This window comes from Carassius auratus, unplaced genomic scaffold (genome assembly GCF_003368295.1).
Source record: "Carassius auratus strain Wakin unplaced genomic scaffold, ASM336829v1 scaf_tig00027323, whole genome shotgun sequence".
Classification (NCBI taxonomy): domain Eukaryota; kingdom Metazoa; phylum Chordata; class Actinopteri; order Cypriniformes; family Cyprinidae; genus Carassius; species Carassius auratus.
Window position 1 is genome coordinate 103,592 of NW_020525583.1, and position 144,179 is coordinate 247,770.

At 35.7% G+C, this 144,179-nt stretch overlaps 10 protein-coding genes and 1 pseudogene across 20 annotated transcripts in view; 5 read left to right on the forward strand and 6 right to left on the reverse strand.

Moving 5' to 3' along the window:
• Nucleotides 1-524: 524 nt before the first annotated feature.
• Nucleotides 525-19,665, forward strand: LOC113079200 (beta-1,4-N-acetylgalactosaminyltransferase 3-like; annotated as a pseudogene).
• A 2,287-nt stretch (nucleotides 19,666-21,952) lies between these two features.
• On the reverse strand, nucleotides 21,953-23,798 carry LOC113079207 (troponin I, slow skeletal muscle-like). The gene is made up of 6 exons (XM_026251425.1): nucleotides 23,715-23,798; nucleotides 23,555-23,596; nucleotides 23,289-23,420; nucleotides 22,865-22,954; nucleotides 22,598-22,780; nucleotides 21,953-22,287 (listed from the first exon to the last, which is right to left on the reverse strand). The coding sequence occupies exons 3-6, from the start codon at nucleotides 23,397-23,399 to the stop codon at nucleotides 22,186-22,188; spliced, it is 486 nt and encodes a 161-aa protein (XP_026107210.1). The 5' UTR covers nucleotides 23,400-23,420; nucleotides 23,555-23,596; nucleotides 23,715-23,798; the 3' UTR covers nucleotides 21,953-22,185.
• Nucleotides 23,799-27,400: 3,602 nt separating this feature from the next.
• On the forward strand, nucleotides 27,401-56,372 carry LOC113079192 (C2 domain-containing protein 5-like). 10 transcript variants are annotated; one of them, XM_026251397.1, is made up of 28 exons: nucleotides 27,401-27,629; nucleotides 28,427-28,523; nucleotides 28,651-28,737; nucleotides 28,823-28,994; nucleotides 29,075-29,170; nucleotides 29,339-29,494; nucleotides 29,849-30,053; nucleotides 31,065-31,186; nucleotides 35,378-35,466; nucleotides 36,377-36,485; nucleotides 39,845-39,898; nucleotides 46,493-46,607; nucleotides 46,798-46,968; nucleotides 47,920-48,111; nucleotides 48,380-48,566; nucleotides 48,663-48,827; nucleotides 48,940-49,080; nucleotides 49,178-49,241; nucleotides 49,339-49,400; nucleotides 49,663-49,758; nucleotides 49,917-50,006; nucleotides 50,889-50,976; nucleotides 51,062-51,142; nucleotides 51,878-51,913; nucleotides 52,259-52,360; nucleotides 53,732-53,925; nucleotides 55,173-55,319; nucleotides 55,404-56,372. In XM_026251397.1, the coding sequence occupies exons 2-28, from the start codon at nucleotides 28,434-28,436 to the stop codon at nucleotides 55,527-55,529; spliced, it is 3,237 nt and encodes a 1,078-aa protein (XP_026107182.1). In that variant the 5' UTR covers nucleotides 27,401-27,629; nucleotides 28,427-28,433; the 3' UTR covers nucleotides 55,530-56,372. The 10 variants fall into 10 exon arrangements, with proteins under 10 accessions (XP_026107182.1, XP_026107187.1, XP_026107180.1 ...); XM_026251402.1 differs by having other exon boundaries at nucleotides 27,402-27,629; nucleotides 46,798-46,887; XM_026251395.1 differs by lacking the exon at nucleotides 31,065-31,186 and adding an exon at nucleotides 31,888-32,042 and having other exon boundaries at nucleotides 27,402-27,629.
• Nucleotides 56,373-57,044: 672 nt separating this feature from the next.
• Nucleotides 57,045-66,820, forward strand: LOC113079199 (lipase maturation factor 2). Its single transcript, XM_026251414.1, has 15 exons — nucleotides 57,045-57,270; nucleotides 58,159-58,412; nucleotides 59,439-59,467; nucleotides 59,685-59,875; nucleotides 61,017-61,195; nucleotides 61,293-61,431; nucleotides 61,771-61,905; nucleotides 61,975-62,080; nucleotides 62,156-62,252; nucleotides 62,911-63,093; nucleotides 63,299-63,467; nucleotides 63,594-63,705; nucleotides 64,491-64,599; nucleotides 65,593-65,993; nucleotides 66,113-66,820. The coding sequence occupies exons 1-15, from the start codon at nucleotides 57,177-57,179 to the stop codon at nucleotides 66,120-66,122; spliced, it is 2,208 nt and encodes a 735-aa protein (XP_026107199.1). The 5' UTR covers nucleotides 57,045-57,176; the 3' UTR covers nucleotides 66,123-66,820.
• A 2,024-nt stretch (nucleotides 66,821-68,844) lies between these two features.
• On the reverse strand, nucleotides 68,845-69,936 carry LOC113079204 (ADM2-like). Its single transcript, XM_026251421.1, has one exon. It carries the CDS (start codon nucleotides 69,813-69,815, stop codon nucleotides 69,357-69,359), a length of 459 nt encoding a protein of 152 aa, XP_026107206.1. The 5' UTR covers nucleotides 69,816-69,936; the 3' UTR covers nucleotides 68,845-69,356.
• An 8,641-nt stretch (nucleotides 69,937-78,577) lies between these two features.
• Nucleotides 78,578-84,082, reverse strand: LOC113079208 (MOB kinase activator 2-like). Its single transcript, XM_026251426.1, has 5 exons — nucleotides 83,620-84,082; nucleotides 80,994-81,145; nucleotides 80,204-80,300; nucleotides 79,309-79,433; nucleotides 78,578-79,235 (listed from the first exon to the last, which is right to left on the reverse strand). The coding sequence occupies exons 1-5, from the start codon at nucleotides 83,727-83,729 to the stop codon at nucleotides 79,003-79,005; spliced, it is 717 nt and encodes a 238-aa protein (XP_026107211.1). The 5' UTR covers nucleotides 83,730-84,082; the 3' UTR covers nucleotides 78,578-79,002.
• A 1,487-nt stretch (nucleotides 84,083-85,569) lies between these two features.
• Nucleotides 85,570-103,760, reverse strand: LOC113079194 (serine/threonine-protein phosphatase 6 regulatory subunit 2-like). Its single transcript, XM_026251407.1, has 23 exons — nucleotides 103,530-103,760; nucleotides 102,029-102,158; nucleotides 99,959-100,286; nucleotides 98,825-99,011; nucleotides 98,592-98,729; nucleotides 97,205-97,270; nucleotides 96,853-96,965; nucleotides 95,972-96,085; nucleotides 95,767-95,893; nucleotides 95,505-95,657; nucleotides 94,122-94,313; nucleotides 92,304-92,368; nucleotides 92,057-92,172; nucleotides 91,867-91,952; nucleotides 91,688-91,785; nucleotides 91,028-91,079; nucleotides 90,717-90,844; nucleotides 90,490-90,644; nucleotides 90,245-90,407; nucleotides 90,095-90,168; nucleotides 88,932-89,136; nucleotides 88,702-88,776; nucleotides 85,570-88,623 (listed from the first exon to the last, which is right to left on the reverse strand). Exons 3-23 carry the CDS (start codon nucleotides 100,183-100,185, stop codon nucleotides 88,593-88,595), a joined length of 2,565 nt encoding a protein of 854 aa, XP_026107192.1. The 5' UTR covers nucleotides 100,186-100,286; nucleotides 102,029-102,158; nucleotides 103,530-103,760; the 3' UTR covers nucleotides 85,570-88,592.
• A 585-nt stretch (nucleotides 103,761-104,345) lies between these two features.
• Nucleotides 104,346-111,838, forward strand: LOC113079201 (dnaJ homolog subfamily A member 2-like). The gene is made up of 9 exons (XM_026251415.1): nucleotides 104,346-104,530; nucleotides 105,978-106,037; nucleotides 106,124-106,353; nucleotides 108,251-108,331; nucleotides 108,427-108,560; nucleotides 108,640-108,836; nucleotides 109,723-109,867; nucleotides 109,950-110,077; nucleotides 110,866-111,838. The coding sequence occupies exons 1-9, from the start codon at nucleotides 104,453-104,455 to the stop codon at nucleotides 111,052-111,054; spliced, it is 1,242 nt and encodes a 413-aa protein (XP_026107200.1). The 5' UTR covers nucleotides 104,346-104,452; the 3' UTR covers nucleotides 111,055-111,838.
• An 11,848-nt stretch (nucleotides 111,839-123,686) lies between these two features.
• On the reverse strand, nucleotides 123,687-126,895 carry LOC113079209 (calumenin-B-like). The gene is made up of 7 exons (XM_026251427.1): nucleotides 126,782-126,895; nucleotides 126,206-126,434; nucleotides 125,932-126,125; nucleotides 125,539-125,705; nucleotides 125,271-125,331; nucleotides 124,957-125,156; nucleotides 123,687-124,852 (listed from the first exon to the last, which is right to left on the reverse strand). The coding sequence occupies exons 2-7, from the start codon at nucleotides 126,421-126,423 to the stop codon at nucleotides 124,748-124,750; spliced, it is 945 nt and encodes a 314-aa protein (XP_026107212.1). The 5' UTR covers nucleotides 126,424-126,434; nucleotides 126,782-126,895; the 3' UTR covers nucleotides 123,687-124,747.
• Nucleotides 126,896-127,646: 751 nt separating this feature from the next.
• Nucleotides 127,647-133,817, reverse strand: LOC113079202 (U3 small nucleolar RNA-associated protein 15 homolog). 2 transcript variants are annotated; one of them, XM_026251417.1, is made up of 13 exons: nucleotides 133,660-133,817; nucleotides 133,315-133,435; nucleotides 133,060-133,152; nucleotides 132,147-132,331; nucleotides 131,820-131,998; nucleotides 131,125-131,250; nucleotides 130,782-130,917; nucleotides 130,593-130,674; nucleotides 130,329-130,484; nucleotides 129,464-129,565; nucleotides 129,243-129,376; nucleotides 128,253-128,311; nucleotides 127,647-128,084 (listed from the first exon to the last, which is right to left on the reverse strand). In XM_026251417.1, exons 2-13 carry the CDS (start codon nucleotides 133,402-133,404, stop codon nucleotides 127,870-127,872), a joined length of 1,557 nt encoding a protein of 518 aa, XP_026107202.1. In that variant the 5' UTR covers nucleotides 133,405-133,435; nucleotides 133,660-133,817; the 3' UTR covers nucleotides 127,647-127,869. The 2 variants fall into 2 exon arrangements, with proteins under 2 accessions (XP_026107202.1, XP_026107203.1); XM_026251418.1 differs by having other exon boundaries at nucleotides 133,315-133,448; nucleotides 133,660-133,806.
• Nucleotides 133,818-139,751: 5,934 nt separating this feature from the next.
• The window catches only part of LOC113079205 (interleukin-12 subunit beta), a 4,476-nt gene continuing 48 nt past the window's right edge, over nucleotides 139,752-144,179 (forward strand). The window contains exons 1-8 of the mRNA XM_026251422.1: nucleotides 139,752-139,834; nucleotides 140,184-140,332; nucleotides 141,000-141,081; nucleotides 141,237-141,479; nucleotides 142,368-142,470; nucleotides 142,556-142,719; nucleotides 143,521-143,684; nucleotides 143,955-144,179. The exon at nucleotides 143,955-144,179 is cut by the window's right edge and continues 48 nt beyond it. Coding sequence (XP_026107207.1) covers nucleotides 141,000-141,081; nucleotides 141,237-141,479; nucleotides 142,368-142,470; nucleotides 142,556-142,719; nucleotides 143,521-143,684; nucleotides 143,955-144,089 — 891 coding nt within the window. The 5' untranslated portion in view covers nucleotides 139,752-139,834; nucleotides 140,184-140,332 and the 3' untranslated portion in view covers nucleotides 144,090-144,179. The remainder of the gene's footprint in view (nucleotides 139,835-140,183; nucleotides 140,333-140,999; nucleotides 141,082-141,236; nucleotides 141,480-142,367; nucleotides 142,471-142,555; nucleotides 142,720-143,520; nucleotides 143,685-143,954) is intronic.

Sequence of the window (144,179 nt, forward strand, 5' to 3'; positions counted from 1 at the left end):
CCTTTCCAATACAATTTTATGATAACTCTCTCTCTCTCTCTCTCTCTCTCTCTCTGTGTGTGTGTGTGTGTGTGTGTGTGTGGGTGTGGGTATATCGATTTAAATATTTAATAACTTATTTTGTATATTGTGCTAATGACACACACATACAGACACACACAAACATTTGTTTTGCAAATTGTCAAAAAAATAAACACTTCTGTAAATAGGTGTTTTTTTGTTAATACATTTTTTTATTATTAATGTAATGTTTTATTGCCAAAGCATCACAAAAGCTATGCATGTATATACATTATATACCAATTATAATAAATAAATGACACAAAATGAAAATAAAAATAGCTACTACATCTCGACAAAATAGGCCTACATCGTATTTTTTAACTAAGCAAATGAAAAAGACAGCACAGATTTACCGTCTTAAGAGCTTTGTTGTTCACTGAAGATGAAATAGCTTGGTATATTGCTCCATATATAGTAGTCTTGTATTTACCTCTTTTGTTACCTGTTCAGGAGCAGTGACGTCAAACAGAGGGCGTGGTCTCCTCAACCTGTGCGCGCACTGATGTGTGAGGGACTCTTGCAGGCGCTGAATCACAGAGAAGGAAATGAGAACCGGAGAAGAGACGTAGACTTTTCCCACCTGGTTTGAAACCGGGAAAGTGTGTGTCGATGATCTTTACAGCGGTTTTCAACTTGTGTGAACTACACGGAGCCTGAAGCACTTGAAGATGATGCTCAACTTTTTCCCCGTGCGGAAATTTAAGCGCAACGGCAGATACATTGTGTTTGGGGCGGTGCTGACGGTGGCGTTACTGGCGGCTTATCTGGAGTTTATGGCCACGAGCGACTGGAGCGGCACTGGTGAGTGACATCTGACGCCCTGACACTTATTGCTGCTCACTGATACATTCGTTGTGCTAATGGTTAGTGCTAACAAGTTATGTGATGCTTTAAAATAAGGGTCAATTTATTAACCTTATTTAATAGACCATGTATCACGAATGGAGCATGAACAACATTTATACAGCATTTATTGGACTAGGTCAAGATTCCCAAACTTTCTGTCAGCCGAACATATCTGAAAAAATCTTGATCTAAACTTTTACTCTTTTCTGATTTCGGTTAATGGTCACAAACAAAATGTCATCTTTTTTAATGTTTTATTTTGTATTTAACTTTTTTTTTTTACACTTATTTTTAATTTGCCATTTTCATGATTTAATTACTAGATTTTCTTCAACTCACAAATTTTGACAACTTATTAATGTTAACTTTTCTTAATGTCTACTTTTTTAAACCAGTGTTAATTTATACAATTTGAACAATGTATTAATGTGTAGAATTTAACAGAACCTTTAATTAAATATTTAATGCTGTAAAAGTATTGTTCATTATTAGTTAGTGATACCTGGTGTATTAACTAATATTATTCCGTGTGAATACTCGATTATGATTAATCAAGGAAAAACAGAAAACAGACAAAAAAATCAACAGTTTGTCGTGCGTTAAAGGATTTAATGCACTTCGCTGAGGCCACTTTCGGTTCTTGACCTCCACATCATGCATTTAAAATCCTTTAATGCTTACTTAATGAATTTAAACGAATATTATCAGTATTACATTATTAATTCCATTCCATTGTCCTTTTTATTTTATTCTAACAGTTTCATTCATTCCATTATCTTTAAAAAAAAATACATTTACAGTTAATTAAACCAACTTCTAATAGGATTCCGGTTTTTAATTACATTCCACTCTATCTAATTCTTGTAATATTCCATTATACTACCAAATGCAATTTAATTTCTAGATGTATCCATTGTTTTATAATTTATTACATTCAGCATACATTCCATTTCTAATTGTGTCCCTATTTTACTCACTACATTCCACATTTTTAACATTTACTTCTAGTCCGTTCTATTAATTAAATTCCACAGATTTGGAGAAATGTAGTGCCTCAATACATCCTCTGCAGTGAATGGGTGCCATCAGAATGAGAGTACAAACAGCTGATTAAAACATCACCATAATCCACACCAGTCCATGAGTTAATGTCTTGTGAAGAGCAGAAGTGTTTGAAAGAAACAAATCCCTTTTCTACCATAACATGCAGCTTTTTGCTTTTCAAGACATTAACTGATGGACTGGAGTGAGGGTTTTGTGTGAACTGTTCCTTTAAGAAGTGTTTTTCATGGTGAAGTGCTTCCACTATTATTATACTCAATGTGATACAATATACAATACAACATGCAAACACTACAGAACATTGACTTAAGTGCAATGACAGAATACACTGCGTTGATGTGAACACGGATATGGTCATTTTGCATGCAGACACAAGAACATCAGGCTGGTTGTTTCTGCCCGGCCGGTCTAGCTAGTTTCTTTACACCAGCTCTGAGTCAGGGTCCCAGAGTGACTCACGGTGTCTCCTCTGCTTTTCTTTTTTTCTGCTGACTCAGGGACCTTGATACATATAGCAATTTTCAGTTATGTTTTCTCATTGGCCCCGTTTTGCAAAGGCTGCACAAAGAGAAGCTTATGTGATTGAGGAAACTTGAGAGATGTCTGGTGAGCTCTGACCTGCAGAAGACCTGCAGCTTGTTTGAGGTCAGTATCAGGTCAAAGAAGCAGCACCAATGTCACACCACCTGGACTTGAATAGTAAACTTACACTGCCTTGTGAGTGAAATTCCTTCTGCATTTATAAAGAAATCCAGAAGTGAATGTTTGATCCGCACATGGCATCACTGTGAGTCACTCTTGTGAGTCCGCTGGCCATGAATTCACATGCATGCCATTCCTCTGTGAATCTGCATGTATTTTTCAAGCTGATGTTTATGGCTGCACGATAAATCGAATGCGATATTTAATGTGCATCTTGTCAGTAAAGCCGGTTTTGTAATCAGCGGTAAATCTCCATCACGTGTGTACTTTCACATGGAACAGCATTTACTGCACAGAGCTGTTGTTCACTGACAAGATGCACAAAACGTGCACAAAATATGATCATTATTATTTAAATGCGCATTAAATATATAAATCAAAATACAAATCTGTAAACACTTGCATATTTTGCAACAGTATAAGTTTGTTTATTCGGATAATGAAAAGTTCTACACACACTTGTGGTCTTCACCACTTGAACACTTAGGCCAAATACAGGAAATACATCATGTAAGCACAGACAAGTGGTCTAGTACAAATACTACCACAAATATGAGTATTTGGAGCCCCCCCCCCCTTTCTCCCATACTGCACTGGAGGCGTCATTTCCTGTGCTTATTGTTGCTATAGCATCAACGTGTTAAGTTAAGCACACTTGAACTCCTCTGTACACACAAACACACACACACACACACATGTATTTTTGCAGGGAGTGTGTTGGCTTTACCTCCCGATGCGCATCTTGACGTTTCCTGTACATTTTTGAAGAGACCTAATGTGCAAATATACTAGAAAGTTCTTGTGTATGTATTGTGTGCATGCATCTTCTGTTTGTCAAATTCTGATATACTTTGTCCCTGTTGAGCAGGATGTCTCCACCACAAAATTGTGAAAAGAAAGGTTTGATTCTGAGGCAGAAACAGGCTTTTGTTCAATGCTGTTTAAAAGCAACAAATCGCTAATTAAACATCACATGTGTTTAGCCATATTTAGGGAACAAAATTGTCCTTAAAAGCTTGGTAAATCTGACAAATATTCTGCTTTGATAAAAAAAATATTTATAAATGAAGAATGCTTTTTGTTTCTTAAAATGCAAAAAGTTTCTTTTTAGACCTGGGGTCAGGGTTAGCTAGCAATCATAACTGACTTTATTAAAAACAATGTGTGTCCTAAGCATGTAGTGTACATGCACAGATGTGTTGCTAATTTAATTTAATTAGGGATGAGATTGCAAGTGTGTTTGGTGTGATTGACAGTGTCTAAGTTAATGCTTTCCTTCCTATTAAAGATTTATGTGAGCATGGAATCAGTTTCAGTCTATCTGGAGAAATCCTAAACCAACAATGGCAACCTAATGTCAGTGTCCTGGATCAAACACACACACACACGTGGTCGGTCAGATGTAATTAATTTATTTACTTGACTAAATATTTCCTCTTCTTCTCTTTCAAGGTGTAACCGTCCACAGTGAAAGCGCTGCTTGGAAAAAAGCTGCTGCTGCTCGACATGTGGTAATAACTCACACTTTGCCTCCTTTTGTTTCATGTTTCATTAACGGAGACCAGTTATAGTCTTAGAATTACAAACCCGATTCCAAAAAAGTTGGGACACTGTACAAATTGTGAGTAAAAAGGAATGGAATATTTTACAAATCTCATAAACTTATATTTTATTCACAATAGTATATAGATAACATATCAAATGTTGAAAGTGAGACATTTTGAAATGTAATGCCAAATATTGGCTCATTTTGGATTTCATGAGAGCTACACATTCCAAAAAAGTTAGGACAGGCAGCAATAAGAGGCCGGAAAAGTTAAATGTACATTTAAGGAACAGCTGGAGGAACAATTTTCAACTTATTAGGTGAACTGGCAACATGATTGGGTATAAAAAGAGTCTCTCAGAGTGGCAGTGTCTCTCAGAAGTCAAGATGGGCAGAGGATCACCAATTCACCCATGCTGCGGCGAAAAATAGAGGAGCAATATCAGAAAGGAGTTTTTCAGAGAAAAATTGCAAAGAGTTTGAAGTTATCATCATTTACAGTGCAAAATATCATCCAAATATTCAGAGAATCTGGAACAATCTCTGTGCATAAGGGTTCATACTGGATGCCCGTGATCTTTGGGCCCTTAGACAGCATTGCATCACATACAGGAATGCTACTGTAATGGAAATCACAACATGGGCTCAGGAATACTTCCAGAAAACATTGTTGGTGAACACAATCCACCGTCTCATTCGCCATTGTCGGCTAAAACTCTATAGGTTAAAAAAGAAGCCATATCTAAACATGATTCTCTGGGCCAAGGCTCATTTAAAATGGACTGTGGCAAAGTGGAAAACTGTTCTGTGGTCAGACGAATCCAAATTTGAAGTTCTTTTTGGAAAACTGGGACGCCATGTCATCCGGGCTAAAGAAGACAAGGACAAACCAAGTTGTTATCAGCGCTCAGTTCAGAAGCCTGCATCTCTGATGGTATGGGGTTGCATGAGTGTGTGTGGCATGGGCAGCTTACACATCTGGAAAAGCACCATCAATGCTGAAAAGTATATCCAAGTTCTAGAACAACATATGCTCACATCCAGACGTCGTCTCTTTCAGGGAAGACCTTGCTTTTTCCAACTTGACAATGCCAGACCACATGCTGCATCAATTACAACATCATGGCTGCATAGAAGAAGGATCCGGGTACTGAAATGGCCAGCCTGCAGTCCAGATCTTTCACCCATAGAAAACATTTGGCGCATCATAAAGAGGAAGATGTGACAAAGAACACCTAAGAGCAACTAGAAGCCTGTATTAGACAAGAATGGGACAACATTCCTATTCCTAAACTTGAGCAACTTGTCTCCTCAGTCCCCAGATGTTTGCAGACTGTTATAAAAAGAAGAGGGGATGCCACACAGTGATAAACATGGCCTTGTCCCTACATTTTTGAGATGTGTTGATGCCATTAAATTTAAAATCAACTTATTTTTCCCTCAAAATGATACAGTTTCTCTGTTTAAACATTTGAAATGTCATATATGTTGTATTCTGAATAACATATTGAAATGTGTCACGTCCACATCATTGCATTCTGTTTTTATTTGTACAGTGTCCCAACTTTTTTGGAATCGGGTTTGTAAAATGATTTTCATTTTTTTTTAATTCAGGTTTTTTTTTTTAAAAACAGGACTCTTAGGTAAATCGGTAAATATATTGTGTCAAGAAAAAGATTTGTCATGGCTGACATTTCTTCGTGTTTATTTAAAAATGAATGGTCAGGATAAAGAAATAATTTGCTGAAAATGTACTCATCCCCAGTCTATCCAAGATGTTTTTTAGTTCGTTTCTTTATCGGAACAGATTTGGAGAAATTTAGCATTCCATCACTTGCTTAACAATAGATGCTCTGCAGTGAATGGGTGCCGTCAGAATGAGAGTCCAAACAGCTGATAAAAACATCACAATAATCCACAAGTAATCCACATCGCTCCAGTCCAGCAGTTATCCATCATGTGAAGTGAAAAGTTGCATGTTTGTAAGAAACAAATCCATCAAGAATTTTTTTTTTTATTTAAACCGTCAGGATAAATGTGAGTCCCCTATCTGTAATATTGCTTTCTACAATGAAAGATTGCCTCGTCTGAATCAGGAGAGAAATATGCACAGAAGTGAAAACTGTCCAAAACGGTTCTAAACAAATATGTCAGTGGGTTTTAATGTTAGAAGACAACAGTTTACTTTTTGCATTACTTGTGGATGTTTTTATCAGCTGTCTGGGCTATTTGACGGCACCCATTCACTGTATAAGATCCACTGGTAAGCAAGTGATGCAATGCTAAATTTCTCCAAATCTGTTCCAATGAAGAAACCAACTCATCTACATCTTGGACAATCAGAAGGTGAGTAAGCTTTTAGAAAATTCTAATTTTTGAGTGAACTGTTCCTTTAAGTACTTTGCATTATGGGATTTGGTATTCTATGTAACATTCTCTGGTTGTACATTGCCAATTTTGGCAAATGTAGTAGGTCATTCTAGTATTCCATGCATGCAGAAAATGTATATACTGCAGGTATAAAAATATAATGCAAAACAATTTTGTCAAGGTAGTTGCGGAGTTGATTTGAAACACAAACGAAATCCAAAATGCTGCTGGAATGCAGAAGCACGAACAAAAAGTGTATTTTGTGTGTGTGTCACAGGCTCACATCTCTGACGATAATCATGATAAAGACACCTGGACACCAAAAAACACTCAACAGACCTGGAGGGTGGAGGTAATGATATGGCCACAAGGACAGAAACACACATGGATAGTATTATCATAATGGTATACCAGGTTTAATGGTATTGCTATGGCACATAGAATTTGCTTGGTATGTGCACAAAAAACCAATACCATGGTATTTTTGGTACTTTCTTTATTAGTGTAGTAGTTTGCAATATTTCTGTCACTCAGAGTTCTGTATGCATGATCTGTTAATGTGCACACGCTGTAAAGATGATGGTATTAAGCCACATGAGTATGTCGCCCACGGCTCTTTCTGTGTGTCTTCAGCAAGAGTTTTGGTGTCTTGTTAAATTTAGCAGGACTCTGTGTGTGTCTCTGGTGTCCCTGCACTATTTTAAACATGACACATGAGTGCTACATTTTTGTTCATTTTGTTTGTTTGCTGGTAATTAAAAGTGCCTCAAAATGACTTCAGCACTATAGAAAACATGACATTACTAACCGTATTTTAATGTGTCTTACCCCACAAGTGCGAAATGTAAACTTGTATCTTTTAATTGTATAGAATATTGGAATATAAAAACGTGTTCATTTGTATCTATTTGTGTGTTGTATGTTTGCCGCAGTATAAAGGAATGGCGAATCTACACGTCTTTGAGGACTGGTGTGGTTCATCTATAGATCAACTACGGAAGAATCTTCATTATCCACTATATCCTCACGTAGGTGTTATATCTGTACAGATGACAAATCTGCCATATATACACTAAAATTCAAATGTTTGGGGTCAGTAATATTTTCTTTTAATCACATTAATACTTTTATTCAGCAAGTATGCATTAAATTGACCAAAAGTGGTAGTCAGGACATTTACAGTGTATGTATCTAGGTTTTTATAGAATTATTAGGCTGTTTCTAGCATTGGTATAAGAGATGTTTACAAATCGGCATATTAGCATGATTTCTGGAGGATCATGTGACTGGAGTAATGACTGCAAAAACAAATTAGCTTAGTAATCACAGGAATAAATTACATTTTGAAATGTATAAAAATAGAAAAACGTTATTTTAATTTGTAATAATATTTCACAATATGACTGTTTTTACTGTATTTTTGCATTTGGGACATTTAAAAAAAAAAAAAAAAATTGAAATGGGTTTAATGTCTTTTAGTCCACGTCTTAGATTTGAGGACATTTCGGAAAAAAATTGACAGAACCTTTTTTTTCTGACATATATACATGCTTTTTATTTTAATAAATGTAAACAGATCGCCTGAATGCACTGTAAGTCGCTTTGGATAAAAGCGTCTGCTAAATGCATAAATTTAATTTTAAATTTAGATACATTTAGTCTAAATACTGTTAGAATAGACCTAGGCTGTATATGGGAATCAGAAAAGTACTAGCAAACAACAGCATTTATCTAAATATTCCTACAATAATAAGATCAAGCATGTTAACAAACTACCTTAGTATTATTCATGTACTGTTATTAATATTTTGAATTAGCTGCTTTTATTTTTATTTTTTTATTTTTAGTCATTTTAGTACTTCAAATTAAGCTTATTTTGTGTCAGTTCATTGACATTTTTTATTTCAGCCTTATTTCAATGAGCAAAAATAACTACACTGTTAACAGCATACATTTCTTGCAGCATTACATTTGTTTGCGTTGTATTTGATATGTTTTTATCTCTGTAGAATCGTACAACTGTGAAGAAGCTTGCTGTGTCGCCCCACTGGACCAATTATGGACTTAGGATATTTGGATACATACATCCTTATACTGATGGTCTGTCTTACTCTCTCTCTCCCTCTCTCACACACACACACACACACACACACACACGTTCAGACTGTGTGCCATTGTCCCGCTGTTAACCCTCCTCCTCGTTTGGCAGGTGACTTCCTGTTTGCAGTGGCGTCTGATGATAACAGTGAGTTTTGGCTCAGTGATGATGAGAATCCAGACAATCTGAAGCTCCGCGCATATGTTGGAAAGGTTTGTGAGACGGAGTGTCAACTTTACAATTACTTTCATGCAGATGCGTGAAATGCGTACACTTAATTTTGTGATTCCTCGATTTTTAGACAGGCAGAGAATGGACCGCCCCAGGGGAATATGGGAAATACGCCAGTCAGATATCAGATCTCATTCCGTAAGTGAATGCTCTGTTTGTGTTTCATAATCTGATATTATTAGTATGAGAAAGTTACAAAACCACTTTAGTTGGGACTCATTTTTATTAAAATTATTACAATGCTAATGTAGTAAAATATATTATTAAAGTATATCATACTGGATTTGTTTAGAATGGAAGCATAGATGTACATCAGTTTTAGTAATTGTTATATGCATTTGTCTTTTCTTATTGCTTTAGAAAATTAAATCACTTGATTTAAAGGGATAGTTCAGAAAAAAAGGAAAGTTCTGTCATCATTTACTCACCCATAAGTTGTATTAGTTTCTTTCTCCTGTTGAACACAATTAAGATATTTTTAAGAATTTGTGTAACAATTGAGTATAGTATGAAAAAATATACCATGAAAGTCAGTGGCTACTACAAATTCTTCAAAAAAAATATTTTTTCATTTTTGTATGAACTATCCCATTAACTGGGAAAACATTACATGACAGTTTTATTTTATTTTAATTATTCCTTATTTATTTATCAATCAAATGACATTATTTTAGTATAATATTTTATAGTATTTAATATCATATATAAAATAAAAAAATAAATATAGAATAGTTAATGTATATCTGTATTTCATATTTCCTTATTGTTTTAGTTAAAATTATTATTTTTTTATTCTGATGTGTCTTGTGTTTGTGATAAAGCATATCAAGACAGCAACTTTTAAATAAAAACAAATTTTGAATAAAAAAATATATTTAAATTAATAAATTTATAAATAGTATATAGTCAATTTCATGTTATCTTTCAATGTAAAACTTTTGAGTTGCAATAGATGCTTTATTTAAAAAAAGTTTCAAAGATCTGATGGTGTTCATGTCAAAGTGGTAAAATTTCACTTTGTGTGTTTGTGTTTTACAGTCTGCAAAAGAACAATAAATATTTCTTTGAGCTTATCCACCAACAAAACGATAAAGGAACGGACCATGTGGAGGTTGCGGTGAGTGTGTTTACTGAAGGGGTTTGTTGGACACTGTTATGACACTGTCTGTCTTTACTTACAGTGGCAACTCAAGCAGATCTGGAATGGATTTTCAATCATTGATTCCAAGTTCATCTCCCTCTACACCAGTGAGTGAGTGTGTGTGTGTGTTATTTTGGGATGTGGTTGCAGAAATGTCAGGGTAGTGTTAGAAAGCCTGGAATAGCTGCTCCTGTCCGCACACCCGCCCTGAAAGAGAACTAATGACAGGGTAGTCGCCACTGTACAAATTGTGTGTGTGTTGTCATCTTATTGCTTCTGCTGAAGTGTCAATACAGGCCTTTGCCTTCATTTCTGTGTTAATGTTTATTTATGTATTTCTAGTGAGATCTGGGTTTTTGTGACTTTAGCCTGCTATATAATATGTGTTTGCATTAGTTAGTTAACTAAAACTAAAATTCGGTTTTTTTTTATTATTATTAATTTATTATTATTTATTTTATTAAGTATTAAGTATCATTTTCGTTAATTTAAAAACAGCTGAAATTAAATAAAAATTTAAGTATTAAATGAAAAACTTGAAATATTATATAATTTGTAAAAATTTGTAATAAAATAAAATTTGAAATATTGCCTTGGCAAGTAACTGAAAAAAAAAAAAAAAAAAAAATATATATATATATGTATATGTATATGTATATGTATATGTATATGTATATGTGTATATATATATATATATATATATATATATATATATATATATATATATATATATATATATATATATATATATATATATATATATATATATATATATATATATATATATATGAAAGCTAAATAAAGTATATTTTTAAAAATTATATAAATGACAAAACCGCATTATAAAATTAAATTAATACTAAATTTAAAATGAAAACTGAAGAATTTGAATGTTTGAAAAGTTAATTTTTCATATAATATTTGACATAAAAAAAAAATGTGTTCTCAGAAATGTTACATTTTTATCAAGTCTAAACTTTGAACAGTCTACATACTAATTAGTATGGTATGGTGTGCTTTCCAAACGTCTGTGTGTGTGTGCACAGATGAGTCCTCTCTGAAGGCAGCAGATGTCAATCACATTCCTCAGACCATTGGCAGTCATGTGACTCCGCTCCAGAGGTCATCTCAGACTCCGCCCCACGGAGCAGACATGCTGAGAGCAGACCCACGTGACTCGTTTCATCAGGGTGAGAAATTCAGACACAAACTCTTATTTATTCAAAACCCTTTTCTTAATCTAAAGAAACATAATATGGCAACAATGCAGATATTCTCAGCTATTAGACACTGAACTTAACTCATTCCAAACCCACATGCAGATGTTTTTCAGTGGAAGTAAAAGTCAAGAATATTTACACAACTCTTTTAATACATTGATGGTTCATGGTGACCATATCTAACAGTCCAACATGGACAGTGTCTACATAATATAACTGTACACAGAATATATTTATACAGGTTTGAAAAATGAGAGTGAGGAAATATAGATTTTTAAATTAAGTGGCTCTGGCAGATGATGAGAGTTCTATTATAATAAATACTAATCATCTGCACTTCTTGTTATTATTTCCCTGACTTATTATTTTTGGGGTCTGGCTAGTTTTGTGATGTATTGACTTTCAGACAAAATCTACAACAAATCTTAAAGTTGCATGTGCAAGTGTACAAGCACTTCTTAAAACATTGTAATGTATGCAAACAGAACATGAATATAGTGCCACCGTGTGGCATAGTGACTCAAGGGCCTTGTTATCCAACACAATATCCTATGGTCACCCCCTACTCCATGTTCTATATAATATTTGTGTTATTTCTGCTGCAATCATGACATTCAAACTTCTTTTTATTAACAGAAACTAGGAATCTTACTAATAATTACACTACTTTAAATTAACCACTATCCATTTTGTGATTTCACAAATTTTAAGAACTGTATTCATGTGTTCTTCAATAAAAACAATAATACTAATATAAGTAATAATGCAAGTCATTTAAAAACAAAGAACCACTGCATAAGATGCTTCAGTTTGTAGAATGAATACAGTTTAGTATTAATGTATTTAGCTGTGCATGTTGTTGTTATTGTCATATAATAATAATAATAGCAATGAAGTGTAATGTTTTTTGTCTTTGTATGTATTTGTACATGTAGTTCCATTATTGGACAGGGCGCGTTTGCAGGGAGTTTTACCTGACTGTATCTATAACCCCAGCTACAGCATAAAGGGATATCGTTTAATGCGCTACCAGGGCCTGCAGTTTGTAAGTGCTCACACACTGAGATAATATTTTTTTTTTATTGCATCCCTTTATAAAGCGGAGTGTGTTGTTGTGCCAATGCTTGCATGATCTGGATCACTCTAATCTGATGCAGGTGCACCTGACGTACGTGTATCCTAATGACTACACACGGCTCACACACATGGAGAACGATAACAAATGTTTCTACCGTGTGGATCCGGATTATCTGGAAAGGTAGACAAATACAGGACACTACCGTTCATGTGGCTGGGGCTGGTACCTTTTTCAAAAGTCTCTTATGCTCACCAAGGCTGCATTTATTTGATTAAAAATTTTGTAAAAACAATGGTATTGTGAAATATTAATACAATTAAAATAGCTGTTTTCTATTTGAATGTATTTTGAAATCTCATTTATTCCTGTGATGCAAAGCTGAACTTGCTGAACAGTCTTTAGTCACATGATGTCTATAATATGCTGCTTTATTTGAACATAATTTGATATAAATGTCATATTGGATCAATTTAATGCTTCCTTGCTGAATCAAAGGATTCATTTCTTTATTAAACAAAAAAAAAACATTTTGACCATATCTTTTTTTTTTTTTTTTAATGTTTTGAAGTTCTCTTTAGGCTTGTTCCGACTGTCAGTCCAAATCCGATTTTATTGTGCATATCCGAATGGAATCTGATCATATTTAGCAAGTCTGAACGACAAAAAATATCACCTGAAATCTGATGTTTAGAAATCTGTTTCAAGCTACATTTATATGTTGTTTGGTTTGAAATCCTATTCAAACAGCATTTCTGGAAATCCATTTCAGTCTGAACGCTCAGATCAGATTTACCATAGATTTTTTGCCTTCTTACTTACAGCACATAAAATGTAAACGGGTCAGATGTTGTTTGTCAAAAAACATGTGTAATGTCTTTGCAGAAACAAGACAGAAAGTCTATGCAACTATTTGGGTTTTCTGCCTCATTAGATGCAATGTAATCCAGCACAACTGCAACATGTTGTCACGATGTAACACCACATCCGTATTGCAATCTGTATTGCTATTATTGTTGTTTTTGGCAAATGCAAACCAACGCAATGTCATTGCCATAGAAACCAATACAGATCTAATCTGAACAGAGATAAACAGTGTGGACGGTCAAACATTTAAATCGGATTCCAATTGGATATGCAAAGAAAATTTGAACAAGACCTTTGGTGCACCTTGTGCATTATGATATCACATCAAATCATCTCTTTTTTTAGATACGGCTTCTCAAACTACATAAAACTGGATTTGCCTGAAATGAGGAGTTAGTCATCAAATATAAAGGTACAGCAAATAATGAATGCTTTTGTGTTGTCTTTAAATTTAAAGACAACATTCACATTGCATTTAACTTCCTTAATGCAACAGAAATATTTGGTTGTAAATAATGAGCAGGGCTTAATTTTGTGAAATTTTTCAATCAAATATTCTTATCTTACTAATAATTTATAATGTTAAATATTATGAAAGTGTATTAACACGAATTGTGTGCTGTAAGATCAGGTAAATTTATTAAAATATGGTAAATTTTGTTGATTGCATTAAAACATGCATCAACTTGATGGTTCAGAACTTGAAATTCTCTGAAAGGAAGTGCTGGTTCATTCCACATTTGTTGTCTTTGTCTTTCTGTAGGAGACGGCATGCTAGGAAGAGTCATGAATCTGGGCAGTAATGAAGATGAGGGCTTTCAGAATGCTGGAAAGTTTGAGGAGAGGAAGCAAATGAAAGCTATGGAGAGGAACAAGGTTCTCCAGGATTATGGAGACGAGTTTGATGATTATACAATGAAGAGACGCCGCAATCTGTTTTCTGTCCAGAAACATGGCAAAATCAGAAAAAAGAGGGAAGGCAGTGACCTAAACAACAGATTTCAACAGATAGACCAAGACAGCCAACCTAAGGAAATCCCAAAACCACCTGGACAACCACAGAACCACCCAGAGGAACCACAACAGCAACCAAGAAAGAAGAAGAAAAGGAGACCTCCTGAACAAAACCAACAGGACCAACACTACCTCCAAAACCCACCTTCAGAGGTGAAGAACTATGACCAGGGAAAAGAAAAAGACTCGCAGCGTTTTCAGAATAACGTCATGGAGAAGATACCTGACCAGCAGAATCCAGGACCAGCTCAGAGAAAACGTTTGAGGTCAAAGGTGAAACAACAAGTGGACCATTCGCTCAATCCGGATGATCAAATTGAGCTCCCTCTGCATAAAGTCAAATACAGCAATAGTAGTGATGGAAATCCAAATCTTGTGGCAGTCAGAGACAGAAATATTCCCATGGAGGACATACGAGATGCAAACCAGATGAAGCAAAGATCAGTGACCAACAAAGCCATTTTTGATGAGGTCCAGAAGGAACGTCATGATCTTGTGAATCGGATGGATAATCGGAAAGTCTATCTTGGAGATCATGAGGACAGGGCACCCAAGAACACATTAGATGAGGTTAAAGATGAACGGCCTTCCTTGCATGGGGATGAAGACAAAGTGTTACCGATTAAGAGGCTCAAACACCCAAAACATAAAGCAGATGAAGCCGTGCATGTTTTGAAGGACAACCCTGAAAATGCTGTAGAAGATGACGACAAAATTATCATCAAGCACGAAAATGTAGCTCATGATGAGACCAATGAACGTAAGGCATCGGTCATCACAGCTCCATCTAACAAAGAATATAACCGTCACTGGGGTCATGTGAATGATGATAATCCCATACATCTAGAAGAGGACGGAGACGGAGGAGATGAAGACGATGCTTGGGTGAATCAGGGTTTCTCAGAGGACGAAGACTATGACCTCACAAACAGGGCTGTGTATGACGTGGAAGTCAAGTGGTGTCAGACGTTCCAGGCTAAACCCCTAGATCTGCACGCCTTGCGCTCCGACTGGATCGATCTGAAGTGTAATGTATCTGGAAGCCTGCTGCTTGAGGAATCAGAAGCATTGTCTGTAGTGGAAGCTTTCATGAAAAAACTAAACAAGAAGTATCCAAGGTAGGCTGACTGTTAAAATTATAATGAATCTAAAATGCAATCAGTTCTGCAGTATGCAAAACGAGACTCTGAGTTTTATTTGGAATGCAGTTCTAGCATACTGTGTTATAAACAGCTTATACAGATTACTGCATGTGATTTTATTAAAAAAATGTATGTGAAACCTGCATCAAAAGAGGAACTTTTTTATATGGGTTACTTTGTTCAAAAAGGAAAGAAAAGAATAAATTAATACTTTTATTCAGTAAAGATACATTAAACTGATCAAAGTGACAGTCATCTTTTTTTTTACTTTATATTCCTAAAAGAGTTCTGAAAAATAAACATATTATGGTTTCCACAAAATTATTAAGCAGCATAATTGTTCTCATTATGGATTATAATCAGAAATGTTCCTTGAGCAGCAAATCAGCATATTAGAATGATTTCTAAAGATCATGTGACACTGGAGGAACGATGCTGAAAATTCAGCTTTACATCTCAGGAATAAATGACATTTCAAAATTTATTACAGTAGATGATGGGTATTTAAAATTTTAATAATATTTCATAATATTACTATATTTCTGTATCAAATAAATTCAGCGGTGGTGAGCATAAGAGACTTCTTTCAAAAACATAAAGAAACTTAGCGACCCAAAATTGTGAATTATGTATGCAATATTTTATTTTTTATATTATTTTATTTTTATATCATTTTAAATTGTATGCGTCATGTGTCTGATCATTTGGCAAAAGTATTAGTTAATAGTATTTTCAGTTCATTCACCATAATAATGGAAATTAGAAGTGCATTGTATTTTAGATTAGAGTATGTCACACAATATGCTCTGGTCCTGTGGTTTTGCATAAATACGGAAAATCTGTGCACAGTAAAAATGGTATTTATAGTATAGTAATATGCCATTCTGAACATTTTAATTAATCTCTGACACTAATTGGTGTGTGTGTGTGTGTGTAGGCAGTTCTCTCTAAAGCGTATTGTGAACATTGAGAAGAAGCCTGATTACAGTCGTGGCAGTAGATATCTTCTGGAACTGGAATTGTTGGAGGCTTCGGGACGCCACCTGCGCCTGGTTCAGTACATCTATGTCAAAAGAACTGAAGTCTGGGGTTCTCACAAAAAACAAAAGGCTCAGGGGGAAGAACCAATGCTTTGCAATCCGTATAGCTTCTACTGGAACCCAGCTGCTACTGTCCACTTCATCATCCCAGGTAACTGAACTGAAGCTTTATTCAAGACGCTTTCTGACTAACCCTGGTGAAGGAAGGGACTTGGGCATGTTTCTTTGTGTGCTTCATGAAGTATCTTGTGTCTGTGTTTGTATGTCTGCAGTGAAGAACCAGGCCCGTTGGGTGCAGCAGTTTATTTCAGACATGGAGGAGATATACCGCACCACGGGAGATCAGAACTTCAATGTCATCATTACTGACTATGAAAGCACTGATATGAACATAGAACAAGCACTACAAAACTCGTATTTACCCAGGTACATTTACCAGTTTATACATACACGCTTGGTAGAGTTCGATTTCATGGTCATATGGCACATTATGTCATCTCATGCTTCTATAGCGATCATATTTATTTCTTGCTTTCTATTGTGTGTCCTCCGTTTCAGGTATCAATACCTCCGGTTAAGTGGAAACTTTGAGAGATCAGCAGGACTGCAGGCAGGAATAGACCTCATTACTGTAAGTTTAAGACGCAGACGCATGACGTGAATTTCTAAAACTTGTTCGAAACATGCCATGATCTTCAGTGAAAATGAAGGCAGGACTAATGCGAGGTGATGCCACTTAATTGCAGCTTATAAATATCCGTCTCTTTCTCAGGATGATCACAGTATTGTGTTTCTATGTGACCTGCACATCCATTTTCCACCTGGCTTCATCGACACTGTGAGAAAACACTGTGTGGAGAGGCACATGGCCTTTGCTCCGATAGTCATGAGACTGAACTGTGGCGCTACACCTTTGGAACCTGATGGTACAGTCCTACAAACACGAGATAAACTGATAACAACACTGTCATATACAACACAGAATCAGATTACTGTATATATCAACACTTTCACAGTTATTCAAAAGATACGGGTTGTTTTTGAATGAAATCGGAATTTCCAGCATCAGCATGGTCTAGATTTAAGGCCCTTAAATCTTAAATCTTAAGCAGAGCTCTACAAGAAACATTTCTTCTTATTCAAGTGTTGAAAACAGTTGTGCTGTAAATGTGCAGGTTACTGGGAGGTCAATGGCTTTGGTCTTCTGGGCATTTATAAGTCTGACCTAGACTCCATCGGGGGCATGAACACTAAAGAATTCACGGACCGCTGGGGAGGAGAGGACTGGGAACTACTGGACCGGTCAGTCATGAGACAACACACTAATATCACACTTAAAGCTGCAGTTGGTAAATTTTGACGCTCTAGCGTTTGACTGCTTGCGTCTTGCGGAAGAACATCGTAACCGGAACTACTTCTCTCTGTTTATGTCTATGAAGAATCACAAAGGTACTGGGTTACTCCGCTGAAGCAATCTAAAATAGTCCGAATATAAACACTTATTATAGGTGCACCCTAGTGATTCAGGACAAGCCAAAAATACGGTTTGGAAAATGGATTCATGGTGTACTCGCTTATTATATACATTTTCTACATTTTGAACACAAACAAAGTTACGGACCACAGCTCTGATTGGTTGTTTCTTAATGGGAGTGGTGTATTCCTGCAAATGGCAATAGCACCACTGGGAGGAGCCAGAGGAGCTTGATTTTTCACAGATTATCTGTCTCATATTCTACTGTCAGGACATAATGACAGGTTTAACAAATATGTAAAAAATATATTTTTACAAAAGTTACCTACTGCAGCTTTAATACAAGTTAATCTTTAAAACATTGTTTTTTTTATTAACACAATTACATCTTATTTCTAGCTTGATCTCAAAGTCAGAATCATTTTGCATTATGACGTGATTCCTAAACTCACTGGCAGCATTTAAAGTGATCGATTTTTAGTTAAGTCACCACCAAGGTTCGAATTACCATAATTTATAGTATGAAATGTGCAAAAGATATACATAAACTTGCCTTGTCTAGAATATCAATATTGTCTATTGCCTTTAACGTGAAAATAATTCAGCTTTTTGTGTCTGCCAGAATTGTAATCTCTATAATCAGTAATGCTTTCTGTTTTGTGTGGTCTCAAGGATCCTTCAGGGTGGGCTGGAGGTGGAGCGACTCTACCTGAGGAACTTCTTCCATTACTTTCACTCAAAGCGTGGCATGTGGAACCGCCAGATGCTGCACAATACGTAACCGTGGCTGCTGAGCAACGGTTACTGTGGCACTTTAAACTTCAGGACATTCTGGATGTGAATTTGAGGTGATAATTTAGTGGGAACACACAGAGACTCAGGACAAGGACGCCTGTGATGTTTGGGTTGTTGCGTCCAAACCTCAAAGCTAGCTATGCAATCAAGAAAGACAAACTTTAGCAGAACTGATGCAACTTATTGATGGCTTCAGCATCACTTTGTTGTTGTCGTCACTTCAGGTCAACAATATGCCTTGAGTCACTACTGTCTGAGTATCCTGTTCTGACGGATTCAATGAGATGTATATACTGAGAAAAAGTGTATTTATTTAGGTAGGTACAGTAGGTGTCTTGGGTGAGGGTTTGACTTTGCAGACTTTCCTCTTAGGAACTGAAAGAATCAGTGGCCAAAACCAAAGAGATGTGCAATATTCACAGAGCGTGTTTGTCTAAGAAAATTAATTCAGGTTACAAATACTGTTGTTTTCAAGTCAATCTCACAAAGCCTGTCAAAAACACATCTGTCATTTATCACCCTCAAAATACTAAAGAAATTAAGAATTTGTTTTATTATTATTTATTTTTTTGCTTTTTTTTTATTTATAAAAAATGCAATGAATTGAAGATGTGATAGTTAGTAATGTTACTTAAAATCAAGTTGTTTTTTATTTATTTTTCAAAATTTTAGTTGCCAGCTAAATGAAAATGACCTTTAAGTCAATTATGCACGACACCAACAACCTTAAAATAAAATAAAATGTTTCTTCAGTGTGTTTTATTTGTTTTATGATCACTATCAGCATCACCTGTTGATGAGCATTAAGTGAATCTATGAGTTAGTTTACTGTCTGACTGCAGCATAGGATAATGTACTTCCTTTGGTCGTGTTAGCTTCATCATTCTTCTGTTCTCAGGCTGATCCGTCTGTTGTGCCAGACTCCAGAAATAGCAGCTTGTAAATGTGCATCATTGCTGTAATAAATAACTGGACCAGACCTCGAAGAACATTTCTCAGTACTGCAGTAGGATTCCCAGTACTGCAAATGTCAATGATTTGTTTATAGTGGAAGCAGGTACATTTCTTCTGAACAAAATATAATGCTTTTCATGCTTGAACTGCTTCCAAGCTGCGTTAAAAGGATCTTTCACCCACCAATGATTTTCTCACCCTCAAGCCATCCTATGTATATAATACTATGTTCTTTTTCCCAGACACATCCTGGTCAGATTTTTTATATTGCCTAAAACATCCAGGTTTTGGCTTTGGTTTTCATTCTTGCTGAAGGTAATGATGGAAAAATAGTTTGACCATAAAGACCAGTATGGTCACCCTAGGTATTTATGACTTTCTAAATGTATAAAGGCCTTCTGAAGTGAATCGATGCATCTCTGTAAAAAAAAAAAAAAAAAAAAAAAAATCCATATTTAAACTTTATAAACTGTCATCTCAGAAGGCCTTTATTATGTATACTTTAAGTAAGACACTCCATTTAGCATATGTGACCCTGGACCACAAAACCAGTCTTAAGTGTCAATATTTTTTTGAATAAATAAGCTTTCCATTGATGTATGGTTTATAAGGATCATACAATATTTGACAGAGATATAACTATTTGAAAATCTGGAATCTGAGGGTGCAAAAAAAAATCTTAATACTGAGAAAATCACCTTTAAAGTTGTCCAAATGAAGTTCTTAGCAATGCATATTACTAATCAAAAATTAAGTTTGGATATACAGTATTTATGGTAGGAAATTTACAAAATATCTTCATGGAACATGATATTTACTTAATATCCTAATGATTTTTGGTATAAAAAAAAGATCATTTTGATCCATACAATGATTTTTAGGCTATTGCTGAAAATACACCCTGTCCAGGGTCACATATAGTGTTTTGAAACTATATTGAGAAAAAAATCCACCAAAATGTAACGTGCATCTAAATACCACATCTAATTCCAGAGCATCTACGAGGTTAAACGAGGACTCTCCATCTGTTGGTATGAGCTTGTGAAGGTTTAAAATAAGAACAGGAGGCTCTGGCTTCCATCTGAACATGTTTAAATTCTACAAATGCCTTTTAATTTTATACGTAGGTGGGGCTATATTTAGTGAAGGCTTGCATTTATTTGGAGTTGTGTATACGTGCATCCTCAGGTCTACAGTCAGCTGAGCTCACCACATTGTCAGTGCAAAGTACAAAGATAGACACTCATTATCTCACTCAATTGTTTAAACTTTAACATATTTAAAGGAGCTGACTCTATTAACAGTGTTGTTTGGATGTTCAGAATGGAATATTAGCATATAAATAACTGCATGGTATTGAATAGATATAGTCTACATAAAAAAGTATGTAAAAAAACATCCGTTAACAAATACTTTTCTTAATAAATAATGCATTAAATGGATCAAAAGTGACCATAAAGACCTTTATAATATTTCAACTTTAAACTTTCTATTCATAGAAGAATCTTGAAAAAAAAGTGTGTCATGGTTTTCATAAAAATATTAACCAGCACAACTGTTGATAATAAATGTTTTATGAGCAGAAAAATCAGCATATTAGAATAATTTCTGTTAGTCATGTGACTAACAATGAGTTAACGATGCTGAAAATACAACTTTGCATCACAGGAATAAAATACATTTTAAAATCTATTCAAAATATATATATTTTTTTAATTAAAATCATATTTAATAATAGTATTCTTTTAACTTAATAATAAAAGTTAATTGTTAATAAATAAATGCAAGCTTGGTGAATATAGGAGACTTCTTTCAAAAACATAAAATCTTACATACCCGAAACTTGTGAACAGTCCAGTAGTCAACTCAAATCTTTTGATATAAAAGAAGAAAAAAAAAGTATTTTGCATTTAAATTGGATTTAAAATATCCCTATATATATATATATATATATATATATATATATATATATATATATATATATATATTAAGAGTACTATGAAAGGTCATGCACATTCTCTTTCTTTACTACATTACATCCACACCATTGTTCATACAGTGTTCCTGCCAAACCAGGCCGCATTACTCGTCTCTTTTGTCACCCTCCGACAGGTGTTGACCAAAAAAAATCCCTTGTCCTTGTGCACAAACACACAGTCAGTCACACAGTGTGAATAATCTGAACGTGACCTCACCACCCTGATATGTAAGAGGAACCCAAACCGTCAATCACATAAGGTTGTGAAGCTCTATCCATCCAGTGTGTATTAAAAATATATCACGACAGTCTGTAGTCATAAGAAAGCATGCCATTTTAGCACGATCGAAATTTTATTAACCTTAAATGGGTAAATAGTATACAACGAAGTAGCATTAAACATTTCCATATTCATATAATTACAAGCTTTCTTTAGAGATTCGTATTCATGCATATTGTTTCTTTTTTACTGGTGACTCAGGCAATTTTCTTCATTTTGATTTCACCTGTCACTAATAGCAAATGCACACACATACACATATAGACAATTATACAGACTCTTTGCTATTACTGTCCTCCGCCAGCAGCATCAAACATCTTCTTCCTGCCCTCCATACCAGACATGGCCTCGACGTTCTTACGCCAGTCGCCCACCTCCGTCGATATAACCTGACAAAACACACATGCATCTTGCACTTAATGAAAATTAAAAAAAACTGAAAATATATTTTCTTTATTCTCTTGAATTTCTAAAAACAAAGAATGATTTTTAGGCCAATTAATATATTTTTTGAAGCAAGTAGGCATATTTGTCCCATTTCTTCATTAATATAATTAAAAAAGTGCTATGTGTACTGAGTGAGACTACAATTTTTTTTTTTTGTTTTTTTTTTTTTTTATCACATGGTGGAATCAAGCTTCCAGAGTAAAATGAGTTCATGTTTTGGTGAGTATCATACATTAGAGCATGCAGGTGTACCTTCTCTTGTTTAATGTCTTCTTTCTTCACAGATTTGAGGTTGGCTCTGAGGTCCATGGAGCCCTTGTGTTTGGAGCCCAGCAGTGCTCTCATCATCTCATCCGCAGACACACGCACCTTCCTCAGGGCAGGTTTCTTAAACTTCCCTCCTAAATCTTGCACCTTCAGCTTCAGCTCATGGATCTTTCAGACACACACTGTGTCCATTACAGAAACTGTCATCTAATTTTAGTTTAGGTTTAGAAAAGGTATATTTTATTTACTCACATCTTTGTTGTTTTTATTCACTTTAGCCTCAAAGTCGTATCTCTCCTCATCCACGACATCGATTTTGGCATGGAGCTGTCGACATAGTTTCTGGACACAAATTCATTATTATTACTACTACTACTATTTTGCATGATTGTGAATAATATTTAAGTTATCAAATCTAAATAAAATAACACAAATAGAAACATGCAAGTTGTAAGGTGACTGAAAATTGTTCAATTTGAGTTAGACTAGACTATAGAATATAACTATTTTAAATGTAAATAAATATACGTTTAATAATATACGTATAAATATAAGTACAAAAAATTGTGATTATTAAAAATGTCCTAAAAATGTGGAAAAAACTATATAAATAATGTGATTTCTCTAGCATTTCGGTCAGTGTCTGTATATGTTGATGAAGTTGTCTTTTACAAACCTGTAACTCCTCCATTGAAAGGCCGGTGATCTGAAGAGGTGGAAGCTTATCACTCAGATATTTCACCTTCTCCTCATCACGATTGACCTTCTCCTGTTCCAACTCATCCATGGCTCTTTGGAGCAAAAGGATCTGAGAAAAAAAATATGTGAATAGACATTTAACAAAAAACAGCAATCAGTATATCTGCTACATGTAGATTTACTTTTTTGAGTTCTCAAAGTATAGAAAACACACACACACACATACACACACCACTATCATACCTTCAAGGAAAGTTTTCGAGATGCAGAAATCTTCGACTTCGGCTAAAAAAAAAAAAGGAAACAAATTTAATCTTAATTTTTATACATTATATTGTGTCTTTCAACGATGTAGAAATCACTGAATATTTCACAATATCATAATCATAGTACTGTTGAATACCTTGGCTTGCACTCGAGGGGGCAATGGAGCAGGAGGCTTTGAGGATACACAAAAATGTAATAAAAATTGGAATAAAATACAGAGTATAAATCACATTTTCCTTATCAGAAAATGATTGTATAATGTTATTAAAGCTTTTATCGCTTTAACTAAATATTACTTTATTTCAGTCACATATACAATAGACTATTTACTTACTTTGCTGCAGATGTTATGTTTATTGGTGGTTGCAAAGAGAAAAGAGAAGAAAATAATATTAAAAACAAATGTTTGTTCATGCCATGCTCATGAAAAATAATGCATAAAACACTTACTCGTCCGCCATTGTGAAACCTGTAAAATCAAATAAATGAAAACAAAAATAAAAAAAACAATTACGATTAGTTGCAATCACAAGACTAAACTAAATCAGTTTCTTGATCCGCATTGAGAGATTTCTAGGAAAGAGTAGCGGCTGACACAGAGAGATGTGTTACCTGAGGAGTTGCCTGCAGCTTCTGGAAGCACAAACAGGACAGAGACAATCGTTTTTATGTGTGACAGGCAGCAGCTTTGTAATTTTAGCTCACAGACACAGGAATGAGAATGAATGGACAGCTGTCCTCAACATATCAGAGTGCTTGTGTGTGTGTGTCCAATGCCACAAGGACAAAGTAATTCAAAGCCTAAAGCAGTATATGACTCAAAATACATTTTTATATGCATCTCAAATGTATTATAGCAAACAGAAATGGCACGTCCTATAACAGGAAATTGTGAAAAAGAACAGGTAAGTATGAGGAAAACTCCACCATCAAAAAAAGGACAGGCAGATATGTAAATTACAGGACACTGCGGGTCATTAAGTCTTCACCTCTTTAGAGCAAATGTATTACAGTCAAATAACAAGACATTGCATAAATCAAACGTCTCTGTCCATTAGTCATAGGTCAGAACAATCAGCACCTGCTCACCCTCACATGTTCCTAGACAAACCTCACTTCCAGACTAATTTTAAACACCATTTGCCCACCCACCCAGGACCTAAAATATTATCCCAGTGTTTGAAACACATATTGTTCTTTAAAGGAATAGCTCACCCAAAAATGAAAATATGCAGGCCATCGAAGATTTGGAGAAATGTAGCATTACATCACTTGCACTCTAATGGATCCTCTGAATGGGTGTCCAAACAGCTGATTAAAAACATCACAATAGTCCACGAGTAATCCACATCACTCCAGTCTAGCGATTAACATCCTGTGAAGCAAAAAACAAATCCATTATTAAGGCATATTGACTTTCGATCATTGCTTGTGGCCAAAAGACGAGTTCATAATAAAATACATTAAAAAATCCATCCCCTTCCATTGTTGTCATCTCACATCAGAATCCACCAACTGAATTAACACTGAACTGACGTGACACCAATGACACTGAGAGCTGCTTTATGGGTAAAGTTGTATTTGTTTCATAATTGAAGAACTTTGCCACATTAAAAAAGTTATTTTCTTGTTTATTTCTCTGAAACTATCTGTATTGTATAACGAGCTAATGTAACTTGACTTGACTAAATCCTTATCTCTTTTTGAGCTACTGTCAGGGCCATTTGGGCTTTTGCACATCTTCGTCCACAATAATTTCAAGAAATCACACAAAACTTTTACTTGCAGGTTATTTGTTTACCAAAAACTCATTTGAGATTCAGTGAGGAAGAACTTTGTGTTGAAGGTGTACTGTATGATCTATTTATTCAGTAACCTTTTCATACGGAGAGCTGTGGCATGTCTGCTTCCCAGGCCATGTATTGCTCTGCCACTCGATCAGCCGGTCCGACTGACAGACTCTCCGGGCGAATGGTTTCCACAGCTTGGGTGTCAGGAATATCTCTCATGCATCCGCAGGCATATTTGATCCAACAATTTCCACCTAAGGCAGCTCAATGAGGCGAAAACCCCTCTGATCCAATTGTTCATTTAAAACTAAGCCGATATTTACGAGATATCAAATTGATCCTTAGAACAGAAGCACATAAACAATACTACTTATCCCACTAACAAACTGCGTGCACACAAATGATGCCACACATGCGTACAAAAATAGGCTTTGATGACAAGCCAGGTGTGGATTTTAGGTAACATGATGCCTGCTTATGTAAGGATTAATGTTAGACACAAACTGGGTCATTTCAGTAATAGGCATATAGGGCACAATCACACCAAGAATAATAATAATAACTAAAGATACATAAAATGATATTAGCATCCATGCCAACAGATGATAAAGTCCTGTTTATTATAAGTCCAATGTATTATTATTTATCAGATGAAAATAAATAACTCTGAAAGTGAATACTTTGGTGATTTTATAAAAAATAGGCTTTATGGGGCCAGTCTGCTTATTTATTTATTGTCTCTCTGTAATAGTACTGTTTTCACATGAACAAGGTGACTGCAGTTATGCGTGTATCTACATTTCTGTATGTATGTATTTTTTATATATATTATTGTACCGTTTTTTTGTAATTTATCATCCAAGATGTAATGTTTTAAAATGTGAGACAAACCAACTACTATTACAAAACTAAAGAGGATTATTCAAATCTGTTGCTAATAGAGCTGTTTATTCAATAGGCTATGGTCCAACAATTTTGAAATGTATATATATTTTTAACTTTTTTTAAAATGTACTGTTTCAAACTTTATCCAATATATCACAATAAGAACATGAGCTACACATATTTGAATGACCCACTTATTAATAGGTTCAAGTATTCGTGCTTTATACTTTAGAAAAGAATGAGGATAGCAGTGAATCACCCAATGCAGTTGCAATGGTTTTATTCTTATTCTGAAGTCACCATAGCCACCCAGATCAGATGTCACTGAAGTCACCTGGATCCAGTCCGTATCAAGTCCAGGTGACCTACATGTCAGCGGAGACCATGTCAACTAGACAAACCCTGGAGACAGATCCCCTGTAAAGACCTTGATGGTCATCGGCACAAAGCCACGAGAACCAGATGAGTCCTCTGGTTAATCTGACTGTCGTTGCAGCCTGGAATGAAACCACACCATGCTGGTTCTGTCTGGATTGAAAAGAACTGTCCTCCTGAGCCTGTTTCTCCCAAGGTTTTTTTCTTAATTTCTGTCACTGGTGGAGTTTTGGTTCCTTGCCACTGTTGCCTATGGCTTACTTAGTTGGGGACGCTTAATTTCTTGCAACTTTGTAGAGTTGACCGAACAGACACTATTGGAAGAGAAATGAACTGAGCTGGACACGACATCACTGAATCAACAATGAACTGACTAACTGATAAACTGATATGTCCTCCATTATCAGCACACACTTTTCCTTTTTAACACTGTAAACTGCTTTGACACAATTGTTTAAGGGGCTTTATAAATAAAATATATTTTAATTGACCCAGTGGGGTAGCAGTGTGTAACAATAGTGGACTAATAACAGGTCTGGCTGCACCATCCACTGGTTTATTTGGCTCTGAATGCAATGGGATTATTTTACGAATGACTTTTAATCCTCGAAAGATTTATAAAAGATTTAAAGTAGATATTGTATAATACCCAAAACTTAGGATGAAAGTGAAAATATTAAAAATAAGCACACATCTGGCCCAAAACCCCGACCTGCGAATGTCCATGACCCGGATGTGCTTTGAAAGTTCACGTCCATCCTACCTGCGCATGCGCGAGCGATGCACCTTATCCTGCGGGAGCCGTTTCATCTGACAGACAAATTTATTTTTAAAATTAGCCTCATAAAAATCAACATTTTGATATGATTGCCATCGAAATGGCTCACAGGATCGACGATGCGCCTTCCTGAGCTCTAATTATGACAGAAGAAGCGTTTTAATCGGCGCGAGGATCGATGGAGACTTTAATGTCAGATTTGAACCGCTGAGGTGAAACTCTGGTGAGCTGACAGGATCAAAAACACTACAATAATGTAATTTAGCTGAACAGTTCATAAGTAAATCATACAATAAATAAGCCTTTGTGTCTTGTATAATACGTTACATAAGAAATATTGTCGAATAATTTCTTCGATAAAGGGTTTTGGTGTTCTGGTGTAGTATTATACCTGGGCGATTATATATATATATATCTGAATGCTACCAATCTTCAAACCACAAGGTGAACCCGGAGATATTATACAAAATTAACGTAACGTTACGTGTATACTTTAAATGCTGTAACATTATCAACATTATGCAAAGATCACGTTTTCATGTCTAACTGTGTTGTGGTTTTACATGAACAATGTGATTGCAGATATATTTAACTTAATTGGTTATTTTGGGGAATGTGTGTGAAATTAATCATAAATTGGTTTTACTCTTTGAATAATCTTGTTATTATGAACCTGTATGTCATAATGAGAAAGGTTGGACTAAATATTTTAAAACCCAATCTATAAATGGAAATTATATTTATAAAAATGTATGTTCAACATGTTATGTTAATATATGTTATATGTATTAAGTAAACAGGGCTGATTAATTCTGTGACTGCGTGTTTATTTTATATAAAGCTTTTTATCTGCATCTGTAGTCAGTGTCTGGCCTTTCTGTCCGCCTTCCAATCTGTCAAAGGCACCTGTTGTCATCACCTGTTTCAGGTTGCTTTGTGTCTGTTTTTTTGTTTGTTTTTTGTTTTTTGCCTCGATCCAGTGTGCTAACTGTAAGTTTGTGTTCATGTATGTTTAAATAGATGAATAATGCCTGGGAAGTTAAAGGCGAAGATTGTTGCCGGGCGGCACCTGCCTGTCATGGACCGTGCCAGCGATCTCACGGACGCCTTTGTAGAGGTCAGTCAAGTGTTAGGTTGTTAATGCAGTCACTTTTCTTGCTATGCACATTCGAACAAAAATGCTCCCTAAGTAGGATATCCCTTGATTTATCATAGAGCGGCACTTATGCATTGTTGTTCCACAGGTGAAGTTTGGAAACACAACATTTAAGACAGATGTGTACCCCAAATCCCTGAATCCTCAGTGGAATTCAGAGTGGTTCAAATTCGAGGTAAGTTCTTTGAACTTGTCATGCTTTAGGATGGATTATTGTGGAGTTTATTCTCTATGTTTATCCTTTATCCTTTACCCCTCAGGTGGATGATGAGGATTTGCAGGATGAGCCGTTGCAGATTACTGTTCTCGACCATGACACATACAGTGCTAATGATGCCATAGGAAAGGTGTACATCGACATCGATCCACTGCTCTGCAGTGAAGCTGCTACTGTCATTTCTGGCTGGCTTCCAATCTATGACACTATACATGGTGTGTGTCCACAAGCAAATTCAGTCTGTAATATTAAGGAGTTCTGACTTATTTTGTTCTGATGATATGATTGTGTTCAGGTATAAGAGGGGAAATCAACGTTCTGGTGAAGGTGGATCTCTTTAATGACTTGAACCGCTTCAGACAGTCATCATGTGGGGTTAAATTCTTCTGTAGTAAGTATCTAGATCATCTGCTTCCATTTCTTGTACTTCTTTTCTTTCTGCCCTCTGACGATCTGTTTCCTCCACTTTCTACCCTGCTTTGCTCTCCTTCTTGTCTTTATTTTGTCATTCCCTGTGAATTTTCATTCACATTCTGGCTCTGTCGCTCTATTTCTTCAGCAACATCCATTCCCCGATGTTACCGGGCGATTATGGTACATGGCTTTGTGGAAGAGCTTGTGGTAAATGAGGATCCAGAGTATCAGTGGATCGACCGTATCAGAACCCCTCGTGCGTCCAACGAGGCCAGACAGAGACTCATCTTTCTCATGTCAGGTACTAATATTTTTGATGGGTCACGTGTCACTGAAGACTGAAGAAAAACCAGTTCATTTAAATTATATTAATATTTCACAATATTACTGTTTATGGTGTTTTTTGTTTTTTTGATCAAAGAAATGCAGCCTTGGTTAGCATATGATACTTATTTAAAAATATAAAAAGTCTTGCCAACCTAGATCTAGGACTTTTGGAAAGCACGATATAGGCCTATTGTTCTACTCTGACTAAGTGTACTTTAATCTGCTAAAAGGTGACTTGCTAGAAGACTTATATGTGGAATATGAGACACTAATGTCAATATTTTCTTGGCTCATGTGGTGTGTAATTGCATTTGTGTTTCTGTTGTAGGTGAATTGCAGAGGAAGATTGGTCTGAAGGTGCTAGAGATGGGAGGGAATGCAGTGGTGGGGTACCTACAGTGTTTTGACCTTGAAGGAGAATCAGGCCTTGTGGTTCGTGCCATTGGGACAGCCTGCACACTTGAGAAAATCAGCACATTCCCTGCCACAGCTACACACCCCAGCAACTCCTCTCCTTCAAAAGACATGAAAGAGTGAGTGTCACCTACGCACACACATACGCATGCACCGCCAATGCTATAAATCAAGGATAAAATGTCAGTGTGTGTGCGCAGGTCATCACCGTTTTTAAAGAGATTTGGAAATTGCTGCTTTTTTTCTAACAGCTATCCTAGTTAAATCTGCAGTACATTAGATTAGATTTTGTTTACACTGAATATAAGAATTGAATTTAAGATTAGAAATGAATGTATGATGTATGGGTTATTATAGAAATCACAGATAGATTTTCATCTATTTTCTTTTAGCAGACAATTTTGTTCAAGGTAATTTGTTATTATTTAAATAATTTATTACAATTATCTAACATTCCTTTGGTTTTATTAAACAGGTATTAATGCAACCTGAAAAAGAAGAAAATGTTTACTCTCTGTTTTCTGTTTATATATGTAAATGAGTAGGAGGGTGTGTGTGAGTGTATTTGTTTTATGAGTTGCTGTTTTATAAGTTTTACAGAAATGCATTCTCAACACACAAACATACCACACCTCAATCTTGTTCTCCCCTGCATGTTCTTTATCTCCCTCTTGCACTTACTGTCTTTTTCTTTAGCTCTCCTGCATGCCGCATCTCTCTTGCACCAGCATGTGTTTGCGTTAGATGGCTAAAAGTTTAAATGCTGTTCGGTTGTGCATTTTCAAACTAGATGTTTTTTGCGTCTGGACTGCTGCCTTGTGCCTCTGTTTTGCGTTTGTGTTGTCTCGTCCCGTTCCCTATAGGGAGCTAAGAATGTTTGAAGGACTGTGACCTGCCTAACTAGACAGCATTTTTTGGCGCTGTCTATGAAGTCAGCTCACTAGGTTGTAAAATACAGCCGAAAAATTACATAATTTTTTTTCTCCATGCAGTCTGCCTTGTTTGTGTGTGCGTGCATGTTTGTGTATATCATTGTTATATGTGTGTTTGCATTCTCTGTGGACGTACAGTACACAGTGTGTGTTTGTTTAATGTATGAAATATGTGTGAATGTGTGTGTGTGTGTGTAGCTCTCCGCAGGCTGCTCCTTCCACTCTCGGATGTCGTTCCACACACAGCAGTCCCGTTCACAGTGCGAGCAGTCGTCTTTCTCAGGGCTTCTCCGTTTCTGTGCCAACACTGCTGTTCGCCGGTATGAAACCCAGACACAGGAGCTCAGAAGCCCCCAGAGCCAGGCAGTGTAGGCAGGTACCCCTCGACCCCCATGACCCTGCCACGGACCCGTCACCCCGTTCTTCATTGGCAGACAGCTATGACATCACCAGCCCCCCTCCCCTTCAGCTGCCAAAGCAACCTTTTTTACAGCTTAAAAATGCCCCTGACCAATCAGTAAGCTGCATTCAGCTGTCATTCAAAGAGTATATCCAATCAGAGGTGTTGGTTGGCTTCTGTGTTTTTAAGTTGTTCGTGTACATACCTTTATTTTTTCTCAGGGAGGGTTGTTTAATTTTATATTTTGGTCTTGTGAAGGCATTAGTCGACCCTTGTTATTAAAACGTTGTGCTTTGGTTGGCTGACACATGCTTCTTGTTTGTCTCATTTGTGTCCTGCCTCTTTTTTGTTTTCACAGTGTTTGATTTTGTTTTGTTTTTCTCCCATTTTATTTTTTCATCCACTACCATAAAGCACTTTCCTTTCTTCTTGACATCCTCACACGCTTCACCCTTTCAGCAGCAAGCAGTCAACACTCTTCTCTCTTTCTCTCAATCTCTCTTCCTCTTCCTCACACACATACACATGCACATGCTCAAACACACACACGGGCACAGTCCTCATGTATGACCCTGTGAGTCTGTGTGTGTTGATGGAGTGTGTTCCTCCTTGCTCTGACAGGCCAGTGTTTGGGGAGGAGGCCCCAGGGGTCCCATTATCCTCAGGACCCCCCACCCCTCTGAGAGCACAAACCTTCTCCTCCTTCTCCCCCTCCAAGTCCTACAGTCGCCAGTCCTCCTCCTCTGACACCGAGCTCAGCCTAACCCCCAAAACCGGTAAGATACCCGACCCCACCTGACCTCTGACACTCTACCAGACTCTCTCTGTCTCTCTATGGACCTTGATTTTAATCAATATTAGTGACCGAGAGGCAGAGGGTGTAGGGCCCAGTGTCTCCCTTTATTTTGGTCTAATTTTGTGTTGAATTAATTTATGTTTGTTGTATTGTCCTTCCATTATTACTTTATCTTAATTTTTTTTTTACTCAAGGCAGTGATCTCGCATTTTGTCAATTTTAAATCTATGAAGAAAATCAACTCAATACCATGTCTTCCTTATGGGAATCAGCCCCTTCTAAAGGACTTCAGTTCTGTTTTTAATTTTTAATTTTATGCATGTTTGTCTACTTCTTTTTCTTACTTATCTTTCCAGGGATGCAAACTACTTGCTTTTATTGAGAATGTTTTCATGCTGAAAAATTATATTATATTCTGTTTTGTTTTGTTTTTTTACTGCAAGGTTAAATTATTAAAGGGATAGTTCACCCTTAAATGAAAGTTTTGTCATTATTTACCCATATTCATGTTGTTTTAAACTTATATTACTTTATTTTTCATCAGTGGAACGTAAAAGAAGATATTTTTGAGAACTGTCTTTTTTTGTCCATACAGTGGAAGTCGATGAGGTTCAGTGTTGTTCGTCAAAATATCTTCTCAGCTTTTTTCAGAATAACTTTGTTTGTGTTCCACAGAAGAAATGAATTCATACTGGTTTGGAATGACATGAGGGTGAGCAAATGATGACAGAATTAGAATTTTGGTAAAACCATCCCTTTAACATGTGGCATCTTAAGAGGTATTTTTGTGAAGCAGATGTAAGGTTAATATTAAGGTTCATCATCCACCGATTGTCGATCATAGGAAGCAGTATCTGCCGATAACCAATCACGATACCGATCTTTTTGAAGCCACCTTTTTATCATGTAGAATGAATTATAGTGATACTCAAGTCAGGATTCAAGTCTGCCACTGATCCATGGCTGTTTACCACAAACACAACATTGTGCTTCCATTCAGCTTGTCTCTCACTTGTTCCCCCATGTGCTTTTCATGCTTCTTGTTTAAATCAGAGTGCACTTCTTTCAAGCAGCATACAGCAGTATTGATGGGAAAAGTGTTCTTAAAATGTATTCCAAATTGGGAATAATTTGTGATATATAATTATTCATGGTATTAAGAAGAGCCCACGATAACCGTATTGTGCATATGCATTACCGTGATATATCACATTACTGAGTACCGCACATGTTACCTCACTAAAAAAACCTCACCTTAAAGCACAAGTTTTGTAGTCCATATGACTTGTGGCCATTATTCTGAAGTCATAAAATAACTTTGTATGGGGAGCAGACCATTAATTGATAATTCACCTTTGAAATGCATTACAAAAGTAAATCTGATTTGACATTTTGAATTTCAGATGTGGCAAAACTGCAGCTTATACCGTCAAAAAACACCCTGCTGAAAATAAAATCCAAGGAAAACCATTTTATTTACCTGTCATTAGTTTGCATCCCTGTCTGTTGTGTAGTTCAGTCTCCCCTTATTTTCTTCTCATATGATGTCTTTCATACCTGTCCTCCCCAAACTTCTTTCTCATTCTTTCTCTGTCAGTGGGGATATTTCTGTGTCCCAGTGCTCCTGCCCTGGAGTATGAATCATCTCCCCTCCCCTCTGCCCATCTGCCCCTTCACTTACGGCCAAGGATGGCTTCCATGAGTTCAACTCCTCCCCCATTCCATGTCAGCCAATCAGACTCAGCCATGCTGAGAAAGAGTGTGTCTTTCAGTGAGGAACTGTTGCTGGCGGCCTCTGGTAGGACACACCCACTGTCCCCATGACCTTTGACCCTTGATGCTGTGACTGCATCCAGTGTGACCACACTATCCCCTGCGCTGTCCCCTGACAGAAGATCATGCCTGTTGCTGAATAAAGCAAACTAACAAATAGATTTTTTTTTTCTCATTTGCCCACATCTCTTGGTAAATGCACTCTGAGTGCATGTTATGAGTGGTGTGGTTTAATGTCTTCTGAGCTCCCTGATTAACAAAACCCCACTTGCGTGTGTTCTGTTAGCCTGACTGCAGGTTAGATCTCTCTGCCAATGGAAGAAGAAACTAGAAAAAGAATAAAAATAGCAGCCTTCTGTTGTCTCTATTAAGCTGGTTCCGAAAATCTAATTTCCTAATGCCTGGGATCTGAGCTTGTGTGTCTGAAACTGTTTATTAATTGTGCTTTAATATGTCAAAAAGTGATGACTTGATTAAGTTGCCCAGCTAGTGAATGAGTAGAGTACTTTTTTTTGTCTGCAATCTATGTTAATTCTTTAAAGTCTCTGAATGTTTAAAATGTGTTCATACGTACATTACTTTAATGGTTTAAGCCGGGCATACACTAAGCGATTTCTGTGCGATTTCGGCAAGGTACCAACTCACACTGTACGAGTAGATTGCATGTTATGTAAAGCCAAAGCTCATGATTTTTATGTGCTCACTGTACGGTCCGATCGTCGAGTTGCGATTTGACTGCTCACACTATACGTGGGGAATCAACACGTAGGACCCCTCAGAACCTGGATGTTTGTGGCTGGTTCAGAATAAACACGCTTTCCCGGGATTAACCATAGAGGGATAAACACACTGCTTTGGTGATATGCGCAATTATGTGTGCTGAATCGTGTAAGATTTCTCTAAAGACATTTATGGATACAAAAGTTTTCTATTTTAAATGCTGTTTTTTGTTAACTTTATAATTCTGAAAGAATCCTGAAAAAAGTATCAAGGTTTCCCCAAATAAATACTGTGCAAAACAACTTTTTTCGACATTGATAGTAATAAATGTTTCAAATCAGCATATTATAATGATTTCTGAAGAATCATGTGACACTGAAGACTACAGTAATGACTGCAAAATTTGTAATCATATTTCACAATATAACGGTCTTGTTGAGCATAAGAGATAAAAAAAAAAGTGTATATTAACACCATGTTGTAAATGTTAATGTTAATGATATTCGAAATAGTGTACAGCACCTTGGTAAACAATTGTTTTTAGTGGTGCTATATAAATAAAGCAGGGTGAATGCAATAAGTGATGTGCTTACATGTCAAGGAATTCATATAAATATGATCAAGAAACCAAAATATTAATAAAGTCATAATTGGCAAACAAGAAATTTTAATTAATATAATGCATGTAAATGCAGCCATTGGCACACAGAAGAGGTCAATGTATGTGAGTGCATGGGATATTGTAACATTGTGCACTGGGTTGTTTAGAAGTTATGTGTTGTTTCATTTCGCCTGAATTACTCTCTTATCCATCATGAACAGGAATGGGAAGTGGTGGCAGTGCAGGAAAGGATGCAGGGCCCCTTAAAGCTCTTTTGAAGCAGCAGACCCAATCAGCACTGGAGCAAAGAGTAAGAAAAACACACATTCACATGCATTTATAAATTAACAATCAAGTTTATGCACAAAATTGGTACTGGTGATTATGAGAATTATGCTTCTCCACTCTATCGCTCTCTCACTGGATTTCAGGGGGTTTTATCATCCTCTGAAGCGTTTTTTAGAGCATGGGTATGTCTGAAGAGGGCATGACAAATGTTTTCCGATTGTAGAATCTTACATATTTCCAAACTCCACCCTGTTTGAGAACTTTAAATCGGAAGGCCCGCATCTCTTCTACTGTCCAAATGACTTCATTATCAAACCAATGACACATCGGTATTGTGACTATTGGTTTGGGGGCCATGTGGTTATGCACCCATTTCCATGGAGAATATTCTAGAACCTTTGACAGGTGCTAGAAAGCTTTCATGTCTACCTGTAAATCACAGTTTTGCTGAGATCTTGGTCGGGGGTAAAAGGTCTTGTGAATTAATTAAATTGATCTAAATGAAGAGCCAGAGATCTTGAAGTCTGTGTCTTCATCCAGTCTGTGGATGAGAAAGAAACGTGTACTGGGAACAATTTTGTTGAGGCTTTTAATCAGGAATTTATGCATATTTATTATGTATTTGCAAACAGTAGATCAGAATGGTAAGTTAAAATTACAATAGCCTTTATGTGCATTTTATTGCAACTTGTTATGCCACTTACATCTGCTGGTAAGACGTGTTGCACTCAACAGAGTTGTTACCTGAATCTCTGTATCTCTGCATGAGTCATGTTGTGATTTGCTAAATATTGACAATACAGTTGCTTGACCCACAGGCTTCAATTTCTGTGCTTTAAAATCTTTAGTTTTGTGGGAAGATTTCTTCATGTCCATTGGTTCACCTGTGTCATTTCTGTATGATCCCTACATCACCGTTCTGTGTGTTTCAGGAATACCCTTTCTTCACATTGACTGTCTTCCCTCCTGGATTTCTCCTTCATGTGGGAGGCGTGGTCAGTGCGCGCTCAGTAAAGCTTCTGGATCGAATCCACAACCCAGGTAAGACGGCTCATATTATGCAAGCACAAACATAAACAAATACACCAAATATACCATACATGAACACAAGTTAAAACAATATGAAACATAACAACTCCACTGTAGTAAGAGCAGAAACCAATAAACAGATGTATGATAGATAAAAAATGATAGCCTGAATGCACTGTAAGTCGCTTTGGATAAAAGTGTCTGCTAAATGCATAAATTTAAATTTATGAGGTAGTTTGGCAGTGTGCATGTTGTTGATGAGGCTTTTATTGTATAATCAGTTTCAGTTCTTGTACATTGTACAGGTGCATCTCAATGAATTAGAATGTCATGGAAAAGTGTATTTAATTCAGTAATTCAACTCAAATTGTGTATTAAATAAATTCAGTGCACACAGACTGAAGTAGTTTTAGTCTTTGGTTCTTTTAATTATGATGATTTTGGCTCATGTTTAACAAATCTAATTCTTAACCAATTAGAACACTTCAAAAGACCAAAAAAAAAAAAAAACATTTTAGTGAGTTGTTAGCCTTCTGGAAAGTATGTTCATTCATTGTACATGTACTCAATACTTGGTATTGACTACTTTTGCTTTAATTACTGCCTCAATTTGGATTGGCATGGAGCTGATCAGTTTGTGACACTGCTGAGCTGGTATGGAAGCCCAGGTTTCTTTGAAAGTGGCCTTCAGCTCATCTGCATTGTTTGGTCTCTTGTTTTTCATTTTCCTCCTGACAATACCCCATGTATTCTCTATGGTATTCCAGTCTGGTTAGTTTGCTGGCCAATCAAGCACACCAACACCATGGTCATTTAACCAACTTTTGGTGCTTTTGGCAGTGGGGGCAGGTGCCAAATCCTGCAGGAAAATGAAATCAGCATCTTGCAAAAGCTGGTCAGCAGAAGGAAGCATGAAGTGCTCCAAAATGCAGTGCAGTGACTTTGGTTTTCAAAAAACACAATGGACCAACACCAGCAGATGACATTGCACCCAAAATCATCACAGAATGTGGAAACTTAACACTGGACTTCAAGGAACTTGGGCTATGAGCTTCTCCACCCTCCTTCCAGACTCTAGGAGCTTGGTTTCCAAATGAAATACAAAACTTGCTCTCATCTGAAAAGATGAGTTTTGACCACTGGGCAACAATGAAGTTCTTCTTCTCCTTAGCCCAGGTAAGACGCCTCTGACCTTGTCTGTGGTTCAGGAGTGACTTCAGAAGTGAGGAATACAACAGCTGTAGCCAAATTCCTTGACACGTCTCTATGCCTTGACCCCAGCCTCAGTCCATTCCTTATGAAGTTCACTCAGATTCTTATATCGATTTTGTGTGACAGTCCTCATAAGGCTGCGGTTCTCCCGGTTGGTTGTGCAACTTTTTCCTTCCACTCAACTTTCTGTTAACATGCTTGGATACAGCACTCTGTGAACAGCCAGCTTCTTTGGCAATGAATGTTTGGGGCTTACCCTCATTGTGAAGGGTGTCAATGATGGTCTTCTAGAACAGCAGTCTTCCCCATGATTGTGTACCAAACTGAGAGACCATTTTGAAGGCTCAGGAAACCTTTGCAGGTGTTTTGAGTTGATTAGCTGATTGGCATGTCACCATATTCTAATTTGAGATTAATTGGTGAATTGGTGGGCTTTTGTTAAATGTGAGCCAAAATCATCACAATTAAAAAGAACCAAAGACTTAAACAACTTCAGTCTGTGTGCATTGAATTTATTTAAATACACGAGTTTCACAATTTGAGTTGAATTACTGAAATAAACTTTTCCATGACATTCTAATTTGAGATACACCTGTTTATTCTGCATCACATGCGCCATTTCTTTGCCTTAATGTTTGCCCTCTCAAGCACATGATGCTCTATTACTCTTATTTGTTTCTAGAAGATTTTGAGACGTTCATGTCTCCTGAACATTACTTTTTTTTTACTGTTAGCACATGCACAATAAATACGTTTTGTAAATCCACAAATATCCTTTCTAGTCTGTACTAACAATACATTATATCGATCTATATATTGCCATAATACAATTTAATACAACCTTTAAAATATCATTTTATTTGAGTATGTATATATATATATATATATATATACACATTTCTTATGGAAAAGTGGCAGATTTTGGTTGATTCTCATGATGATTTTAATGCTAAATTTTAATTACAAGTGTTTTAGAATTTTTACCACTGTGAGGTTCCGTAGAATTCATGATGTACTGCATAATTTTGTAAATAAATAAATAAATGCTTGTCAGGGCAATCTTTTACATCTCCATTGCATGAATTTAATATTTTTTTCCCTTTTTTTTGTCTCATAATACTTAATTCTCACTCCCTGCCCATCCTAACACTTGTCTATCATTAGTTTGACCCATTTAGTGATGCTGCCCATTGCATTGATCTAGGATTGTATTTCTTTTAAATTTGCATGGATTCAAGCTTTAAGCTAACCAAGCTGTGCCATTACCTTCTAATTTATATTTTGCATGCTAACCTGTCACAAAGAGAGGTTGTTATTTTGTATAGTATAGTAGAGCTGTGCAAATATTCTAATGTGATTTTCATGTGCATCTTGCCAGTAAAGCTGGTTCTGTGATTAGTAGTAAATCTCCAGCACGCGCTTTCAGATGAAGCATTTACTACACAGACAAACGACTAATCACAGAACCGACTTTACTGACAAGATGCACCTGAAAATCACATTCGATTATTTGCACAGCCTTATAATGGAGTGTAATTAACGGGAGAAGGACTAATTTATCTGTGAACTAGAGCTCAGAGGGTGTCTGTTGTTTTATTTTCTTAATTGTAAATAGATGACTATAGATGACTGCAAACACACACAAACACCCACAGCTGTTATTCCACAACATACAAATGAAACCCATCTATTACTTCATCTGCATATGAATGTTTTAATAGTGTGTGTGTGTGTGTGTGTGTGTGTGTGTGTATTAATTAAAGCATGGTTTGGTTGAAGGAGCCGCTCATGTAGTTTTATTGTAGATGTGCTAGTTTGGAGCCTCTGACATAGTGCTGCTGCATGCTTTCTTCTCTATCTCTTTATCTCTCTTCTTCTTTTACCTCTTTCCCCCTCGTTCTCTCTCCCAGACATCTAGATTCTTCCTCTCTGTCCATCTCTTCTCTCTCGCTCTCGTTCTCATGGTCACCCTCTCAGATAACTATTGTCTGACTTTGCAGTTCCTGTGGAGTGGTGTTGTCCAGTGTTGTGTTCTTGTTTGTAGTTGGTGTTTGGTTTTCGTTTTCTTTTCTACTCTCTTTCTCTCTCTCTCTTTCTCTCTTTCTCTCTCTTTCTCTCCACTCCTTTAACCGATCTACTAATGTGGCGATTTGGCTCAGCCTTGGGTAACACCAGATCATACAAACTGCTAGACTGGAATAGTTTCACTGCAGGTACTTCCCTACCCTCAGTCCTGCTTTTCACACACAAACATGCACACAAACACATATGCAGCCCCTGGCAGCTCAGCTGTTACAAATTACCTAATGATTAATACATATTATCAGTTTGTATAAAGTATTGAATTTTGAATATTTTCTTTAAGCAATTAATCAACATTGTAATCATTCTTAAAGGGATAGTTCACACAATAATTAAATTCTGTCACCATTTACTCACTGCAGTGTTTTTCTAAACCCGTATGGTTTTCATACTTCTGAGAAACACTAAAGTTTAGCTGCTGTTTTCCTTAAAATGAAAAGCAAAGCATGTCTACCTTCCACAACAGGTTTCATGTAGAAGTTTGTTCTTGCATGCCTCCTACCTCAGTCTGCAGTAGATGGGAAGGTTATCAATGAATAACACCTTCAGTTTCTGTCTGTGCATCACAAGTAGTTCAGTATGACTTCACAAGACTTGGAATATAGCGCTCATGAGATGTTTGTACAACTGATGGTTGTACTTATGACTTATGATTCTTTTTTTTCTTTTTTTTGTCCCGTATGTCTCATTTTTATGGAAAAGAGCAGCCTGAACATTTTTCCATGCACAAAACACAAAAGGAGATTTTTATTTTATTTTATTTATTTTTTTAAGTATCAAAGTCATGCAGGTTTTGAAAAACAGGAGGGTTAGTAAATGATTTTTTTTTTTACATTTATTTTACAGTGAACTTTTCCCTTAATATATATTGAAATTTGTTGTTCAATGCATACTCACAATTAGGAAGATGACTTGATTTTTGTCAAGAGTGATTACAAATACATTTAAAGATGAATAAAATGTGTAAAACAAATCATTAATGATGAGGTAATCTCAAATACACAGACAAGCACATAAACTCAAGTCTTTTCTCAGTAGTGTGTGTTGCATGAGCTGCCATGAGCTGTGCTTTTGTATGTCTGGCACCTGTTGCATGTTTTAGCTGGATGTGTGGCTGTTCTCTGCTCTTGCTGATCATTCCTTGATCCGCTCTGACTGCGCTTCACCTGACCCCTTACCCAGCGTTCCCTGATCACGTGACCACTTGATCTATCAATCCAGTGAAGTGGACTTAGACAATGTTCCACATTTAGTCATGAAAAGTATCATGACATTCCCTTGGGCAATTGCTGCTGCCTCTGTGGTCATTGTTGCTTCCCTCTACTAAAGTAATAAAGAATCATACTTTATGGATTATGTTTGTGTAAGCTAATATCACATGGTCTGATATTGATTTGTAGTCATTGTCTGGGGTTGTTCATGATTTCAAGTTCAAGACATTTGCTTTCTTGACTGAATATTTTTTCCTCCTATTTTCATTAATGCATCATTTACTGTTGTTTGACTTCGGAAGGTGCAAAAAGTTTAACACTGCCCAGAATCTGTAATAAAGGGCTGGAAGCTGTCAAAAAGCAAACATATATATATATACATATATATATATATATATATATATATATATATATATATATATATATATATATATATATATATATACTAGGGATGCACCGAAATGAAAATTCTTGGCCGAAACCGAAAACCGAAAAAGAGAAAACCAAGGCCGAAAACCAAAACCAAAACACCGAAAGAAATTATGCCAATTATTAGTACCATTGCATTTATTGCTATGACCGTGTACTACCTTTACTAAAATTAAGACATTGCAATTGCATAAATTAATATTAAAGTTTCAAAGATAATTACAATTACATAACTTATTTAAAAAAAAACATAAAAATACATAATTATAAATGATGCAAATATTTATTAAGCACATTGCAACAATGCACAGTATAAAATAAAATTCAAACTAAAAATGTATCCCACTCATGTGTATATTTAATAATAATGTACAGGCCTACTGGCCTGCAGAAAGGTTTAAAATGAACAGTTCTCTCATAAAAACAAAGTGCATTTAGGTGAAGTGCATTTGAAATTTTTCTATGTAGGACTAGAAAGTGCATCACTTCTCCAGTTGGGAAGACTGTTATCACTTCTGGGGATGGGGACTTCAGACAGATAACCATCTAGCTGTTGAGCAGTTGAGCTTGTCATCTGCCTGACATTTGAGAAATATTTGAGAGAGTGTATTTAAATAGGGCCAGGGCATAAATAAACATTTTTATCAAATTAAAGCAGAAATCTAGCAGAAAATCTAGCATAAATATGGCTACAATCTGATATTATGAATGTATATATGTTTGTGTGTGTGTATAAGAACAAAATAGCCAACGTATTATTATTATTTGAGGCACTTTCTTGCAGAATTCCACTGAACATATCAGACAACGATGGTGCATGCCACTCATCTGGTGCAGAGACCAGTCTTTTTTTCTGCGCTCTGATCTGTCTCCTGCGCTTGGCGCTTCTCCGTCTCCACACGGGTTCTCCGCATCCAGCGCGGCCTGGATCATTTCCGCATCCAAGTAATGTTCTTTATAACGCGGATCAAGCACATTCGCGATGAAGTGCAGAGGATCCGAAAAGATCTCAGTGAGACGTGTGCTAACAGACTCTATAAGACTGTACTTTTCTTTGTTTTTACTTCATGGTCCGTCTTAATCTCTTTGTTAGGAGACGCTTTAGTGCTGCGAATAAAGGAATAAGAAGAGAGAGAATGTTCTCACTGGTGTTAAGTGAATGTCGTGGTCTTTGCTATGCAGGTGCACGTGCAGGTCGCGGTTTCTGTTTGCGTCATCACAACATTTCTCCGTGTTGTTTCGGTGATAAAAGTCTATCGGCCGAAAACCGAAAAGGCCATTTTCGGCCGAAAATTTTCGGTGGACGAAATTTCGGTGCATCCCTAATATATACACTGTATATAAATGTGACGGGGGAAAAATGTTTTTTGGTGATTATAAGAATATAGTCTACACAAGAAATAGGCCTACAAACCGTTTGTCACAAATATTGAGATAATTAAAAAAACTATCATTGGTATAGTAAAGTAATTTAACATAATAAATTTGTAATTTAATAATGTAAATGCAATTATTGGCTTTAAGGCATTTATTGGCCACAAGTGACAGATTATTTTTGAGCTCTGACTAGGTGCTGTTTTTCAACTAATTGAGAATAATTTGTTTACAAAAGCAATTTAATGTTTGTTTTTTAGTTTATAAGAAAGTTCACTGTGGACTGGTGTATTTTAAATTCTGTGTTATTAATTAGGCTATGAGTGATTTGTATCATATTATAACAGTGGTAAGTTGAACATCAGGCCATCATTTATTAATTTATTTGCACTTTCTCCTGCTTCTGGTCTCTTTTCCACTGTGCACTTCTCTCTTTAACTTCCCCATTATTAATCAAACTCCGTTCTGCTGTTGGCTGTTTATCCAGGATAGTATGGAGTTTGTCCTCTATTGGGAAGCTTGACTGCACTAGCAGGGGAATGCTCTGCCAACTGTTGTAGATGAGTTCATGAAAGCTGTCAATCAGGAGAATGGCAAATCACACCACTGTCCTTTTTGTCCTCACCATCATCATCATCATCATCATTTTCTTCATTCCCCTCTGTCCTCTCCTAGTATGTGGTAAACAGGCTGGGGAGTTTGCTCTCATAAAAACCCCTTGCTCTCAGAGAGTGTGAGCAACTGTGCATGCATGCGAGTGTGTGTGTATGAAAGAGCGAAGAGCAGTACTAGCCTTGTTTACATTAGTGCATGGTTGTCTCCCTCTCTGAAAACAATTTTGATATTAGACACTTTTTTTAAAAAAAAGAAAAAAAATATATAGACAGAGAGAGAGATTAAAACTTTAAAATGAATAAAACACGGTTCTGTTGATGTTTTAAGGCCTTTTTAACGCTACATGCTAAAGCAACTTCACACCAAGAACAATAACTATAAATATAATGACTATATTAGTGTCCACATTGACGCATTCTAACGTTCTGATTATTCTAAGTTCATACACCAGTTTTATCATCTGCTGCTTTAATTGCTCAAGCTCTTTAAAGTTGGGTGGATTCTAGGGGTGCTTTCACACTAGCATTTTTGGTGTGCACCCAGGTTCGATTGACGTCAGAGTTCAGTTCGTTTGGATGATGTGAACGCTGTCTTCCAAACTCGGGAGCGCACCCACGAACTGTACCAGAGTCCACTTAAAAACAGTGGTCTGGGGCACGGTTCATGTGAACTGTGGTACAGTTCGCTGCTGATGTGAATGCAATCGTACCAAATCGCGGAAGTGAACCGCTTTAATTACATATTATTTGATGAAAATGTGTTTGTGTGTTTCACTCACTTTCTTGACAAGCGTGACTGCAAGCAGAGAGCTGTAAATCTATTTTTTGTTCTCCTGCAGCAGTCTTTGGAACATGTGCAGTACATTTGTAAGATGTGCCGTTATGTACTGAAACTTTGTAAACAAAACGAACGGTTGAAAAACGTAAATACATAAAGGGCAGAGAGTAATGTTATGCATTGCATTTGCTGCCTTCTCCTGTGCCGTGGTTACTAAGCAATAGAGTTGTTCCGATTCCGATACTAGTATCGGAAATATCTCCGATACCACAACAAATTCTGGCATCGGCATCGGCGAGTACATGAACCCATATACCGATCCGATACCATTTTCTTAAAAAAGACCTAGTTATGACCGCAAGCTTTGCCTAACCGCTGCACGGTTCTTCTTCGCTGCTCAAAATGCATTGAAAACACAGGAAGTTGTGCTGTGTTGCCACAAGCAACCCCTGTTTAGAGCAGCGAAGAAGAAATGAAAACGCGTTAGCAGCCCTTATCTATATATGACTGGATCACTCATCACATTCTAAACTGCCAAAACACAGTGAAGCCGCTACTATATTATAGATCAGTGGTTAGCAGTATGTCTCTGTAGTACCGGTAGTTACAGACTCTCGAGTATATTCAGTACCGGCAGCTGCGTTCAGTCGCTTCCGTGTAAGTCAAAGCGCAGGGCTCCAGACAGTAGCCGAATATATACTAGTGTCTGTGAATATTAAACTGCAAAATACTATTTAAATATTACTCCCGCAAAATCTACATCTCTGTGGGTGACTGGCACAGATGCGCGAGAGCTCGCTGTTTTGTAGTCTCTGCTGTGTGTCATGAGGACACGAACGCATAAACCGTCACTTCATGAGAATTTACCGTTTCATTTGAGAATACTGTCATATCATAAACACAGACACTCAAAGATCTTCATGGCAGCCCATTAAAATAAATGTTTGGTTTACATGAGTAAATTGACAATATATAAAGCTACTGTTGTAGCCTACAGTAATAATAATACGTCTCTATAATAATAATAATTATGCCTAGATGGTTGCTTGTTTTTTACTTGTTTTGTTGTAAAGAGATTATCTGATTAATAGATCTTTTTTGTTGCAGTTTTTTTATACAGTTATATTGTAAAACTTAAATACCTTTTTTAGTTTGCGGTGTTAGATTTTTGGCTGCATTTGAAGTTCTTTTTTGCATAAGAAAATAAATAATACTGTCAAATTCATGTTAGATAATAAAAATACTGTAATAAATACAGTAGTTCACCATGTATTTGTTCATGTTTTATTGAGGGATCTGTCTGAAGCACACCATAAAAAAATTCTAGCAATTTACACAGGGCTAGTAGTATATACAGCTGTATATACAGATATACACCCAGGTATCGGATCAGTACTCGGTATCGGCCGATACCCTGAGCCCAGGTATCGGAATCGGTATCGGGAAGAGAAAAAGGGTATCGGAACATCTCTACTAAGCAATGGGGTAAACAACTGCTTGCTTAATGACGCAAGCGAAACGCGGTTCCGACCCATATAAAATAATATGAACGCAGTTCTGTGGCAGCAGGGGGAGGGGGAAGCAATCGATCTCTGGTTCGGATCAGGCAAGCGAACCAAGTGTGAAAGCATGCTAATTGACTATCAACATTTTTATCATTCATCATGTGGAAAAAAAATGCTTTGAAAATGATTCCAATGATATTGTTCCTCAGTGTCATTATCATTAAAGCTGTGGTGTGGACTTCACTGTTCTCATACAATTAGAGCAAATATTACGAATTGAAATGAATTGTTATAGTCCTTGGTGTAAACAGGCCATAATGCTTTGGACAATTCAGGGATAAACGCCATTCTACTATGGGACTCAAATATCAAATCTAGCATTTTATTGATATAGAGCAGTTTTGTTTTACCTGGATTGATGAAAAAACTGCAAGGGGTTTGTGAGTTGATGAAAGGCTAATAATTCAATCATAAAAATTAAAAATTATGATCAATTAATAATATTAAAATTAAAAAAACCTTACTAACAGTCATGTGAGACCATTTACCTACATCAGAGAACCGTGAGTTTGCAATATTGAAATATTTTCATTAAAAAAATCTGGTCAAAGGGGTTCAGCCTACAAAAAAACGCTTTGGGAATCCCTGATATAGACAGTAATAATAAACAAACAAATAAACACGATTGTGAGTTGTGGCAGATTTGGGAGAGTCAAGAAACCAGCTAACAGGGCTAGTATGCTGCTAAAGCGAGTGGAGGTGTTTATGTGCCAGTGGTGTGTGTGATTGTATTATATAAATATGTTTGTTTCAGACGAGCCGGAGACAAGGGATGCGTGGTGGGAGGAGATCCGTCAGGAAATAAAGTCTCATGCCAAATCTCTTGGCTGCCACGCTGTGGTGGGCTACAGCGAGTCCACCAGTATCTGGTACTTAAACACACACACAATCCTCAACTCTTGAGGATCTTTTCACACACTGCTTCTCAACGGTTTTTAGGTTTTTCAAGACAGTTGAGGGAGTGAATTAAATGAATCTTGTTTTTTAGTTGCACTACTTTCTCATTTGGTCATCCAGACATGATGAAAGGCTCTGATTATGTGCTTCGTGTGTTTGCAGTGAGGAGGTGTGTATTCTGTCAGCGTCGGGCACCGCAGCGATCCTCAGCTCCCGATTCATGCAGGACGGCCCTCTGGACACCGAACTCAGGTTGTCACAGCAACCGCTTTGTGTCTTTTCTACAGGGTCAGAGAGGGTCGAGGGGGATATGGGTAGTTCAGCCTCGCTAGGGTAGGTTAATGACACACACAGACACATACACACACACCTTTGGCCCCCTGCTAAGGGACTCTTATAAGAATAGTTCACCCAAAAAATACAAAAACAAATGTGTTTATTAACTCTCCCCTCATGTCATATCAAAAGTCAAAAAGGGTGCACCAAGAAAATAATCCATAATTAGTCTTCTAAAATCATAAAATAACTTTAAAGACAGCATAAAATGACAATTCATCTTGTTTGTTTTCTAAATTAATGTTATAAATCTTATTGTGAATATAAAATATTTTTGTAAGTCACAATATAGAAAAGATCTGTCACTACTTTTCCTTAATAGAGTACAGTAGCTCTTAACATCGGTATGAAACAGAAATTGTGACATATATCTGAGTGAAATGGCTTCTTAAACAAGGAGAAAAATACAGAAAAGAATATAGGACAGGATTTTGAATTGATTAGATTGTTGTCGTTTCCTGTGATCTTATGTGAAGAAATTTTGTTTTGTGTGGAGGAGGGAAAGTTAATATTTTTGATTTAAAAATTACAAGCTCACATTAAAAAATGATATGGATGGATAAACAATTTGTAATAAACACTGCAGTATTGTGAATTTGGATTTCATGGTGGCATTAAAACCAAACGGTTTGGAATGACAAAAGTGTAAGTAAATCATAACTTAAATTATATTTTGGGTGAACTTTTCCTTTAATCTCAGTACTAAACAATACTAATTAAATTGGTGTGTGTGTGTGTATGTGTCTGTCTATGTCTGCTTAGGATGTTTTATATACAGCTACTAACCAAATTAAGTCCTGCATCTCTGCATTTGTATATTTTATGTTAAAAAAAATAATACCGTCTTTACAAATTTGTATGCTTATGTAGTAATTGTATTCAGTTTTAGGTCTCTGTGTTCTCTTGTGTTATTGTTCATGTACTAATTACAGTGTTTATTTCTGTAAGATTTGAGGAGGTGGTGTCCCCTGGCTGTGGGTTTTGCCACATACCGTACGATGAGTTGAATATACCATTTCCTGCCCAGCTTACCTATTGCTACTGCTGTCGCCGTTACAAAGTGCCCGACGTCCTCTTCACAACAATCGACCTGCCTACTGAAGCCAGCGTCACCGGGAAGGGCTGCCTGATTCAGGCCAGGTAAAATATGCTATCTGAATGCTATATTATTGTGCTGCATACTGCACTATAGCACAAATAGTATATGTGCTATTTAGTGAAACATGCTTTAAATCACAGTGTGTAGGGCTGCATTTGTAAATTAAATAAAAACTAAATCAGAATTTTAGATTACAATTTTAACTAGAAAAAATGACATCACAACATTACATTTCAGTGAATTAATAAAAGCTTTTTTTAAAGTGTCCCACGTGAATAATTAGTTTGTATTCTCTGCATCTCACTGTAGGCTGTGCAGGACTAAAAAGAAGGCCCAGGGAGAAGTGAACGCCACGGCCATTAGTAATCTTCTGCCATTTCTAGAGTACGAGCTCCACACACAGCTGATGAACAAATTGAAGCTACGGGGCATGAATGCTTTATTCGGGCTACGTATCCAAATCAGCGTGGGAGAGACCATGCTTCTAGGATTAGCGGTCAGTGTGAAATTACCAGCAATGCTCAGTGCGTTTAGTGTACTTTATTAAATTTGACCATTTTTCATGCTCAAAGCTGTGGTTTGTTGCATCTAGTCTGCAACAGGAGTTTATCTGACAGCTTTACCCAGTCCCGGAGGAATCCAGATTGTGGGAAAAACTCCCAGTGACATCACATATGAACAGCACATCTCTAATATGCAGAAGAAAATCAATGACACCATTACTAAAAACAAAGAACTGTATGAAATCAACCCTCCTGTAAGTGCATATACACGTCAAGTGTATTTCAAGTCTTTTATTTTATCCGCTTGTTCCTCTTTTAAAAACACAGCTAAAACGTTTTAATAGTTTTTTTTTTTTTTCATCATAGGAGGTTGTGGAAGAGATCATTGGTTCGCCGATCCCCGAGCCCCGTCAGAGGTCTCGTCTCTTTCGTTCTCACTCAGAGAGCTCAGATGATGTGTCAGAAATAGACTTATCCCATGGGAAGAAGGATGCCTTTGTGTTGGAGGTAAGTTTGTTTGTTCTGGAGGTTTATGGATGCGACAGACGAACATGGAGATGCTGGAAATGCATTTTGCATTTTAAACGTTTTTATACTCCTCTAGATTGATGACACGGATGCTGTGGAGGATATACATGCCCTTCTGACTGATTCCCCCACCCCAGCAGGTAAACACATCTGCTAGACCACTGTTGGACTCTATTCTGTGTTTACTTGGCTATATAATCACCTGCGTTTATGAACATTGTCTCGTCTTTCCTTCAGGATTCTACAGCTGCAACACTGAAATCATGCCTGGGATTCAGAACTGGACTTCAGCTATACAGGTACTGTTCATCACAGCAAACCTGTCCATCTCCTGAAAACTGCAGATTGTGTGTTGATGTGTTTTACATCTTCAAGACTCAACAGAAACCAACAGTATTTTAATAAAGCCAGAATGGGAGCAAGAGCCAACAATGAAGACAGTTACTGTTGCCCTAATATTTGCAGACAGATGAAGCTGTTTTTATTATGTTTTCTCTGGAAAGACAGATTTATTGTCTCTGTATAATGCTAATATGTTGTTAATTGTAAATTTTTCTTCAGATGTTTACCTCCGTGAGGGTCTTCCGCCTTAACGCCAACTTGACCAATCAGGGACTGAATAAGATTTTCAGTGACCTCTGTGAGAACCTGCTTAAGGTGAATACCTTTTCCTGAATACATATTTTCTGAATATGTTTATCAGGTTTTTTTTTCCTGAGGAGATCAGTACGATTATAGTTGATATGGACCAGCTAAACCAAGTGAATAATGTTTGGATATCACTACTCTAACTGGGTTATATGTGTGCTCTGTAGAGCTTGTACTTCAAACTGCGGTCCATGGTCCCATGCTGTCTTTGTCACCTGAACTTCACAGTGGCCATACCTGAAGATGAGCTTATTCAGGTGAGAACACACCTGACCTTATTATGTTTTTGTTAAACATGGTATTAAACTTTTAGTTTGTGATCTCATTACTGTTAAACAACAAAAACGAAAGTAAGAATGGAGCATTTAAGGTTTGTTTGTCCTGTTCAGATTTTTTTTTTATGTCCTACAAAATTGGTCAGTAGGAATGGGTGAATGTGGTATATTCATATAAAATTGTATTATATTATTAATGTAGACATGTATTAAAGGAGTAATGGAATATAACTACAGTATTTTTGTGCATTTATACTAAATGTATTTACACTACTGTTTTTTTTTTGTTTTTTTTTACAAATACCTAGAAACCATATAGTTATATTTTTACCATGGTATTTAGGTGCTATATGTGTGGTTTTAACTGTGGTTATCATGATCTAAATGAATGCTACTATGCCAGACCAACTTTTAATTTTAATATAACTCAAAAAATCAGAATAATTACATTTCACCGTATGAAACTGAAGTTGTTACAATTTTTGTAAATGTTACTGATATTAGATATTTATTGTTTATTTACTTATTTGTATCCTTACTCTAGGCTACTACTACTGTCAACTAAAACTACAGTCAAATGTGCATTTCTAAGAGACAAATAAATAATAATACAATACAATATTATTTATATCGCAGCCTGCACTGCAAACTGTGAGTCAGGCAACACAAACCTGTTTCATGATTTGAAATATCACTCATTAGAACATGCAGAAACTAACGGTCAGGTTTCTACATCTTTCAATTAGGAGCAAAAATCTGCCTTCCAACTTGAAAGAAATTAAGATTGATGTGAAAGATTGTATTGTGATGATGGTTTTTGGCCATATTGTCCAGCCCTGTTGCTCTGTGTTGTTTATTTGGCAGGTGGCAGTGACAGCTGTGGCATTGAGCTTTGACAAAGAGCAGACTTTGGAAAATGGCAAACAAAGTGGGGAAAAGACACCGATAAAGGGTAAGCATGTGCTGTATGTACAGTATGTTCACGTAAGACACACCTTTTTGAAAAGCTGGTCCTCAGTCTTGATTGTCCTTTGCAGCCATAACAGAAAATGACGAGCAGCTTCAGTTCAATCTGGAGCTCAATGCTGAAACATCTTCTTCTTCCATCTCCCCCAAAGGTAATTCTGTTGAATCCTGGCTTTAAACTTCACCCGATGTCCCATACAGTCCTTTAGAGCTCTTTAAAATTTGCTGGAATCCTTTTATGTTAGTGCTAGGTGCATAATTATAGATTGTTAAAACTAAAGCCGTAAAATACATTTTCGTACTCAAAATTAAATAAACCTCAGCTGATATTTATTTTTGTTTGTTTGTTTAATTTGATGTACTATTGTAACTAAAGCTGAAATAAATAATAAAAACTATATAGGCATAGTATTAAAAAAGTAAAAAAAAAAAAAAAAAAGGTAAAAACAACTAAATTACTAAACTTTAAAATTGAAATTGAAACCAGAAAATATATATAAAAAAAAAAACATTCTAAATATTAATAAAAAATATAATTGTGTAAATTAAACTAAAACAACACTGGCCAGATAATGTTCTCTTAATAATGATATCTTAAAAGTTAAATATCCAATATTGGTTAATACCTATAAATAAAAATAAAAAAAATAATAATAATAAAAACAAAATCTGAGATATTGGTGAAATAACTATTATATTGCCGATTTAAATTGCATAAGTTACTTGTTCCAAAATTAAATGCATTTATTTATTTATTTTCATTAAAAAATACAATTCTAACATTAGAGAATATTTTTTTTTTTTTTTACATTGCATGAAAATCCTGTTTTCTTTGAAAATTCCTGTCATACCTTTAACACTGCATTGGTTTCCTGTGTGTGTCTCAGGTCTGTCAGAGGTTGGCAGCCATCCATCAGCCAGAGGTCAGTACCTGATCCGTTGCTGAGATTTCTGGAGGCAGCAGGGTGTTTTTTTCCCCCTTTTGATTTCTGCTCCTTTTGTGTGGGACAGTTTGAGGTGCTGCAGCACACACCCCAGCATCATCCATTTTACCCCCTTTTTCTTTTTTCCTTCTTTCTTTCTATGTCTTGTTTCCTCTTCTCTTTATCCCTCTGTTGTGTCGTTGTGTGTATGTACTTGTCTGCGGGATTTGTGGCCGCATGTGCACATATTTCTGTGTTTGTTTGTGTCCATCTGTGTTTGTTTCTGAATGAATATATATGTGTGTGTGTGTGTGTGTGTGTGTGTGTGTGTGTGTTTGTGTCCAGCCCCCTCAGTTGATTACAGTTCCTTTGCAGACAGATGCAGCTCCTGGATAGAGCAGCTTAAACTGAAAGCTCACACCATAAGACGCGGATCGGTTAAAACAAGTAGGAGCACACACGCATACTCGCTTACATACACAATCACATAGACCCTAGTTGGAGTAGTCTGCATACTTAAAAGGATCTTTAACTTTAAGACAAAATCAAAATGGGCCCTTAATACAAATTTTCTTGGTTTTATTATGTTCATTTCATAGGTGCACATTATTCCAAAATCCATTAAAATAACACATTAAAAAAAAATATATATATATATATTTGAATTAATACAGTATATTTTTTTTGTATTTTGTATGTAAAACAGAATGGAAGTAAAATGATTTCGGTGTTCCTTAAAAACGTTTTTTTTTTTAAATTATTTTATTTGGTGAATTATTGATTTTTTAATATATATATTTATATATATACATATTTTATTTAATGTGGACGAAAATGGGGCTCTGGTTCAATGTTTTTATATTGTTTTAAAGTCCTAGGTACACAGTAGTGTGGCATTTATCTCTGAACCCTCACAGCATCGTATTTATTAAAAATCAAATGTCAAATTTAAAATGGCATCTACTCTGACTACAGTCTATACTTCTACACACATCCTTACACACTATGTCCAGCAGTCTTTCTGCCATACGCCGATCCGATCAAACTTGATGAACAGAGTGTGAAAGTTAAGGTTACGTCCTAGTGAGGAACCAAGATGAAGACTGTCTCTCTTTCAGTTGTGCCTGAGTGATTTCATAATTGAGCTTGCTGATGTGATGAGAATAAATAAAGCACAGACCAACTCTGTCATGGGCCCATGCAGAGAAACGCACGATTCATTAATGCATCATAAGTATGGCTGTACAGGTTGCACAGTCAAGGGTTGGGTGTTATAGCTAAAAAAAAACTCTATTCTCTGTTGCTTTATTGTATGCTGTCTACAAAATAACCATATTAATACTGGATATAACACCCAGCCCTAATTCAGTCCACTGACAGATAGTTTGCATGCGTATTAGCGCTCTGTGTAACAATTGTGATGCAGCGTCATGTATGATGTATTACAGCTTTGAGATTTCAAGCTCTTTCACACTCTTGATGGACAAAGTGTCCTTCCTCTTCAAAGCTCATCATCCTGTGATTTATCAAGGGAGACTGAACATGCATGCATTCATTCTTTCTCTTTTCCTACTGTCTCTGTATTTGCATGCTGTTTATTTGCATGGTGCAGTACTGTTGCTTTGCTTTGATCACATGCTGCTGATTTTCTACACACAAATACACACATGCCCTTTTTCCTCAGTCACACTATGTTTGTCGTCACATCCGTCAGTCTTGTACAGCGCCCTCTGAAGGCCATGTCTGGTATCTTCCACCCCCCTCTTTCTTTTCTCTCTACCCCTCTTTCTTTCCCTCTCGCTCTCTTACTGTCAACAGCATCATCTATGGAGAAGGCCAGCCCGCTGCCTGAAGGTCGCTCTCGTTCTCTTCGGTCAAATCGTTCCTACTCGGGCAGTTCTGTCGCAGTGGTCAAAATGACCCCGCTCTCCTTCATTCCTGGAGCAAAGATCATCAAATACCTTGGCATCATCAACATGTTCTTCATTAGAGAGACCTCCTCACTCAGAGAGGTATCAGTCTCACTGTTTTTACTACCATAATTCCCTGTTCAGACTCATTCACTTTCGCACACATTAAGAAATTTGCTGCTGCTTATTATTGTTAATAATAAATTATTATTAAATGTGTATAATGTAGGGCCCTATGATTTCTGCGATGCAGAAAACATGGACAGAATCGCGAAATCCAGTCATAAAAATGGAATTTACAGTTTAACGCGGAATGTCACAGAATTTTTACAATTTTGAATGAATTAATCAAAAGTAGGTCATTGCACTCACATCAAATCACGATATGGACTAATATCTGTGAATATTAAGCAGGAAAAGTCTATTTAAATATGAATCCTGCATGTTCTGCGTGTCTGTGTTAATGAATGGCACAGAAGCGTGGCTTCGTTTTTTACACACGGAAGTGCGCAGTAATTTTAGCTTCTGTCCTCTCACTAAATAAGGACGGAAACTAAATTAAAACAGAAAGAAATGCAATCCAGAAAAATTAAAACATAAAAAAATGGAATCCGAAAAATTAAAATCGAAAAAATATATATTTTGGGAAAAAATAATGTTAATTATGTTAATGCAATTAAAATAACTGATGTCATATAATATTAATAGTAATAACAATAATAAATATTATTGGTGTTTATTTTTTTATTAATGCTATTACACAATATATTTTAATAATATAAATATTATTCAAATTAATTAGAATTAATAATAGTAATGAAAATTACAAACATATTTTCATGTTAATATTAGATATTTTTATTGTTATTAAAATAAATTATTTAAATAATATTACAATTAATTACAAGTATTAACATTAATTGTAATGAAAGTATTAGGATTACTATTAATAGTTTAATATTGTGTGCTATTAAAATTGTTAATATAATAATATGATTAATATTAAGTATTTTAATAATATTCTTTTTTTACAAATAATTATAACTGTAAACATTAATGTTGGTATTAATATTGTTGTAACTTGTTGTTAATATTACTTATTGTATAAGTAATGTTATTATTAGTAGTACTAATATAAAATTTAACATCATTAAATGAGTAATAATAATAGTACTAGTGCAAAATATTGTTCCTTTTAATTGAATTTTAAATATTTTAATAATATTAATGTTTTTAAAAGTCATTACAATTAGTAAATAGTAATTGTTTTTATATTCTTGGTGTTAATATTATTTCGTTTTGTTTTTACATTGTATTATTACTATTATATATTTTTTCTTATGTTTTAGGAGGGAGGTGTAAGTGGGTTCCTGCATACGTTTATTGCTGAAGTATTTGCGATGGTTCGCGCCCATGTCGCTGCTCTCGGAGGAAATGCTGTAGTCTCTTACAGCATGAAGGAGTGTGTGTTCATGGAGAACCCGAACAAGAATCAGGTTAATACATGCACAGTCACACACACATTCGTACACACTCAACCCATCATGTTTATTCATTTATGCTCATGCTGTATTTTACAGGCGCAGTGCCTAATTAATGTCAGTGGGGATGCTGTTATTTTTGTCCGAGAATCTGAACTCGAGTTGACTTCGGTACAGCCACAGTCAGCCACAACACAGACCTCCAACGGCGGGGAAGGAACGTGAACACACATACACACACCGACAAATTCTCAAGTAAACAAGTCTTAGCATGAACCATGCCATTTGAAGCAGTTCACGCTGAATCTACCAACCAAATCTCCAAAAAGAAGCAAAAATCAAGACCTTATTGATTAGTTTTCCCAAGTGTCATGTTTTAGACCCTTTAAATGGCCAATATTTTGTTTTATTTCAGAATATAAAAAAATTCCTCCATCGGAAGCCTTTCAGAAAGGATGTCTGCCATATTTCTATGTATTGGCCATTGTTGTTCACATTCCATTTTGTCCAGATGTGATGGAGGCAGCTACCAAATTCAAAAGGTCTAAAAAAATGCATCTTTTGTGTTCGCAAAGAGTGTGTAAATGCGTCAACGACTCTCTAAATGGCCATGTTTTGTATTTAAATAAAGGTATAAACTACTGATGCACTCACATGGACATCAAGTTCATGATTTTGAATACTGGTTTCAAATAAGACACTTCCTGTCATCTCTTACTGATCTCTTTCAAATCATGTCATATGCTGGAAATGTTTGTTTGCTTTTCATGTGCCACAATGTATGCTTTTATTTAAACGTAATGTTTGGGTCGGACTTCTGCAAGGCCGGTCCGATTCTCTTGCATGTGCAATGCCAGTTAATCATAAGAAAAAGAAGATATTTTAAGGTGGAGTTGTCATTCACCATGGACTGACATTTGAATGTACAGATGATGGGTCTGGATATGAAGGTGGACGACTCTGCTATTGTGTGGACTGACTTTTAATGCTGTTATTTTGTATGTGTTTGCCTGAGGACAAATCTAAATTGCACATTAATATAATTGAATAAAACTAATATTGCTCTGATGTGTTTAGTCGGTGTTAAATTGTTCTGTTTTTAATGTGTGTGTGTGTGTGTGTGTGTGTGTATTTACATTTAGTCATTTAGCAGAAGCTTTTATCCAAAGCGACTTACAAATGAGGACAATGGAAGCAATCAAAAACAACACAAGAGGAATGATATAACGTTAAGTGCTATAACAAGTCTATACATACACACACATATATATATATACATATGTATGTGTGCGTATTATATTTTTTTTAGCAAGGTTAAGACACTAAATAATTATTCAAATTCTGAGTTCTCAGAATTTAAAAAAGCTCTTTACTTGTAGCAAAAGGAAAATATCTTACTGAATCCATCTATGACAAAAGCGTCAGTCATAAATAGTAATTTTATTTGTGAGCCTTCCGACATTGTCAAGTTAAGTATGCAGCCTAATTAATATTCATTAGACGAGTTTTAAGTTAACGCCTACATTCCAAAGTGCTTTTCAGCCAATCGGTTCCTCTCATGGGCGAGCGTCTCTGACGTAATACATATTCATGAAAAGTCAAACGTTCACTCCAGTAGGGATCATCAATTCGCCAGTTCGCTAACATCCGCATACTAACTTACACCAGTCAACCAATCAATCTCACGTCCCAGAGTATGACGTAATTAATATTCATGAGCCAAATCTTCGCCATTGGTAAACCGCGCGCTCTCTGTTCCAGCACGTCAGACGTGTCGCTCACTCAGTCAGTTCTGTGTATTCAAACCTTCCTGATCTCCATCTTGAGGATTCCAAGTCCATCTGTTTCCTTTAGGAGTTTATCGTACAAATAATGGGGGAAATAAGGTTGCCGAGCCACATGTTCTTGTGGTGCCTGTCTGCTGTTTATATGTTTGCCTTCGCGTCTCTTTACGTACAGATTCCAGGTGAGTTTAGAGTTGTTTAACTTGCATGTATTGAACTAACGGCACGTTCATCAGTGAAATTAAACATCTTGCAGAACTGTCTGCAAAAAAAAAAAAAAAGATCTCAGATTAGAAGGAGCACGTTGACGCCTATTCAGAAACACCCAGACTGTAAAATCTAAGAAACTAGGCTATATTAAAATCTGGAACGTCTGAATATTTAAGCCTTACTTTCTCTAAAGAGCAAATGCATTTTATATATCAGAAAAAAATGGAACATAAACAAAGAATCCTGAAAGAAATGCACTTATAACACAAACACACACACACACACACACACACACACACCTGTCTGTCTGTCTGTCTGTCTGTCTGTCTGTCTATCTATCTATCTATCTATCTATCTGTCTGTCTATCTATATGTAAAGAGTATTTTTATCAGGCTCCTATATTTATGTTCCGTTATTTAACTTTAATGGCTATAAGCAAATGCTTTTCATTGCCATCAAAGTGAAATAACTAAACCTAAACATAGGATCCTGATAAAAATGCTGAAGAGAAAAATTCAGATGGCACTTACAGGCTTTTGCATCTGATGTCTTCATACATACATATATAATATATATATATATATATATATATATATATATATATATATATATATATATATATATATACAATTTCATAGTGTATGAATATAGTATTCATTAAGTGCTATGCAGGGTCCTAAAGTCATATAAACACACAAACGATGTGGGACCTTAAACCTGGAAATAAAGTTTTAGGATTCTGCAAAATCTGAAACTGAAAGTGACACTATGACATAAAATGAATCACTTTTCAGATTCTGCCCAATTTTTAGGTCAGTAATCAGAAAGGGTTTTGTGAGTTCTCTCTCTTTGTCTTTAGGGCTGTATGGGAACGAGGGAGTGCTTCCGGCGCGGTGGCAGCTGCGGGTGTCTGGGAAGAGTGTCGTGGAGCAGCTGAAGGATTCTCCCACGCTGCTGTGGTTCGGTCCTCGTCTGGGCTTGGACACGCAGCAGTGCATGGAGCTGCTGAGTCTGACCGGAGCTCTGCTCAGTTTAATGACTCTGGCTCTGCCGGTGCTCAGAGACTGCAGAGTCTTCCTGCTGCTCTGGATACTCTATCTGTCCCTCTACCAGGTACAGACTCTGTGAGAGGCCATGAGTGCTACACCAATATGTGGTTTTCACTGGCTTGTGTTATATATACAGAACAGGTAGCTTATGGCATGTAAAAGCTTTAAAAAAACTCCTTAAACCAGGTCATTGGCTGATGCCAATAATCAAACTAATGGCCAAATATTGGCCAATATATATTAACATACATAGTTTCTAATTGCATACATTTTTAAACGCATATTTACATAATTCATATTTGTAAGTAGATTTAAAGTGAATTTATTATAAATAATTTTCTAATTTGCTATCTTTAAACTATATTGAATGTAAAATTCTCAAAAGAAAAAAATAATCAAAAATATAATTCCAGCAGATATTTTTATGTTGTATCACTAATGAATAAAACATTGTGTACCGGTAATATAGTGTCTAATATATACTGTAGTAACATATACAGTATAATACAAAATATACATACATATATATACAAACATAAACATATTTTCCAGACTATAAGTCACACTTTTTTTCATAGTTTGGCTGGTCCTGCGACTTATAGTCAGGTGCGACTTATTTATCAAAATTAATTTGACATGAACCAAGAGAAAACATCCAAGAGAAAACATTAGTGTACAGCCACCAGAGGGCGCTCTATGCTGCTCAGTTCTCCTGTAGTCTACACTGAAGACATAGAGCGCCCTCTCGTGGCTGTAGACGGTAATGTATTCTCTTGGTTCTTGGTTCTAAATAAATGCAACTTATGGTCCAGTGCGACTTATGTTTTTTTTACTCATCATGACGTATTTTTGGACTGATGCGACTTATACTCAGGTGCGACTTGTAGTCCGAAAAATACGGTTAGCCTGTTTTTAAACTTCATTGTCATATTATATTTGCAATATAGCTAACATGCTGTTGACCTTTACCTAAAAAAACCTGTACTTGTTGATTGATACTCATCACGAATACTACTTATCAAGGGGGAAAAATGTGAGATTAGAAGTTAATGGAAAAGATACTGAAATGCAGTGCTTCTTCTTTCTATAGGTGGGCCAGGTCTTCTTATACTTTCAGTGGTAAGTACTGGATCTTCTGTCACCACCAGATGTGTTATTGATTCACAAATGTTCTTATTCCCCAAATGAAGTTTGTTATGTAATGGTCTATAGCTTTGTATAACTGCCTTGTTTAACAGTCTTGACCTCGAGAGACACTCAGAGTGTTATTTACGGTAGTCTCACGTCTGTGTTAGTTGGAAATGACTTTCAGATCTGTCAAACATCTTGATCTCAGGGATAACCTCTTGCTGGAGACAGGCTTCTTGGCCATTCTCATCGCTCCCATGAAAATGCCCTGGTCTTCAAAGGTGCGTCTCCATGATAACGTGACTTTCTGGCTGGTGCGCTGGCTGTTGTTTCGGCTGATGTTTGCGTCGGGTGTCGTCAAACTGACCAGCCGCTGTCCCACCTGGTGGGGCCTGACCGGTGAGGAATCAGCTCAGATTTGGAGATTATATTTGTGCCAAAATTGTCTTGATTTGCTGCTGAAAGGTTCAGAATATCCTATTACACTTAAAACAACAGGGGACTTTTTTATACTTTTTTTTTTTACAGTATGTATTCTGCATGCACAAAATCCTCAAATGACCTGTTAAAGCACAGTGGGAGTTACAGTGTCCCACAATGCAGTGCTCTCAAGTTGACAAATGAAATGGAAACAGAATCTTTATTTTATTTTATATATATTTTTATGAACCACTAAAGAAGGCATACTTGCAGAACAATTGCTTTAAAAAAACAAAACAAAACAAAACAAAAAAAATCTCCATAAATTAAACTTGCAGTGTAGTGAGATCATGTGACCATAATTTATTACATTCTTTCAAATGTTTTTCTTAAAAAAAATAATAATAAAAGCTAAATGAAAATATAATGGAAGTATAAATATACAGAAAATCGATATGTCATGGATTAAAAAAATATTATTTTAGATTGTAAGCAAATCATTTATTTGTCTTTATTTGTAGGTAGACTAACTGAAAATAATGTGTTGTTCCATGATCATTTATTAAAAAATGTCACTAGTTTGAATAGGTAAGAGCAAATTGCCTTTTTTTTAAATAAATACAATATATTGTATGTATTTATTTATTTTAACGTTTTGCCTAAGATTTCATTTACATTTTAATAAACAATTAAATGGTTTATTATTTTTAAGATTTTTATTTGTAAGTCTAAATGCATAATGTTTAGGGAGCAGATGCCTCTTCTGGAATGCAAAGTGAATTTTATTAAAAAATTTTTTTGTGTGTGTGTGTGTATATATATATATATATATATATATATATATATATATATATATATATATATATATATATATATATATATATATATATATATATATGAGAGAGAGAGTTGTTTATTTATACATGTATTTTTCAAAAAAGCAGCATGCTAATATTCCACACTAATGATTAGCTTTAATTTACTTTGTTGTATTAAATGACATAAAAGTGCTGCCACTAGACATATGTATTGCTTTTATTATGTCTGAAATAAAATATGCACATCATGTCATATTCATGTCAGTTCAGCGTCAAACAGCGTTCTGTTCTTGTCTCTTCAGCTGTGACCTATCACTATGAGACGCAGTGTATCCCCACCCCGCTGGCCTGGTTTGCTCATCAGCTGCCGGTGTGGTTCCAGAAGCTCAGTGTGGTGGGAACGTTTGTGATCGAGATCGCCGTTCCCTTCATGTTCTTCAGCCCCATACGAAGACACAGACTCGTCGCCTTCTACATGCAGGTGAGCGAGTGTCTGTGTGTGTGTGTGTGTGTTTGATCAGAAACAGAGAAGCTGCCCTGAGCTTTGTGCATTAATGTGACACCTTGGTGTGTTACAGGTTCTGCTACAGGTGTTCATCATCCTGTCTGGGAATTATAACTTCTTTAATATTCTCACCATCACCCTGTGCATGTCGCTGCTGGATGACCGACATGTGAACTTCTGGCTCCGAAGATCCACGCCGAAGACTGAGAGCAGTATGGATGTTTTTTAAAGAAGTCTCTTCTGCTCACCAAGGCTGCATGCGTTTGTTCAAAATAACAGTAAAACACAATTTAAAACAATTTAAAATAACAGTTTTGGTATTTGAATATATTTTAAAATACAATTTATTCCTGTGATTCAAAGCTGAATTTCCAGCATCATTACTCCAGTCTTCAGTGTCACATGATCCTCCAGAAATCATTCTAATCTACTGCTTCTTTTTTTTGTATTTTTTATGTGCTGTTTTAAGTACTAGATGATGAGGGAAATGTATGTTGTGCCCTGCTAGGATGAGATGTGAAAGCAGGTTCTCTTTTATTGTTGTTTTCCAGCATTGTTGCAGACTCTGTTCTCTTGGTTGGCCGTGATGTTAGAGATCGGCTCATACGCTCTGCTTGGCTACTGGAGCGTCAAATACTTTGACCTGCAGGTGGACTGGGAAAATAAGAGCGTCTCCTCCAAAACAGGTGAAGCTTTTGACTGTCTTATTCCGTTCACCTGTCGTTCAGTGCATTAATCTGTTTTTGTTTCCTCAGCATTCACGTATTTTGAGTTCAACGGCTTTCTGAAGACGGTCACGGTTCCCAGTATCTGGATTGGCGTGCTGTCTCTCACATGGGAGATCGTTTCGGCCATGTTTAAGTGAGTGTTGTGGGTTAGTTCCCATCTGATTGGTTGGCTCCGTATGTTCTAATAGAACAGATGTTTGTGTTTCAGGTGTGCGTGTGTGAGAGGAGTGTTGTGGCGTCTCTGGAACACGATCCAGTGGGCGGTTATGACTGCGGCGACAGTCTCCATGTTTGCCATCAGTCTGGTCAGCCAACTTCCTGTCTCTGTCATTATTATACATTTATAGTATTTCTTAATTTTTTGATTTGAAAAATTTTTTTATTTTCTCTTTTAGTGGTCTTTTTTTTTCTAACATAAATGAAAAATAGAATTTTGGATTGTAATAAAATAAGCATGCTTTTTATATATAAAAAATTTTCTCTTAATGTTTATTTTAGTTTTATGAAATGTCAGGAGCACTACTTCCTGTTTGAGTGTTCTTAAAGGGATAGTTCACCCAAAAATGAATATTACCCCATGATTTACTCACCCTCAAGCCATCCTAGGTGTATATGACTTTCTTCTTTCATACGAATACAATCGTTATATATTAAAAAAAAGTCCTTGCTCTTCCAAGCTTTATAATAGCAGTGATTTGAGATTTTGAAGCTAAATAAAGTGCATCCATCCATCATAAACAGGACTTCACATGGAGTTTTGTAATTGCCATTAGCATCAGAAAATCTTGCCTTCCACATTTTTCTGTCAAAATCTCATTCAAGTTTCCACATGTTCAAACCTTAAACCTTTATATACACTGTGCACTTCAAGCATAGTGCACACAGAATTCTTTCTTTATTTTTGTAAACTGTCTCTTTTAGTTATGTAGAAATGATGGCTCTAATAATGAAGTGTGTGTGCAGGTTCCCCACACCTACATTGAGTACGATGCACACAGTAACCTCTGGCCTGGGATCCGGACAGCGTTTGAGGTGACCGACCGTTACCAGCTGGTCAACTCGTATGGATTATTCCGGAGAATGACCGGGGTTGGAGGCCGTCCAGAAGTGGTCATTGAAGGCAGTATGGATCGCAACACATGGACGGTGAGTTTAAGTATTTGTAGAAGTGCTTAGTGTCTGATTTACAGCATTGCATTTTATGTAAAGGAGATATGTACAATATGAAACATATTAAAAAAAGGTAAAAAAAAAAAAAAGTGAAATACTGGCTAGTAACTGAAATCAGTACATGTAAATATCTTATATATATGATTGTGTTCAGTAACTGTTGTTTTTATACTGTATGCAGGAGATCGAGTTCATGTATAAGCCGGGGAACATGAGTGCAGCGCCCCCTGTGGTGGCTCCGCACCAGCCCAGGCTGGACTGGCAGATGTGGTTTGCTGCTCTTGGGCCGCACACACAGAGCCCCTGGTTCAGCAGCCTCCTACACAGACTCCTGCAGGGCAAGCGAGACGGTGAGACCACGTGTGTTTGCTTGTGCATGCATGAGATTTAAATGCATCAAGTGCATCAGTCTGAACAAGATGCAATGTTATGTACTATACTATACTGTGGAAATATTCCATGTGTGTGTTGTGCAGTGATCAGACTTATTCAGACAGATGAGTCTCAGTATCCGTTCAGCAAACAGCCTCCTGCTTACCTCCGAGCTCACCGCTACAAATACTGGTTTAGTGAGCCCAAAGAGGACGGGTAAGTGTGCACCAGTTTTCCTTTCCTTTACTTTTATTCTATTTTTTATTTTAAGATTTTGATTTATATTTATATATTCTTTATTAAATTTTTTTCTGTTTTAATTTTAGTTAAAATTATGTTTATTTACCGTATTTTTTTTGGACTATAAGTCACACTTTTTTTTCATAGTTTGGCTGGTCCTGCGACTTATAGTCAGGTGTGACTTATTTATCAAAATTAATTTGACATGAACTGAGAAAAATGAACCGAGAAAACATTACCGTCTCTAGCCGCGAGAGGGCGCTATATACTGCTCAGTGCTCCTGTAGTCTACCACTGAGCAGCATAGCGCTCCCTCTCGCGGCTGTAAACGGTAATGTTTTCTCTTGGTTCTTGGTTCTAAATAAATGCGATTTATAGTCCAGTGCGACTTATGTTTTTTTCCTCACCATGACGTATTTTTGGACTGATGTGACTTATACTCAGGTGTGACTTATATTTATAAATTTGTATTAGTTTTTAATTAATCAACTTAAAATTACTTATACTTTTAAATTTACTATATATATATATTTTATATATATATATAAAATATTTGTTTTTTAGCATTTTTTAGTTAACATTTAATTTTATTTATTAGTTTAATTTGTTTAGTTATAGTTATTTTAGCACTGCAATTCTATATATATATATATATATATATATATATATATATTTTTTTTTTCAGTTAATTTTTTTTTTTTTTTTAACCTCATTGGTTGCATTTTCTGTCTTTGTGAATATGTCATATTGGTTGTGTTTAGGTCATATCCTCAGAGATGGTGGAGACGGGTGTACGTGGAAGAGTTCTATCCCATGGTGCACCTCGGCGACTCTTACCTTGAGCAGATGCTGGTTCAACATGGTTTAAAGGTAAGAAACAAGTCTGCTGTCCAAAGTGAACATGTAATTATTTGGGACTTGGGTATTTAAAAATTGGGACACATTTTAAATGTCGATAACCTCAGAGGAGAACAAACAGACCTTAAGTCTATCTGCAGGGTATTTTGATTCAACAAACAGTATTTTTTTATCATTTTACTTGAACATGCACCAGCATAGATAAATACAGACATTTAATAGCTGAGATAAAGAGACAATGTGTGTTTGTATTATTTATGGAGAGATGATTAAATGAAGAGGAAAAACACAATGAAACTGTGGTTAAGATATTATTTGCACAAAAAACATGCCACTTTAATGCTTTGTAATATTTTTAAAAAAACATGCACCGGTATAAGTGTTGGTATTTACAGATATTTACTATTCTGTGAGTGTTATAGCTGAGTACCTGACAATTTAATGTAAAACTAATTGTATCTTCAGTCTATATATGAATATAGGGCTGGACAATGTGGGAGGAAAAAACAACCAAAATTATGAAAAAAAACTATAATCTTGTGCTTATAATTCACTGACTATAAATAGTTTTTAATACAATTATTATTATTATTATTATTATTATTATTATTATTATAGTAGTATACTTCTACTAATAATAATATAAACATTACAGAAAAAAATCACAAAACAATTAGTATTTAATTTTTTTTTTCATTGTGCAGCCTTCTATGAATACTTAAGATAATGAATGAATACATTAATATACAAGTTAAAGTTTTTTTTTTTTATGAATTGTATGAATATGCAAGTTAAAGTTTTTTTTTTTTTTAAATGTTATTACTATCCATTGCTATGATGTTTCTGGCCTATTGGATTAAGTCAAAAGAGTTGACCCTCAAATATTTCTAGTTTTTTGGTCTCTAGATATGGCTTTGCTCACTCCTTCTCCCTCACAAAGTCATGTCTTGATTAATGAAGATTAGTTTTAAAAGTCATTTAGATCTCTCTGTTTGTGTCCTTCAGGATAAAGCTCCTCCGAGGCGCAGCTCGACTGCTTGGCTGCCGCAGTTATTGCGTCTTGTTGGTCAGCATGCGCGTGAGATACCGACTCCTCTTCTGCTCTGGACTCTCTTCAGCTCGGCAGCGACCGTGTGTCTCCTCAACTCTCTGAGATCACGTGCACATCATCACCAGCGCGAATCACTCCAGAACAAACACGCAGATAAACAGCCTTCAGGATGGACGCGCTCCGATGTGGCGGAAGAGGATGTGAAGAAACTTGAGGAGGAGGATGTGAAGGATGATGCAGAGGAAGATGGAAAAGAGCAGGAAGAAGATGCAACAAGTGAGGAAGAACAGGAAGGAGAAATCGAAGAGGAAGTGAACACAGAGGAAACGGACGTGGACCGCCTAAGGAAAAGGAAGTGAGGTTTTTCTAAATGGCTTTAAATGAAACTCTGGACTATAATACCAGCTCAGGGTAATGACATCTACCCTAAAACATCAGCACTTACACCAAGTTGACTCTTCTCTGTTTTCACAGGCAGTTTTGAGAGATGTAGGCAGTGTAGTGAGCCATTGGTGTCCTGGATGTTCAACTAAAACCGATTGTAGGACCACACTGCAAAACTTTTGTCCTATTGACTTTTTTTTTTTGTGCAAAATAAGGTAGGCTATTGTTTTTCCCAGTATGCACTAACTGCTTGCACCCTACATAATATATTACAGAAAAGCTGAATGTCTTCCACCAAGAGACCTGAAGATAACTGTAAGAAACTGTACATTTAAATACACATACTGGACCTTATTAAACAGAAGAGGGAAATTGATGTTTTTAAAATCATCCTTACATAAATTACACTTTGAATGAAACAGAATTCCAAAAATGACACTTGTTTTGTGATTTTATGAACAGTTTAGACAAACAATCATTTGTTTGGCTTGTGTTTTATGAATGAAGCCCAGTGTGTGCTGTGCCTTACAGTAAACCAAGAGCATCAGAGAAATCTAGATCGTAGAAAATTACATTTTTAAATGGTCTTTCACTTCGACTGTCCACATGAAACTGTTTATCAGACTGTAACTGGTTATGGTCTGTGATATTTGTGTATTGTAATAACATATTTGGCCACTGTGATGTAGTATTGCTTGTCTGGTGTGTTCATATGAGTGAAGATGTGCAAAAACACAACACTCAGCTTTAATGTTTTGTAACATTTGTAATAAACGTAGAAAAATAAAACTGTGACATGAGCGCTGTTATTTCCAAAGAAGTTTTAATTTTAAACAATTTAAAGTAAAATTCATTTTTATCTTAAAAATACATACAAAGACATAAGATTCTAATACAATAATAATATATGAGATAAAGTTTTGGATGGTAATAATTAATATTTATTTTTATTTTACATTGTAGGAAAGATTCCCACAGTTTAAATTCAACTTTTTTCTTTTTTTTTTTTACACATTGTTCACCTTTATCATTTTATTTAACTTTTATTTTCTTGTGTTTTATCTGAAAAAAATTCCAAAGTGCCAAAGTTTCATGGATGCTTTCTAGTTTCACCTATTTTTATTGAGCACAGAGCAAAAACTAGACATTATTTGAGGTGTCACTGAGGTGAATGTCAGATACTGACCAGGTTCAGCATCCTCATGGTTGAGCTGAGATTGTGTTGTTCGACGAAGATCTAGATGTTTGAGATTGGTGCCACGACAAAAACTAATCCAATGAATCATAACATATTTAAGTTTTTTTGACTATTACTAGTACTAAAGCATAAAAACACTATAATGCATGTGCAGATATTCAGGAAGCATGCCACTATATGTCAAAATAATAGTAGGCTATGCTTGAAAACTAATTATTAGCACAGTACCAGTAGGCAAAAATACCCATTACTTATTAATCAAAGCTTTTATTCAGCAAGTGTTTGATCAAAAGTGCCAGTTAATACATTTATAATGTTATAACAGATTGCTACCTCAAATAAAAGCTGTTTTTGTTACTTTCTATTCATCAAAAAATCCTGAAAAAAGTACCGTATTATGGTTTCCACAAAAATATTAAGAAGCACAACCGTTTTCAACATTGATTTCTGAAAGATCATGTGACCCTGGAGAAAATTCAGCTTTGCATCACAGGAATATATTACATTTTTTAAATATATATTACAATAGAAAACAATTTTAATGTTGATAATATTAAGGTTTTTACTGTATTTATTAACAAATAAATGCAGCCTTTGTTTGCAAAAGAGACTAACTTTACAGACATTAAAAAATCTTACCAACCTCAACCATTTGAAACAGTAGTGTAACTGTTTATAAAAAATGGTGTATTTTATCTTATTCTTTTTGCTGTTTTTCTCCAGAGTTAAGATATATACATTTGTATTATTATTATTTTTTTTTTTCAGTGTCTGAGTACTCTAGTATAAGTGTCATGGTGGGCTATTGATAATATTATCAGTCATGTCACACAGTGGTAATGATCTGCGCATGTATGTGTCTGCATTCTGTTACAGCTGCCCACATGACCCTAACAAACAAAAACAATAACCACTTGCATTTGTTTTGTTTATTGAAACCGCTAAATCATATTAAAATACACAGCACTGACAGTCTGACACAGAACTACAAACAGTCATTAAATACTTCCTTTACAATATTTACACAAGCTTTTGTTAACTTAGAATTAAATAACATCTCTTCCATTCAAGTCAATGGCATTAAAGAAGGAAATCGATTAAAAGAAACATTTTTAAAGTTTAAATGGGAATATACAGTGATCCCAAAAGGTATGTGGACACACAAAGTGGCTGTGTGTAATTATTCGAAGTGAAAATGCTGTCTCCAATCCTAGTGTAAAATGCAGAGACAGCTGTAAGTAAGACTTCTATTTCCCTGAAGCGTGTAAACAGCGTGGGTCTGAGGCTTGTAACATAACTCTGTTGGTTTGAGCGGCATAACAAGTTGACACTGGTTCAGCCAGTGCTGTGAGTTTGAGGTTTTTCCAGCCAATGGCTGATGGGAGGACAGTTCCGGAAACATGTTTAAAAACAGTTACCATTAAAGGGATAGTTCACAAAAAATGAAAATGTGATGTTTATCTGCTTACCCCCAGGGCATCCAAGATGTAGGTGACTTTGTTTCTTCAGTAGAACACAAACAGAGATTTTTAACTCAAACCGTTGCAGAGTGGATGGGAATCATGTTTTTTGAGGGTCATAAAAACATACACAAACAAAACCAAATGAAACCCTGCGGCCCGTGACGATTCATTGATGTGTAAAGACACAAAATGATCGGTCTGTGCAAGAAACTGAACAGTATATGGTTTTCTTTATCTCTGATTTTCACCGCATTGTCTGAACTGACCTGAGTTCAACTGTCCAGGCTGAAGAAGCAGCTCTCAGACAGTTCAGACATTGCGGTGAAAATCGAAATGTAAATACTAATCAATTTCTTGCAAAAACCAGGCCAGGCTAAGTTTCTGAACACTGAAATAGAAGCTTGCATGTTAATCTTGGCGATCATACTGTGTGTTAATGTTAGATGACGTCAGAGTTGCAGACGTTCGTAAGGAGTTGCTTTAACAGATGCTTGTTTAGGGGACGTTACAGTAAGCACTTTGAACTCTTATTTCAAGCGATCAAGAGAATATGATTTCTCATGACAGCACACCTGTCAATTGATTACACCATTTGTTGAGTTTGTTCCCCGCTGGTGTCGGTGGTCTTCTGTTGTCTCATTTCTGGATAGGTTTTTGCTGTGCGGTCATAGTCTTATCCATAACTATGTGGACTTCTGGGATTGATTGGTGCATCTTGCCGTCCGTGTGGGCCGTTCAGCTGGTAGAGACGGTGGCTGAGGTTTTGTACCTGGCATGTGCCGAGGACGCATCCCACACGCATCCGCTGACCCTGTGGATGACTGCGTGATCCTCTGAGGTCATGCCGATATTCCCGGAAAGGTTCCCTGTTTTGATTGGCTGCTGTGTTGGTCTGTTTCAACGGGGGTCCTTTATGCAGGAGGGCCCTCCAGACCGCACGGCGCTCCCTTGCCCCGACACTCGAAGCTATTGAAGGAATGGTGATGGTTTCCATGAAGATATCACCCTTTGTTTCTGAAAGCTTTCCGGGATTGCTGGGGAAAACTCGATCTGGTGAGGGAAAGAGAAATAATCTGGCTGACCTCCAGTGGAGCACATGCATGCATTGACCAGGTCTGTTTAAAAACATCATTCAGACTTCCACATAGAAGCTGACTTAGGTTAAGTATTAAAGTAGAGGCTCTGCAGCATTAAGACCAATTTAGGTGGAGCCTGTTATTAATCAAGCGTTTCTCTGGCTGTAGTCTGAGCTATTTGTGGCATGCATTAATATTCCCTCACTCTACAACACACTCCTTCTTCAGTCTGGCTCCTCAGGAGGCATTCTGAGCATTGTTAAAATATTGATTAAGAAAAATAAGGGATATAAAATTGTTAGGCTGAGGTCTCTGACTGTTTTAGAGGGTTATGTTATGTGGTGTTTGGCACTATATTTGCTATTAATTTAGTTATTGTATTTGTAAAAGAGTTATTTAAGGTAAAGTTTGTAATTGCTGTGTCACTACACTGTAAAAATTGATTGTCCAAAATGATAAATGTAGTAAAATATTGAAAATGTTTACAGGAAAAAATATTATTCCCGTCTTTTTTCTTTTTTTTTTTTAATTTCACATTTAGTTTGATAGGTTTTTCTTGTTTCTTTGTAATTATTTACGATTATTTGACATTTCTGAGTTTAAATTGTTTTTTCTTTTTAGGAAAAAAAGTTGTATTACAGTTTTCATGAATGGTAAGCTGTTTGGACAGCATTTGGAAAAATAATAATAATAATAATATGTATATGATGTTTTTGATATTTAAATATTATATCCCACTATAATTTTTTATGCAGATATATTTATATATTTGTAAATTCTAATCATGATATCAGAGTATCTGTATGTATGCATGCATGTATGTGTCCGAGTGTAGGTGTTACAGACCGTGTGTCAGTGTATGTGTTTACGGTATGCATTAATGTGGGGTATAAGTTAGTACTTTAAATTTAAACCTAATCTGAATCAGAATGTTTCTGAACAGGATTAGTCTGGATGCAGTACCATAACACACACACACACTGTATCTTTTCCTTTTTCTTTTCCTTTTCTATAACACACTTCTATTACTCAAATTGGTTAAATGATTGCATTAATTAAGTCAACCGGAACCCACGCAAACCTTTGTTTAGTACTCAGTTTGACGTCTGTGATAGCAAACCTGTTGGAAAATATAGCACAACCATTGATACTAGACATGTTTTAGGTGCCAGATGTATTGTGCAGTGAATAGCTGGCATTATGTGGTGAGTCTGTTGGCAGAACCGGAGATGTGGGACCGCCGGGGCTCAGGGTCAGTACAGGTCTGACTGTGTGTGTGTGTGTGTGTGTGTGCTGCACTTGCTCCTTCATATCATTAAATGTGGGCCAGAGCAGGAAAGACTGAACAAGCCTGGAATCATTGGAGTTTCCAAAACACATTCCTCATTTAACATGGGCTACACACACTGCTTAACAACAAAACACACACTGCTTTCCCTCTTGTGAAGGTCACCATCAGTCAAACCTTTCCTGAACAACACATCTACGTCATTAAGAGCTTCAACAATGTTTTAGTCTGCCTGTCTGCCTGAATCGATTTGGTGTGTTCTATCTATCTACTGATCTGTCGTTCTGTCAGCTGTTCGGTCTGTTGTTCTATTGATTGTTTGGATATTCTATAATTCTGTTCATTGTTCTGTCTATAAACCCACAAACTAAAACTTATTTTCCTAAACTTTCAAACAAGTCTTTGTCAAGCCAGCATTCAAACTCTATATTGACAAACTTTCCTTTCTAGTTAAACATTGAAATGTTTACATTTTTAATGTTGAACGTTTCTACTTTTTTAAATATAAACGTAAAAATCCAATTCAGCCCCTTTTCCTTTTTGATGACACAGTTCAAATTTGATTCAAATTCAGGAGTTCTTTTATCAGTGAACTCTTGCCTTTGGGTTTCAGCTTCTTCCTGTTACATGCACTTTGTACTGTAATTGCTTTCACTTACACTATCGTGATGAAATCCGGCTTCTTATCTTAATTAGTTTGACACCCTTTGTTGTAGTCATATGTATGATTAGATAAGAAAAGTCCCTGTGCATCATAAGTGTATACTGAATTGAAATCAGGCCGGAGAGCAGCAGCCAAGCACAGTTTCTCCATCACCCCGTCCCAGCATAAGCCCTACTAAGCCTCTTCCCCAAGCTAAAGTCCTACGGTTTCACTGCTCCATTCATACACTTCAGTCTCTGATTCTAGATTACACACACACGCCCAAGTGTCTGTGAATATGGAAGACAGCATACAAGGTGAAGAGTCTCTTGGATTGTAGAGTAAGAAGAGGAGATGTATTTTGATTTTTTATTCTGACGACTAGTCAATGAGGAAGTCTGTAAGTTTCAGTTTGAGAGAGAGAAAGAGAGATCCAACATTAGTGCCCTGCATTGGGCCTGAGAGAGAGATGTTAGCATGCACAAATATCCATCTTAGTCGCACAAACTGTTAAGAATGATGTTGCAATCCACTCACTGAGAGTGCTCAAGGGGCTAATTTGGGGGGAAAAACTGCTTAAATCCACCTTACGTAAATTCATTGTGCCCTTACACGAGTGTGTACGCAAAAGAGGATTTAATTTCCAGTTGAACATTAAAGTCCTAAATCACTTGCTGCTTGTTACCTCACACCATCTGTTTGACCTTTTCTCACATTAGGCACTCACTGCGTGTTCAAATTTATCCTGTAACCTTGTTTCACTTTTGAAGGCCACAGACTTATTGTTAATAAGAAAAACTGCCTCGACCCATCAGGAGGGGGAGCCACTGAGGTGACAAAACTCAAACCAACAGGTGAAGTAACCCTCAGAAGGTATGGACACACTGAGTGATAGCAATAAAATGATGTCACACATCTGATAACAAACACAGTAGTGCTTTTTCAGAATATAAACATTTTAGCAACTACTTGCTATAAGTGACTGCTTTAGTGAACCAGTAGCTAGTACAAATACTTGTATGTTTTTCAGCATATCTAATATTATATCTACTGTTTTACCATTTAAAAACTGCATTTTGTAGATATAATTATGTATAAAATGAATGCCACTTAACTGAATAGTTTATATTCAATGCAATTTAAGAGTAATGCAATTTAATCAAAACTTTTGGAGGTATGTGGATTGTGTTGAAGGCGTGATTCTATGTTGCATCCTGCACGTCAGAGTTAGAAATAGCTTGATCCATATCGTGAGTAAGTGGTCACGATGGGGAAATCTGAGAAACTACGTTACAGGTGGCACGTCTCTTTTGCGCTCCTTGTGCCAAATGCAGACAGTCAAGTGACACACACTATCTCATGCAGAGCTACAGGTCACACACACACACACACACACACACACCTATGTGGCAAGCCATTTTAACATATATTCCGTATAATAATTTTCCATGTATGTTTATTTAATAGCATTAATAATCCTCAATTATACTAGTAAAATAAGCTGATAGTGTCTAGTATCTTCTTCAGTTTCACTAGTAACCATTCTTTGGATACTAATAGACTACTTATTTCAGTTGAATACACTAGTATTCAATGTTCACTTGTACTTATTCCTTGCATAGTATTATTTACCTTCCTTTGCAACTAGTTACTATATTAATATTTACTTTACTGATATTTATTCATAAGAAAATTGTATTTATTACAATAATAGGGTTAATTTAGGATAGCAATTTACCAGTCATCCCATTAGAAACAATTGTCCCGATTTACCTCAATTAATTCTAACACTGCATGTTATAGTTACAATTGTTTTGTTTTTTAACTTCTGAATTGACAAAATGAAAATTTAATTCACTATATTGTAGAAGATATTTAAAATATGTATTGCTTACAAATATGGTCAATGCTGACAATAGATTATGAATGTTAAAATGACTTGCCATGAACATACTTAAACTTTAGCTTAGCAATCTATGTCATGTCTGCTTTTTACATAAGAGTAATGGTAACACACTTTACAGTAAGGCTTTATTTATCTGCATTTATTAACCCTGAACTAACAATGAATCATAACATTTATTATTCCTAAGTGTCAATTTCAACAGTTCATTTAAAAAATGCATTAGTGAAAGCTGCATCTGTTAAATTAATGCACTGTGAACTATCATGAACAATAACAAAAATTAATAAATTATGTAAATATTTCTCATAAGTTAATTTTAGGTAATGCATTGACTAATTTTAACAATTACGATATTTTGTTACTAGATTTAGTTGCATACAAGCTTTACATAAACCTTAGCCTTAGTTTGAGATCATCGAACACAGTGTTTGTATAATGTATATATACAGCAGCATCCACACGTCAGATGTGTGGCGCGCGCGTCTCTCACCTGTTGCGCAGCGGCAGCGCGAGTGTTTGCAGAGGCAGAAGAAACACACACACGAGCAGCAGAGGTTTCATGCCAGCAGCTGGTTCTCCCCAACAGTCCCAGAGAATGAGGTTGAACTTATTCACCCCTTACTTTAAAAGACACACTGATATGGAGAGGATACCGATGTTTCCCGCTCACTTCATGTAATCACGCGTGTGTAAGACTGAAATCGCAGAAAACTGCAGGCTCTCAAGGATGGAGCAGATGCTTAAATACCGAGAGGGAGGAGACCCGGGAGAACCGACACTCCACGTGCTGCACTTAGCTGAACTACAGTTATTATGATTCAGTAGCTATTATGTATCCTCCTTACAGCAATTAATTATTTCATATCCCAATATAGACTTCTGAGACTCCACAGGCGCTTGATTAACTAAAATTAACTATAATGTTGTTATAATTTTTTTAAATCGATAGGTAGAAAGAAAGAAAATATTAATACAGTTTATATTTTTTAATTATTCAATAGATGGGTACATAGAATGTTGTGGTAAAACATTTAAATTATTTGATGGCTAGATAGATAGATAATGTTGTGGTCAAATATGAATAAAATGTATATTATTTAATTATTTGATAGATAGATCATTTATTCCTGCTGGATCTTTATATGAGTATGAGACTCTTGTATGAACGCTGGTTCTCGAGGGAAATATTGTTTCAAGTGTTCAGCTTATGCCAAGCCTTTTTGAGTATGTGTCATGATATAAAAATATAATTGCGCTGTCAGGTGTGACATTGTGGCTTAATTTAAAGGTCAGAGACGATAACAGAAGTGTGTGTTCAGTTTTATAGAGCTCACTGTGTCCTGTGCCCTTTTAAAGAGGATTTTAAACAGTCACTGCTGCTTGTGTGTTTTGGTGTCTCTCTTGTGAATCTTGTTTAAGCTCATTTTACAGTTAGACTTTGACCTCAGTGTGATTTTTTTTTAAGCAAAGCAAACCGTATAATAGCACTAAACAAGGCTTTTCGATTGTCGTTTTGCATGGTTGTGTTTTTATACCTTAGCAGCATAAAGGCCAAGTTTGTTCAGAGGCTTCTGGTTGTCTTTTTTTTTTTTTTTTTTTTAAGTTTAGGATGTTTATTGTATCGCAGTCTCATAAATGATGGGTGACTTGGGTGCCTCATTATTTGAAAAAAGTTATTTTACTAGTTTAATTTACTAAATAGATGCATTTCGCAAAATGTTGGAATTCTGTTGTGTATTGGTAATGTTACTCTTATGATTGATAATGATTTTCAGGACTGATATGTAACTCTCATTTTCATGCAATATAAATAATTAGCATTAGCCCTTGAACTGGTTTGGTTTCTGCAGACACCTCCTGAGCTGGAGTGTGTGTGTGTGTGTGTGTGTGTTTTGCGTCATGGGTCAGACAGCAACAGGATACACTTGCATTCTTGCCTCAGTTTTCTCAGACAGAGCTGCCTGCTTGTGTATTGTGTTGTGTGTCTGTCCAAGTGTCTCTCTTCTCTTCATTATTATAATATGAAACTCAGAAAAATATTACTATAATCCTATTAAAATTGTAGTGTAGAATTCAAATGGTGTATTGTTTCAGATTCAATTCAGATGAGAGATATTCATATGGAGAATGTTTTTTTTAAACATAGATGTTTTGTTTTTCAATATTTGATGTTAGATTAATAATATCTAGAAAAAATACAAATTGACACCCATTTATTTTACAATAATTTCTACTTCATTGCATGCAATAATAAAAAAGTAAACAATCTCCATTCATTTTCAGATTTTTTTTTTACCCCCCAAAAATATTATATTGCATTGTTGAGTGCATTCATCAAGCTCAACCATTCAGCCCTGTTACTAAAGTTATATACTCCCCACCCCCAAAAATAGTTTATCGATAATAACAAACTAGCAGTTGCTTCCAAAATAGCTATATTTATTCATATTTATACTGAATTTGGAACCATGTTAATTTAGTGTATAATTTAATATAATTAAATTTTTTTATGCATGTTTTTTGCTAGAAAATAAAATCACATGGTGTTCAAATGTATTTAGACAGTCCTTTATTTTGGTTACAGGTTACAAATACTGCACTCCTGACGTAGATTGCCATTTTTAAGAGTTTAAGGGTCCTATTTTGTTGTAAATTACCTCTGATCCAACACCTGAACACAATATAGACTTCTCTCTTTTTGCTCTCTTTCAGAATCACTGAGAGGCTGACTCCAGTGCTTTAATGGAAAGACACAACAGTCTATTGAGGACCGCTACTGTACTTTACTGTACTACAGTCCCTCTCACCCTGTTCATTCCTCCAATCTCAGCCCATCAGCAGGTGCCCTGAAAGATGAATCAACCAATCACATCTCTGCACTGATGTTTCAATGGTCAAGGTCTTTATTTCAAACTTCTTATCCAAACACTGCTTCACAAGGTTTCACAATGTAGTGCTAACAGCCCTTTGGAGTCGAGTCTTTTGATTAAATATGTGTGAAAGTGTGTTTTAAATCTCCATAACTCTAGTGTTCAGCAGATGTTAGGGCACAAGTGTGTTGGTGCTGTGTTGGATGGTGAAAGTCTTTTTCAATGACATTTTCCCTTTGCTTCCCCCTGCTGGAGCAACACATGTATGTTCACTCAGTGCTTTGACACTGAATTTGGATATGCATACTATCATACTATAATACTTCTCATACTGTTTAGTAAGAATAGTAAGCTATATCAAACTATATATCAAGCTATATGAAAAGTACAGCATGTTCCAGGAGTGTTTGAAATCTGCTTCTGTAGCATATTGTATGTTTACTCAGTTTAATATTGAGAATTTTCTCTATGCATGAATAGATGGTTTATTCTTGGAATGTGCAGTATACACACTTCACTGGGCTGTATGTATCCCACAATGCAATATGCTTCACTTGTCTTTTTCATGACTCATTTGACTGATCTTCTAAAAGTGAACACATTTTTACACAAACATGGACTTCAATGCAAAACAACAGATTCATTAATTATTCACCCATTGGGATTAAAAACACATAATGTGGTTAAGTCATGTGACAACAGTCTAGCATGCTGCAGTTTGAAACATTTTGCATGTGCTATCTACTAACCCTGATTGCACACATACATCACGGAAATGTCCATTTGACGACTGCAAGAAAATTTTTTTTTAGTGTTTGCTCATCTGCTACAGTATATGTCTATAGGATGTTTCCTATCAGTTGTCAAGTAGGTAGACATTTAAAAATGTTGTTAAGATGTTTATGAATCTGAAAGACGTCTATCAGATGTTTGTAGCTACACAGCAGATGCTTTCCAGATGAATTGGTCTTTAACAGACATATACATGTTCTTTCTGGGAAATGATATGCTATTTTTTTAAGCAGTATATGGTATATACGATGTATAATAGGCTAGTACACTAATACACTTGTGTGTTCAAGAAATGTAACAGTCTGTCATCCCAAAATTCAGTTCCTTCGTACTAAAATTGTTTGCAGAGGATAAAAGGCAAAGAAATAAATGTACTGATGCATGAAAATGGCTGGATGCAGTGAGTGTGTATAAACGGATCTAATTTCTCTCGTGAACCAGTCAGACCAGCTCTCCACGGTGTGTATTCATGTGTACATTTCTAATATCCTCAGGGTTGTTCATTTATGAATGCTCAGGATTGAGGAGAAACATCTGATCTCTCTCTTTATCCTCGTATCCCTCTCTCTTTCAACACACATGAACATGAACCAGCACTAAACTAATAAAAGACCATCAGCAGAATATTATGGCTATTATTCTATCACAGTATCATTCTAGGATTTTTATTCCAAATTTCTTTATTTGATTTTCTGCATGGAATTCATTCTTCTGTCGGTCTTTTGTTTGCTAATCGTAGTAATTATGTTCAAGTCACCATTTGTGAATGATTTATTTGCCATAATAAAGCACCTCAGTAATGGTGTACGCAGTAGCACAGGCTTTTTAAATCTCTTTCCTTATCTTTCCTAAAAAGATGCGACGGGATGCGAGTCCAATCAGGACATTTTGATTTAAATAGAGCTATAGAAATAGAAATCACGTGACCGAAAAACTTTCTTTTACATGTTACAGTTATGACTGGTTCAGATAGCTGCATTTATTTGATCAAAAATAAATGAAAAGAGTAATATTATTACAATTTAATATAAATAATTGTGTTTTTATATATTTTATTGCTGTCATATTTCAGCAGCCATCACTCCAGTCATTATTAATGTTGAAAACCGTTGTGTTGCTTAATGTTTAAAACCTGATACCCCCCCCCCACATCAATCAATTTTTAAACCTAAATATTTTGTAACATTATAAATGTATTTGTAACACAAATTTATTTACTGTAACCGAATCACTTTTGATCAATTTAATGCATCCTTGATGAACAGAAGTAATCATTTCTTTCAGCAAAAAAGTGAGCTTAAAGTTTTAAATGACAGTGTATCTTTTTTTTTTTCATTGGTTGTGGCAGACAACCACACCAATTGGCAATAGTTTGGTCATAATTTGCAGTTCCCAGTGCTCCCAGATTCCTAAGAATTGAATCTTGGCAAAATAAAATTGCCCACTGTTCACACTTGGCACTAAAAAACTACTCATAGGCGGGGCTTGCTGCACTGTCCAATCAGAGCTCAGTCTGAAGTTGATTGACACACTCTAGTTCTACTGGGACAAAACATCAAAGGGATTCTTCATGTAAGATCAAAAAAGGAACTGTCCTAAACAGAGCACTTGATTTGGACGTGTGGACTTACAGTCTTGTGGTCTTCACTTACACGTGTCCATTAGGTGCAAAAGCTATAGAGTGTCCCATTTGTGAATTTTCTGATTCACAGGCTCACACGTATATTTCTTGTGTGTGTGTGTGTCAGCATGTGAGCACTGCGATGAGCTCGTCGATCGGCGCCGTCTCTGAGGGCTCCAGCAGTCTGAATGTGTGGCTGAAGGTGATGAAGTGTGTGAAGAGTGTGTTGAGGTGCGGGTGTATCTCCACAGCGATGGCTTCTTGGTAGTGGATGCTGAACAGGTGAGCCAACGTACGGAAGAGCATCAAAAAGATCTTCTGAATCAGGAACATGAATCCAGAAGGGAACGATGACCCTAAACACACACATATATATAGTTCAGATCATTTGGAGCTCACATGGTTAAAGCTATGGTGAGAACTTCATACCGCTCTTGGTAGGAAACACACGCTCATCTGTGAGTATCTCCTGGATGTAGGACAAGGCGTAGTCAATGTAGATCGGAGCTGAACACTTCAGTTTCTTCCCCTGATCGTCCGTCCATTCATACAAACTGAACACAACCAAACAATTCATTAGTATCCCTTACGAAATATTGCAATTGTAATCATGCACTATAACATATTTTCAATGTTTACAGTAATGTATAATGAAATGACCAGATGTGATTCACATTTAGATTTATTACAATGATGCTTCAGCATTAATCAGTTACACAGTTCCTGGTGTTTTTGCAGTCACTGCTGTTGTTTGGGACAACAAAGCTACTTTTATATAAGGGTTGTTTAGGGTTTTTTCTTGTAAATAATTTAATTGGGTGTTGTTATCTGCATGCATGCTTGATGAATCATATTAAAATAAACCAGTGATAACCAGAACTAATGCAAATAAAAATTATATATAACAATTGCAGATACATTGATATATTAAATCATAGTTTATTATTATAATAGGAAAAATATACATTGATTTACGATTCAATATATATGTTATATACTATTAATTTACTATATATATATATATGTGCCTGCGTGTGTGTGTGTGTGTGTGTGTGTGTTCACAGGTTTCAGTGTTCAGCGTTTCATAAATGTTTTATTGTAGTTTATTAAATCCTGTCTTGGTTTAACCGTGGAGCTTCCATCAAAGTACCATAGTGACTGCAGAGCTACTACTGTAAAACTGTTATCATTTTGTCTCGTTAACTATGATAAACTGTTGCTTTGGCAATATTTTGTAAGGCATACATACATCTCATTTTATGCATTTTTTTCAAGCTGTGAAATAAGTTAACTAGCTGTAATGAAGTGTGTTTGTTCTGCTCACAGGTTTCCTGAGCTTTTGGCTGCCGGACACGTTGTAATTGAGCAACAATCAGACAGAGCGCTGAAGAAGAGGGTAGTGTGCTGGAAAAATGACACCGCTGGAAGAGACGGTAAGATGAGTTAACACACATGACACACACAGAGCCTAACAAACCCACAGACCACTGCCAAACTATCTGATGTTTATTGGTACATGCTATTTTTTATTTTGCATTGTTTTCTTTTATATAAATATATATATATTCTAAGTGGGTGATCTCACGTCAGAATACATTAAGCTACAGACAAGCCTTTATTCAAATGTCTAGATAAGCCCAACACATTCCCATCATTCCTTTATTTGTTACTGAACATTAATAATATGTTATGAAATATCTGACATTTTCTATCGCTAGTGTATTGTCTCCACCACTTTTGAGTGTATCATCATCTGTTTAACTGTAAATGGCATTAGGTGCTTTCTGACTAGTGTGTGTATTGAATTTACACACACACACACACACACACACACACACACACACACACACACACACACACACACACACACACACACACACACACACACACACACACACACACACATATAAAAACACACTAAACACTTTTTCCCCCCAAAAAAATGAAAATCTTTATATATATTTTTTAATTCATTTATTAATTAGTTGTAAAAAAAAAACTGTAGTTGTAGGATTTAGGTTAGGGTTAGTATTGTTTATGAAAAAAAAAATGCAAATATATATGTTTTTCTGGCAGTCATTTTTTATATTTTGTTTGTGATTTTTGACACTTACTGTTAGTTGCTATCCACTCCTGCTGGTCGAGGCCGTGTGGAAGGGCAGAGAGGGTCAAAAGGTCAAGATCAGTGATGCGTCTGGACAGGAAGTGATCTTTCAGGTAAGGTCTGACCTCAGCAGATGGGACTAAATGTAGACTTTTATTCTTTCTGTCAACAGAACATTCGGTGAGAATTCACAGCAGAGCGATTTATTACATTTTGATAAAAGCTCTTTTTTGTATATATATATATATATATATATATATATATATATATATATATATATATATATATATAATTCACTAGTGAATTGTGCACAGTATGACCAGGAATGGAGTGTCAAACAGAGTAATTTTAAACATTTATGCATTTATGCTTTTATTCAAAGTGACTTACAAAAGAGGAACAAAAGCAATTTTTACAGGTTTATTTGCCAACTAGATTAGGACGCAAGATAGAGAAGAGGAGAAATGCAGAAATGTGCTGATATATAAATGCCTGGCTGGTTTTGTGATGGGAAATTCTTTTGCAGTGAGCTTGTCTGCTAGTTAATTTGTGTTTAAATGGTTAAGCTGGTGTGCAAATAACAAACAGTTTGTGAATACACACAGAGTGACGTTACACAAGGACACACAGGGATGTAGTTTAGTTGTCATGTGTGCACATGGGGCTGGTCGATTACTGTATGTACTCAAAGGAGTTGTGTTCACTTGTTCATGTTTTCCGACAGCGTTAGTGAGCAATTAGCACATTCTCACTGGAAAGAGTGCTGCTTTCTACTGTAGACAGCGCTAATCATTTTCATTCATGCAAATGAGGAAAAACCACACACAGGTTGGCCTGACGGAGCTCGCTGAATGTGTAATATTTTTTTATTACATTTACTTTTTATTCAAAGCATTGCAGAAAATAAGTGTGATAGATTTGCAGATATATATATATAAACTACCAGTCAAAATTTTGGGATCAGTAAAACTTGTATTGTTTTTTTTAAAGAAGTCTGTTACACTCATCAAATGCATTTATTCGATCAAAAATACAGAAAATAACAGTAATCATGCAAACTGTTATTACAATTAAAAAATAATGCTTTCTATTTTAATATCCTTTAAAATATAATTTATTTCTGTTAAGCAAAGCTGAATTTCCATCATCCATTACTCCAATGTAAAGTGTCACATGATCCTCAAGAAATCATTCTAATATATGGAATTATTATTAGAAATATCAATGCTGGCAACAGTTGTGCTGCAAAAATTTTGGGTGGAAACTGGAATACCTTTTTTCAGGAATCTTTGAATAAAAAGTTAAAAAGAACAGCATTTATTCAAAATATAAATATTTTCTAATAATATAAATATTTGCTATCACTTCTTAAACATTTAACACATCCTTCCTGAATAAAATTGTACATTTCTTAAAAAAAAAATAATAATAAATTTTAACTTTTTATTCATCAAAGAATCCTGAAAAAAGTATCAAAGGTTCCAAAAAAATATTGAGCAGCACAACGGTTTCCAGCAATGATTTAAAAAAAAAATCTGCATATTAAAATGATTTCTGAAGATCATGTGACACTGAAGACTGGAGTAATGATGCTGGAAATTCAGCTTTGTATCACAGAAATAAAATTGATTTTAAAGTATATTAAAATAGAAAAATTTTCCTGTATTTTTGATCAAATGAATCCAGCGTTAATGAGCATTAGAAATCAATAGCGTATGTACCTGGGACATATATAAATTTACTTGATGTTGGCTTCCATATTTTATATTTTCCTATTTTATCAGTTGGACTATTATTAATGAATGTCTATTATGAATTAAAAGTATTTATCATTATTATTTAATAATAGACTTGCATAACTTTTGTTTCATGTTTAATGTACATATTATGGCTATAGTCATAAATAATATGTAAGTTTTGTGTTTATTTTAGTTTAGGTGAAAAGTGTACATGAGTGGAAAAACCAATTTGAATAGTTATTTTTAGTATTTCCTTGATGTGAGGTTAGATTCTATTAAAGGTCACATGTTAGATACAGCAGTTTAACATATTAACAAATATAAGAATGTATTTCTCATTTTGAAGAGGCTGCCCTACAAAAGTCTTGTGGTAATACACATATAGTACCCTGTTTTTCTGCGTGTATTTTGGTCATCATGGTATGCAAGTACCTTGGGGTACAATGTAACTATTGCATATGGAAATAGTATATACCCCTATTAGTATTACCACCACTTTACCACTGTACTTGTTTTAAATGGCTGTTTCATGTGTTTAATGCTTATGTGAAGGATAAAGTGTTGGTTTCAGACAAAATTTTTAACAACATTTTCTAATCAAGCAATGCATTTTTTCACCAAAATGACCAGTTGCACTTATGCACAGGTGTGCAGTATGTAAATACACCCCGCGGCAGCCAGTCTTAAATCCTTGTGAAGAGGGTCAATGTTTTTACACACAAACACACATGTAAGTTTTTTCCAACATGATGCACAACTGAAACTACAGATATACTCACACACATTCTCTCCCTCTGAAGATATGCTGGCGCTTATCTCTTCAGCTGACATATGTGTGATGTGTGCATTCCTTATTTTACCTCCTATCTAGTGTGTGTGGGTGAAGTATATACTCACAATCTGAATAGGCTGACATTGGTGTAGTTTGCCTTCAGAGCGCTGACATCCTCTTCATCAGAGCTGCTGTAACTCTGACATCCCCCCATATCCAGGATGCTTCTACCCATTAAAGGTACTCAGAAACACACACGCCTCATTCAAACTCAAACACACTGATGCACCGGTCAAGTAAACAAACACACCGTGTGTTGTCTTCATCTACTTGATGTCCAGTCCGCTGGTCTACGTCCAGACTGTCGCTCTGTCCAGCATTCTTTCTGGTTTCTGGTAAATGTGTGTTTGTTCTCTCCGCTGTTCTTTGTGTGTCTTGCACTTCAGGCTGAGTCTCCGTGTGTCTCTGGTGAAGTAGACGGACAGGTTCCACCAGTAGTGAAAAATATTTACTCTCTTACACGCACTGTACAAGCCACGCCCCTTCCATTAGATGCCCCTCCTCCTCTCACCCGAGGCACCGCCCTCTTGTGCCTCCAGGGGAACTTTCACTTTCAGTGCAGTCATGGAATTTTCGTTTCATTCCTTTGGTTTCAGGTTCATGATGACACAAGGCAAAACATCAGATATGGTGAACCCAAAGAATGCAACTCTGATTAAATCTTTAAATAAAGTCATTAATTTTGGTTTCTTTGCATACAAAAAATAATCTCGTAGCTTTATAATATTAAGGTTGAACCAATGATGTCACATGGACTATTTTAATGATGTCTTTACTACCTTTCTGGGCCTTGAAAGTGGCAGTTCCCTTGCTGTCTATGGAGGGTCAAAAAGCTCTCGTATTTCATTAAAAATATCTTAATTTGTGTTCTGAAGATGAGCGAAGGTCTTATGTGTTTGGAATGACATGAGGGTGAGTGAGTTATTAATGAAAGGATATTTTGGTGAACTATCCATTTAATATATAAGACCTTATTTTACAGTGTTACCAATGTAAATCCAACTACATTTTAAAATAAGTGATCATTTTTTTCAGAATATAAATTTTGCATTAAATTAATCAGGCACCGAATTGCTTGAAATGATGCACACATTTACAGGCTGATATTCAGATGGTATTGTTTTGCAATGAAAAAGTGGACCTACTTTAAACACTTCAATGTACTTTGTCATTAATTAATATTAGATTTTATAATGTTTTATATCATGTTTAGAACATATATGAAACATTTTATCATTTATACCTTATGCGTAAATATATATTTTTTTTTTTTAGGTTTTATTTTTCCAACTTATGTAACACTTTGAATGATCAATGTGTATGAAATATGTAAACTTTAAGCCTCAAATTGCCAAAATATATTGACATCGTGAACGTATCACTATTTGAACACATGTAAAGCACATTAAATTTTATTTTTGGCAGGTTTATAGTAATTTTTCCCCATGAACTGCATTAGTTCAGTGGTTTATTGCCAAGTGTGACATAGTGCAGACTTATATAATTTAAAGTAATAAAGTGAAATATTTGTTAACATGAACAATAAAAAATACTTCTAGAGCATGTATTAATATTAGTTCATTTTAAGTTCAACATTCACTAATTAAAATCAAGTTGTACCTGCTGCTAACATTATTTATTGTTATTGAGTTAACATTTCCTAACAATGAGCAGTTAACGATCATTAACAAATATTAATGAGCACTAAAAAAAAAATAGATTGCTCATTGTTAATGTTAATGAAGTAAATAATGTAATCTAAAGTGACCTTATTGCGTTACTGTACCTTTCGTTACCCAATTATCATCATACTATTGACTTTAAAAACGGTTTAATTTTCATTACTTAATGTAAACTATATTCATCATCTGCAATCCCCATTTTTGCGAAGTGCTTTCAAGCTAGATGAAATATACATTGCCAATGTTTTAACGTTCAGAATTAAACGTTCAGAAACGTTACGCATGTGCATATGTTTTAAATTGGAAGAAGAAAAAAGGCATTAAACACACAAACCCATTTTAAATATTTATTTGTTTGATATCTGATTTTAAAGCCTTACTCAGACAACAGATGACATGTAGCACAGTATCGCATTATAAAAAAAAAACTAAAACTAAAAAAAAAATGGTTGAAAGAAAAAACCACCAGCATCAGTTTACATTAAAAAGGCATTTGACTAAATGACAAAAGACCAGTGTTCAAGTTTCACACCATGGACAGATGCTCAAGGCAGTTCATACCACAAAATATCAGTACCAGTTCATAATCTACAGTATGCATTTGTGTTTTTGGGTACATGAACACATACAAGAGCTAAAAAGAAAAGAAACATGAATTGCACATTGCAGGTTCTGATGCATCCGTTTATTCATTTACCTGTACTTATTTATTTAGCTATCAAAATTTGATGTGGTATGTAGGAAGAAGAAAAAGATGTGAAACTCTGATTGAAAGAATGTGTCAATTAGAATTACCAAATGTAGTATTATATTAGCATAATTCTTACATCACAAAATTAAATTCCCATCGTGTTCATGTCGTGCAAATGTATAAACAAATGACAAATGTTTGGACCAGATGACACTCAGAAAAGTGGTTAATAAAGAGCGCAAGTGTATGCGGAAGACAAGATAAAGGGGGATTAGTGTCATACCTTTATCACTCACTGCTATTCCACAGCCAAGTGGCAGTATAGAGGTGCTGAATTCAATCGAACCACATCAATGAATGAAGTAACGATTTGAGAATTAATTAATGAGGAGTGAACAGAACCCGGTTATCCATAATGGGAGAAAGACAGAATATTAAATTACATTTATGCATTTAGCAGACGCTTTTATCCAAAGCGACTTACAGTGCATTCAGCCTAACATTTTTTACCTAACGAGCTCCCTGGGAATCAAACCCACAACCTTTTGCGTTGATAACACAATGCTCTATCACTTGAGGAACATACTAAAAGAAAATATTTGGCAAAAAAATAAAATGGTAATAAGAAAATAAAAATAAACATAAAATATGAATAACATTCAAGCGCAGAGCCTGGTAAGTTACCGATCGGCCGACATTTCTTTTGGGTCTCGCTCTTATAACACAAACACACTTGCACATGCAAACATCTGCAACACAACAAACAGCTTGTAAACTCAAATTCACACAGACCCGAGGGTTTTAGTTTTCATCGTCGTAACGCCACTAACATCCCATTGCATTTGGTATCAAAATCAAGTTTTTAAAAGTGCAAAAGCAAACTGAAAACACAGAGCTTCTTCAACATTCACACAGTCCCTTTCACAAACAGTGTGTGTGCCTATGTCAAAGCTACATTACTTAAAAAAAAGAAAACCAAAGAAATTATTCATACCATTATTGCTATCTCTCTAGATTGAAATGCACACAGCAGCTTTCTAGTGTTTCGCTAGTAATTCAAAATATTTAAATAAAGTGTACATTACTAAGACGTGACTGTGATATAGGAAGATGTTATTAAAGATGTGTGCACATGTTTAACACTCTACTATTTCAAGGCAAACGCACCCGATTCTACTTTTGCACACAGACTCGATCTGATACACAACAGATTCACCTGAGTTCGTTCTGATACCAACCACATACACAATATTCAAACGGCCTTACACAAACATGTTCGAAGGAATAGTCACTGCTCATTGATTTACTCACCCTCATCATGTCGTTCAAATCTTGTAAGACTTTTTCATTCCTGGAACATAAACAAGACATAACGACGTGCATACGTCTTGTGCACTATATTTCAAGTCTTCTGATACCAGCACACCAGGTTTTAAGCAAATTATGTCAATGTTTCTTTTGACCAATTGGGATGGAGCAAGTCTGAATAAATGCAAATTAGATTTTTAAGATATGCTGGAGGAAATTTTTTGACCAATTGATCCACAATATTTCAGTCCATTTTTTGTCATAATGCCAAATTTTATGGTTCTTTTTGGTCCTTATAGGAATTTGACAGTATAAAATTAGCATGCACTGACATTATTTGAAATATCTTTTGTGTTCTTCAGAAGAAAGTCATGGGATAACATGACAGTGAGTTTATTTTTACTTCTGGTTGATCTATCCCTTTTATATGAAGCTTGTAGAATCAGCCAAAAAAAATAAAAAAAAATAATTAAGGTTACCTTTTTCACACAATTCTGACTTTTTTCCTCAGAACTGCAAGTTTACACTACACAATTATAAACTTGACATTTTTTACATCTTACAATTTTATTGAAAATTTTTCTCTCACATTTCTGACTACTTTTTTTTTATTCTGAGGAAAAAAAGTCAGAATAGTGAGATAGAAATTTGCAATTACCTTTATTTTTCTGTATCCTGGAGTGGAAACAAGCTTCCATACTTTCATATAAAAACAGCCTTCAACAAAACAAAATTATTGCCACCTGCTCCCAATTAGTTTTGCTCATAAATGTGTGTTTGTGTGGATGGTGGGTGGAGCTGAAAACATAAATGCTGTGGAAACAAAAGTGCAAACAAATCAGCACTGAAATCAAATCAGTACTGGGCCAAAGTGCTACAGAAAACAGAGATATAGATCAGGACAGAACACACACACACACACACACACACACACTCGCTCTCACACACAGACTTGATCTCTGGAAAATACTCAAAAAGAACACTATAAATCACGCCTGTCGATGTACTGAGCATATTTACGCATACATGAGAATTAATCCGTGGATGTGCATTATATTTTAGTTCCACAACGCTCAAAAAACACATACACAGACTGTAGTGGGGCCGATCTCACAGGGTTCAAAGGTCAGTGTTCCTAACAGTGAAGATGTCTTCATTAGGAAAGGAAGAGGTCATCTAGAGTACCGCTCATGCTCAAACCAAAAAAACCTGCGTAACTACACAGCAGATGGATAGAAACAGTGAATACAGAGGGAGAGGAAAAATGTTTGAAAACAGGGAAGCCACGGCTTTTAACAATTCCTGTGTGGAGTAACAAGTGTCATGGGGATGGAGGCGAGTGGTGAGTGAAACGCTCTTACACTGGGCCGTTACTACTGGAGTCGCCCCTGTAGAACAAGACAGAGCTGAATTTAGAGACTTTAACCACATACATGACCAGTAATTTCCTTTGGAAAAAAACTCACTTCTGCTCCATGGGCGACGGAGTACCAGTGATGGTTCCTGTCAGCTTGCCACCTGTTCCTCTGGCATTAGTGTCACTGAAAGGCAGTGGAAGGAACATCACTGTGCACTTTTTGATACATTAGACTCTCTGAGACTTCTGGAGCAGATATGCCAAATCTTAACAGCTGTCTGTAAACAATTTAATAATGCTTAGATGTAACGCAATAATGTGTACAAGATGTTTTTTTACCTGATGAAGAATGCTTTCTCATTTTTTGCATCTACACCGAGTTTAACGCTTTCCTTGGCATTGGCCGTGGCGATGCTCTCTGTGATGATGTTGGTTTTGTCCTCCTCTTCCTCACTGTCTGACCCGCTAGAGCTGCTGTCGGACGCCACCAGCGGGGCCTTCCTTGCCCCACACACACTCCACACACACGTCGATGAGCCTTTAACTTACACATGACACATGGCTTGATGTTAATGTACCATCATTTAGAACAAACAACAATCAAAATTACCATAAATATGTATATGTAAAGTATTACTCCTGTTCCTCTTGAAGTGAAACACTCTTTCACAACACGCAGGACACAGCACAATAATGCTAACCTGTGCCCTATCCACACTTCCACTGTTGCAACCATTTCTTTTTCCAAAAAGAAAAATACCTCACCTGCTCTTTTAACTTTAATAGTACTTCCTTTGAATTTCATGCCATTACGGTCACACACACAGTAAAAAAATCCACACTGTAGTTATTTATCGCCCTCCAGAAGAACTGGATATGCTTCTGCACTCACTCCTTAAGGACTGCAGCCCTCTAGTACTTTTTGGTGACCACCTTGAGAACCCACTTTCTGCTGACATCCACGCTCCCTCCTAGACTCTTTCGTTCTTCGGTAGCTCAACGCCACAGGTACCCATAAATCACGTAACCAACTCTACATCATCTTTACACGCATTTGTATCACAGATAAGATCTTTGTCAACTGGTCACTGGGGTTCCTCAGGGTTCAGTTCTTGGGCCCCTCCTGTTTTCTTTATACACTACATCACTGGGACCCCGTCATTCAGGCACATGGTTTGTCCTATCATTGCTATGCTGATGACACGTAGCTCTACCTCTCATTTCAACTAGATGATTCAACGGTACCTGCTCGGATCTCAAACTGCCTGACAGACAGATAAAAGCGCCTGCCAACTGAATAAATGTACTCCTAAATTTTGTTAGTCTAAAATTAAAAAATTGTTTTTATGCAAGAATGCAAGAAGCTTATAAAAGCTTAGTAACAGTTTACAGTGTTAAGTCAACATTTTTATTTATGAAAAAACATTACACAAAACTAGGTATTTGTTTTTCATTAGTATAAGTATAAAAAATTAATGAATGTACTTAATTAAGCCACTTACCTTCTTCATTTTGGCTCTGTTTGTTTGGATTTTCCGAGCTCACGGGTGAACTGCATCTGGGTCCTGCATCTGAACTGCAGAACATGAGTGTGTTTAGCACAGTCTCCACATGAGTACACAATACCAACTCAAACACAGTCTCTCCCTCACCAGCAGAAGGGCTGGAAGTCCGTGAAAGTTGCCCATCCCTTCTCCTCCGTCTCACTGAGCTGGGCGACAGAGCTCCCCCACACGCTGGAGCCTGTATCCATGGCGATACTCGTGAAATCCCGACAGCTGAAGTCGTCTTCAAAACTCGCTATCCATCCAGGACCTGATTGGTGATGATAATTTTTCCAGTGAATTTTTATTGGGTGAAGATTTCTAGATCTAGTTTGTGTGAGCTGTGAGCATACTCTGCGGATCACTGGACTGCTTGTCCGTGTCCTGGTTCTTGGTCTTTTCTGGAGTTTGTTTGGTCTCCGGAAACCACTCCATGTCAGGTGACCCCAGACATCTCTGAGAGCCACTATCCGCCTCATTCTTCTGAGCGTTTGTCACCAATCCAAACCTACCCAAGACAAACAGCAGTCAGAGCAATGGCTGTTTAGTGTGTGAATGCGAGTGTGTGTGTTTTATGAACCTGCTTCTGGCCTTCACTTGTGTTGCATAGTTGATTTCTTTATCCTCCCAAATATCTTCCTCCTCTTCAGCATCATCAAACGGTCGGATTCGCTCCTTCGTGTGAGTCTCAAAGATGGCAGAGCTCACCTGAGAGAGGAGAGAAAGGAGAAGATTTATAATAAAAAAATAAAAAAAAAGTGAGAAGGGTAGCTATAAGAGCATAAATGAGAAGAAAACACAAAGACATGGAAATTGTGATATTATAATCTAACAAAACGTACAAATCATAAAAGAACAAATAATAGAGAATTGGCATTAAGTAATACTCACCCTCTTATCAACGAGGTTAAAGTTGATCTCCGTGATTCGATCGAACGTGGCACTGCACGAACAACAGACATTTTTATCAAGGTTGGTGATTTCAGAGAGGCTAGCATTAGCAAACTAGCTTTGAAAGCATAAGACCCCACCCTCCCTGCAAATCACTCTCCAAAGCCACGCCTCCTCCAAAACACATGAACGCGCAGAAGCAGATCAGATGCTAACCATGATGAGAGATGGCGTTGGTGAAGGGTTGAATGCAACGCTGTCAGATTACCTCATGTCTCATTGATCAGTGAGAAAACATTACAGTAAAAGTGCATATAATATTACAATAATAACGACCAAATCAGGAAGTGAAGAGATATTTTCACAACAGAAAATGTTTTTGAATCAGCCTACCCTGCCTTTTTATAAATTTAAACCTGAAACAAATCGAAATTATCAAATTAAATTTTTTTATGAAAAATGTAATGAAATTAATTAAACTGCTGGACATCATGTAACCGGATATGTATTTTTCCCCCCTAATTAAGGCAGATTTAAGAAAAATGCTGCTTTAAATTATTGTAAAGATGTTTCTACCTTTATCGAAGTGAATCTGAGATTTTTACATATTTTTAATTTAATAATCCAATCTGGAAAACTAAAGCGCACTGCAGGAATCACCTGATGCTGCCGTCATGCTCCCCGAATTCATCATCAGTCAGTCCAAACTGATCAACAAAGTTAGCGGACATCTCCTGGATCTGATAATCTGAGAACACCTGAGTTAAGAGAAAGATGCTTATTAAAGATGATTCGAGGGGTGTCATTCTTCATGTTTCTGTCTTTGTGTGAAATCTCACCAGGTCTGCTGTGTTTTTCTTGTTAGTTTCTGTTAGTGTTTCATTCACAAACTGCTCCCAGCGTGCTTTATAGTCCTCTGGTAGCTCTGTCATACACACAATAACCAAATATTTGAAGACAAAGAATTTGTATAAGAATATATCAATTAACCACACACAAATCCCATAACACTCTCAGGATGTCAGCTACCTTTTATTAGCTGTGAGATTTGGGTCTGTTCCTGTTCTTTCTCTGCATTCTGCACCACTGTATTGGCAATCCTGGTTAGATGACCCATATAGCCTTTTCTCATGCCTCCAGCTTCTCTATAACACACACACACACACACACACGGACAGATCTTTTTATAACCATACATTAATGTAATATAAAAATACTCAACCAGCGTATTGACGTACAGACTCCTCATCTCACACATATTTAAATGTGTCCTTACTGTGTTTTGTCATTTTCCTCCCAAGCATCCAAAATCCTCTGAACCAGCCTGCAGTCCTTCAGTAGCTGCACACAGACAATCATATCACAATGACAAATACTGCATACTGTATTTCACAAGATGCTTTCTTCATTCATGTCATAGCCGGAACAAACTGAATAATATATATATATATATATATATATATATATATATATATATATATATATATATATATATATATATATATATATATATATATATATATATATATATATATATATATATATATATATTAGTGCTGTCAATCGATTAAAAAAAATTAACTAATTAATCGCACAATTTTTTAAAATTAATCGCGATTAATCGCGATTAATCGCAATTAAAAGACTGAAACTTTTTGGATATGTAAATGTAAAATGTAAATAATTAATGTAAACTCAAGACAAAGAAACTATTTAAATTCAAAATATGATTGTTTATTGGAATTTTTGTTTAACTTGTAACACAGATTTTCTCATGTAAACAACATACCTGCAATAAACCATCAATATCCTCCAAATTAACTGTTGGCTTGAAAGCCATATTTATTACAGAAATAAAAACACAGGCATGTAAGTACCATTTGAATTTCAAAACAATCAATGCCAATAATAGACAAAAATGATTTCCATGTTGAATTCTAAGTGGACTGCAAAAAAATTCCAAAGTATAGTCATTGCCAGTGCTTTAAGTGGGCCAGTATGCACTGGTACCGCCACTTCCAAATATAGCTCTTGAGCATACCGCCACCTCTCCGTGCGCCCAGAACGTGCTTGTAGCGTACCGGTACGCTCATTTGGACATCTGTTTTAATAGAGGTTTTAATCTTTCACCTGCACTGCCGATTTTCAAAGCGCCCTTCACAATGCAAGCTTCCTAATTCATCCCACCCAGAGCAGAAACTACATTATCCATTCACCCTTAAGTTATACAAGTGAATAGCGCATGTGTCGCTTTTCCCACTGTTAAGTGTCAACAACTCAACGTGGCCGGAGAAGGTGTGTGAAACTCGTTGTGAGTTATACTAAAGCAAAATCTTGAGTATTTATTGTCTGATAAACATTAAAAACTGTCTGCGGAGGTTGAGTCGTCCTGCAGCCCCCGCTGGCTGTTCATTGGCTGCAGCATCTTTTTTCTAAGTTCTAAAAAAATACCGTAGACGGCAAGGCACAAATTTAGATATTCATTTATCTAATTAATCTATAGCCTATGCACAAAAACAATATGATCTTTTTGTCCCCTTTTTGTTTTAAAGCTTGATGAAGAGAGAGAGCGCAAGTTGCTGCAGCTGAGGAGGACAGTGATGCACGCGTACAGGAGTGATTGACAGTTCGCGGCACTGTGTACAAAAATACTCCGCTACACAATTATTTCGTTATTTTCCTTTAAGCTTATTAACGTTAGCGGTACAGAAAGGTCTGATTTACGCACTGTTACAGTCATTGTTTTTTTTTTTTTAAACAATGACATTTGAGTTCATGATTTTAATGTTGCTGTTTCTTGTGGCAGACTAAATGAAGAGCAATGTTTCTTGTGGCAGACTGAAGAGTAATCCGGCAGAGTTTTATACTGAAACTTTCCATCTAAAAGTCCTTCCTTGGTCTTATCCATATTTCTTTGCACGTTGAACACACATAGGCCACAACTGGAAATAAAAAAAACTGCAACCGCGTTAATTGCGTTATTTTTTTTTAACGCGTTAAATATTTCAAATTAATCGAATGCGTTAACGCGCTAATTTTGACAGCACTAATATATATATATATATTATATATAATAAATGAAGGTCACACTTACATGCTTTATCAGGTCACAGTGTGTGAACCTGTCAGATTTGTCAGAGTTTTGTGTGTCTTGTGTTTCCAGCTGAATCTGATCTGGACTGTCGTGTGTTTTCCCATTCATTGTCGGCTGGTTAAGGATGGCAGACACACAATGCTCCACTTGGATGTGTAGGAAGTTATTCCAAGAAAATTTAAAAAACAAATCCTACAGAGAGATATTAAGAAAGAAAATGTTAATGTTTTTGAAAGAACTCTCTTAGGCTGAAAAAAAAAACGGCACTATTGTGAAATATTACTACAATTTAAAACAACTATTTTCTATTTTAATATATTTAAAAATGTTAAAACAGAATTTTCAGCAGGCAGAATTTTATTCCAATCTTCAGTGTCACATGATACGATGCCGTTTTAGTGCCACGATGAAAAAAAAATGTAATGAAATAAAAATGTATGAGATTAAAGGTCAAAATACTTCGAGAATAAAGTGAAAAAACTTCGAGAATAAAGTCGAAATACTTCGAGAATAAAGTCGAAATACTTCGGGAATAAAGTCAAAATACTTTGGGAATAAAGTCGAAATACTTCGGGAATAAAGTCGAAATACTTTGGGAATAAAGTCAAAATACTTTGGGAATAAAGTCAAAATACTACGAGAATAAAGTTGTAATACTACGAGAACAATGTTTAAATGTTTTGAGAATTTAAATAGTAGAAATTAAAGTTATAATATTTTAAGAGTATAGCCTTTATTGCGCATTATTATTGGGGTTATTATCAGAAATCATGGCATGTGTCATACTCGCAGGGACAGTATGCTTGCAAATAATATTTCATATCTTCCATTGCATTTGTTATTTGTAGTGCGCCAGCCACCCAACAAAAATAAGATTTGTGTTTCTGATAGACCTACTTTTAACGTCTTATAACGAAACACAAAGCTCTTTAAATGATCAGATCGCTGTATTTATGTGAAACAATTCATTAAATTAAACCGTTTTCTTTGTGAAAATTAAAAAAAAGAAAAGTCTTCTCGAAACATTTTGACTTTTTTCTCGTAATCTTAGAATAATTATTTTTTTCAACGTGGCACTAAAATGCTGTCATAACATGAAAGCTCAAAAGAACAGTGTTCCTTTGTAATATAAATCTTTTGTAACATTGTAATTGTCTTTATATAGTAACTTTTGAACAAGGGTTAATTTGCTGAAGAAAATTATTCCTTTCCAAAAATTTCAGGGTAATTTAACCAAATAAAATAAACAATTTCTTACGGTATAATTTTTTTTATAATAACATTGACTGCGTAATGTGTTATTAATCTTAAATTAAAAAATAAAAAATAAAATAGAGAAAACATTTTATTTCATTTGTGGATTAGATTATGGATGACTAATACCAGCAGCAGGTTGATCATGTTCAGTTGGCAGAGTTCGTGGTGGATTCTGGGAGCTCTGGTGTACAAGAGAGCTGCCATCAGTCTGGATCCATGCAGTCGTGCGCTGCCAAACGGCTCCTCCAGAATACCCATCGTGGTCAACATCACACATTTCTAAACAAGGACAGAGTCAGAAGCACATTTACGTCCTCTGTGTGCCATCTTTCTGTGATTTCTTTTAGTTTTTTTTTTACTTGTGATAAAACTGGATGAACAGACCAACCTTGGGTGGGTTTAACAGAAGGTGGTGAAAGTGCTTTAGATGTGTCTGGATGCCCATTAAGATGCTGTTGTTTACAGTGTAAGACTTTTCCAATCCCTGAGAGCATGGGTCAATCACCTGCTCCACACTGTTCCATACAAACACACACACTTTACTAACAGTGAATGCGAGTGTGTGTGATGAAATATGTTTGTGTGTTACTCACCATGGTCTACAAGTTTCCAACAGTGTGAGTAAAACTTGCGTTCCATTGACAATGCACACTTCACTCTTTTCCCCTTCCAACATGTTCTTCAATAGGTCCTCAATGCTCTGCTGTCTGAAACACACACACACACACACACACACACACACACACACACAAACAAACACAAACACATTCCATCACTTGCTCACCAATGGATCCTCTGCAATAAATGGGTGCCATCAGAATAATAATCCAAACAGCTGATAAAAACACCACAATAATCCACACATCTCCAGTCCATCAATTAACATCTTGGAAGTAAAAAGCTGCATGTCTGTAATAAACATTATTAAGATGTTTTTTAATTTCAAACCATCACTTCCCATTAAAAAACTACAAGTGCTCTATTCATAAAAAACCTGATTTCTTCAGTGAAAACATCTTCTCGTACGAATCAGGAGAAAAATAAGCACAAAACAAGCACAGTTTACGATTGAAACTGTCCTAAACAATTATGTTGTTGATTTTTGATATTTCATGAGACAAGAGACGAAGATTATCTGTGGATTAAGGAGATGTTTTTAATCAGCTGATTGGACTCTCATTCTGGCGGCACCCATTCACTGCAGAGGAACCATAGGTGAGCAAGTGATACAATGCTACATTTCTCCAAATCTGTTCTGATGAAGAAACAAACTCATCTACATCTTGGATGACCTGAGGGTGATTTTCAGATAAACTTTTAGTTTGAACTATTCCTAGATAAAGTCTGGGCCACATTGCTACTTATTCTGAAAGACAACTTTCTACTTTGACAGCAAGACACCGTCTAGCTGACATGAAAGGTGACCAAACACAGTTTGCAGAGGAAGTTTTGACACACACACGCACACACTCACAGCTCTAGTGTAGTGAGCAGAGGGTCAGTCTCTGACGTCTCCTGCAGCACACTGGCCTGATCTCTGCCCAGACGGATGATGTCACACAGTGTCTGAGATGCGTTTGACTGCCTCTGTCAACACCAAAAAAACACATTTATGAATATATTTCTTCTTTTATATGTATTAATACATATTTGTGATATGGAAATGTTTTGGTTTCACAGGGGCTTTTTCCAGTTCCAACATCAAAAGAAAAAAAACACTATTACTAATCATCATGCCTAGTTAGAGCTTTGAAACAAATGTTTCACTGCAAGTATTAAAGTTTGTGTGTTTGTTCTGCAGATAATGTGAAACGGTAGTGACTGACCTCACTGTCACTGTGAGGGTGAATCAGCTCAATGAGTCTCTGGATCAGCCTCTCTTCATTCAGCCACTGAAAATATCAATACACACACAAACACAGCTGTTACTTCAGCTTTGAACACTGATGTTTTAGGGTTGTTTTATTTAATCTAAATGTTTTTTTGTTTTTGTTTTTTTGCCTTATGAAGGTCACATTAAAATAGATGAAGGCATTCTAAAAGATTCTAAGACTAACAACTACAGATTTAGTTTTTCCTCTTCAAACACTTTAAATATAAATTCAACAAAAATATTTATATTATATAATTATATTATATATGATAATATATTTATATTCAGATATACAGATTTCTAAGAAATGAAAAAATCTATATCAATATAAAATATTATAGTTTTTTTATACTTAAGAATTAAAATGATTGAAAGTGACAGAGATACTTACAATGTTACAAAAGATTTTGGTTTCAAAGGAATGCTATTATTCTGAACTTTCTATACATCAAAGAGTCCAGAAAAATAAAATGTATAAATTTCCACAAAGATAAGATAATTTTTGTCTTCAACATTCATAATAATAATAAATGTTCCTTGAGCATCAAATCTGCACATTAGAGTGATTTCTGAAGGATCATGTGACACTGAAGACTGGAGGAATGATGATAAAAATACAGCTTTGCATCACAGGAATAATTACTTTTTTAAATATATTCAAATATAAAATAGTTATTTTAGATTGTAATATTTCACAATATTACTGTTTTACGGTCATTTCTGATCAAATAAATGTTTTGGTAAGCATAAGTGTCCTCTTTCAAAAAAAAAAAAAAAAAAATCTTACAGACCCCAAACTTTTGAATGCTAATGTAAAAATAAAATATGATTTAATTGGGTCTATTTAGGATATAAAACACGACTTCATTAGCCTATATGGTGCTTAACAGGGCATTTTCGACACTGTGATTTCCACCACAGTACAATTACAGCACATTTTATTGTATGAGATGTGCTGAAAGCATTAAATAAAGTTTCTGTGATAAATACTGCCTATTGTTAGTAGACAAATCAAATTAACTGTGAGAGTGTAAAATAGTTTATTAGGTAACGCTTTAGAATAATTTTCCATTAGTTAATGTTGGTTAACAACTTTAGTTAACATGAACTAAGAAAAAAATCTTAGTTAATGTTAATTTTCTACATTTACTAAAGCATTATTCAAATCAAAAGTTGTGCTTGTTAACATTAGTTAATGCACTGTGAATAAGCATGAACTAACAATGAATAACTGTATTTTCATTAACTAACATTAACATAGATGAATAAATACAGTAATAAATGTTAATTTATACACAACATCATTAGGCCGAATGAATCATTAGGTCGTGTGCACTCACAGTAAGCACTTCCTGTCTGAGACAGACGGGCTCCACGCTGCTAATGAGACGCAGCACCAGATCCATCATAGCCGACGTGTCCAAGTGTTTCAACACCTGCCCAATAAAATCCTCCTTCTTCTTTAGGAAACCGATCACCTGATAAATAAAGTGAACGAACAAAGAGGAGAATGAAAAATTCATGCAGAAACAAATCTAATATTTTTTCATGAAAAACAGACACGTTTGGGTACCTGCTCAGTTTTGCGTGTGATGAGGTTGCCGAAGGTCTTACTGAAGAAGGAGGCCAGTAGAGGATTCAGTGGGGACTTCTGCTCTAGGAAACTATAGAGTGTGTTCAGCAGAGACTCATCCCCACCAACTTTATCATTGATAAGGGACACGTCGCATGTCAACAACTCACATGCTACATTAGCATACCTGCACGAGAGACAGAGAGAAAATAACTATATATGCAAAGTGGATGACTGGTATGTACTGCAAATAAATTCAGAATATAATTTAAATTTAATGAGTATACATTTATCTTATATTATATTTACTGGAAATAAATAGATATTTAGGGACTGGAAATGTGTGTTATCCATTGACAAGGCCGTCACGTGTTTTTTCTAAGACTATTATTAATTGTTCTCATAACTTAAACTATAATTTACAAATAGATGTTTAAATAGTAGTAAACTCATTATTAATGAAATAAAAAAAAATTAAAAGACAATAAAAAAAATTATTAAAAAAAATTTACTAATAAAAAGTAAAATAGCAAAATTACTAAAAATTTTAATGAACAGAAACTGAAAATCTAAAAAATATTTTTTTGCATTTAAATAATACAAAAATAAGACTGGTCCAAATCACAATTATACAGCTAATAAAATGACAGCATACATTAATCGATCAATCAATAAATATTTTAACAAATTGCAAAATCTCCAAATGACCAAATACCAATAATTCAATTCAATTCAATTCAAGTTTATTTGTATAGCGCTTTTTACAAAATAAATCGTTACAAAGCAACTTTACAGAAAATTATGTTTCTACAATATTTAGTAGTAGCTAGTAGTTTGTGCACATTTGACAGGATTTTAGAAAAAATAAAAATAATAATAATAATACAAGACGTAGTCAGCTAGACGATGAACTATCAATATTAGTAATTAAGTTATTATATGATTCAGTCACACATTTAGCAATAATTGTTAGTTCTGTTTGTTGATTCAATAATCACAAAATGGCCAAATATTTGTCATCTCATTGGACAGATCATTACTTTTTTTTTCTCCCTTCATCCCAGACAAAGTGTCAAATCATTTTATTTAAGAGCTGCACTGAAAGTAATGTAGACCATCTATCTGTTCCCTCACTTGTAGCGCAGTCTCTCCTCCCGGTCAGCAGGGGGCTCGTGTGTGATGAGGTTGAGGAGATCCAGCATGCTGCTGTCCCGGGAGAGGAAGAGGAGGAGGCGCTGGTTCTGGGCCTTGCACTCCTGCAGCACATCTTCTTCATCCAGCAGCTCCTGTAGGGTCACATCCTCGTTCTCCAAGAGCTTCTCAATCTGAGAGGAGTTGTGCAGGTCGAACTTCCAGAACATGACTGCAGCTTACAGTAGAGAGAGAGAAAGAGAGAGAGTGCCTGAGAGAGAGAGAGAGAGAGAGAGAGAGAGAGTGCCTGAGACAGAGAGAGAGAGAGTGCCTGAGACAGAGAGAGAGAGAGAGAGAGAGAGAGAGAGAGAGAGAGAGAGAGAGAGAGAGAGAGAGTTACTCAAGCATATCAAAATATCAAAGCAAGCCAATGTTTTACAGAGTTTTTCAGGTCACTGACTTACTTAACACTCTTGGTTAGTCAAAAAGTCAATAAAGAAAATGCACCAGAAGAGTTGTATAATGTATAAATAATACACAGTAATACACCTACAGTATAAAAAAAACATATTCAGAGCAGCACATACAACAATTATTAAACATCAGATGTAATGAGAATCGACTGCACCTTCAGGTTGGATTGTCCCTGGACTTGTATATCACACCAAATCTTACATTGCATAGGATTAGGTGTATAAAACTAATTTGATGATACAGGGTTCAAAATATCAAATTATACACATGTATCAGCTTTATTGCACTTACCAAAATAACAAAAGCAGTCAAATGTTTTAGTTCTCAAAGGGGTTAAGTTTTAATGCAAAATAAGTATTATTATATATATATATATATATATATATATATATATATATATACATATATATATATGTATATATATATATATATATATATATATATATATATATATATATATGAGATATAATGTACAGGGGTTGAAAAATGTTCAAATACTCCATTCAATGTCAAAGAACTAAATAAGCTGTTTCGCCTAAATCTGTCTGTTTCTCTCTGTCTGGATGTAGTAAAACCCCCACAAATTTAGGAGAAAGCATCTGGGTCATGTTTGCAGTTTCTTCGGTCACTGGCCATAACTCTATTCTTGACATTAGGAATAGGCAGAAAAAAAAATGTCTTCAGAATCGTTCATTAGTGTTGGGCGATATGGACATTTTTCAAATCATCATATCTAATATTGGACATAAACGAACACGTTAAATATAAAGTATTCAAAACCGGTAAGTTCATATATTTGGAGTAAAGTTGAATTGAACTGATGCATCAGTCATACATCCCTCCGGACCACGCGCTTCACGACGAGCTCGACGCACCGCCACAGAAACAAAAAAGAGATGCATTCTAACACAACTGTGGCATTAAACTCAGTAAGTGAGGGCTCTTTTAAAATATTGCACATATAGAAGCCATTCAGATTACTTGTTAAAGTGCAATGAAATTCCTTATATTTGCAGACGATGTACGTCTGTTTGTTGATGGAGACTTTGTATCAGCCAAAACTATGTATTTTGCATGCATCACATTATAGTGTGGTATGCATGAAAATAATAACAAGGCTGCAGAGCGAACTCATCATCCACAGTGGTTCTCACGTAGTCCTTCTACGTCATCACCACATAGTGTGCGTAATAAGTTAAGTGATCAGACTTTAAGAGTAGCAAATGCGGTGCTGAAGTGAAATATCTGGGCAGTTTTATAGCCTAATTATAATAGGCGTCTAATGAAATAGTTATTATTATTATTATAATTTAATACATTAATAGGAGAATGAGCCTAATATTGTCTTGACTATAGACAGAGGCATCTGCTTACGTCGATATCTCTGACTATCGCCGATACACGTCGTCAATCGGCACAACCCTATCGTTCATACACTACATTTGAAAATTGGCTGATAATAGAGCGATCACTTCTAACCTTTCCAAAGGAAGGCAGGAATCATGTCTTTGAGGCAGTTTTTTTTTTTTTTTACTGAGTAAGGGATAGTACTGGTTTGGTTTATAATTCACCCACAGAGCATCTTAGGCAGTAAATTACCTTCAGTCAAATGGTGTGTTTCCTTTGGGATGCACAGACCAGTTTACACACACTGGTTTACTAAATCGAGTGGTCAGTGGTCAAGTATCCCATCCATCCACAAGGCTGCCTCACATTACAACACAAGCACCTGTAGGGACAAAGACAAGTCATCAAGACATGATGAATAGCAGTGAGGTGAACGGTTCATCAGATGAGTGCGGAGAAAAGCATGTCATGCACACTTCCAAGTGTTTAAACACTCATTAAGGTGTTCTCTCACACACACACACACCCAACAACAGCAGCATGTTCTTTTTTAGTCTTTTAATGGGATTAATCAGTGGATATGAGGTCAGCTGCCACTGTCAGCCGAAACTACATCATACAGTTACCATTACTGCACCAAATCTATTACAACACACACACACACTTACTTAGAACACACTCACAGGGAGAAACAATATCAGAGCTGAGCAACAGTTACTTTAACAATTACTTTATGACTTTTTCAGCACTAGACAGATAGCAATATAAAAAACAATAGAATGATAGAACGAAAGACAGACAGAGAGAGACATATAGAATGTTAAATAGAACGATAGAATTACAGACAGAACGATAGAAACAGAATTGTAATACATGTTTGATGTCTCAATTTATATATTCATATAATAGCAGGATGTTAAAGTGAGGTTTAAACATTATAAACACCAGGCAGAAAATACTGAAGAACTGAACTCCTGTGTGTTCGGAGAAAGCAGAGATCAACATGTGTTTGATCAAATCATACGGTGCGCGCGCACAAACACGCATAAACAAAAACGCACGCGCACATACACACTTCACGCCCACGCTTCCGTGTGTGAGAGAGCTACAGACATTCAATGACGATCAGACGACTGTAACAGTTCTTCTTACTTACATGCTATTTTTTTTTACATGAAACGTCTTTATCATAACGAGAAAAATCAAACCCCACGTCCAAGATCAACGTTAGACACAGCTGCCTCGTTCAATGTCACTGTCCTTAATCCACCAATCAGAACGCAGAGGCGAGACTCGAAACACCAATCAGAGTGCTGGGAATTTGCATGCCTGGTTACTGGACGATGCGAAGCATAATAAATAAATGCCTACACTGCTAAATGCCTTCAAACTTCATCATAATCATTTGCATAAATTAAACGTAAACATACTCTGGAGCCCCAAAAAGCATGTCAAGGCAATATTACGAAGTACAACTATTTTATCTCTGATCTCAGAATATATGAAGACTTTATATGAGCATATTAGTTCAAGGTGAAAGGCATGTGTTTTTAACATGATCATAGCATATTAAAAGACTATAGAATACCTAAAGAGAGTTTGGTATATTTAATCATTGCTCATTTGTCACGTGAGTCCATATGCAGGTCATTAGACGCATCTGCTGTGTTCACAATAAGACCAGAAAATATACGCACTGAAACAGTGATCAATAACATTACTATGAACAAATAATAAACCGCTGTGAACTTACCAGCAATACTTTGAAACATCAAACAAACAGCAATCTCTTTGAGAGCTGCGTTCTGTAGGCTGTCAGACGGGAACTGTGATATTTGGATGGCGATGCATCATCCTGCATCCAGAGACCCCTAATAGCCTTCCTCCTTCGGCAGCCCTGCTCCAGCTCTGGCCCCTTCAGAGCTTTAAACTGAGAGCAGAAAAAGATTTTGACATTATTTTCTCAAGTCAAAATGGCCGACCAGGAGACACGGACGCGCATGCTGTGTGTGTGAACGCGCTTCGGTTCGATATATCATGTATTGGTTTTGTTTTTAACTGAAGCGCTGTATTTCCTTAATATAATGTTAAATATTTTGTATCAATAATAAGTATATCATAATAGTATTTATTTTATAAGTAAAATATACAAACATAAACATAAAATAAAAAATAATTTTCCCCAAGGTGTTAGCATAAATATATTGTTATGGATATCAATTTATTATTATTGTAATTTATTATAGTATATTCGTAAGCCAATAATGATATGCCGTTATTGTAAATTGTTTTTATGTTTGTTTTTGAAAGTTTTACTTTATTCAATTTACTCTTTCTCATCGATGCCAATAAATGCACGTAAAAAATATACATAGAAATTTGATTGGTTTTTAAAAGCGAAAAATAAAATTTCTGCGTAACAACAGCTATCAGAGTAATGAATGCAAAACTTTATTGGTGGTTTTAGGACGAGGCATCGCATGACAAACACAAAAAAACAAGACGAAGAAAAAAAAACGCACAAATAAAGATAGAAAGATATAACGTGATTGTTTAATAACGCTTGCACTGTGGCGCAGGAGAGCAACCGAGCGCGCGCACTGTGCTGCTCAGCCGGAGTGACTGACTCTCTCTCTCTCTCGCGCGCACGCGCAGCTGCTGCACCGGTCTGCAGATATGGCGAACGTCGCAGACACTAAACTCTACGATATCCTTGGAGTATCTCCGTCTGCCACCGAAAACGAGCTCAAAAAGGTAGAGACGTTTCTTCCCGCCGCGCGCGTCGTGTTGCGATGAAACCAGAGAAGCGCGTGAAGGGGGATGCTGTACATTGGGGATCCACTGGTGTGTTTTGCGGGTTTCCCGCTGCTGGGATCCTCCAGTGTGGCCTTTTTCGGGTCTGGAAATGATTTGGGGGAGGATTTGAAAGATACATAGTCAAATATGTAGTTTGTTTACTATCTGTGTATTGCTGTACGTGTCCTCTTTGGCTGAGAGCATCAGTCAGGTGCTGCAGACAGCTGAAGGTGCTTCTTCTTCCAGTCCAAGAGCATTACATTGCAAGGAGATGCTTAGCTTACCAGCTGCTGTGCTAAGCCTGAGCTCGTGTCTGATATGCAATCAGTCAGAGATGGTTAATGCAATGTCTTGTTTTAGGTATTTCCTTGATGTGAATCTTCATATTTGCGCTCAGTCCTTTGTTAGAAGGTGATCGGGCTCTGGCCTCGATGCTCATGTTGTCCGAGTGTTATGTTGGCATTTTGTTGTTGTTGTTTGATTGTGTGCGCACAAAGGATTTCAGAAAGCACAGCCAGACCCAAAATAATGTGGGATATGTGGTTATCACACAATAGATGCATGAAAGAACTGGCAATGTGAATTCACCGCCATTAGGTCCAAGAAAAGGCACAAGCCATGTAATGTGTTTACTGGGAAAAAAAATAGTCTGAGAGCCATGCTTGAACGAAACCCTGATCTCAACTTCCTTTGATCGATCAGTCAGATTCTGGGGAAATTGGGGTCTTCGTCTCAGTATTCACAACTGGGCTTTTAAATTACTTTAGACATTAGTTTAATATGAAATCACAGATTAGGAGTTGTTCAAATTGTAAAAGTTGTTGGCGAAATTTTAAGCAGTGTGACGTAAATATTTTTATACGTAAATAGTTTCTTACTTTTTAACTAATACTAACAACTAATGCATTCATTACAAGAATTTCGAATGAATTTGTCAAAGTGCAAGACTAAAATCTTAAATACTAAAATGATGAATAATATGTATTTACCACAATTACATAAAATATACACCAAAAAAAGTTGTAGAAACAGTCCTCACTCAGAAATTACAAGTAAAGTTCACAAACAATTACAAAGAAATAGCAAGTAGAATAATGCATTTAATGTAAATTTTGAATTAGAAAAACTGATGTATATTTTCTTATTCTAATGTAAATGTACTACATTAAAACACTTGTACTGATATGCAAGAGTGTAGAGGGTGCTTGCTAGGGTGAATTGGGTTATTGTCAAGTGTTTACTTATCAAATCAAAAGTCATCTTCAAGTCTCTGTGATATTACTGTTTCTTTGGATGGTTTCTATTAACTCTCTCTGTGTCAATCAATGGGAAATTAATATTTGTCAGACTGTACATCAAAGTTTTAGTTACTAATTAGTGATGTTTCTGTGATTCGCATTTTCAGGCATACCGGAAATTAGCAAAAGAGTACCACCCCGATAAAAACCCTAATGCAGGTGACAAGGTGAGTTTTCATTTTATCGAAATGCAAGTTCTGAAAGCTATTTACATGATGATGATGATGATAATATTTTGACCTGTTTGATTTAGTTTAAGGAGATCAGTTTTGCATACGAGGTACTGACTAACCCGGAGAAGAAGGATTTGTATGATCGGTATGGGGAACAGGGCTTGCGTGAGGGTGGAGGCGGAGGAGCCGGGATGGAGGACATCTTCTCTCACATCTTTGGCGGAGGTCTGTTCGGCTTTATGGGTGGCCAGAGTAGCAGAAGCCGGAACGGAGGCCGACGGAGAGGAGAGGACATGATACATCCTCTGAAGTGAGTAAATATGAAAACAAAGAACCTGAGTCTTGAAGAGGGAACATATTTATGCGTGACCTATTTTAAAGGGACAGTACACCAAAAATGAAAATTCTGTCATTATTTCTCACCCTCAGGCCATCCTTAAAAATATTTTGGTTTGCAGTAACAGTAAATATAAAAAAAGGGTCGGTAGGTAGGTCTATATATATTTTTTTTTTCAAGTTTCAATGTAAACAAAAAAAAAATAATTGGTGATAGTGATTTCGTAGGTATGAATTTAAACAAATCAGCATATCGGGACATAATTGCAAACCTCATTTTGATGCAGGCAACATAGACCACAAACAAATTTAAATCTTTGTCAAAAACATGTTTATTGCATGAATTTCAGGTGAGAAGAAAAAAATGAGGTACTGTTATACTTGCATCCACCGCTAGGTGTCAATGCAACCTACAAATGAGAGCCCGTTTACTTTGCTTTCTTGGGTTGTCACTTTTGTGAAAAAAATCCTGTTTGATTTGAGAGACAAGTGTTCATTGAATCGATTGTAAAATCGATTTTGCGTGTCTAAATACATTTTATATGGCAAATAACACCAAATATAGGTAAATCCACGGACAACAGGCAGGATGAACGTAAAGATTCAATATATTGGTAATGACCAATATATTGGTAATGACAAAAATATTTTACTGCAGGCTTCAACATGGCTGTGTTTACGATTAGAAATGTCAACAACAACAAAAATTTGCATACGTAGGCGATTCTAGCCCGAATCTGTATATGTATGCATGAGACTATCTGAATACCGGCAGAATTCACATTTCTGTTATAAAAAGAGAAACATTGTGCAGAAGTATTATTTGCTGTTATGAGTGTGTGTCCGAAGCTGCAGTTGCTGTGTGATGCATGTTCCAAAAAAAAAAGACTAGATGGGAGAAGAGATTGGAAAAGATCTGGGCACAGTTTTTCCAGAACTTCGTGCCAAGATAAAGTGGTGTCGTACTGTTTTAATGAATTTTTTAGATGTATTATGGTGCCCGAACCCCTATGACTTTGAACAGTGACCACAAACATTTTGTTTACTGCAGCCAGAGCCATCATTACCGAGCGCGAACCGTTGACTACAGTGAATGAGAGACGACCCGAACGCACAGGCCATAGTGTGACATCCGTCTAAACATAGATGACGTCACTGGGTTTTTATTTAATGAAAGAACATAGCCTTATATATTGCTTTTGTATTAGTTGTTTGAAGAGTAAAAAAAAAATTGGTCGGTCTTAACGCAAATTTACAACCGGAAAGTCAGTCGACCTAAAAAAAAATAATATATATATATAAATTTGAGTCGGTCCTAAATTGACAGGGTCGGTTGGGTTACAGCAAACAATAATATTTTTAAGTTGTTCCAAACCTGTTTGAGATTCTTTCTTCTGTGGAACACGAAAGAAGATATTTTGAAGCATGTTGTTAACCAAAATGTTGAGGGTAGCCATTGACTTCCATAGTATTTTTTTTTTCCCATAGTGTTGAAGTAAATGGCTACCGTCAGCTTGACGGTGCATAAATGATGACAGAAGTTTAATTTTTGGGTGAACAATCTCTTTAAGTCAACATGAAATCAAAATTGATCTTATGGATCTATTCAAATGAACATAGATGTGCTTCTGAAGTGGCATTTGCACAAACAGTTTTTAATGCTGTTCAGAGGTGGCATAAATAATGCAGGGTCAGGAGGGTCAGAATTTAGTCTGACTTTTATTTGCAACTTTACAGCATTACACATAACTTTGAGCAGGCACAGAGCAGCCTTAACTCTACTGTGTAAAGATGCCTTTATTGTGTATGATTTATCTGTACACATTACTCTGAATTAAAAGAAACCTGTTGTTTTTTTAAATACCTGATAGAGTGTCTTTGGAAGATCTGTACAATGGAAAAGCAACCAAACTACAGCTCAGCAAGAACGTACTCTGCAGTGCCTGCAATGGGTGAGTGTGTGTGAGCAGGATATATACACCTTCTTTGAGGGCTATAACAATTAAGTACAGTTCCTATAGAATTAAATCAAAACAAATTTCCTCAGTCAAGGGGGTAAAACAGGGGCCGTGCAGAAGTGTGCCGCGTGTCGGGGCCGCGGCATGCGGATCATGATCAGACAGCTGGCTCCTGGCATGGTACAGCAGATGCAGTCCGTGTGCACCGACTGCAATGGAGAGGGTGAGAATTCATTTTAATTCGGTGAACTCGATTTGTGATGGTCCGAATACAACATTTCAATGCTTGGTCGCGGTTTTAGGGGAAGTGATTCACGAGAAAGACCGCTGTAAAGAGTGTGAGGGCCGTAAGGTGTGTAAAGGGGTGAAGGTCTTGGAGGTGCACGTGGATAAAGGAATGAAACACGGACAGAAGATCACATTCAGCGGAGAGGCGGACCAGTCACCCAACACAGAGCCTGGAGACATTATACTGGTGCTGCAGGAGAAAGATCATGAGGTAACACACACACACACACACACACAATGAGGAGTGTAGAGTCAATAGTTGGACTCTAATCAACAACTAGTTTGATTATCTGTTCATTTATTGGTTATTTTGCCCCATGTTCTTCTATAGATAATGTGCACACTGAAATCTATAAATGTATTTTATAGTAATCTGTACAAAAATGGTAAAATAAAAGGTTATAATAAAATGTATGCATTTGTATTATTATTAATAATAATTTATTATTTTGTAATTTAAATTTGAATATATATTACCGTAAGTAAAACTTTAAATTTTTTTGATAATCCCTAAATAATGGTAAATGATTAAATGTAAAGGGAATCCTGTTAAAATTACTATTCCAAAAAGCGTCATTACTTGTGTTGCATACAGAATTTCAAGTTTCATTTCTAATTCATTCACTTAGATTTTATGTTGAATCAAGAATATTACTTTGATAAATGACTGTGCTTTATTTCCTGTTGTGCTTTAACTTGCATCGACTGTATGCATGTGCTCTTAAAGGGACATGTCACTCAAAAAAAAAAAAGTCATAATTTACTCACCTTCCACTTGTTCCAAACCTGTATGAGATTCTTTCTTCTGTTGAATTTTGAAAACTATTGGTAGCCAAACAGTTGACGGTAGTCATTGACTTCCATAGTATTTTTTCTATACTATGGAAATTAATGGCTGACCGTCATCTTGTGGCTGAGTACACAGTAAATGATGGCAGAATTTTCATTTCTTGAGTAAATGATCACTTTGTGTATATTTGAAGAATTGCAGCAATTAATCACCTTCAGGCAGTTAAGATGTGCTGTCTTGCAGAATGAAAATGTTTGCTTATTTTCTACTTTTAAAGCACAAATACCTATGATATCTTGGTTTACAGGAGTTCCGTCGTGATGGAAACGATCTGCACATATCCCACAGGATTGGTCTGGTGGAGGCGCTCTGCGGATTTCAGTTCATGCTCACGCACCTTGATGGACGACATCTGGTCATCAAATATCCCCCTGGCAAAGTCATAGAGCCAGGTGAGCATAATGTTTGCTCGATGTTCTGTTCATGTTTTTGTAGAATCTGCTGTAGGAAATGTTGTTGTGTTCTCGTTGTCAGGTTCTGTAAGGGTCGTCCGAGGGGAAGGAATGCCTCAGTACAGAAACCCCTTTGAGAAAGGAGATCTGTACATCAAGTTTGACGTCAAGTTTCCTGAGAACGGCTGGATCAGCACAGAGAAACTAACGGTGAGTTTTCAACATTGTTATTGTTAACTAAAATAAAAAAATAAAAAAATAAAAAAACATTAAACCTGAAATAAAATATTGACTTTAAATGAAAAGAAACTTATCATTTTAAGTTGGAGTACTAAAATAAATAATATATAAAATAATATATATATAAATAAAAATAAAAATATAACAAATTTACTAAATTTAAAACAGAAAATAAAAAAATAAAAGCTAATTACAAATATTAATAGTAGTTAATAGTATTTAATAATATTTTAATAGTATTAAGAGTAACCGTTTATAAATTATATATATATATATATATATATATATATATATATATATATATATATATATATATATATATGGTTATCAAAAGTATACATATGGTTATCAAACATTTTTTATCTTAGAAGTTGGGTTTGTAAGTCTTTGCATCAGTAGTGTGCCATTGATGACTTAAAATGCTTTCTAAATTAGCTTACTAGGTATTTGAGCTATTTTCTAGTTATAGTTAATAAAAAATTATTTCATCCTATTTCCTAGAAAATATGTATTTTTTCATTCAGTAAAAAAACAAAAACATTTAAAATATATAATAAAACTATATGGACAAAAAAAATTTAAGTGAAGAAAAAAAAAAAAAGTAATACAACTTTAACTGAAAAAAAGAAAACTAATACAAACTTTTAGTCAAAACTATTACAGTACCTAGATGATACTAAAATAACAGTTGAATATACCTGACGAGATGCAGACTTTAGCTGAAGTGCATGTTTTCTTGTGTGTGTTTGTTCACGCAGGAGTTGGAGGATCTGCTGCCGTCTCGTACAGAGGTTCCTGTCATCTCAGCTGATGCAGAGGAAGTTGATCTGCAGGACTTTGACATCAGCCAGGGATCATCTGGTGGTCTCCGCCGTGAAGCATACAACGACAGCTCCGACGAAGAAGGTGGTCCGCATGGGCCAGGGGTGCAGTGCGCCCATCAGTAGTGCCAGAATTCTTTGCAAGTTTTTTGAGGAAGTATTACAATTCCCTTTTGTCGGACAGATTCAATCTCCACCCTCCACGTTCTTCATATAGTGATCCGAACACACAGACACTTGCAGTATATATATAAACATACACTTATTTACTGCAATCTTACCTACAAGTACAATCATTCATGCACTGTTTTAAAAGAAAAAACAAGCATAACTCAAGGCAAAGCTAAATAATTTATTCATCACTACTTCATTCCCATTGTAGACTTTCACAGTATATATGTTCTCTAAATATATAAAAGTCAATGTCTGTGGGGAGACAGACGCTTTAAGTTAAAAATGCACAAAGTTGTTAAAGAACGAGGCATTGTGGAGTTTCAGGAGTTCAATAAAAAGGTCAAACGTGTTTCATTATACTTGCCAGTTATTCAGGCACTGTCAGTCATCTTGTACTGTTGTGCTGGTTTGTGTTTAATGGCAGGACAGAATAACATGCATGTGGGCAACACACTTTCTACGGAGATTAATACAAAGCAAACCAAACCCAGAAGTGTTTTAATGTGCTTACTGTCTATGATAAAGGTCATGCAACTTATTATTTGCCAAAGACACACCACAATTTTCTTAAAAGATCAGCAGCCAATGTGTGCATGCATTGTAAGCACTTATGAACCTATAGGGGGCGGCATTTATCGTTGGCAACTAAGAAAGTGTTTTAAATGTGATTACAAGTTGCTATAATTCAAACACAGCTACTTTTGTGCTCATACATCAATAAAGTGGATGAATGTTTTGACCGTGTGCTGTATGTTTGTAGAAATGGGGTTGAGTACGCACTAGCGTCCCTCTTCAGTTTCTGTCATGCGTTGAGCTGTGGGCGCAAGGAGCTCTTTAAACCCAGCCGTATTCCTATAAAAACAAAACATTGTCAGACCAGTGCAACTTACTTTCTTTTGTTTTTTTTCTCTTTTTTTTTATTACCTTTTATTTATTTAGTTTTAAACTTATGATTTTCTTACTCCACAAACAGAGAACTTTAGCAGATTGTTGATGCTGCTCTGTTAAAAATGATGCTTAGATCAAAATGGTGATATACTAAGTAATAATTATGAGATAAAAATGGTACAAATTATAAATTATTTTTAGCATTTTGATTTTTGTTTTTTTCCTCACTAGGTCGTTTTGAGAGTTATCTCATAAATATGATGATTTATATGTGTGCTAAATGTAAATATGATTATATGAAAATGTCAGATTTCCCATTTTTATCTTATAATTTAGATTTATAAATCTATAGAATTTTTATCTCAATTTCAGCTTTCGACTTCCTGTCACATTCAACTAAATTTTCACATTTTATGTCTTAATTGCAACTTTTATCATAATTTTGACATGGTATGTCAATTTTGACTTTTTATCTTAAAATTATGACTTAGTCATAACTATGATTTACTAAACTATTATTTGTTTTCTTTTGCTGCAAAAATGGGTTTCCATAGATTTCAATCACCAAAATTAGCCAAAAAACTAAACACACACATATGACTTGGCATATGACATCAGGATGAATAAATGTTGACAGAATTCAAATTTTAGGGTGAGGTACTCCTTTAAGTGACATGAAACACCTGGTGATCACTGCCAGAATGAACTAGCCTAGCATAAGTGTGTATACGTTACCTCTCCCGTCTGGTCTGGAGAACACAGGAGCGTTCTCTCCTCATCTGCTGGAGTTTCTCTCTTACTAAAGTTTTCTGTTGTTGCTCGTCCTCCTAGACCATTGAATCAACATTTACATCATGTCCACATAGAGGTGTCTGAAAGTATGTGCACATGAGGTGTGTACCTGTTGCAGTGTGTCGGTCAGATGTCTGAGTGTGTCTTCCTGCGTCAGACCCAACAGATCTTCATCTGCCTTCCGACTCTGGACAATAGCCAGTCGCTCTTGAACCTGAAAAGGTTTGAAAAAGGTCAGAAAGCAAAGTATATGGCCTTTTTATTTAAATATTCTAAAAAATAAATGCATGGAAGACCATTTACAACAAACATGCACTGTTAAATCCTAATTAAGCAGACATTATGAGATGTTAAAGGGATACTCCAAAATCAAAATGTCATTAATCAGTTACTCCCATGTCGTTCCAAAAGTTTGTTCGTCTTCTGAATACAGTTGAACATATTTTGGATGAATACCGGAAGGCTCTAAACTGTCCCATTGACTGCCAAGTAAGTTACACTGTCAAGATCTAGAAAAGTATGCAAGATGTCATGAAAATTAAATGAACGGAGCTTTTACGGGATTGGAACGAAATGGATCTAAGTGATTAATGACAATTTTCATTTTGGGGTGAAGTATCCCTTTAAGAAATAATTACATTAAAAAGTCCAAATTAAAGCTGCAGTAGGTAACTTTTGTAAAAATATATTTTTTACATATTTGTTAAACCATTATGTCCTGACAGTAGAATATGAGCCAGATAATCTGTGAAAAAATCAAGCTCCTCTGGCTCCTCCCAGTGGTTCTATTGCCATTTGCAGTTACGGTCCGCTCCCGTTAAGAAACAACCAATCAGAGCTGCGGTCCGTAACTTTGTTTGTGTTCAAAATGTAGAAAAATGTATATAATAAGCGAGTTCACCATGAATCCATTTTCCAAACCATGTTTTTAGCTTGTCCTGAATCACTAGGGTACACCTATAATAAGTGTTTATATTCGGACTATTTTAGATTGCTTCGGGGGTATCGCGGCGGAGTAACCCAGTACCTTTGTGATTCTTCATAGACATAAACAGAGAGAAGTAGTTCCGGCTACGATGTTCTTCCGCAAGACGCAAGCAGTTCTGTTTATTAACCGCTAGAGCGTCAAAAGTTCCCTACCGCAGCTTTAATACATACTAACTCTTTATTATAAGTGAAATTATAAGATAATAGCAATTAGTTAAAATTAAGATATAGCAATTATAAAAAAAAAAAAAATCTAAATTATTATGACATCAAAATTACAATGAATTCATTATAACAGTAATTTAAATTTCATAATTTCAGCTTTGTCATTTGCAACTTCATTTGTCAACATTTTATATTTCACTTCATAATTATGACTTTTTTCATTATTTTGATTTAGAATTTCATATTTTTTATCTTTTTATGTCACAATTATATGTTTTTGTCATTGTTTAGCAAAGCATGTTTTGTGTGTGTGTGTGTGTGTGTCTGTGTGGCAGTGGGCTTCCATAAACACACCACACGTTTTGAAGATACTACAGAAATGTCATGCATCATGAGTCGGCTCACTCTGAGTAGTTGTCTGTCTCGGTCTCGTTGCCAGCGTCGCTCTGCTCTCCACTGGATGTCCACTAGGCAGCGCATCATTTCCTCCCCCTCACCTGCTCTCTCACAGATCTCCTCATTCCTCAGCTCCTGAAGCGATGCCTCGATCTCGCGTGTCTCACATGTTTGTGAGGCTTGTGTGTCTGCTCTCCCTGTGTTAGTATCTGTTGTGTCAGTGTTTTGCAGCAGGCTTGGATCAGTGGGTGGAGTTTGGTCGAGCTGTAAGGTGTCACTGAATGTGAACTCTCCATCTCTTATGTCCTCCTGTTGCTGCCCAGCCTGGAGAAAACAAGCACATTTGTTGTATAAATATTGTGAAAGGATTTTTCATTCATGTATTCATTCACTCATTCATTAAGTTCCAGCTTTAAATTTTGGGTTTGGGCAGGGGGCTATAGAACTGACAATTATTAATTACTCATATAACTTACAGAACCCCTTAGGGGGAACTTCAGGGGGCTTGTGATGTTGTAAAAAAAAAAAAAAGATATTTTAAAAGAAAATTCTAATATGATATTTTTACAAACCTACAATGAAATTGCTATCTTTGGGAAGTTTAGTGCTTTATTAGCATCTCAGGGGCACTTCAAGTACCTATTTTTTATCACAGGAATTCAGACAACAAAAAAGGTTGAGAAAAAACTGATCTGTTGTCATTCATGGTATTTTATTATTATTATTATTATTATAACTATTATAGAACTCTTAGTGGAAACTTTAGGGAGTTTGAGATTTTAATAAGCATGCAAATAAAATAAGAAAATACTATGTTATAAAAAGAAATACTAATATAAATATCTCACAAATTAATAATGTGGAATTCATTCATTTTGAAAGTTGAGTGCATTATTATCTCAGAGGAACTTCAAGTATTTCATATTTTATACTACAGAAGTTTACAAGGTTGAGAACCTTTTATCAAACATTTCTTAAGCTCACATATTATATATTACAAATTGTATGCAAATAGCAGAGAGCACTGAGACACATTATGTCGTCAAAAGGGAAGCTAGAGCTGGATAATTTGATGCAGTTGTCTTACTGTGATGAAGCATGAATGGTCTTCTTGGGACTGTGTCTCTCCTTTCACATTATCCGTGTGGTCTGAATGCATTTCTTCATATTGTTCACTTGGCTGCAGTGAGACAGAGCTTATGTTCTCCCGCTGTGTGTAAATGTCACAAGTGTTCACAGTTGTGTTATCAGCGAAATCCTCCTGCATTACAATAGAGACGGCCTCTCCTTTCTGAACCGATGTCTCTTCCTACAGAATTAAGCCTTTTTATGTATGAATGAAGAACTGGAGCAGATTTAAGACAGAAAGGTGCATATGTTTATGTGTATGAACCTGAATGTAATTCTCTGCGTGGGCTGGTTTGCTCCAGGCCAGTGTGATCAGAGAGTTTTGTTTTTCCACTGAGATCTCCTGAGGGTCTCCTCTGCTCTTCATGTCTCCCTCTCTTCTCTCTCCGTCTCTGTCCCTCGTCTCCATCATGCTCTCTTCATCTCTTGGGTCTCTGACACACAGGATCTCTAAATATGGAGTATCTTCTGGATCTAAAGCCATGCCACAGCCTTCAAACACAAAAATGTTAATAAATGCATTCATCATAAAATATTAAGCAGCACAACTGTTTTCAACATTAACAGTAAGAAGAACTGTTTCTTGAGCAGGAAATCAGCATATTAAAATAATTTCTGAAGGATCATGTGACACTGAAGACTGGAGTAATGATGCTGAAAATTCAGCTTTGTTGTCACAGGAACAAATTACATTTTAATATATATATTTAAAATAGAATAGTTATTTTCAATTGTAATAATATTTCACTTCATTACTGTATTTTTGATTCAATAAATGCAGCCTTGGCAAGCATTATAGAATTGTGTATATAATTAATGTTAAAACTTTCTCATATCCTTGTTTATTGCCTCATTATATTAACAGTCTGGCATATGAATGTCATTCACCAGTGCAGAGTTCTTCTTCACCATCTGACGGCTCTTCCTGTTCCTGTTCAGTCCTCTCTCTCTCCTGACAGAGACACAGGAAACAGATGCTCACCTTGTATTCCTCTCAAATGATTATGGATACTCTCTTTAAGCAAATGTTTTTTTTTTTTACTTTCTGTATATCAAGAGCCATTTCTCACTAGATAGGGTTCTTAAAAGGTTTTGGGGATATTATAAAAGTTCTTTGTGTTACACTATAGGTTCTGCAGATCATTCCATACAATTTTAAAAAATAAAGGTTCTTTATTGGCACTGATGATTCCATGAAGAACCTTTAACATCCATGGAACGTTCTATTGCACAAACGTTTCCTTATAGGTTATTTAGCTCTTTAGAACATTCAAATGCTCTTTGCACTAAATTTTCTTTTTCTTTTTCAGAACTGTTCATTGAAAGGTTCTTTGGGGAACCAAAAATGGTTTGCTTTGAAACCTTTATTTTTAAGAGTGTAGTTTCTTCATATCTCTGCATACAGTAGATTGTAGGCATCTGTTAACAGCAAAAGAGAAGCCTCGCTGAAGATCTAGTGCATAAATGATTTTCTAAAAACCATCATGAAACACGACGGATCTCGTGATTTGTCCTTACAGTGTGAGCGTTCACCGCGCCGGTGCCTCTGCTGGCGTGCGCTGGTCCACGTGACTGCAAAACTTCATGAAGGTTGTGGAAACTGGGTCTGTGAAGTTCGCTCTCATATTTGCGAAGCAACGTCCAAAGACCCTCGGGGTCCTGAGAAGTGAAAGAGACATTACTGACACAATAAACCTCATCTGCTCTGCACACTGTCATGACACATTCAAAATGTTTGGTTTCCTTACTCCTTTGCTTTTCATATTATTTGACTTCATTTTTATAGTTGCGTTTTCTATTTTAGCTTATTCTCTCTAAATTTGACAATTGCACACTTAGTCTTTTAGAATTACTGCGGAATATACTATGGTTCTGTTCAAAATGGAATTCTTGCATATTGATTACTGCACAGTACAGTATATACTGAGATTCACCAAATCTGGCAGAGAGTTTAAAACGGTCCAGGCCTCATCATCATGTGCTTGCGTCAGCTGGGTCAGTAAATGAGTGGCACATTCGCCCCATGAGACATCTCTCCCAGAACCCCCTGGGGCGAATGGTCTAGTATAAGAACCATGTGCTTCCTGTAGAGAGACTTTAATCTGCTGCAGGCTCCACACACAGCTCTCTTCCACCGCGTTTCCATGAACCACATCTGAATGAAAGAAACATATACACACTTTAGAGAAAACCAGAGGCCTATCTTACAGCTGATGTGCTTCTAATATTAAGTTACTGGTCATTTTGGCTACTTCACCCAAAAATGAAACCCACATCGTATTAATTTGGAACAAGATATCACTTTTGGAGTGGAGTTTGTGTTATTTTTTATGTGAAGTTGATGTTTTTAACTGTTTTTCTGAATGTTTCCCTCGAGGTCACTCAGGGAAAGCCTGTGCACGATCTCCACCAATCGTTTCCTTTCCTGCTCCTGACACAGAACCAAAAACTGCAGCACAGCCTGATGGGAAAAAAAAGAAACAATTATTATAAAACTGAATTTAACACAAGCATATGAGGTAAATATTTCAGCCTTTAAGTCAAGTTGGAATGATTTCATATTCGCATATGAATCTAAGCATTTAGTTTAACGTTCATGAAGCTGGTTTTGAGACCAAATCAATTTTCCATGTTTTTTTCCAAAATGTCCTATTATTCTTTGTTGGAGCATAAAAAGGATACAATACGGTATTTAGGGTCAGTACTTTTTTTTTCATATAAACATTAAATATTTTATTCAGCAAGGATGCATTCAATTGATCAAGAGCGACAATAAAAAGATTTATAATGTTACAAACTATTTATATGTCAAATAAATGCTGTTCTTTTGAACTTTCTTTTCATCATATATTCCTGAAGAAAAATGTATTGTAGTATCCACAAAAATATTGAACTGTTGAATTAATAATAAATGCTTCCTAAGCAGCAAATCAGCATATTGAATGATTTCTGAAGGATCGTGTGACACTGATGACTGCAGTAATGATGCAGGAATAAATTACATTTAAAATATATAGAAAACAATTATTTTAAATTGTAATAATATTTCACAATATTACTATATTTGTGATCAAATAAAAAGTCTCTTATGCCTTGGCGAGCACCAAACATGTTGATAGTTTTCCCCAACCCAAATCTCTTATAACACAACATACTTTATACTTCTGAACTCATGAATAGGAATTTGGCAGACTTGAAGGCGGCAAATGTCACGTATCTGTGCGCACAGTACCTGTCGTGCGCAATTTCCTGTTTTCCAGCCCCACTGTTTCTTAGCAGTGGGATCCACATTTTCCTGAATCCAGATCCTGGTGAGATCCTGACTGTCTGAACCTCTCATATAAGGCCTAGAGAAAACAAAGATGGGTTGGATTCAAGCTTGCAGACTTCCGAGTGAAAATAGGTGGATGTGTCAGCATGTAATATTTGAAAAACTGATGATGTGTCCACTTCCCATATTTAACACACTCACCATCTGTCCCAGTGCTGTCTGGAGACCAGCAGCGCCGTGTAGGACTGATTCTCTCTCTCGGCTCTCCGCACAGCAACACACAAACTGAGATATATAACATGCAGAGCTTCCTTTCCCAATCTACAGGAGCAATAAGTCACAACACACAACATCTGCAACCATTAGCATAATTTGTTTAATATTACAGATTCATATTGAAATTAAAAAGTCTTGCTTAACTATGTCAGTATATGACTGTCAAAGTTCTAGTTTTGCATGCTTATTTATTATGTGCTGAAGGGAAGACGTACTTTTGAAGGCCACAATCTGTAAACGAGTTGCGTCTTAGAACGTAACAAAGTTTTTTTTTTTTTTTTGCAAAGATGCAAAATTATAAACTGTCTTCATCTATGGTTTGTTTCTATCATGTGTCTGGCCTAAATCAACTTTATCTGAGATATATGAAACCTACTGATGCTTTAAGCCAATCACATGCGTTTATGGGAATGACCTGTTCATGAGCGCGCCGATCGAGTCCTTCTCATCTTGATAATGTGACTCCAGCTCCGACAGGAAGATGACAGCGGACCAGGCCTGTTCCCTCGGTGTAGATGACCAAGCCTGATCTCTAGATTTAACCCTCTCAGGACAGCCTCGCAAGACCACAGAACCACAGCTCCTGCCATATTCATCAAATAGAGTTCATCATTTTACTTCAAGCCTTTATAAAACGGATTATAAAAGAGTCTTTTGATAACACTTTACAATAAGGTTCCATTAGTTAAATATAATTTTTACATTGCTTAATGCATTATCTAACCATGAGCAATACATTATAGTATTTAATCATTTAATAGCATTTAATCATTAATTAATTGTTAGTTCATATTAGTGCAAATTCCTATTTGATAATATTAACAGATAGATTTTCTTAATGTTTTAGTATATGCTGAAATTAACATTAAGCTTAATAAATTATTTAGTAGTATTTTTCATGGTTAGTTCATGCTAAAAGAATGCAGTTAACATATTAATAATTAAAACTTTATTCAAGTGTTACTAGTTATGCCCTCATAATGCAACTTATAATGCATTGTATGATCTCATGAATAACTGTAACCACTGTTAAAATACATTATAAAACGCATCTATTCATTGTTACAACTTTAGAAAGTATAATGCATTGAAACACAACAAACAATCAAGTTCAGATTTATCAAAGGATCTTCAAATACCACAATGCATTTTACTTTGATTGCAATTATTTATTCATATTAAGTCATTTAGCATATACTTTTATCCAAACACCTAACAAATGAGGACAATAAAAGCAATCAAAACTAACAAAAGAGCAATAATATGTAAGAGCTGTGACAAGTCTCGCTTGTCTAATGTAGTACACATTTACACAACACGTTATAAAAAAAAAAGATATATATATAATTATAAGAAAATAACTAGACAGAAAAAGAATAGAGAACGTAAGTGATAAAGGTCATTTTTAATAAATAAAAAGAAAACAAGGAGATAAAATAGAAATAGAATAGAGAGTGCTAGTGTTCGAGGGTCAAGTGCAGATGGAAGAGACGTGTTTTTAGCCGTTTCTTGAAGATGACTAAGGAATCAGCTGCTCAGATTGAGCTGGGCAGGTTATTCCACCAGCAGGGAACAGTTACAGTAAAAGTTAGTGTAAGATATACAGTAATGCATCATAACATACATAAAGAATATCTTTATAATACGTTATACATAAAGGCTTCTTTTCTTACTGTGTAGATTTATAATTATATTTGGGTTAAAACCCCCCCCAAAAAATGTAAAGGCAGACTCAAACTGTAGCTACTGCACTTATAAATGCACGAATACCTGTAGCAACGGAGGGCCCCGGGAAGTCCACACACCTGAAGCCAGTCTCTGTGTCTGAAGGCCAGCTCTACACACACTCCTAATTCACACACACATTCAGTCTGATCCCACGCTGACATCGAGTTCCACCAAACAACACCTGCAATAATGTACAAAAAGATATTGTTAAACTGTACTGTGAAAGGGGGCATTTATGAACTCCATTTAGGAATATTTTTTACCATATTCGTCCTGTAACATCTCTCTGTACACTCGCTCTCTGATGAGCTCATATTTGTAATACAGGAGCTGGAGGATGTCGGTAGTGCTGGTAAAGATGGTGCCCGGTCGCATGACACCGGCGATCCTCTGAGAAAGAGATGGTAGGACACTCCACACGCCGTCAAGAACGAGTCTAACAGAAAGCAGGATGAATGTAGAGTCAATTCATTCAATGTGATTGTGAGCAGCTGAATGAAAGTGTGTGTGTGTGTGTGTGTGCGTGTGTGAATAACCTGGTGCAAAGTCTCCCGGCTCTGTTCTGAAGATACAAGATACTAAACTGCTCTGGATCCTGCTTCTTGAGAAAAAAAAATAATAATAATCACAAAAGAGGTCCAAATATACTGTATTTAGCAGACACCTTTCTCCAAAGTGATTAACAAATGGGTGAATGAGCTGAAACAGAGTGAAAAGCAAATTAACCATAAACCATAAAATTTAAAACAATATATAATCAACAATCAATATAAATTAATATATTAGATATGGAATCATAATTATATTGTACTATATTATATATATTTACATTATATTTTACAGTGTTATGTGTGCTCATGTAACAGAATAGAATAGAATAGAATAGAATAGAATAGAATAGAATAGAAAAATATGAGTTGGTTTTCTACCTGCTGTCTGGAGCTGAAGTTGATTGTTGAGGACTGTGTGATTTGTTTATGACTGATTCTACCAGCCTTCAACATCTGGAGATCCCAGTACAGCTGTAGAAATTATAAGCCGTTCACATCTATTTAATGTACAACAATATAACTTCACAAGTGATATGATATAACTTCACAATTTCAAATTCCAGCACCCAAAAGACCCCAAACAAAGATAAATATCTGACAAGACAAAAGTCCACAGTAAGAAAGAAAATAAAATTGTACAGAGCATTTATTTTCAGGATCAAGTTCTCAAGTCATTATAAGATTAGTTCAAAGGAAAAATCTTATAGATATAATATATAACATGTTTATATTGCAATATAATGTATTATCTTAATTTAGATTTAGTATAAATAAGAGAAAAAAATATATAGAATGAAGCAGAATATTATATGGAAATATAGATAAATTCAATGAAAAAAAAAAGAATACCTCTTCTCTGTAGTCACGTTGTTTCTCCATCATGAGGAGAACATGCAGAACTCTTCTGGCTGGACATGACAAGCCTCCACTCTGACCTCTGACCTGAACACATCACACAAAACATTTTCTTTTTGCTTTTCTTTTCTGTCTCTTTCTTCTCATTCATGAGCGTCTGAGACAGCAGAAGGTCTTGTTCACCTGTGAAATGGCTCTCTTTGTGTCATCCAGGCTGGCGCTGATGAGGAAGACGCTCTTATAGAGGGAACAGATCACGTCCACGCCGACCTCATCCTCCTCATGTACACCCATCGACTCACACACCAAGTGCAAACACTCTTCCATCCTACAAAAGACAAGGCACTTTGTGTAAGCTTGATTTCATGGTCCAAAATGCCTTGAAATGAAATTATTGTAATAAAAATGTACATACTGTATCTACACTACACACAGCAAACATAATGACATGAGTTCTTCTCATACATCATAATCAAATTCAAACATAACAGATAGTCCTTATATAATTCAAACATGAAAAGAGAAAGTGTCTCACCTGTTCACGGAGTTTATCTTCATGAATGATGCATGATTGCAACAAAGCCACGTCTGTTGCTGAGGAAACCATTAGAGTCAGATTACAGAAGACGACCGAGGACACTACACAAGCAGAATTCTCCATTCTTCAAGGAGAGTCATATCATTAACCCTAAAGCCTTGGTTTCGGAGGCCAATAAACTGTCTGGCAACTATTCTGAAGGTTTCAAACCAGAAAACTGCATGATCTTAATTTAAATCATCAGATTTCAGTAGCTGAAATTGATGTACAAAACATTCATGATGTCTGTAACTTACAAACACATCTATGCACATTAACACTCGACTCGGGTCAATACAATGGATCTTAAGAACATCTGGCAGAAGAATCAAACAACGCCGAAAGCTCAAACACGTTAACGAGGACATTACAACAAATTTAGATGACAGTAGCCCAGAACAGGAGTCTGTATCTAATCTAGATACAAATAGTCAACATCTGAACCGTCTTCTTGATCCTCACAACAGACAGAAAGGTTTCTACAACACAGACACACATGAAACTCAGTGTTTTTATTGAGCTTGAGCACCAAATGAGCCTTTGTGAAATGGGAAAAGAACAGATTTGGCATCTGCGAGACAATAAACTGATGGGGGAAGTAATACAAGCTAACCCAAAGTTTAATGATTGCTATGCATGTTGTCCTGCATCGATGGTTTCAGACAACCTGCGCCATACCTACATTAAATATATAATGTACATCATCACGTATTTTCTTTCAATTGATTTTGCATTTTGCATGGCAACACACGTTCTCGAATAAAATATGATGAAAACAAGAAGACTGCCTGTGGTTTAATTGCTGCTGCAATTAAACTTATGTGACTCAATTGTTAATATTGAAGCTCAAAGTAATGGAAAAACAGGTGCAATGAGACTCAAAAATAGTTTGGGCAAAAAAAAAAAAAAAAGCCAATTTGAAATGAAGTAAAAATGACTAGATCACCTCTAGTGAAACAACAAAATGAGATTCATTTAAATCAGTTTTATTGAGAAAACAATCTCAGCTATAAGACAGTATTTACAATACCTGACCACAGCATGTTGAACAGTTCACATTCATGTATAAACACAAATTATATAATAGTGTTAGGAGAGAAGGTCATTTTCAGTCATGTACAAATTGCAGAGAAGGAAAAAAAGGTAAGAAAACCAAAAGTCTTGCATAATAACTCCAAAGCAGTTGAGGGAGATGGAAAAAAGGCACTTGAAGAACGAACAGCTTTAATTTGTTGGTTCAGTCCATTAGTGAGAGCACTTCCTTTTCATAAAGCTCTCCATGACAGGTCTCAGCGAGTGATGTACAAGGGCCATAGAAGTCATAAATGAGAACCCAATCAGTTAAATGATCAATTTTGTGCACATATTTTATCTGTCGTTCTGTCTATGTTCCTTTGCAAATCACAGAAAAATAAAACTGATCATATTTTAAAAAAAAAACAAAAAAAAAAACACACAAGCCTTGAAACACTGAAATGTTCAATCCAGAACTTCTCATTGGGCATATTTTGAGCCAAATTAAGAAAAAAAAAAAAAAATTCAAAATCATGTTCAATATCATACATCCTCTAGCTAAATGGAGATAAATATATACATGTTGCAAAGCATTACATGTAAACTATTTTTCTAAATAATACAAGGTCGTTTTTTTTTTTTTAAGTTTATAACAAAAAAAAAAAAAAGTTAATATAATGTGCAGTGTAAAAACAAAAGAGAGTGGTTCTTGCTTTATACGGTGTCGGGTTACACACATGCCATTCTGCTGAATTAAAGGGGCTCATTTTAGTGCATTATAGGCTTTTAGACAAACCTCTACACAACACTTTGACAAGCTTCACAAGCTGACCTGAAAACTACATCTGATTCCAACGATGATGAGTGTTAATCTATAAAAGATGTTCATGGAAAGTAAAAAAATATATATATTTTTTTGCTCTTGTAAATGCTTTTTAAACAATGTTCCACAATGTGGTATACTTGCACTTATAAAATAAATTGTTTGTTTTGCATTTAAGTGCTAAGTTACCCAAATTAAAACTCATCATGTCGAACCAGAGCTTCTCCAAAATCTGTCGCTTGACTCCCGACAAAGAAGTCATACTTATCCACAATTTCCTGCTTTGTGAGGCGTCCGTCCTATCATGGAAATAAAAGAAGAAAGTCAAGATAAAACATTTTTTACAAACCAGATCAATCATATCATCCTTTTTAGCGGTCTCTGTGAATGACAATGCTTTTACCTGATCGGTGTCAGACTCATACAGCAGGTGTTGGGCCTCAACCTCTGCATGGTCGTACCCGGCGGGCAAGATCCAGTCACGGGTCTCGTCCTTATCCATACGGCCGTCTTTGTTTTGATCCCTGAACTGTCTAAACTGTTCTCTTTCGGTTTTCACCCACTCTGGTTCATTGGCCTCTCCAGTCTGACTGTACATATCACCTGACAAAACACAAAGACAAGGGCAACAGTGAGACAAAATTAACTCCGTGAACAGGAAACTTGATTTCGGTTTATTCCAGTCTTAAATACAAAAAATAAAACATTTTAATTTACCAATATATTCATCAATGTCGATGAAACCATCTCCGTTTTTATCAATGTCCTCCATAGCCTCCTGTAAACCAAACACAAAAACCTCCACAATCATGATCCTGCAAAATCTTGATCCAGACACATTGATATTCTGCCGATGCCCTCTTTACAGATGAAAGTCTGCCATACGGGTCTGGAGCAACATGAGGGTGTGCAAACAATGACAAAAGATAACAGCAAAGGTATATGGAAGACGTTTTTTTTTAGCATTATGATCGTGGAGACTTACCAGCAGTATGATATCCTTCATGTAGTTAAACTCCTCTGGGTGAAGAAACGCTGTAAACTCTTCCTTATTGGCCCTCATGTCACCATCATAATCAGCCATCTTGAAACGACGCTCATCTCTGGTCATCATCTGCCTGTAGTTAAAACTGATATTGGGATCCGCTTCATCTAAACACAAAAAACTCATTATGTTAGTCTGGATTTCCAGCTATTTACAGTAAATGTGATTTTTGATCGGACTTAAATCAGTTGTTTTCATGTCATCATTGATGAATGGATTTGATTTCAATACTCGTGTAGATGGATGATCCAAAAGATCAAATTAGATTTATGTGCATTTAGATTAGATTTAACCTCTGAAACATGATTAAATCAAGAAACACATCATACGTACCAAGGGTGTAGCCGAAGGTAACGTTCTTGTACTCCTCCCAGGAGACATAAGCGTCTGAGTTGTGATCGATAGCCTGCCACTGCCGTTCCATATCGTTATAGATCCATCGCTTCAGAGCATTTTTGATCCACCGCGTCATCTCATCAAGAGTCACAAAGCCGTCATGGTCCTCGTCAATCTTTTCTGCAATCTTACTGTAGAAAGAAAGAGAGAGATGGTTGATTTGGGGAACTTTCTCAAATGAAGCGCTCATCAGAATGTGGTGTGTTTTTACCCCAGTCTCTGTTTGCTCTCCTCTGGCGTGAGCTGGTTGAACGTCTTTGCCTCCTCTTGTCCAAGAAAAGCCTCGTAGTTGAGGTTGAAGTTCTTTTCATCATCGTGCTCATTGTTGATGAGGGTGTCATGATGGACACGTTCCTTCCTCCGCATGGGTTTGCTGGAGGACTGAAGATTGCATAGGGCAGCCACCAACAACAACAACAGCAGGTCCATCTTCTCTTACACTTTAAAAAAACAGCAATAATATGTATACACACACACAGGCTAATTTCTGTATGCATGAATGCATTTAACATATACATACATACATATATATATATATATATATATATATATATCTCATACACACAAACTATCATGGTACTAGTGTAATAAAGTGTTATACATTGCATTTTTTGAGGGAATATTCCCATATTACACATGCAAACAAAATTTTAATTCCCCACATTAAGCCTCGTGCAAATTAAATGATTAAATGACAACATTAAATGATATAGCGAAGCATAACACTGCATATCAGGGAATATATGAATGAACTGTTTCACATTTTATTGCAAAAATGGAATTATACCTGGTGAATTTAGCAGAGTTTCACACCGCCCGGCTGATCTCAATAACTCTGGATATCAAATTAGTTTGGGAGACGCTTCCTTTGTATGGCCCTCTCAACTGACCAATCAGATTGGAGATAACTCTCAACCCTAGTTTAACGGACTAATCAGCATAGACATATATTTATGTCTATGCTAATCAGATCGAACGCCCGTGCAGACTGAGCCGCTTGGCGATTGGTCCACTTCAATCCAAACGTGAGTATGTCATTGGTTTAGACCTGGCACGTCATCAAGGCTCATCTTTCTGCAGTATTTATTTAATAAAAGTAATCAAACTTGTATTAAACAAAGGATTGTAATAAAAAAAAAAAACTTAAAAAGAGGAATGCCATTGTTTGCTTTATATATATATACATATATATATATATATATATATATATGTTTAATTTATATATATTTTTTTCTGTATTTATTATTGATAATGATATATATTGATATATAACTTATGTAAAGCGGTTTAATAAAAGTAAAATAAAAAAAATCTTACTGCATATCTAAATATAAGCGAATAATATAAATCGAAGCCATATAAAATTCTTTTTTTATTTTACCCTGTTTCAACATAATATTTTACTACCGACTATAATGTGAAGATAATAAATTGACCTTTAATGTATTTTAAAACTTAACACAGACTTAATACATCATTAAATAACAATAATTCATTTCAACTTTATTTGTATAGCACTTTTTACTTTACAGACAAAAGCAACTTTACAGAAAATAATAATAATAATAATAATAATAACAACAATAGTAGGGATCAGAATTTTTTTTAAATTAATAGTATTATTAAAGAAAGAAATAACAAACCAAAACACATAGATTAGAAGATTTTATGATAAGAATGTACAAAATACAGTTTCAAATTCTGCAAACATCAGCAGGAACGGATGACACACTGACACAATGATTATTCAGTGACATTGGGCAACATTTTTCCCACAGCTGCCTCTGTGTGTTTCCTTCCGTTTACCCTTTCATTTTTTCCCCACGCTAATGTCCAGCATGTTTCGGTTGTGTCACCAGTGTTTTGTAATGAGACTCAGGCGGCTTGTAGCTGTGGCCCTTGATCTACTGGAAGGGCAGCAAGGGACGCAACCTCTTTTCTGGGGGTGAGGGATGCGAAAAGTGTGTCCAGAATTCCTAAGACCTGTAGAAGCTCTTGCTGAAGTTCTTCTTCTCGACCCAACACCTCCATGAGACGCTGCAGAAGCCGCTCGACTACAGGTGACTGGTGAAGAACCTGCCGATACAGATCTACACACACACACACACACACACACACACACACACACACACACACACAACACGTTTAATATGTGGAAAACCTTTGAAAACCAGAACAAAACAATACTATTTCACAAGCAGCAGTTCACTTCTTCATTCCCATTTGCTTACGTGCAGATAATACAATACGAAACTCACCAAGCACAATATCCCCAACCATGAGCAGAGGCCGAGAAAAGCGTGGGTCAAAGATGTGCCTGAAAAACAACACACAAAAATGCCCTTTACCTTACTTTCAGAATAATTACATATCAAGTCACTAACACAAACTCTCAACCGCAACACTCAACACTGCTCAAGAATTTCCCAGTGCTTTAATCATTCCAAGAAGTTCAGTTTTTCCACAACAATTAAATGAAATGCATTTCACAGAATAATAACAATGCTGAAAGTCTTTTAAGTGTAAATCCCACACAGATTATTATTAAATAATATGCATATAAACATAAAATGCATATTAAATTTATTTTAATAAAAAAATAAAAATTATTCAATTTTAATTCTACATTATATATATATATATATATATATACACACACACACACACACACACACACACACTATTACATTTTAAGACTTTTGCACTGTAGAGTTTTATGATAATTAAGCACATTTTCAGTAAATTCTCATTACTGAAATGTGAAAGATATTATTTAAAATGTAAACATACACATGGCATTAACTGTTATATAAAAAATATTATTATATACTATAACAGTAATCATCATCAGTGAGAATAATGAGAACGAAACTCAAAACATGAAATGCATTTAAAAATGTCAAAATACTCTTTTTGCCTTCATGCAAATGATATATTGTTTTAATCTTGAAACGTTTTTAAAGTGAAACATAACCCATTCACCCAAAAACAGTTTGAGAAATCCAAGCAAATTGGAAAATTTTTTAATCTTGGAAAATTGCATAATCTTTTCCTACTTCAAGTCCTGGAAAATGATTTCTGATGAGGCTGTACTACATCTGTATATTTACTTTATTATTTAATTTTTTCTAAGGCGTTCGTAAATTTCCCCCTCCAACTGTTTATGAGCCATTGTGTTTTGTATGGGAGTCTGAAGTCATAAGACTCATAAGTGTGTGTCAGAAAAGATGTGAGAGAGAGTTACTCACTTGAGAAGGAAGTTGAGGATCTTGGTTAAGCTCTCTTCATTTCGTCCTGCGAGAGCATTTTTCAGAGTTCCTCTGCGGTTGAGCTCTATGATAACCGCTACGGTCACCTCTGGTTTACTGGTGCGTGTCCATGTCTGTCAAACATGCACACACACACATATCTTCATCTGAACAGTCACAGCATACATCAACCTGCATTATATCCACACGCGTGTGTTTACCTGCAGAGCTGTGTCCAGCGCTTTGGACACCTCAAAGCTTTTCAGCTGTTTGTCATATTTCCGTAGATACTGCTTCACCGGTTTACTGACCAAGAAATCATCCTAAAAAAAGACATCAAAGATTGTAAGACACAACTGAAGAAAACAATGCAGCAAAAACAAAGCACACGAGTTCATTCAAACAGTCTCATATGAAAATATAAGACTCAGTTAACATGGCTATGGCTTAAAAGTCAATTCTTATTTTATGAAGATATCTTAATTTATATAGTTTACATTTGATTATACCTGTAGAATAGCTATATCAAAGACCAATTTTAGCTGAAATGTTAGCAAATAAGAAATTGAATTAAAATAATTCAAATTAATTGATTCAAAGCAAACAAAAATATAAATAAAAATCACCTGTTTGGCCACATATTTCTTGTAAAATGTTAGCAAACAAGAGATTGAATTAAAAGAAACAAATTCATGCAAATAAAATAAAAATCATGTTTTGTCAGAAAGTTCTTGTGAAATGTTAACAAACAAGAAATGTAATTAAATAATTCATTGATCCATTCATTCAGAAAAGTAAAAAAAAATTAAAAAAAAAAAAAAAAAAAAAACACGTTTGGGCACAAAGCTCTTGTGAAATATTAGCAAATAAAAAAAATGTACTTAAAAATCATTGATAATAAAACAAAATAAAAATCACCTGTTTGGCCACAGATTTCTTGTAAGATGTTAGCAAACGAGATTTAATTAAAATAAACAAATTCATACAAAAAAACAATAAAAATCATGCTTTGTCACAAAGTTCTTGTGAAATGTGAGCAAATAAAAAATGGAATTGGAAAAAAGTAAAACCAAACAAACCAATCACCTGTCTGGGCATAAAGTTCTTCCCCTTGACAAAGACCCGGTATGACGGACCCCTTCGCCTTCGACTAGTTAACGTCTCTTTGTCTTTTTTGTGTTTCCTGTGCCTGACACTCAACACACCATTGGTCATCCCCACAGCAAGCACTTCATCATCAGGCTAGAGCAGAACCACAACGAGCAAAACTTCAATTAAAGTGTATATGAAAAAAAAATACATTATAAGTTCATATTTAGAGATTTCTTTGTGTAAATTAACTAAACGTACCGCAACAGCCATACTGAGGATAGATGCATCACAGTCGAAATTATGTACAACCTTATAAGAGGAGTTATACACTTTGACATGCCTAAAACGAAAAGCACCCAAAACAAATAAATCCAACTTTCTCACAACAAATTCACAAAAATAAGCACTTTATGACTTTATAGCTATGGCTCACACATGTAGACACACCTGTCCAGTGATCCTGTGAGCAGTTTGTTTCCTACAGAACTCAGACATGCACATGTAACGGTTTTATGATGATTCTTAAGAGAAACAAGCTCCTGTCCGCCTTTCAACAGGTCCCAGATTTTCACATAGCGCCCTCCTGTAACACATACACCAACTTATTTCAACCATTTGTTAGAAAAGCCAAATACAATCAAGTGGTCATAACATAGCACACTAGATGACATCTGCATTAATGCACCAAGTCTACAGTATTTATCTGCAGTATGAGCTGGGGGAAGAAATGGTTGCAAGGGGTTCTAAGCATTACTGATCACTGTGTGGTTAAATAACGAGTGTTGTTCACCTGTGGACACCAGCAGGGCTTCTGACGGATATAACAGCACACACTCCACAGGATGACCGTGTTGCATGGTCATCACACTGCTTCCTGACCGCATGTCAAACACTTTCACTGTGTGATCATACGAACCTGCAACAGAGATGACCAGCATTCAGGACAAACTACTGTACAAAAGATAACCTTTACATTTAGAATATTATATACTTATTCATATTAAATGTACACGGTTATGATCAATTTAAAATGGTGTATTTTTAGGTGCATTTTAAAATGAAACCTAAGTGAATAGAGGTAAAATTATCATATGTGACCCTGGAGCACAAAACCAGTCTTAAGTCGCTGATATTGCCATTTATTTTTAGCAATACCCTCCCCCCAAAAAACTTTGTATGGGTTGAAATTATCTATTTTTCTTTTATGCCAAAAATCATAAGGATATTAATTAAAGCTCATGTTACATGAAGATATTTTGTAAATTTCCTACTGTAAATATATAAAAATTACATTTTTGATTAGTAATATGCATTGTTAAGAATTCATTTGGACACCTTCAAAAGGTGGTTTTCCCAGTATTTCGATTTTTTTTGCACCTTCAGATTCCAGATTTTCAAATAGTTGTATAATAATTGTCCGTTATGACTGGTTTTGTGGTCCAGGGTCACATATGTGAGGTGCTGATGAGAATGAAAGGTGGTTACCTGTGACAAACAGATCTGGGTTGAGTTTGCTGGGGGCGAGAGCTCTGATGTAGTCTGTGTGTTCAGTTACTGAGCTGATCTCAACAGCACTGGGAACGTCCCACACGCGGCACGTCAGGTCATCAGACCCCGACACCACACGAAACCCATCAGACAGGAACGAGGTCACGTGTACCGCCCTGCACATTTGAGACAGCAGAAAAGAAACCCTTAAGACAACAGAACTGCTGACAGGGCTGCTATACAAGGGGAAAGATGTGATTTGAGAGATTATTTAAAGTTACTGAATACATTATTTATTAGCAATTATTTCATGCCAGGTCATACTTGGAGTGTCCTGTGAATTGCCTGAGAGCCACTCGGCCGCTGATGTCAAACAGACGGATGAGACCCTCTTCACTTCCTGCCACTAAAAGCTTCCCGTCGCCTCTGAAGCTCCCTCCATACGCTGTATCCCGAAAACGTGTGAAGCTCCGTATGGGCTCTTGAGAGTGAAGTCCATATACGTGGATCTGATGCAGGAAATGATCATATCAACATATTGCATGCAAGTGAATCTCACAAAAACAAGTGCATGTCATATTTCACAAAAAAAAAAAAAAAAACAAGACAAATATTGCTTGATGGAAATAAAGCTGGTTTTAAGAACCAAATTTTCCCATCAAATCATCTGCACTGTAGTGAATACAAATATTTGACTTATTTGTACCTCCGATTATATATTATCAATAAAGGTTTTAATTGGATATAAGTAATGTTTACTGCATTGCTGTATTAAATTCCTCTACCCCCCTACATTTAAACAGTATTCTTTGTTGTATTTTCCTGTTAAAATAACGGCGTTCCTATGGAAGTCTTCTGCTTTTAAAAACAGCCGGGTTTTCCGGTATTGGGCGGAGCTAATGCGTAAACAGCAATCCCATTGCCTGGTGCTCACCTATTATCATACCTGTTTTGATTTCAGCAAATCAGTTCAAGCGATTTTAGTAATCTTCTACATCCACTTTTATTATGCAATAAGAAGCTACTTTTTTATGTCTTTATCTTAATCCATGGTTTTATTTAAAAAAGGAGCTTTACACACAACCATTAGCCACATTGGCTTCTAAGCAAAAAAATGTATGTCAAGCCCTGGATACAACCATACAGAAAAAAAGCTTTATGCGCCACTTTGAATAAAAGTAAAAATAAATACATGCATATGTCAATATTGAAAGAGAATAATGATAAATGGACTCACTCTGGTGGAGGCGGTGACGGCATAATTGTGAGGTGTGAGAGGAGAGAAGTCAATCTTTGTTACAGCACCAAACTCTTTCATTTGCACGGGAGACTGAAAGACATACGCAGACTGTCAGTGCATATAAATACTGAAAAACTTGTTAAAATGTTGACTAATCAGAACACCTAAGATATACACTTTTCATTGAACACATAAATGATATACAAAATCTTTTGATGTTCAAAAGACATTATGCGTCAACACTTCTCAAACCTTGTAATTCTTCCAGTACAGCGTGTCCTCTGTTACTTTCTCTCCGAGTTTAGGGAGGAACTGAACTTTGGTGGGTTTAAATGAAGCCATCTCAGATATGAACACTGATCCCTCTGAGGACCTGCAATATAACACTTCAATAAAATATAACAACACTACAGGTGACTCCAGCATTCGTGTGCTCATAATGCATACAACAGAACCAATAGAAGACATCCTCACGTTACACTAATAAGCTCAAAGCACAGGTTCACAGACTTCAGATCTCTGAATAAATCAGAACTGGTTAGGTTTGTTTTCAATAAGCAAGATATTTTAATCTAAATATTATAAGGTATATCTTACCTTATTATGGTTTCCACCGATTTTTTAAAATAATTGTTTGATTATTTGTTGTTAACGGTACAGATTAGAAAAGATGAGCAAAAATCACGTTGATACTACAGCCGCATGGAGGCCGCCATTTTGTGACGTCATATTTCCGTTTTGGAACAAACTTTGCACACGTGATCCCAGACAACTAGAGTAGCTATTTTGCTGGCTTCTTTGTGAACGTTTGCTAAATGTACACATACACGCTACAGCAACTGATTAAATACGTTTTCTTCGCTTTCTTGCTGATTTTTCCAAACAGGGCTTGATTTCCTCAAGAAAGTATTTTTAGCCTGGAAACTTCACCTTACAGCCAATTTTAAGAAAAATACAAAATGCGTAAAATGCTTTTCCATTATAGTCCTTGGAATAAACACATACATCTGTCAAATCAAATAACTTACATTAAAATGTTTTAATATCAACCCAAATATTTACATATGTATATATATATATATATATATGTATTTACCCCCCCCCCTCTCTTTTTTTTGTAAATTTTGTATTTATTCAAAAATCATGTAGGTTTTTTCTCAGGAAATATGTAAACCAAATCTCCCAACATAAATCTTGTTGGAGTTCATTTCAACATAACATTTTTACCCTAATATTGTCAGAGGAAGTGTCGAGAGGTTGCAAAGGTAAATGTGTCAAAGGATATTTGTGACCCAAATGAAAGAGTAAAGTGAGAAAAATATGTTTTCCTCACGTTCTTATGTTCTTATTGATGACATTTACAAAACAGGACTTAATTTCTTGAAAAAATTAAAGAAAAATTATATATATATATATATATATATATATATATATATATATATATATATATATATATATATATATATATATAAATTATACTTTTTCTTTTTTTACCTCTAACCCCAATATTGTCAGAGGAAGTGTCGAGAGTTTACAAAGGTAAATGTGTCAACAGGAATGTACAGGATGTTTATTTTTTGACCTAAATAAAAGAGTAAAATGAGTAAAATAAGTTTTCTAAACTTTTTTTATTGATGACATTTTCCAAATAGGTTGTACAAAAGATAAGAACTTTTTTTTTTTTATAAAGTTTTTCAGTTTTTCTCAGTTGCTTTGGTGCATTTCTCGAATCATCCTTAATATTTGCAGAGAAGTATACCTGTATCCATTTCAAAAGCACACATTTACACATTATTTTATGTGGGATATTGATTAAAAGAGACAGGATAGGATTCACAGTTACACTTTACTTACGTTACGTTATCACTCATCGTGATATATAAAAGAAATATGCGCACCTTTGAGATATTTCAGAGAACTGGTTTATCATTCGCTGAGCCTAATCTACATTTGTGAAAGTCAAGATTCACCTGCACGATTCATGGGAAATTTACAAAAATTCTAATTTCCAATTCAAACTGATTTGTATAGGGCTTTTTTTTTTTTAGGGCACACATAGTTTCAAAGCAGCTTTCGAGAAATGTCTCTGCATTACAAAGCAGAAGTGAATGCATCAAAGTAATGTTCATTTCACAAATTAACAGTTCAAGATCAGTAGAATCATACAGCTAGCTAACATGAATTCATTTTAGGCAGAAGATCATTAAAGCAATTATTACAAGTGTAACATAATGATTAGAACAATATAGAAACATTTTGGCAGCTGTGCATGTTGATTAAAGTTGGCGTCATCTGGGGTCCTCACTGGGTTCAGCATCATCTCTTCAGAGGTGTTGGGTCATCTGAAGTCTTTCTATGAGGCTGGATCCATGCTGGAGCAGGTATTATCTTTGTAGATACTTCGAGATCCAGGGGTAGGGGAACAGAAAGGCAGACTGAAAAGAATATGTTTGGGATTTAACAGATCCAACTGGGAACAAGTGTGGGATTGAGATACGTTATGTGAATGCTTGGCTGAAGAGGTGCATCTTTACAATTTTTCTTCATCGATTTGGTACATTTCTCCAAACTCAATTAACTGCTCTCAAAACATTTAACACAGTGATCCGTACACTTTCTAATTGTCCACAGATGGTAAATTCTCCTTAATGTCATACAAATTGAAAAATTAAAAGAATAATTTTATCAAAACACTGTGCACAACATTCCCCAATGTTATCACAGCAGTTCATACCAACCAAATCTTTAATATATCAGAAAAAAACATTAGCAGCTTTTTCATTGGTGTTCACAAAGATCACACCTTATGTCCTCAATTAACCCCGAATTGATATCTGATGAGTTGGTAATCCACTCAACACAGAAAACGACAATTTCCTAATTGTTCACACAGCTGTCTTAATTACAACAACTACAAAAGGGGAAGAGAAAAACGACAAAGATGATAAACGAGGAAAAATACAATAAAAAAAATAGAAGAATGACTAGTGGAAAAAGGAAGAGGTGTAAGAGTGAGAGGTGGTGGACAGGATAGAGGGAGAAGAGGAGAAAGAGCAAGAAGAGCTGAGGATGTGGGACGAGGAGGAGGAGCAAGTTGTTTGGGACAATGTCCAATTCCACCATTCAGCACTAGTGTGAGAGTGGTTTGACAATAACCTACATATCAGGATTTGGTTCCAGCTTATTCTCCTTTCCTAAATCTAGTTGAGGAATTCTCCCCCTCTTGGAGATGGAAAGTACATGATCGCAACACTTACAACCAAAGAAAGTCTCCAAGCGATGGAAGAGGCCAGTGAAGATAGTGGGTCACAAGCATGTCAAGGATGGATACAGCATTCAAGGCGTTTTTTCCCATGATGCATGACTCGCGAAAATATTTGTGATGCTGCATAAATGCATTACTAAAATAAAATGCTGTTTCACTGTGCAGTGAATACTGAAATGTTTCACCAACATGAGAGTATGTTTAGTTTACAGTTTTGAGAGCTGTTACCTGAGTTTGGAGAAATGTACCAAATCGATTGAGGAAAACTCTAGGAGCCAGATGAGAAAATGATCTTCCTCCTTTAATGGACTTGGATATCATGGGTACTAATAGTCTAAAGTTATGTGCCCTTAAAGAGCGAGATGGGTTATAGGTCATAAGATGATCAGCTAAATATACATTTAGAGACTTACACAGAGAACTTAAATTTTGAGCAATATGACTTTAGCAAATGATAGGAAATCGCATACAAATGTATGTAATCCGTTGCATGAATGTACCAAGGTGATCCCAATTTGATCAAAAGAATGAGAAACTGCTTTTATAACTGGATGATGTGGAGGTTGAACAAGTAGTTTTAAGACTTTAACTTCTGATCTGAGAAATGCACCAAAGCGACTGAGTCTTTGGAATAAATATATACATGGCAACTTACAGTAAAAAAAAATTCCAATATCAGCCCAAAAGTTTGTTTTTTGCATAGGCCTACATAGTGATTAAAACAAGATAGGAAACAGATATATCACTATGTCATTTTGAAGTTCTTGTTGTATGTGACAAAACGGAATTTAAATGAATGAAATATAGAAAGAACCATAAATTATATATATAGAAAAACGGATGGATGGATGGATGGATGAATGGATGGATGAATAGATAAGATAAGTTAAGATAAGCCACTAATATGATGACTTGATTTCTTTAACTATAAACCCAATAATGGAAGTGTTGAGAGGTTGCAAAGTTAAATGTGTCAACAGGAATGTACGGCGTGTTTATTTGTAACCCAAATGAAAGAGTACAGTCGGGACTGACTGGCCTTATTGGGTACTTTCACGCACATAATATTTAGACATGGGGACAGGCCAATTCTGGCTTTCTAGAAATTGACTTTTCAGAATATGCCTTCCTTAGCATGTGTGCCAAGTGAAACAGAAACATCATGTTTAACATTAATTATATAGTCAAAAGTGTGCTTTCAGAAGATGGGAAGAATCACAGTCTGTGTTCCTCATAAGATAGTCAAGTTATTTAAAATTGTGAAAAAGCAAATAAAAAAATATTTCGAAAAACTGGATAAAATTGTTCCGAATCGAGTTTCAATGCACCCCCCTAATTTTAGAAATTAGTGACACGTGTGTGAGACAGAGAAAAGTGTGTCTAGGAAAAGAAATGTGTCATTTCCATCATAATACTCACTTGAGGAAATTTCATGGCTTGGCTAATGAATTTTAATAACACCTAATGACTGATATGTTGTGCAAGGCTCTAAGGAAAGTGTTGAGTCTCTGACATCAGGGGGGCTGCCAGAATGATGTCAGCTCTTTTCATTTAAAAATAAAAACTCTTACGCATGCCTATAAAGAATCAGTTTAACATGTACAGGTTCACCAACTCACAAACATACACACAATGCAATAAAACATCCATGTTTCGTCTCCTGAAATACCCCAAAGCACCAGCCGCGTACATCAGGCATGGTTTCCCCCTGCTTCAATACAGAAGTGCAGTGTTTAAATCATTTGCAAAGCAAAGCATTTACAGAGGAACTGCTGTATTACACATTCACACCGCCTTAACCAAAGATATTTATCAGTCTTCTTATCTGCTTCAATCACACCATTTGGTTTCTGTCACACATTTATTTGAGGGGAAATTCAGAATTCATTTTAACTGATTTGCAGGCAACGTGCAAACTTTGTTTTGAGAAGACAAACTTGTGAGCATGTTGAATTCAGTGCTTACAGAAACTTCCTTGATGTAGGATTGCATGTTGCACAAAGTAAGGCGAGGTTAGTTGTTACACGTGGTTTAACTTTAAATATTTCCATGCATGCTAGCATAACAAAATGTACAGTATTTACTAGCTACCATATCAACATTATATAGAGAAAAAAGTTAGCCAAAGTTCAAAAGTTCACCATGGTAAATGTTCCTTTCTGGTTTAAATAAATTTTTCATCTCAGTTTTTGCTATTCATTTAAATTGACACAATTTTGCGTTTATTTTAAACTCCAATCTGTTATTTCTCAGTTTAGATTGTTTTTTTAATAACTAGTAGAAGACACTAACACAACAATGCGTTACAATGTGCCCCATCGTTATTAAACTATGCTATTCTATGACATTAGTGATGCCATTTACAATATTTACTTTCATTGATTTTAATAAGAAACAACGAGAAGCAGGTGAATAAAGACCGACAGTCAATGTTTAGTGTTTATAAATCAATTTGGTTCATTTTTGTGGTTTGTCCCAAGCCTGTTTGCAATGTGTTCATTGTCAAACTCTAAAATCAGATTATTAAAAATTATTTAAAAAACATAATTGAATCATTGTTGAAATATTTTAGTTTGTCTTGTATTTATTTATTTTTTTATGATCATATAACGTTTAATCTGTCATACAGTCATGTTACAATGTACCCATCTACGGCATGGTGTCACATTTCACTTCCATTTTATGAGGGTAAATAAAGATAAACATATACACTGTAACTATGAAACAATTCTAGTTTATCATATGTACAGTCCCCTATGTATTTCTCTCACTTATTTATCACCTCTATTTCTCGCGTCATTAGTATTTAAATTTGCACTTGTGGTTAAAAGGTCATGTCCCGGTTGACTGACTTTTACTGAAGACAAGAACCAAACTTATGTAAGAACAAAACAGAATAACTTTTCTCATAACAGTTTCTTCTTCCAACCTATTATAATGTTTTCTGTTGTTCATGAATTAAGCTAAAACAGAAATAATTGAAATAGTTTAGCCTCTGAAAAGCATTATTAAAATTGGTTATTTTTTTTTATTATTGATTAGGAAAAGCATGAAAAACAGCAGCCATTCAAAATCTGTCCACTTTCACACAATTTTATAATCTAATAAAGCTGAGAGTGTTGTGCCTTCCTTATGCATTTTTTTTAAATTAATGAATATACTAAATATCTCAGGTAAGTGTTTTTAAATATATAGCAAATATAAAGCATTGTTTTGAAAATATATTATGCTTTGAAGATCAAAAGATTTCCACAGCACTAAAACATGTTATATAAAAATCAGTGATTTGCACTCAACATAATGATTATAGACAATGAATGTAAACAGATTTTAGTGTTTATTGTGACAAAGCAATATGACTACCGCGGTATAGTAAATATTATAAAGGCAGAGATGTGTTTCCTCATTCTATGGGAGTTTATGATTCACTTTGTTTTGTTAGCTCATAGATGGTTCAGCGGTTTATAGAATAAAGGGGCATCAGAATCATCAGACTACACTGGAATTGTAAGTTTCACAGTTAATTACAGAAACAGCAAGTAACATTTAATTAAAAGTGAGATTTTGATTTAGAAGGATTGAAATAGTAATTAGTGTGGGCTATAACTGCGTCTAGTCAAGACAACGTCTCTCCAATAAGCGTTGTTTCATTTATTTATTTATAACTTTTTTTTTTTTTTTGTACAGGGGAAACAATCGTTTATTCATCAAATAGTTTATAGGCTACTATAAGATAGTCTAGGTAACTTATGAAACTGGTCTATAATTGGAATGGTGACAGAGAGAGGAAGAGAGGCTATCTCTTAGTAATTTAGCAGTAATTTTAATTTTAACACTTGTTCATTCTGAACTCGAGGGGAACTCTAAGAATCCGCGGACGTTTGCCCAACGGTTCCGTGTAGGCTACGTTATAAAACACGTCCAGACCCCAGCGGAGGACACACGGAAAGGACGCGTACATCACACCTGAGAGTTTTCGCAACTATTGACGCAACAGCATCGAAGGTAAGATAGCTATACATTACGCTCTGAACATCCGTTCAAACAGCTCAGTTCTCTTTAATCCCATCTTTTTAATCTGAATTATTTGATATTATATTATATTATATTATATTATATTATATTATATTATATTATATTATATTATATTATATTATATTATATTATATTATATATAAAAGTTGTTATGTTTGCAGTGGGACATACATTATATTTTAGACAACTTTCCGCCAAATGTAGAATATTTGTACTTTACAAACTTAATTTGGAACTTTTAAATGGACTGTAATAAATAACTGAGTAAATAAATAAATAAATAAATAATAATAATAATAAAAGTTTAAGGATATAATATGCATTTATAAACAGCTTTAAAACTATATTTTAATATAAATGTTAAAAATGTAAACGTTCATCTTTTTATTTTTGGTCCATGGCCATAGATGCCTTCCTTTGAATACTGGCAATTAATAATTGTTGTATTTTTTTAATGATGACTGGCATTTTTATGATATAGATTTAAGTTCTATATGGAATAATGTCCATGCTACGTTAATGATTGAATGTGTTAAGTTGCTTATATTCATTCTTTTATTTTGTATTGTACTTTTGATCAGAGAAAGTGACTGTTAAATCACGTTAAATATGGCATTTTGTCTTTTCTTTTCTCCAGATGGCTGGGTTGATGAAGTTCACCCTTCTCTTTTGTTTGTCCATAGTGAGGATGTCTGCGCTTAACATTTTCCCTGAGAAATGTGAGTGTACTGACCACATCATTATTTTAGCAAGAGTACACACACAAACACACACACACTATATTTGTATCATAGTGGGGATTCCCCCAGTTTTGGGTTTAGAAATACATATTTATACATCCATTCTGTATTCTAAATGATTTCTCTTTATGCAGTTAAACTGGCTGAGAGAAGCAAATCCGTTACCCTGACCTGTAGAACAGATAAAGACAATATCAAATGGAGACTGGATGATAGCATACAGCCGATATCGGAAACAGAGTTTGAAAAACTCAATGGGCGGGATTTGACCGTGATTAACCTGCAGGAAGACCTAACCGGTAATTACACCTGCTGGAGTGATACGGGTCTTGAAGACTACACCTATCTCCTGCTCGACAAGTCTAAAGAAGTTACAGGTGGGTACATTCGTATCAAAAATTTACTTTACAAAAGTCACTTAACTCACTTCTACGTTCAATCCACATTCTAGATCAGTGATCCTAATGGTGTCCCCACAGTCACGAAGAGCAGGAAAAAATAATGCTCATCATATGCAAATCATAAAATACAGCAAATATCAAATGAGGAGAAAATGCTTTCAGTTAAAAATAAAGGTTCAAAAGGGTGTTTTCACAACAGTGTCATAGAAAAACTATATTTTGGTTCCTGAAAGATCCTTCCAGTGAACAGTTCTTACAACAACCATTTTTCTTGGTGCGAATACCATTTTAATAATCTAAATAATCTTCTTACTATATGAAGAACCTTTTGTGGAATGGAAATGGTTATGGAACCATTGATCTTAACATCAAACCTTTATTTTTTTCTTTCGTTTTTGACATCAAAGACTGCATTAAAAACTAATTGTACAACATTTTGTGCAAATTCTGCAAAATCTTGCTTTAATCAAGAATATTTATGGACATTTTCTTTATGGAGCCTTCTTTAATGGCATCAATGACCCCTTGAAGAACCTTTAACATCCAACATTTCCTTTTCATTAGTGGACAAATGTTTGTTAGATCTTGTACTCACTGGCTCTATTTAAGAACAGTTCACTGAAAGATTCTTCAAGGAACCCACCTTTCAAAACTTTATTTTTAAGAACATAGATGTGATGTTATGGTTTTGTAATTTGAAACTAGTTTCCTAGGACTTCATAAAAAAAAGCCTCATTGAGTCATTGTCTAGGCCACAAAGCAGGAAGGCAGCTACTTTCGGTTTTGGACACGGTCAGAGTACTCAAGCTTTGTCTGTTCAGTGTCAGGCCCAGCTTTTCAGTGTATTTCTCTCTTGCTTTTCAGCTTTTAATATCAACTGCACAGCTGAAACCTTTTCCTGCTCTCAAAAAATCAAATGTGCCTGGACATCAGATGAATTTACTGCTTTCAGACTTCGCAATACAAGGTATCAGAAATACAAACACACCCACAGATACACTGAGCTTATTTTAGCATTGACACAACCAAGTATGCTAATTGTATCTATTTAGGGATGATGGTGACTGGGTGTCACAGTCCGTGGATGGGGATTTTTTTCTCCCACATTCCACCAATTCATATTCTGAAGAGTCTGAGCGGCTGCTGATCACAGGGGAGGCAGTTTCCACATGCTGCTATATGAAAACGGACTACAGCTTCTATCTACGAGACGTTGGTGAGTGTGTGGGTTAAAGGAAATGATGTCGCTTACTCACCCCTCAAATTGTTCTAAACCTGTATGAGTTTCGTTCATCTGTTGAACACAAAATATGATATTTTGAAGAATGCTCACACCAAAGAGTTACATATTTCAGATAAATATGAATTAAGGAAAACAAACATTGACTATAGCATAGTATTAACATAAACTGGGAGAAACTGTGTTATAAAGGGGGCATTTATACCCTGATGCAAAGTGTAGGTGAAGTTATGTTTACACAGAAGAAAGCCGGGTACGGGTTGAGTCGAGCTATTCGTTAGTCTAGTTGTTCGATGAGAAAAAGATTAAATATAATTGTAATAAATGCATTAAGAATCCATACAACTGCAGCAGTGGAGGACTATTATTCTGCTGCGCAAAACTGGGGAAGATGGCACGGTTTGATGTTCCGGTGTTCGGGCGTTTCAGGACAGAAATATGCCAATACGGGACAGTCCGTTCAGTGGTCATCGCTTGATAATTGAGACTGTTTAGGATTTTTTGGGAGATTAAAAAAGAGGAGTGAATGGATTGTAGTGTGGTTGTGTCCACACAATGCTAAGACACATGCAAACACCGCGTAAAAGGGAATTTTGCATCCAACATCCCCTTTAAGAACTGAGAAAAAAAAATCAGTTTACATCTTGATTGTATATTTTTTGTATAATATTTATATAAATCATTAATGTAAGTTTGTTGAGGCCCTCTAGTGGCTCTCTAGTTGAAAACCACTGATCTAAAGCGCATCTGATTGAATGTTTTCTCTGTTTTTCCTAGTTAAGCCAGCAGATCCAGGCATTTCAATCTGCTCTATAGAAAATGAGGGGAGTGATGAACAAATCATTGAATTAGAGGTGAAGCCTCCCTCGACCTGGCCGCAGCCCCACAGTTTCTTTCCTCTTAAGCATGAGATTGAGTATGAGATACGGCACAATGGGGAGGTACGACATGCTCTCCTGAACACACACACACACACACATAATGAGAATGATTTCATCTCAAACCTAAATGACTTTCTTTCTTCCATGGAGAAGTTTATCATAATATTGACTTACATAAGACATTCAAATCACTGGAATTGTGTGAGGAACGAACAAAAAAATTCAAGTCATGATTCACTGGAAGGCATCAATTTCATTTTAGGATGAACTGTCCTTTTAAGAATGTTGCAGTAATGAATTGTCTTGTTTTCTGCTTCTTCGTCTCTTCAGCTGAAGACTGAAGAAAGGGAAGAGGGCTCAAAGATCAAAGTTAAGGGCTCCATCACCAAACTAAGGGTCCGCTGCAGAGACCTGCTACTCCTCTCTCAGTGGAGCGAGTGGAGCAAGTGGAAAAATGTAAACTAGCGATTAAAACCTCCCCTCCTCCTGAACCCTTTATTTATATCTCCTGTCCCATTTTTCTATTCCTTATTTATTATTTTTTATATGTGTTTA

Excerpts from the sequence above, each read along its gene's own strand:
- LOC113079207 (XM_026251425.1), bottom strand. The coding sequence starts at position 23,399 with ATGGATGAGTTGGAACAGGAGAAGGTCAATCGTGATGAGGAGAAGGTG. Across the intron at positions 22,955-23,288 it reads TTTCAATGGAGGAGTTACAG|AAACTATGTCGACAGCTCCA; the intron begins GTTTGTAAAAGA and ends ATTTGTGTCCAG. Across the intron at positions 22,781-22,864 it reads TGAATAAAAACAACAAAGAT|ATCCATGAGCTGAAGCTGAA; the intron begins GTGAGTAAATAA and ends TGTGTCTGAAAG.
- LOC113079192 (XM_026251395.1), top strand. The coding sequence starts at position 28,434 with ATGCCTGGGAAGTTAAAGGCGAAGATTGTTGCCGGGCGGCACCTGCCT. Across the intron at positions 49,759-49,916 it reads TCTGTGAGAACCTGCTTAAG|AGCTTGTACTTCAAACTGCG; the intron begins GTGAATACCTTT and ends TGTGCTCTGTAG. Across the intron at positions 50,977-51,061 it reads GGAAAAGACACCGATAAAGG|CCATAACAGAAAATGACGAG; the intron begins GTAAGCATGTGC and ends TGTCCTTTGCAG.
- LOC113079199 (XM_026251414.1), top strand. The coding sequence starts at position 57,177 with ATGGGGGAAATAAGGTTGCCGAGCCACATGTTCTTGTGGTGCCTGTCT. Across the intron at positions 61,432-61,770 it reads CACGCCGAAGACTGAGAGCA|CATTGTTGCAGACTCTGTTC; the intron begins GTATGGATGTTT and ends GTTGTTTTCCAG. Across the intron at positions 61,906-61,974 it reads GAGCGTCTCCTCCAAAACAG|CATTCACGTATTTTGAGTTC; the intron begins GTGAAGCTTTTG and ends TTGTTTCCTCAG.
- LOC113079204 (XM_026251421.1), bottom strand. The coding sequence starts at position 69,815 with ATGATGTTTTTAAACAGACCTGGTCAATGCATGCATGTGCTCCACTGG.
- LOC113079208 (XM_026251426.1), bottom strand. The coding sequence starts at position 83,729 with ATGGGTAGAAGCATCCTGGATATGGGGGGATGTCAGAGTTACAGCAGC. Across the intron at positions 80,301-80,993 it reads GGAGTGGATAGCAACTAACA|CGGTGTCATTTTTCCAGCAC; the intron begins GTAAGTGTCAAA and ends CGTCTCTTCCAG. Across the intron at positions 79,236-79,308 it reads TGTGTTTCCTACCAAGAGCG|GGTCATCGTTCCCTTCTGGA; the intron begins GTATGAAGTTCT and ends GTGTGTGTTTAG.
- LOC113079194 (XM_026251407.1), bottom strand. The coding sequence starts at position 100,185 with ATGTTCTGGAAGTTCGACCTGCACAACTCCTCTCAGATTGAGAAGCTC. Across the intron at positions 98,730-98,824 it reads TCACACGCAAAACTGAGCAG|GTGATCGGTTTCCTAAAGAA; the intron begins GTACCCAAACGT and ends TTTATTTATCAG. Across the intron at positions 89,137-90,094 it reads ACAGAGCCAAAATGAAGAAG|TTAAAGGCTCATCGACGTGT; the intron begins GTAAGTGGCTTA and ends GTCATGTGTAAG.
- LOC113079201 (XM_026251415.1), top strand. The coding sequence starts at position 104,453 with ATGGCGAACGTCGCAGACACTAAACTCTACGATATCCTTGGAGTATCT. Across the intron at positions 106,038-106,123 it reads ACCCTAATGCAGGTGACAAG|TTTAAGGAGATCAGTTTTGC; the intron begins GTGAGTTTTCAT and ends TGTTTGATTTAG. Across the intron at positions 108,332-108,426 it reads CTCTGCAGTGCCTGCAATGG|TCAAGGGGGTAAAACAGGGG; the intron begins GTGAGTGTGTGT and ends AAATTTCCTCAG.
- LOC113079209 (XM_026251427.1), bottom strand. The coding sequence starts at position 126,423 with ATGGACCTGCTGTTGTTGTTGTTGGTGGCTGCCCTATGCAATCTTCAG. Across the intron at positions 126,126-126,205 it reads GAGAGCAAACAGAGACTGGG|TAAGATTGCAGAAAAGATTG; the intron begins GTAAAAACACAC and ends TTCTTTCTACAG. Across the intron at positions 125,332-125,538 it reads TGAAGGATATCATACTGCTG|GAGGCTATGGAGGACATTGA; the intron begins GTAAGTCTCCAC and ends TTTGGTTTACAG.
- LOC113079202 (XM_026251417.1), bottom strand. The coding sequence starts at position 133,404 with ATGGCTTCATTTAAACCCACCAAAGTTCAGTTCCTCCCTAAACTCGGA. Across the intron at positions 130,485-130,592 it reads TCCTCAGTATGGCTGTTGCG|CCTGATGATGAAGTGCTTGC; the intron begins GTACGTTTAGTT and ends GTTCTGCTCTAG. Across the intron at positions 129,566-130,328 it reads AGAACTTTATGCCCAGACAG|GATGATTTCTTGGTCAGTAA; the intron begins GTGATTGGTTTG and ends GTCTTTTTTTAG.